At 45.2% G+C, this 121,896-nt stretch overlaps 1 protein-coding gene across 1 annotated transcript; it reads right to left on the reverse strand.

Moving 5' to 3' along the window:
* Positions 1–20,966: 20,966 nt before the first annotated feature.
* On the reverse strand, positions 20,967–120,457 carry LOC309808841 (forkhead-associated domain-containing protein 1-like; the record flags this gene model as incomplete). Its single annotated transcript, XM_082629413.1, has 19 exons — positions 20,967–21,083; positions 29,203–29,368; positions 29,906–30,126; positions 30,550–30,645; positions 33,567–33,683; positions 35,588–35,688; positions 44,954–45,149; positions 46,001–46,153; positions 47,188–47,271; positions 50,028–50,135; positions 53,878–53,982; positions 55,010–55,099; positions 57,358–57,488; positions 61,151–61,274; positions 73,408–73,644; positions 76,743–76,852; positions 85,984–86,254; positions 102,508–102,714; positions 120,365–120,457. The coding sequence occupies 19 exons, from the start codon at positions 120,455–120,457 to the stop codon at positions 20,967–20,969; spliced, it is 2,727 nt and encodes a 908-aa protein (XP_082485539.1).
* Positions 120,458–121,896: the final 1,439 nt, after the last annotated feature.

Below are 121,896 nucleotides of genomic sequence, written 5' to 3' on the forward strand. Positions count from 1 at the left end.
CTTCTCCAGGCTGCTGACAAGAACCTGCTGCTCGCAAACCACAAATTAACCAAGCGAAGGTTGAAGGTAGCAACGTAAAAGTGCAACTCAAATTATTTTACATTCGGAATCCTCTTCAATATCTAAGCGAGTGTAGCACAGCAATGGTTGATTATCTTAAGATTACAGAGGCTGACCGCCTTCTTTGTTTGCCCAGTAACACCGCTCCTCCAATAATCTCAAGCACTTGGCTGATTAACATTTCAATTTCAGTTGTTGCTCCTTTTCCCATTGCAGAAGGCGGCAGGGATATTCCCCTTCTTCCCTCTGTATTACAAACCCCATTACTAACCAAGCAGAAAGCACCGCGCAGTGTGGCCGAGGCTAATAATAGCCGGGCTGCTTACCTTCTCCGGAGGGATCGAATCAGCGCATGTCCCCGGCGCCGGCTGCCCCGGGGCCGCAGTGCCGCCGCGCCGGTCTGTGTGTGGTCAGCTCTGCCGGCCCCCACCCCACCTGCCACCTGCAGCAGCTGCTCCCGGCGCTGAGCTCCGGCCGCCGGAAGTCATCCCCCGCCCCTGGCCGGATCGCCACATTCCGCGCCAGCCGCGGGGGGAGAGGGGCCTCTCCCGGCTGCGGGCACCGGCTCCTGGAAACTGCGCTCAACGATCGCTACCCTTCCCGGTTGTAGGGTTATTTTCTAGGAATGCTTTTACAGAAGAAGCGTCGCCGGCTGGTGGACCGAGAGAGAAGAGCCAGAGTGACTTTCCCTGCAGAGCGCCTTTCCTCTGAGCGCTCCCCTGTCACTCCCGCGGCATGGACGGCTCCATTCCGCTGTGTGGGTTTTCCACCCTCTTCATCTTCCTTATCTGTATTGTTCATTTCGCTGAATTTGAGAGTGGGATTAGCTCTTAAGATATCATTCAAACACTCCGAAAATATTTTAAATTGGCGACTAGTTTTTCTAAGCCCCTTGTAGCGAGCTCCACTTCCCCCCACACATACACAGTTACTCGCACGTACACACCCAGCCAAACCACTCACAATTAGGAAAGCTGGGACCTCTCGCCCTCTTGCCTACGTAATGGAACACGAAACTCCCAAAGGAGTGGGGAAGTAGGACCGGCTAGCGAAAGCACTCGAGGAAAGAGAGAGGGGTCGCCCCAAGATTTTGTTGCTGTTTAGTGGTGTCCTTAGTGGACAGATGTTCCCCCTCTAACCCCCTGGCCTCGCCCCAAGTGGAATGGCTGGTCTGGTGACAGCTGTAACATTTGAAAACAAAGAAGCTGAAGCCACATTAACAGAGGGCTGCATCTCTTTCTTTCCCGAAGGATTGATCAGAATTGGCTTTAAGAATAATATTAGCATATACGTATATAATAAGCCCTTTCCTTCTCTCTTTAAATTGGCACCAGCTATTAACAGGTTTCTCTCTCTCTCTCATCTTCCTCCCTCCCTCCTTCCCTCCCTCCCTCTCCTAAGCTGACCAGATCATCAGTTTCCAGATTTAAGGGGGAAAAAAGGCCAAGGATGTGCTCTCTTTACAGCTGAACCAGGGTTTATTTTCCCAGTGTTGAGCCATTCCCAAGTAGAGAGGCTCTTTGACACTAGGGTTCTCTGAGTGAACTTCTCACATTCAGCTTGCTTTTGGAATTGCCCATCACTAGGTCCAGGCCAGTTTTATCCTTGGATTTCTCCAGCAACCTAAACAGTATAATTGCACAAGGCCAAGGCAGTACTTTTACTCTAGGAAGCCTTCCCAACTCTCTGTTTAGCAGTTCCAAAATTAGGAGGTAGTGTAGCAAACAGTTTCAACAAGGCTCAGTAAGAATTCTTGACCCTAGAATGCGGGCTTTTTAAAAGCTGGAACAACCTAATTCATCTCTCTGTTTCACTTTCATAAAATTAGACCTCACCAAAGAGCAGGGGATTCTTAATATGTATCAAAGTGTATGTGGAATCTGGATGGGAATATTACATCTTTAATTTCACTAACCTCTAACTGCAATTTAGTATTTAGCATGTCCTTTAAATCTAAATGCAGACAACAAACCACAATAATATTAGGAGTACCTGTGCCTATATCCCCAGCAGATATCACAGACAATTTCCTAAGGCAGTTTTATAGATATCTCAAAGTATCACTACTCTGATGTCACAATCAAATCATCATTACCTTTTTTGTTTTATCTAATAGACTATATCTATTTTAGAATGGTTTTAGATATACAGAAAAATTAAGGGGATAATACAGAGTTCTTATATATCTCATTCCCAATTTCCTCTATTATTGACACCGTACACTAGTGTGGTACCTTTTTTACAATTAATGAGCCAATATTAATACAATAATATTAACCAGAGTCTGTACTTTATTCAGATTCCCTTGGCTTTTGCCTAGTGTCCTTAATTCCATTTCAGGCTTCCATCCAGGACACCACATTACATTTAGTTATCAAGCCCCCTTAGGCTCCTCTGGGCTGTGGTAGTTTCTCAGGCTTTTCTTGGTTTTGATAACCTTGACAGTTTTTATTTATTTATTTATTTATTTATTTATTTTTGGCTGTGTTGGGTGTTCGTTGCTGCGTGCGGGCTTTCTCTAGTTGCGGAGAGCGGGGGTTACTCTTCGTTGCAGTGCGCCGGCCTCTCACTGAAGTGGCCTCTCTCGTTGTGGAGCACGGGCTGTAGGCGCATGGGCCTCCATAGTTGCAGCACATGGGCTCAGTAGTTGTGGCTCACGGGCTTAGTTGCTCCCTGGCATGTGGGATCTTCCCAGGCCAGTGCTCGAACCCGTGTCCCCTGCATTGGCAGGTGGACTCTCAACCACCGCACCACCAGGGAAGCCCCAACCTTGACGGTTTTGAGGAGCAGTGATCAAGTGTTTTGTAGCATACCTCACTAATGTAAACTGTCCAATGCTTTTCTCATGGTAAGATTGGGATTATGGTTTATTGGGAAGACAACCAGATAAAGTGCCTTTCTTATAACATCTTATCAAGGGTACATGCTACCAACGTGATTTGACTGTTGATGTTGACCTTGATAACCTGGCTGAGGTCGTGTCTCAGATTTCTCCACTGGAAAGTCACTCCTCCACCCCTTCCACACTACACTTGTTGGAAGGAAGTCACTATGTGAAGCACAAACCCAAAGAGTGGAGAGTTATGATCCACCTCCTTGAGGACAGAGTATGTACATAAAATATTTGGAATTCTTCCACACAGAGTTGTCTATTTCCCCCCAAATATTAATTTATTCAATTATTGATATTTATTTATATCAGTATAGACTCGTGGATATCTATTTTATCCTTTGGGTTATAATCCAATACTACTTTATTTTGTTGTTTGAATTGTTCCAGCTTTGGCCATTGGGAGCTTTTGCTTTTGGCGCCTGTGCTCCTTTGACATACTCCCTTTGGGGTGTGTGAGTTTGTGTGTGTCTGTGTATCTGTGTGTATATGTGTTTAGCATGCATGTGTGTGTGTGTGTTTAACACTTCCTGACTTTCTGGTACCACAAGGTGCTCCAGGCTCATTTTGTGTATTTCCTGCCCCAGTCCTAGAATCAGTCATTTCTCTGAGGAGCCCTGATTCCTTCTATTGGAGAGTAGTAACAGAAACCAAGAGCTGGGCTCTAGATGTGCTGTTGCTAATGGGGTATTATTTGATTAGGCTCTCTTAACTGAGAGAACAAAGAAATAGATATGTATAGTAACCCATGTATATACACATATCAGTAAACATTTCTATATATAACTATCTATATCTATATTGAGCTGAGTGTATACTGATGTCTGCAACTATAATCCATTAATGCTGAGATTAGTTTAGCTTTCTCCTCTTGTTTATCTGTAAATTCATACTTCAATATTAAGAAATGTGGCTACCACCATCCACCATCTATTTATTTAATTGTTCAATTTCAGTACACATGTATCAGAATTGTTAACCCATCACCCCAACATCACTATTTTTAAGTATAGTAGTTAGTAGAGTCTCTGTTATATCTTGCTATTTAATGAGTTTAAATACCCATTCGTTTCTATATCACAAATTTGGTTTTTAAAATATTCTAATGACTGCATTTAAAACATAGTAACTAGTTTCTTTTGAGATTCTATGTATTATATTTTATGAAGTTAAAAGTGTTATTTTAAGACGATTTAAATGGGCTACTCCATATTGTCAAAGGATCCACAGTAAAAAGAACGTGAGGATCTCAACCTCACAAAGATTATTGTCAGTTTATAAGGAGATGATGTGAAATTGTCTGGTGCAAATGTTGGGAGCTCATGCGTGATAAGTGTTAGCTTTGTCCACTTGGGCGGGCTTCTTTCTCCTTTAAAGTTCTAAATACCTTGGAAGAGAGAACATGCTAAACCTTATGGTTAATAATTTATAATGTAGTGGAAGGATTTGCTAGGTATCAGTGTTGGAGGTAAAGGTCCATATAAGGTTGACAGAGGATGAGAAGAAGACAAGGATGACCCTGAAGGTCAGGGGTTTTGTAGTTGAACAGACTGAGGATTGGATCCTTCCATTCACAGCCTGACTTTGTCTCATTTTTGAAATAAGGAGAACAATGGCTATTACATAGGCTTGTCCTTAAGAGTGAAAGTAGAGGTTTAATCTTTTCTTTCAATTTGTTTGAGACAGTGGGGATTAAGTGTGGCGATTTGGGACAGTTACATAACATATTGGATTGTCCTTCCTTGTATAGTTTTCACTCTGTGAAGCCAGACTCACTGGAGGTATAGACAGTTTCTCATGATAATTCAGGCTCCTTCATCCATGAAAATACTCTTGCCAGGTGCTTTTTACTCATAGAAGACAATCAATGTTGATGGTGCTTGGGATAAAACAAAAATTAAAGATATTAAATGGCAGGAATTAACTGCTTCAGATGCTATACCATGGCGAGAGACATAGGGGAAAGAGAAAGAAAAAAAATGAAATGAGAAATGTCTTACGTCAACATGTACGGTTTGAATCTATCTGCTTGGAACTTGACATACACCAGTATGCCAGATAATTTAATTGAATGAATAGTGGCTAGGGTGAGGTGAAATAGATCAGTTTTTTAATCTATGACTTTTCATTGAAGAACCCTTTTTTAAAAAACAATCTTCGGATCATGACTTTGAGGTCTGCAGTAATTCCTTTCTGATATTCTGGAATTACAGATCAAATGGCCTCATGATATCATGGGTCTCCGCAAAGGACAATATGAAAACCTGAGCCAGAGGCCCTGGGTGCCTGAAGCTGTCAGCATTAGAACCACTCCTTTGGTTTAAGGAGTCCTTCCAGAAAGGACTCATTTAAATGTAAATATACTATCAAGAGGGGTAACCATGCATCCAGTATCTGATTAGCAGCCATTAACAATTTAGCAGAGATTAGCTTCTCAGATTTATTATGGAGAGGAGTTGTCAGGGTGATTCGGCCCAGGCAACTGTCATCCACTGACTGCCAGGTCTCCTGCCCTCTTCACTACATAGGGATCTGCCTAAAGCTGGGAATTTAGTTTACTAGGAAAGAATTGGGCACTCACTGCATGACAATCAATATTGTTTTACATAATTTTGACTTATGAGAAAGGGTAGGAGGAGAATTTCTATAATAATAGTACCTTTGTGTGTGTGTGTGTGTGCGTGTGTGTGGTAGCTGCTCAGCTTAGGTTGATTAATCATACTCTACAGAAATCTTAAAATTTTATGATAAACATCTACCCTTTCAATGAGGCCAGAAATTATATCATGTAAAATATGCACAAATGTAGTCTAGGGATGGCAAAACTATAGTAATAGAAATAGAATTGCGTTCAAGTAATTATAGCTGGACTAAAAATTTCCTGCATTAATATGAAAGCACGGATACAAGAGTACAAGAAAATGATCATTCATATGAAGATTGATATTTCATATTGAATATCTGTAACAGAAATAGGAAAATGGAAGAAGGGAAATGACTACAAACAGAACAGTAACTGTTTCTTTAGACATCACTAAGAATTCACCTTGTTTTTACTGGTAAGGAGTTCACATATAATACCAGACCTATATAATACAGGTAGTATTCTATAATTGGAAGCCTAGATTTAATTGAGAAATGTATGTGTACTTAAGTGAGATGCTTGGTAAATGGCATATGATACATTCAATAGTGTGGTGTAAGTAATTCTCAAATAAACCCTTTTAAAAATAAATCATCATGTAGAAGTCATGAAATAAAACAATGTACTTAGGCATTGCTCTTTAAATTTTTTAACCTTAAGTTTTTAAAGAATCTAAGAAAACCAAAAAATCCCTTCTGGAGAAAGGTATACTTTGAATAAAACTTTTGCATTGTAATGAATAGATTATTAAATAGTATTTATAAAGAATTATGTCTCTATAATTATTCATTTTTTAATAAAAAGGAATATTCAACTTTTCAAATCAAATTTAAGCTTATAAGAAGAGGAAATTGAAATCTGATTAAAAAGTAAGTTTCAATGAACTGTGTTTGGTCATCAGGCAAGTGGATGTTCATCCATTCAGCAGATATTGATGGAGTGTCTAATATGTGCCGCTGTTCTAGGCACTAGAGCAGTAGGCTCTAGGAGTGAACAAATAAATCTCGTCTTTATGGATCTTATGTTCCAGTGGAAGGAGACCACCATAAATACATAAATATAGCATGTTAGTTAGTGGAAGGACCATGAAGGAGCAGCGTAATGATGCAAGGTTTAAGGCAAGTATATAGGGTGGTCAGGGAACATTTGAGCAGAGATTTGAAAGAAGTATGGGAGCAAACCGTATGAATACACTGAAAGAGAGGCTTGGTGTATGCAGGTGGGTGGGCTTATACTTATGTGTTCCAAAGACTAGGAGGTTAGTTGGTTTGTAGTGAAATGATCAAAGGAGAAATTGTTAGAAGATAAGGTTAGAAAGCTAGGTTAGCGAAAAATCACTTAGGGTCTTTTAGGCGATGGTCAAGAGAGAACTTTAGAGGATTAAGAATTTGTTTTTGGACATACTAAATTTGCGATGGCATGTGTGGACATGTGAAGTAGACAACTGGATATACTAGTCTGAATTTCAGCAGCAAGAGATTATCATGGCTGTAGATGAAAATCGGTAAATCATCGTGGTATTTAAAGTCTCTAGATTTAAAGATGAAATCACTTTATAAGTAGGTGTACGCAGAGAATACATGATGTTGAAGGACTGAGCCAGGAGACACTCCATCCTCTAGAGGATTCGGCAAAGGATATAAGAAGTGAGCAGGGAGATAAGACGAACTGTCTCATGAGCCAACTGGTAGGTGTTAGAAGGAAGAGGGAGTTATTGTTAATCCTGCTGGTAGATGAAGATGAGAACTGATCATTTAATCTAGGACTTGGCAACATATAATAGATATCACGAATAACCTTAAGAAGAATAGTTTCTGTGTAGTGGAGAGGACAAAAATAGGTAAGTGGGAGATAAGGAAATGAAACGTTAAGTAGAGCTGTGTTGTTTGAGTCGTTTTGCTCTAAAGAGGAGCAGAGCAATGGGGCAATGGTTCGAATTGGACATGGGAAGAGAGAAAGAATTTTTTCCCTTTAAGATGAGAGGTATTAGACCTTTGCATGCTAATGAAAGCATCTGGTAGAGAGCAAATAATGGAAGATACAGGGAAGAGGAGACATAGTAGAAGAGAAATCCCTGATTCGGCCAGAAGGGAGGTATCCAGTGCAGAGTAGAGGGTTCGGCCTTAGAACAGAGGACAAACATTTCTTCTGCCAAAGGAAGAAGGAAGGCAGAACACGTGGTTTCAGATAGATCCAGGTAGGATGGTAGACTTGGTGTTTGGCGTTCACGGATATTCTATTTTGATCCCTCCTGTATTCTCAGTGAATTAGGAAGCAGCTGAGAATTTAGAGGAAGACATGTTATAGACGTAAAGAAAGAGGAGTTATGAAATTGTTCTCTAGGACAGAAGAAAAGAGAATTGATTCAGCAATCAGTTTTCCAGTAAGTACTAAGAGTTCACATGGGGTAAAATGATTATGAATTTAAATGAGGCAAATTAGAAAGGTTGCTCGTTTTTTTTTCCAGCCATGTTTAGTGGTTTGGCCCAGATGCTGAATTGGCATAAGTTCTATTTCACTAGGGCTGGCATTTTGCACTGCCAATATGACTAAGAGTGAGGGCCAAGGGACTTCACAGTGTCTCTGCAAAAGAGTGATTCTAATGACAGACCATGGGCTCTAATCAGGGTAAGCAGAGAACTGAGGAATTACGCCTTGAGCGCTACACTTGATTTTAACTGCAGGTTGGAACACAAAACTGAAAATCTTGACTGATAATGGTATGGTAAGGGCAAACACAGCTAGAACCTCCACATTTCACTCTGTTACACAGGAATTCTCCATGTTTCTTTCAGCTGAATTCCTGTCTCTCATTTCTTGATCCTTAATTCAGTGACATTATCTGAGGGGAGGTATGCATTTTTGATAAAGTCTTTCAGAAATGCATTTTACAAGACTACTTTTAATTTTAAAGTTGTTAGACTAGAAATAAGTTTAACAGAGCTTGCAATGTTTTCAAGTGCTTTTCTTTTCTCTAAAGAGACATTTGTTTGACTATTACACCAAGCACCATCCTTCAGGTGTTCTTCCTCTGGCATTGAAAATAGGAGTAAAATGTAAAAATTAAACAAACATCTTATCTTCAAACAGATATGGATCACTGTTTTCTTTCTAATATGGGCCAAATCTTGCTATTGACACCATGTCCATTTTTTTCCCAGTGTAACTAGTTGATTACTCGTTTTCCCTTCATTGTGTGTATGAGACATGTTTGCCCCCTCATGGATGAATCTGGAACTGTCACCGTGAACTTTTTCTTGTTTTTATAGGGAAAAATAGACTGGAAGTATAGATATTGTGGTCAATGGGAATTATTTTTGAAGGAAATGTTGAGGCTGACCAAAAGAGGTTGAAATCACTAGATGTTTAACTTTCAATTAGTTTCAGAACTTGGGATTATGTTAAGAACCACACTTTAAGTGAATCTGGAAGAAGATGATAGACAAAAAAGTTTAAATTTTGACATCCTTTTAAAATATGAGAACACAGAATTGTGAAGAAAGCTAGTCTCACTCTTATTTAAATATTAAAATGCTTAATGTTTGTAACTTAACTCAGAAGGATGAGATGGCTTTTCTTAAATTAGTTTAAGATTATATAAATATAAATGAAGGAAAACCTGCCATTGATTAATCTTCACTTGCTACATATAGAATTATACAAGTTATGAGAAAGTCCATTCTTAGGACTGTGGGAACAACAATGAATCTGACTTTCCCTTAAGTGTTTTCCCTAACATTCTAGAAAAAATAACTTCAATGTGCCGATTTAGACATTTATGACTTATTTGCTTGTCACTGTTTCCGTTTCTAGGAATAAGACCCAGTTTCTTTCCTCAAAAGAGTTGCAAGTTGATATAGAGCCAAAAATTGCAATAAAGTGTAATCAATTCCACTGCAGAAGTTTGTACTTGATATAAATTAATAGAAGTGCAAACAATGTATTTTAAGTTCATTCTAGAGGAGGAGTTCAGAATAGCTTCATAGAGGAGAAGACCTGAGCTATCTTGGGAGATGTTTAAACAGATGAGGCGTGGAGCCGGAGTTGGGAAGGCAAAGGCAGTGTAGCCTTAGAATGCAAATGTTCACAGACATGATCTTGTGGCTTATTCACCATTCTTACCGACCTAAGAAGGACACCTGCTGGTAGCTTCATCATCATCATCATCACCATCATGTTAATAAAGAATGGATATTTTTGTCAGGTAGTCAAACAAGCTCTTTACATGTAGCACCTAGATGTTTTCTACGATCCACCTTATGAGTTCAATCATTGTAATTATTCTCATTTTTCACATACAAAAATGAAGACTTAGAGAGATTAAGTAATTTGTTCAAATCTTGGTGTGTGCCCTTTCAACTCCATGCTCTGTACCTCTGTGCTTAACAGGCTAGGATGATTTGCCCATATTAAGGGCTCAGATATTGGTTGATAAGTATAATAATCTCATAAAAGGTAAAGTGAAGTAATCTGCTTTGATGTTTATGATGCAGTTTGGTGAATGCACTTAAGTGCCAATAGATGAATAATAAAAGTTAGAAACACACAAAACATAGAGAATCAAAATTCATATATGTATGTCTGTTGGGAACAAAAAATCCTCCTGAATGTCTAACTTCTTAGTAAATATCAGGATATCACATACACATCATTAGGCAGCATCAATGGAGTATCCTCTGTACCCTGCAAGAGGGCACTGTTACAGATGCACAGAAAGAAAATTCATATTTCCTGCACATTATAAATAAGGACATACTATGATCACTCTTTAAGAATGAAGTAATTTGAATTTTTAACTTTTCCTTATCAACTGGTGTATATGAATCATGCTAGGTGAAGAATTATTGGTTGATTGGACATTTTATGTTTTAATTCTTTTCAGAAAACAGTAAACAAATCCCTTTAGGATCAAAATATCACATTCAGCAAATGAGCTATTATACTGAAGAAAGTGATGAATTCAGTAAAGTGTCTGGAATCTAAAATATTGTTATAGAAGAAGTAATTGAAGGAACTGGGAATAGATGACATGAAGCAAGACCAGGAGAGAAGTAGGTGGTCGCTCTAAACTATTTTAGGAGTTGTCCTATGAAAAAAGGTTTAGACTGTCCCACACTGAAGATTTTACACCAAGTAGACAGGTTTAGGTTGATAAAAGGATGAATATTTTGACAAGTAGAACCTTTCAACTATAAAATGGACCGACTGCATTTTAAACTCAAGAACTCCCTGTTATTGAAGTGCTTTAACAGAGGATGAAGTTAAGCAGTTGGAAAAGGAAGAGCCTTTACAGTGAGAAAATTCTATGATTCTATGGTTTTCAACTCATAAATTTGTGTAGTTCATCCATTTTATTCATTGTATACACTTAAGTATATTGTTCCTTGAAATGGCCATTCAAAGTTGTTTCCTGTGCCACACACTATGAATGCTAGGGTTGGTCCTGTGTAAATCTTACCCCCATTGAATTAGTATTAACGCTAAACAAGCAGCTTTCTTCCATAAGGAAACAAGAAAAGAGGTTCAGAAATGTCCAAACTAAGTTTCTATAAAACGGTGTTATCAAATCTTATTTATCAAAAAACTTCAAACAGGGGCTTCCCTGGTGGCGCAGTGGTTGAAAGTCCACCTGCCGATGCAGGGGACACGGGTTCGTGCCCTGGTCCGGGAAGATGCCACATGCCGCGTAGCGGCTAGGCCCGTGAGCCATGGCCGCTGAGCCTGCACGTCCGGAGCTTGTGCTCCACAACGGAAGAGGCCACAACAGTGAGAGGCCTGCGTACCGCAAAAAAAAAAAAAAAAAAAAAGGGAAGATGCAGACCTGTATGCTTCAGGATTTTCTCACCAAAACCCCACACAATTGCTTTACTATTCCAGCCAAGTATGGCCTAGCCCTACCCTCATCCCTGTTTTTCTTGGTTTAGTAATAAAGAAAGAGATGGAAATAAAGAAGAGATATTAGGTAGAAAGATATAAAATAGTGGGGAAAATAATATAAGTGAAGTCATGTACCACCACCATTTACTAGAAGTAAACTTTCAGCACCAACATTAATATATTTTTCCTGTTATATCTGTAAATGATAATAACTAATATGTGCATAACAATTTTCAATTTAATCAAATCTCATTTTTATAACTAACTACTTCGCAACAAGTAACACGCTAAGGCAACATCAATAGATGAAAAAAGGTAGCCCCTGGCCCCAAGGAATGTTGCCCAGGAGAACACAGATATATGTAAAAAATACAATCACAATACAGTGTAGCGAGTGCAACAACCAGGAATGAAGAAGTGCAAGGGTAGCAAAAAGGAGCATGTGATCACAACACTCAAAAGAAGACTGCACAAAAGACATAATATGTAAACTGAGGTTTGAAAAATGAAGTGGGTTGCCCAGGTACCCCATAGGGAGAAAGGAATTCTTGGAGGAGGGAAAAGCATAAATGAAGACAGTGAATTGTTCATATAATCCAGAAGTGAAGTAGGCAGTGGCAGGAGAAATGATTGGACACAGGCGTCATGAATACTTGCAGGTCTGCATTTTAGCAAGTCCATTCTAAAGGAAACTATGAGGATCAACTCGGGGGTGGGGGGCCGCGGTGGGGACAGAACTAGTCATTCCTGCAAGAAACACTGGAACCAGTTTCTACCAACCCACCAAAATAACGACTTCAAAGGCAACATGGTATCACAGAAAGGGCTTGTTTTTTTGTTTGTTTGTTTTTAGTTCATTAGGCCTCACTTAAAATTCTGATTCCACAATGCACTTGCTTTGGGATCTTGAACAACACTCATAACCTCTGCAAGTCTCAGTGTAGTAAGTTTATGTGATTACCTTCATCTGTAATATCTCTGCGATGCAATTTTAATGGAAACTCAAGTTCAGGTCAAAGACAAGTTTCTCTGTAACTTCTCCTCCGAATTGATTCAAAAGCCGTCTCTCCCGTCCTCATTTGGCTTCTCTTATGGAATCTCATAAAAACTTATATGACCTCTTTCGGGTTTTTTTTGTTGTTGTTGTCTGTTTGTTTTTTAATTTAAGTATAGTTGATTTACAATGTTGTGTTACTTTCAGGTGTACAGCACAGTGATTCCTTTTTCACATTCTTTTCCCTTATAAGTTATTACAAAATATTGAGTAGAGTTCCCTGTGCCATAGAGGAGATCCTTGTTGTATCTATTCTACGCCTTCTTTGAATGACCACAGCACTTGTTGTCTGTATCAGTTTTATGTCTCTGGTTGCTTTGTGACTGAAAATGAAAAATTTCTATTTGTTCATGTCCTGGCCCTTCCTTAAAAATGTGTTCATTTATGTATTTCATATTTATTGACTACATCTTAGACACCGTGTTAACTGCTCGTTCTAGATGTTAGTAAAATATAGACCTTCCTGCTCAAAAGGTCACAGTATTTGTGGGAAAACAAAAAAATGAACAACCTATGTCTCAAAGAGCTTTGTACTTCCCAAAGAGAACACACCTAGTAGGTACAATAAATACATGTATCATACATAAATGTATAAATAGTTAATGGGATTGAAAACTAGAGATAACTGCTTTTCGATTCTGAGGAAATGATGATTATATTTCACCAGGAGCTCAACACCACTCTGAGAATGAGGGCTTAACCCCCGTCCTGACTCACTGCATCGCTTTTCTGTATAAAAACACACAAGTTTGTACATACGCTCTAGAAAAAGGCTTATCTGGCATGAATTTCAGATAGCAAGAAGAAAACTTCAAGAGGTTCAGAGAAGCATCCGGAAGCTCACGTGATTATCTGGCACTAATACAACTTGCTTGACAGGAAAATAGAGCTGTAAATCTCACAAAATTAGATGATCTTTGAAGAATTTCAAAACCTCCTGCTATTAATTGGAAATCCTAGAAGAACTGCTTCTTTTAAAGCGTACTGATAATATGCTTTACAGCTTAATATTCAGAAGCCTATGTTTTGGCTAAGTGAGCTTCAGGAAAGAAGGAAACTTGAGGTTCAGTTCCGTCTACTCTGGAACCTCTGGTCAAGACATCTACTTCTGTGCTCAGCCATCTTATCACCTGTAAAATGGAGGCAACTCTAAGAACACATAGTTACACAGATGCTGCACAGTTTCACGTGTCATTGTCCTCATTTGTTTCAGAAAAACCAGTAACATCTAAGCTACGACTGCAAAGAGTGCAGTGTTCCTTGGGGTCATCTAGTGCAGCTCTGTCAAAGGAAAGAAAAGGAAAGGGGCCTAGAATAACTATAATTTTCCCAAGAGGACACTATTATTTTACGGTAAATCTGAGTCAAGAACGCTGATCTCTTTGATGACATTCCATTGTTCTTTCGTTGGGTTCTGAACAACCCAGAGAAAGAAAGAGAAATAAAACTCCTATGTGCTGTGTCACTGGTACAGGACGTGACAAGATTGGAATTGGAGAACTATATATTAACAGGTATTTGGGAAATTCTTCAAACTAATTAAGATATATACCAGGTCCATAAAAAACAGTATGTTTTCTCAAGATGATTCTGTAGAATGAACAGAACTGGTAACTGAAGGTGTCTGTGTGCTGCAGTTCCAAACAGGATGGGTGAATGCTTGTTTTCTGGCACCTTGAAGACTCCACCCCAACATACACATTAAAATAAAATTAACATTTCAACTGGGTCATATTTAATTCTGCATGTTCTTGTAAGTCAGCAAAATATTTCATATATCATTTAAGTTGTCACTCAGTTTTTTTTTTTGTGGTACGCAGGCCTCTCAGTGTTGTGGCCTCTCCCGCTGTGGAGCACAGGCTCCGGACATGCAGGCTCAGTGGCCATGGCTCACTGGCCTAGCCGCTCCGTGGCATGTGGGATCTTCCCGGACCGGGGCACGAACCCGTGTCCCCTGCATCGGCAGGCAGACTCTCAACCACTGCGCCACCAGGGAAGCCCCTATCCATTCTTCTCTTGATGACACTTAGGTTGCTTCCATATCTGGGTAATTGTAAATAATGACGCTCTGAACATTGGGGTGCATGTATCTTTTCAAATACATGTTTTTGAAAACACGTGTTTTTGTTTTTTTCGGATTTATACCCAGGAGTTGAGTTTCGAGGTCATATGGTAGTTCTATTTTTAGTTTTCTGAGAACCCTCCATACTGTTTTCCACAGTGGCTGTGCCAGTTTACATTCCTACCAACACTGTACCAGGGTTCCATTTTCTCTAAAAATTGTAAATTTTCTTCCTAGGTGTAATTGAGATGGTAGTTCAATAATAACATAAGATCAGGTGATGTCTAAAGAAATTTTAGAAAACCTGGATAAAGTAAGAAAACATCTGTTCGCTGGCATCTGAATGTTAGAGAGACACCAAGACATGTGGGCCAAGTTCTGGAGAGAAGGGAAACACAGACGCAAGCTTGACATTTGGTGCAGCTTTTCTCCTTGGGGCATTTGCAGATTCAAATCTTACAGCCTAGGAGCTGAAAAGCCAAGGAGTTCAAAAGACTCTAACCACAGAAGCTGCTGGCATCCCTTGACTTGTAGGTGCAGCACTCTAGTCCTGCCTCTGTGGTCACTGCCTCCGCCTCTTCTTTGTATATAATCTCCTCCTGTCTCTCACTTATAAGTACACTTACAGATGGCACTTAGGGCGAGGATAGTCTCAACTCAAAATCCTTATATCCGCAAAACTTTACCTTGTAAGGTAACATTCTCAGGTCCCAGGGATTAGAGCCTGAGATCTTTGGGGCCACCAGTCAGCCCACTGTAAGCCCTAAACGTCTTCTCTCCTGAGGAAGGTCTAGGCTGGGCAGTAACCCCGACAGACATCTACCACAGGCCAGATTGAGAGCCCTTTTAGAAGGTCATTTCTCAGCTCATTTGGAACCTTGCTATTGCCCTTTTTTTTTTTCTTTTCTTTTCGGTACGTGGGTCTCTCACTGTTGCGGCCTCTACCGCTGCGGAGCACAGGCTCTGGACGCACAGGCTCAGCAGCCATGGCTCACGGGCCCAGCCGCTCGGTGGCATGTGGGATCCTCCCGGACTGGAGCACGAACCCGTGTCCCCTGCACTGGCAGGCGGACTCTCAACCACTGCGCCACCAAGGAAGCCCTGCCCTTTCTTTTTTCCTCCTGTTTGTCCTCAACAGGGGGAAGCATTAAGAGTAAATGAGGGGCTTCCCTGGTGGTGCAGTGGTTAAGAATCCGCCTGCCAATGCAGGGGACACAGGCTCGAGCCCTGGTCCAGGAAGATCCCACATGCCGCGGAGCAACTAAGCCCGTGCGCCACAACTACTGAGCCTGCGTTCTTGAGCCTGCGAGCCACAACTACTGAAGCCTCCATGCCTAGAGCCTGTGCTCCGCAACAAGAGAAGGCCATGGAATGAGAAGCCCGCGCAACGCAACAAACAGTAGCCCCTGCTCGACACAACTAGAGAAAGCCCGGGTGCAGCAACGAAGACCCAATGCAGCCATAAATTTAAAAAAAAATAATAATAATAATAAAATAAATGCATTAGCAGATTTTGGGTTTCCCCTCATTGTTAGTGTATTGCTTTCATTCCTAAGACGCTAAAAAATTGGAAACCACTCCACTTACCAGGAACACACTTTGCAACACGGATCCGGGGAAAGCTGTTTTCTTCCGTAGACACTTCATGACCCTGGTTTCCACAACAGCAGGCACTGCTGGCTCTGCCAAGTTGCTGGAGAAGGGCACCTTATCTGCAAAGCCACGAATCCAAATGGGCCCCCATTGGCAAGGGTGGAAGGAAGTTGTTTGGCTTAGCTTCTTGGGGGATCAGAAGATTGGGAGTTCTGGTGGGGGGACTGCAGGTACCCTGCTGTCCCTTGGTACAACGTCAGGGGAAAGAAAGGTCGCTGGTAGCTTCTCAGAGCTACCAGTTGGGGCTGTGCAGAGCGTCTTAGTAAATGCCATTTTGGTTGCAAATAACAGAAACTCAAACCGGCTGAAGCAAAAAAGGGGACATCTACGGGGAAGAAAAGATGGCTCCTGCCTGTCCAGACTCCTCAGCTTTGCTTGCCCGTTGATTCTCTAACCTTCCGCATTTCCTTTCAGTAAACTCCTTTTCTGTTTAAGTTAGCCACAGGAGATTTCTGTTGGTTGCAACCAGAGAATCTTGAGTGATACAAAAAGTCCTAGAGGAACCCAAGGGCAGGCATTAGAATGGGCCTTTCCAAGGAAAGAAACCAAGAACCAGAAAGTCATCAGGAATCAGGGCAACTTTCTGCATCAGTTGGAATGCCTTCAGCTTTTTTTTTTTTTTTTTCCTTCATGGAGCTCATAATCCATTCATTTATTCAATAAGCAATTATTGAGTGTCTATCCTGTGCCAGGCACCCTGCTAGGTCTTAGAGTTCCATACAGGTGTAAAATATGCCAAGACCCCTGCCCTCAAGTAGCTCACATTCTAGTGAAGATAAGACATGTGAGCACATAGAGTATATTCACAACACAGAATAAGAAGAGCTATGCCATGGACACATATACACCAGCAAACATAAAATAGATAGCTAGTGGGAAGCAGCCGCACAGCACAGGGAGATCAGCTCGGCGCCCCGCGACCACCTAGAGGTTTGGGACAGGGAGGGCGGGAGGGAGGGAGACGCAAGAGGGAAGAGACATGGGAACACATGCACATGCATAACTGATTCACCCTGCCACAAAGCAGAAACCGACACACCATTGTAAAGCAACTACACTCCAACAAAGATGCAAAAAAAAAAAAAAAAACAAGAGCTATGCCAGAGGGATGAAGCATGACTATCTTCATAGACCTAGAAAGCACAGATGCAATTATCCTGGTAGAGAGGGCCTGGGCAGAGAATCGCAGGTAGGTGAACCTGTGTGCACAGAGAACATGGTGTGTATGAGAAGCTGCAAGTTTGCAACATCCGTGGAGCAAAAGAGTTCTTGCAAAAGTAGTGGGAGACATGGCTGAAGAAATTGGTTGAGGATGAAGCATAAAAAACCCACTGAAGTGTGATCTTTTTTTCCTGAGGAGGCATGGGGGAGCCATGGAAGACTTTTAAGCTGTTTGAGGACATGGTCCATTCTCTGGGTTTCAGAAAAGTCCCTCTGGAGTCTGGAATGTGGTGAAAGCTGGGCTGGACCTTTCACCACCGGTCATGCTCAGTCGCTCAGGAAAGGTTTTCACTCTGCCTTGGGAAATTTTTCACGCCGCTCTGGCAGCGGAGCTCGCCCCGCCCACGGCTTCTCCTCACTGGATTGGTTGAACTCAGGGAGGCTACCAGGAGGCCCAGTTGACCTCCCAACTCCACACCCCCGCCCCCGCCCGTTAACGCTCTGGGCGCGCGCTGCCTTCAGCTTTAAATAACAGAAACCTGGATGTGGGTAGATGGTAAAAATTTGGAGCCCCTCCCAAATGAACTCTAGCCATGTGGCTTGCTTTGTCTGATGAGATGTTGGCAAACACATGGCAGGTGGAGACTTGAAAAGTGTGCTTTGGGGCTTTCTCTCTCCTCTTGCTCTTGGAAACCTGTACCCACCACACGTGGCCTGGTCTGGCCTGCTGGGTGATGAGGGACCACACCAGGCAGAATCCGACGTCCCAGCTGAGGCCTTTCTAGACCAGGGTTTCTCATTCTCGGTACTATTGACATATTGGATCAAATAAGTCTTGGTTGTGGGCAGCTGTTCTGTGCACTGCAGGGTGTTTAGCAGCATCCCTGGCCTCTACCCCGAGATGATAGTATCACCCCCACCCCAGTTTAACAACCAAAGTGTGTCCAGACATTGCCAAATGCCCCCTGGGAGGCAAAATGCCCCCAGTTGAGAACCACTGTCCTAACCCAGCTTGCCTGGCAATGACCAGGCAGGCATGTACGAAGCCACCCTAAACGAGCCCCAGCCAAACCAACCAGACCAGTACAAGTGGCCAGCTTGACGCCTGGAATCATGAGAACTAATAGTCGCCATTTTAAGTCACTAACTTTTGAGTGATTTGCTCCACAGCACAAACAGGTACATCTGACTACAGTGGCTGAAACTGATAGGATTGATTTATTTCTACAACAGGATGTACAGAGGTAGGCAGTTCAGGTACAGTGCAGAGCACAGTGATGCCACTAGGCTCCCACCCAGGCTTTTCATGTCTTTCCACTCCACTGTCCTTTGAGGTGGGCTTTGGTCTCTGGCTTGTTACCTGGTGATCCCCAACATGGCTGCTCCAGCTCCAAGTCCGAGCTCCAGGAGAGGAAAAGGAGACAAGGCAAAGGGACAAAGAGAAAAACTTGCTCCTAGCAAAGCCTTGCCTTTAATTCCAGAAGGGAAGCCCTGCCCAGGGCCTTCACCTGCATGTCACTGGCCAGAACTGAACAACACAGCCAGGTCTAGCTGCAAGGGAGGCTGGGAAATGAGGGCATTTCGCGTGCTGCTTATACAGTAGAGGGAGGCAATGACTAAGGGGCTTGTAGTGTCTGCTGCACTGTCTCACTGGGGGTCGTCTTGGTTTCTTCTTCTTTTTTTTTTTTTTTTGCCACACGGTGTGGCTTATGGGATCCTAGCTCCCTGACCAGGGATTGAGTCCGGGCTCTTGGCAGTGAAAGCGCAGGGTGGACTGCCAGGGAATTCCCTGGGTCTTGGTTTCTTGTCTCTACCTGTTGCTTATCTATCCTGGCCATCTCTTTCTAAGACTGGCTTTGTTTCTCCAAACACAGTGGGAGAAATGGCCACCCCAGCTGGGAACTGCATCAAGACTTTCAGCTCCGGGCCATTAATGACCTGTGTGGTAACTCCATGTCCCACTTCCAAATATCAAGGGCACAGGTGCTGATTGGCCCAGCTTGGGTTAGAAGAGAAACCTGATTGGTCTGGCTTGGGTAGACTATCTACTGATCAGCCAGTCAGGTGTGGCCAAGAGAGCAGCAGTAGGTAGGGTAAAGCTGGTTGGGGAATGTGCATTCTCAGAGAAAGGGGTGTGTGGCTGAGGAGACACCTAAAGAACCATCTAGTTCAAGGAGTGAAGAAAGGACATTGCCATTGTGGGTTGCAATGTTGATATGATAAAGATTAACACGTCCTTTGAAAGACCTCAAATACAGTGGAGCCACATAGGCATTACATTTAACTTATGCAAATTCAAATATTTGTATTCAACCAAAGTGTTTTTTTCCCACACAATTTGGCTTCCAAACATGAGCCAGCTACTTAACTACTGCCTGACCAAGTGATCTTTTCTGGTGCTGGAGATTGCTGTTTTGGATTTTGGGGATATGGTACAGTATAAGTAATATGTTCTTTATGGAAAACTGCTGGGATCTTCAAGATTATTTTTAAGGTCAGGTATGCTCCCCCTTCTCACTGTGTAAGAAGTACCTTTAGTGGAAGATCATGCCAATCATTTTTCCCATTTCCTTCTAGTTTTAATCAGTATAAAGAATGCATTTGGTTTTAAAATATCAAAATACTTTTATTGTGCCTTTTTAAAAATAAAAAATAAATGATATTCATGGCTTCTGGCTCTTCCTCCTGTTTTGTTTGGTGGTCTCTGGCCGTACAAGAAAGGCAGGGAGAGAACAGATGGCTGGAGAGAAGGCAAAAATGAGGGTCTCTTCAAACACCACGGGAAAGGGGTGTGTCCACCTGGGCAGTGTGTGTTCTTTGATGACTGGGTACTTGGTCTGTCCTGATGGCCTGGGACTTGACCTACTGGGCTGTCTTGGTGCGGCAGAATGGGCAGCGTGAGATGGAGTTAGAAACCTGGGTTCCAGCCCCAATTCTTCAATTTACTAGCTGTGTGACTTTAGACGGGCCATTTAACCTCTCTGGGCCTCAGCTTCCTCATTTGTAAAATGGGGAACATAATGCTATTTACCTCCCAGGGCTTGAGAGAGGATTAGACGAGAAGTGTTTTGAACACCGCAGAGCGCCATATAAACATGACTCACTGTTATGGAAGCGATAAAACTGGTTGCTGTTCACATTTATTATAATCAATTCAGATATAAATGCACTATACCATGGCCCCAACAGCCCTGAGGTTACCATTCTGTCCTGTGGCCCCAGTACACGCCCTGGGTTTTCTCCACTGCGGGCTTCTCAGAGCTCCTTGGAGGTGTGACATTTGGGTTTGTCACTACCCAAACACATAATTGCATCTACCAGGCCTAGGAGTCTGAATTTCAAACTTAGTCTTCATATGCCTGTGTATGTTTACATTCATAATATCTGTGAAAAGAACCCCTCTCCTCACACACTCCAAAATACAGTATTGTGCAAAATACCAGTCTAGGAAGCAACACACTAGGGTAGCAACCTTTAATGTCCTAAAAAAGCATCTTAGTAGTTGGACGCAGAAGAGTTACACTGACTCACGGAGGATCACGCGAGGCCCAGCGGGACGACGTTTCTAGTTCCTTCCACCAGGTTTAGAAAACAGAAGGCTCTGGCTGGATTTGCTGGACATTTCTCTCTTCAGCATCTCCCTTCCTTGGTCCATCTTTGGGGTGCCTTTTCTGGCTCCAACCTACAACAAGCAAGAGCAACAAATGCCCAAACTCTATAATTGTAGGGAGATCCCCAAATATTTCTGAAATGGCATTTTTTTTTACTCAAAATAAAATCTTTGTTGTAAAAAATATTTATATATACACATAGACGTGAGCAAAACGAAGGTAAAATGATCCACCATTATCACACTACCCACAGGTAACCTTATTCACATTTTGGTGTACACTCTTCCAGATACACAGATAACGTTTTCTTCTGACATTTGCATCTTTTTTTGAACCAGGAGTTTCTGATGATAGGCAATTTCATTGGGATGGACTTTCTCTCGAAAAGCTGTTACTGAACTGAATGCCTTATGTCTCTGATGTCTTAGGAGGGTAAAATGCAGCATACTCTAGGGGGTCTGTCTAACCCTTTTCTGAGCACTACTCCTGGATCCAGGCAGCCATGTGTGTGACTCTGTCCCTGGTCATAGCTGATCGGGCACTTGGCACGGGCTGGGCTTTTAAGATGGTCACTCCCAGGATTTGGGTTATGGGTTCTAAGATGCTACTTGCTTCCTGGGCTGGTCCTTTGAACTGGGGGACCATGAGGTCATTCCTTCCTGTCACATGACTGGAGAGAGCAGAGATCAGGGGAGCCACACAGAGACACAGAGAGGAGATACGGCCTGTGTGTGCGTGTGCGCACGCTTGTGTGTGCATAAAAGAGATGATGCCTGAGATCTGATGGCTTACCAGTTCTATTTCGAGGCCAGTCTCTCTTTCAGCTCCCAGTTTTTATGAGGCACTCACCCCTATATCCTTAAAAAAGCCCCCTCCACCCCCTTTTTTTTTTTTGCGGTACACGGGCCTCTCAGTGTTGTGGCCTCTCCCGTTGCGGAGCACAGGCTCCGGACGCACAGGCTCAGAGGCCATGGCTCACAGGCCCAGCCGCTCCGCGGCATGTGGGATCTTCCCAGACCGGGGCATGAACCCGTGTCCCCTGCATCGGCAGGCGGACTCTCAAACACTGCGCCACCAGGGAAGCCCAAGGCCCACTCTTGGGGATGGAGTCGCCCAAGTTACACTTGGCAAGGAACCTGGAGGAAACCTTTCTGTACTGAGGAGATCCTAGACACCAAACTTCTAAGCTCAGGCTGGAGGGCAGGGAGAATGGGAAGCTGGCTCTTTGCTCTTAGCCGAAGCACTATCTGCCCCGCTTCTGTTAAAGCCAGAGGCAGCGTGAAGTTCCAGGGCGTCTCACATCTCAGAGAAGCACAATGTTCCCACAACATCCGGGGCCCATCCCAATATCTCCTCTGCCATTTCACATCCGCAGGTGGTCCTCAGACAAAACCTAGATGTAGGGCAGTTTCTGCCTCCTCCCAGCTCAGTCATATATGTGAGTGAATAAGTAACAAACTTCCAGTCCTTTCCACTTTGCAGGGTGGCAAACGTCTCAGATCAAGTGGGGCCCTCAGGATGCTCTCTATCCTCTTAACATCCTGCTCTGGGGAGTAACCACCTTCTGGTCTTTGCACAAGGATGCTGGTTGAGAAGCTTCTATTTTTCAAATATATCCCTCACCTAGAATATCTTCGTTTCTTCCCATGATAATTTGGTTGCCTCAGCATGACTGTGGCCTTTTATCAAACTTGAATGTCTCCTCTCTCATATTCAACCAAAATGTGTTTGGCTTTCTAGCTTCCTGAGAGCTCGCCTCTACTGTCTGCAAAGTGGGAACGTGGACTGGCTTAATTCCAGTTCCAGGGCTGATTTGTCAATGGCAATGTTTCAACATGTTCAAGATTTCATAGTCTTAATTCTCAACTTTGAAGAGAATTCTAGAGGATGCTTCCTTGAAATTTAAGAGAAATACCACTGGAAATGTATCAGGTTTATTACCTGGAGGTTTCTAACCTAAAGGAGGAAAAGCTAGCACTCACCTGGGTGTCAGATCTGCACTGATTCCCAGCTCTCCTACTGAGCTGTGAGGCTCTGGACAAAGAAAGTCTCTGAGCCTCAGACACCTCATCTGTAAATTGGGTATAATAACAACACCCACCCCATAGGGTTGTTGTGAAGCTTAAAAGAGATACTGCACGTCGAGTGTTTGGCTCTGTGCCCGGCACATGCCAAATGCTCAGTACATAATAGATGTGGGATAACTGTCCACTGGGCTTCCTGCTGACGTTCTAGGGTTTTCTCTCTTCTCTCTTCTGGCTCACCTGGAAATGTGAGTTCTGCATCTTTGAGTTCTTCATCAGCTCTCCAAACATTCGTCTCTTTAACACAGAAAGAATATTGACAAAATTTAGCTTATGTTCTTCTTTGCCTTTTGCATCAGAGAAAAATGGATTTTTCTCAACTTTCAGATGCTACCCATTTGGATGGAATGTTGAGCCTTCCTAGGTGAGGAGGTGAGGATAGAGGTCTGCAGAAGGGGGTGTGGCTTTGGGGCAACGCTACACTGTCCTGCTGCACCTTTTAGGGAATCTCTGTTCCAGATTCCAGCAGAGAAGGAGGTGGTCAACCAAGAAGGCTATGAAGGATACTGTATTCTTCTTGGAGGACAGATCTGCTTTAGCTGGAAGCAGAGCCTCCTAGATCAGTGGAAGAGGCTGTAGATGTCCAGTGGCTTTCCACCCAGTGGAAATGTTGAAAGCCCCAGTGGCTAACCTCCCTGGCAGGGACTACAGGGGCCTGTTGGGAAGCCAGCATCACTGAAAACCTGGAGCTTGCCGCTCCCCTGGGGTTTGATTACTATTGCTGACCCTGATCTGCTCAAGACCCTGCACCTCAGGGGCAGCTCATCAAAGAAAGAGCATCCCCTAGGCACTGGAGACACAAAAGTGAGAGGGAACTGGGGTCTCCCTTGCAGACTGACACTCCGCAGGTGAATGTGCAGTGGTGTCAGGAAGGAGACGTTCTCCTAGAGCCCTGAGCATCCACTGGGGTCGCCAACCTGATTCCTACAGCGGCCAGGAAAGGAAAAGAAGTGGGTGAAGTGAGCTGGGGTGGTGGTGGACAGCAGCAAACACACGAGCCCAGGGCCTTTCTAAGGGGCCTGGAAGATGGAGGCTTGTGATGGTGGCTTGTGGGTCTGTGGGCCTAGGGTCGCCAGATCTTCCAAGTTTCCCAGAGAAGCTGGAAATCCAGAGTATTCCAGGAAACTGCCCTATTTTGAAATGTAACTTCAAAAAAAATCCCATGAGCCAAATGGAATATATCTGTGGGCTGCCATCTTGCGACACCTGCTTCAGAACCTCCCTGCTTGGTGTCTAGTTGGTGCTCAGTAAATGTTGGAGGGGTTGCCAGATAAAATACAGGATGCCCAGTTAAATCTGAATTTCAGAATGAAGCCAACAAATTTGTGAGTGTGAATATGCCCCGTGTAATAGTTAGGACATTTATACTGAATAGCTTTTGTTGTTTATCTGAAATTAAAATTTAACTGGGCATCGTGTTTTTGGTTTGTTTGTTTTCCCCTAAATCTGGCAACCCTACCGGGTAGTCACAAAACTCAGGGAGGAAATAAGGCTGTCTTTTGGGACAGGGCATAGGTGCTTACAAGACTCTTCCATTCTCCCAGAAGGATGCTAACTCTACCCTCAGAGGACTGTCTGTGAAGGCTGATGGGCCCGTATTGAACTGACAGTTGCCCTCCAGGCATTTTCCGTGGAGAAGACCTCGAGCCTGCAGCCACTCAGTATTTATCACAAACTCAGTTGAGACAATCACTATCCAAATTCCCAGATATTATAAAGCAGGGGTTAGTTTTAAACCAACAGCCTTCTTCTCTCCCACCCCATTCCCCGCCTTTTTTTTGGCAGAACCGTATATCCAAGCAAAATCCCATGAGGAACTTGGGGTATAAGATAATGGAGAGCTTCTCTGGCGGGAGAAAGGTGTGTGTGCTTTGAGAGTCACACCTTTCCATGGCACCCAAAGGCTCCAGGGAACCCCAGTTTGAACATTGCTGCAAAATTCCTTCCTGGATTAAGTTCCGTCAGTGGGCAACTGGGCACTGAAGGGCAGAGCCTGGCCCCTGTGCACCTGCTTTTCCTGAACTTTACTGAACACACTGGGATGTGATGAAGGGGGTGCGGGAGGGTCTTTTTCTTTAGCCTTCTTCTATCCGTATGCTGCATAGGCCTGGCCACATGGTTCTACTTCATCATTGTGGGCGGAAGAGTACCACCCCAAGCCCCTCCCATCCCACGCTCCTCCTACACAACATCTACCAATTGTGGGGCTTCCCTGGTGGCGCAGAGGTTGAGAGTCCGCCTGCCGACGCAGGGCACACGGGTTCGTGTCCCGGTCAAGGAGGATCCCACATGCCGCGGAGCGGCTGGGCCCGTGAGCCATGGCCGCTGAGCCTGCGCGTCTGGAGCCTGTGCTCCACAACGGGAGAGGCCACAACAGTGAGAGGCCTGCGTACCGCAAAAACAAACAAACAAACAAACAAAACACACAAGTGGCACGGAGGAAGCCAGAATCTTGAGAATACCTGGGCCCAAGGAAATCTTGGAAGATAGTGAGTTAAAGAGAATAGTGAGGGTAATGACGATGGTAGGAGAGGGTGAATGCTTTGTGGTCCTATGTGCTAAGGCTTTTGTATACAAGCTCCAATTGGGAAGGCTACGAGCTAGGTGCCATTTTTATTCTCATCTTAAAGAAGAGGGATCTGAGCTAATTAAGCAGAGGGAAGGTTAGGGGCTTTTCCTGGCTGAGACCACAAGGCAAAGCGGTGGTCACGCCCCCTAGCCAGGACTTGATTGGCTGGAGATTTGATTGGCAGGAGAGCTGAGCGGCTTCTCCTGCCAGAAGCAGCCGGTGCCCTTCAGCCTTTCTTACACTTCAAGCCCTAAGAAAGGGCTTGCGTGCTTCCCAAGTGGCAACTTCTGTGCATTTAAAAATTTCCTCTTGAAAATCCCAGCCTTAGCCCTTTCACAAAAGGTATCTGGGTCCTTTCTTGGCCGTGGCCCTAGTCGTATTCACCAAAGAGAAGAGCGCGTCCCATAAGAGCTGGCAGCTTTGGGAGGACCGGGGAAGGCGTCAGCTGGCAGGAAGCTCCCTGAAAGAAATAGAGGAATCCCCACCCATCCATGAGCTGCCTATTCTTCCCCCTTAGAAACGGGGCTTGTGATGTGCCAGGCACTGCAGGCATTTTGCCATTTAACCCTCCCACTCCCCCACGGAGTAGGCCCCTTGCTAACAGTTTTGGTTGCTTTTGTTGAGGAACCTGGGATACAGAGGTCAAGCCACTTACTCAGGGTCATTCGGGGCAGCGGTGGGGCTTGACCCCTATTTGTTTGACTCCAAATCTGGCCTCTGAACTCTGAGAGACACTGCCGGCTTCTTGAGTGATGTGGGAAGTGGATTCGAGTGAGCACGGCCTGGGCAGCGGTTCCCGTCCCTCTGCCACATGGACAGAGCCACAGACCCAGTTCGCTGTGAAGGCCCAGCATCTTATACCAAGTCTCATTTTCACAGCCAGAGATATTAGTGTGGAAATAGGACTTTTGATTCTTGAAAGGTCTGCTTGGTGAAGAGATGGTCAAAAATTAAAACTACAAACTCCATTTTTTTTTGGGGGGTGGGCAATTCTGAGGCTAAAGATGTGTAATTTCATCTCAGTGCTTCAACACTGCCACCTCTGTGAACGGGTGAAGAGTTTCAAAGTTTCATACAGGAGGCTAAAAAACTAAGGCTCCTTGTGAAAATACTAAGTGTAAAACTTAGAAAAGAGGAATTCTACTTTCTGTTCATTTCTGCTTAAAGACAACGAAGATATACTCCCTGGAAGGAACGGATGCCAAGACAGATATATACAAGTGCCCTTTAGGATCCAGCAAAACTTTAAGATGTATTATTGTTTTCTTCCTGACAAACAGGCTGGCCTGTCCCTTGCACTGTGTATGAATGAGGCAGCCCATGAATAATGCATGTGAAGCCTGATTATGTAAATCCTCAGGTTTTCAGTACATGACAATGGCTTTTTTTGGGCCCTTCTCTGTCCCATTCTGTGGTCTGGTGTCTCTGCTTTGGGACCCAGTCTGCCAAGCCCTGGGGGCGGGGGCGGCATTTCGGGGAGGGGTGAGCTCTCCAGAGGGCACATCAAAGGGAAAGTCACAACTCTGTCACTGGCCCAGCTCTCCCTGGCATTGCTTGGTGTGAAAGGAAACTGTCCTCTGCCTGAGGCAGCTCAATGACACATGCAGACTAAGGCCTGTGATGTTTAATTCACAGCAGTGAGCACTGGAAACACCGCAACCAGGCTCCCTCAGAGCAGGACAGCCACTTTTCATTTCTGGGGCTCTAAGCCAGAGAGCCTGCTGTCTGGAAACCTATTGCCTAGAAGGTTCTCAGGATGGAGGGCAGGCTTCTGCAAGGAACTATCTGACCATCACCTCCTGGTTGAGGAGAAGGGCACCCTTCTATGACCTTGGCCTCCTTAGAGCTCATGCAGGCAACAAACACACACATGCAAATACACACACATGCAAACACACAGCACATACTCACATGTACACACATACACGCAAGCATGCGTGTACAAATACACAGCCCCAAGTCAGAAAGACTGGAGTACTATTCTGGCTACTCAGAAGAGCAAACCCAAATCTTTATTCTCAGAGAGCTTATTCCTCAGTGTATCCCTGGCACCTGGCAGAACAATGAAAATCAGAAGCGCCGCCTTTAAAAACACTCGGGCTGTTCACTCAACTGATTGTGGTCATCATTTCAGGAGGCAGGGAAGTCAGATCATGATGCTGGACACCCTTAAGCTCAGTACAGTGCTGTGTGTCAATTATGTCTCAATAAAACTGGTAGAAAAAATAGTTATCTGGATAGAAAAAACAAGATAAAATACACGAATTATCAAAAGTTAAAAAAATACAGACGAGCTAGACTATGAGTCTCAGAAAGCACTGTTCACAACAGCCAGGACATGGAAGCAGCGTAAATGTCGATGGAGGAGTGGATAAAGAAGATGTGGTACAAATATACAGTGGAATACTACTCAGCCATAAAAAAGAATGAAGTAATGCCATTTGCAGCAACGTGGATGGACCTAGAGACTATCATACTATGTGAAGTAAGTCAGACAAAGACAAATATCATATGATATCACTTATATGTGGAATCTAAAAAAAATGATACAAATGAGCTTAGTTACAAAACAGAAAGAGACTCACAGACTTTGAAAACAAACTTATGGTTACCAAAGTGGAAATGTGGTGGGGAGGGATAAATTAGGAGTTTGGGATTAACATATACACACTATTATATATAAAATATATAATCAACAAGGACCTACTGTATAGCACAGGGAACTCTACTCAATATTCTGTAATAACTTATATGGGAAAAGAATCTGAAAAAGAATAGATATATGTGTATGTATAACTGAATCACTTTGCTATACACCTGAAACTAACACAACTCTGTAAATCAACTATACTCCAATATAAAATAAAAATTAAATTAAAAAAAAAGAAAGTTAAAAAAAATAGAGGCAAGCTAGACTGAGTCTCAGAGAGGTTAAGCTAACACATATATATGGAATCTAAAAAAAAAAAAAAAAAAGAATGTTCTGATGAACCTAGGGGCAGCCCGGAATAAAGACACAGATGTAGAGAATGGACTTGAGGAAATGGGGAGGGGGAAGGGTAAGCTGTGATGAAGTGAGAGAGTGGCATGGACATATATACACTACCAAATGTAAAATAGAAAGCTAGTGGGAAGCAGCTGCATAGCACAGGGAGATCAGCTCATTGCTTTGCGACCACCTAGAGGGGTGGGATAAGGAGGGTGGGAGGGAGACGCAAGAGGGAGGGATCTGAGGATATACATATGCATATAGCTGATTCACTTTGTTACACAGCAGAAATGAACACAACACTGTAAAGCAATTATACTCCAATAAAGATGTTAAAAAAATAAAAAGCTGCCTGAAGTCACACAGTAAATGGCAGAACAAGAGTCTAAACCTATGTCTGCCTAATGCTAAAGCTATTCTGCCACCTTCCTTTGCAATGAGCGAATGCATTCTGTGCTGCCTGGATCCCACTGGGACCTCAGTTGGCTGTTTCTAAAGGGAGCTGAGGGGCAGCCTCAGAGGCTCTGCTCCGAGCAGGGACCTCTCACCTTCTGCTGCCTGATCGCCCTGGTGACCCTCTTCTCCTGGTGCAGCCGCTCTTCCATGTGCGCCAGGGCCTCCTTCAGCAGCGCCTTTTCTTCGGCCTCTTTGGAGATGTCGTCCTTCAACTTTGCCACCTGTGACTGGTACATCTGAACCGACACTTTGCTCTGCCTGAGCACACAGGAGAGACAAAGTCTCTTTTCTCCTCAGCTTTCTCACTCACCACCAATGCTCCCGACCTGGGAGATCCTCAGAACACTTCCATATATGCCTGGCTTCGCGGTTTCCTTACAAGTGGGGGGAAGGCTGAAGATGTGGGGACTAGAGGGCAGAATAAATAGCCCATTGGCTGTGGACGTGCAGCATGAAGGGGGCAACGGTTATGCTACCAGCCCCTCCCAATTTTCCAGAGAGGGTGGGGGAACGGATACTACTGAAAATAGGATGGAATTATGAAAAGCACACACATGGTGAAACATCAGACACATTTATAAAAGGTGCACCTTATTCCTTAACAGTAGGGTACTTTAACTGCTGCTTTCTTGCCCAGAGACTTGGGTCCATCAGGCCCTGAGTCACCATCCCGCCTGCCCCCCTCCACACCCAGGCCTCTGTCCTCTTGTCCTGGTCCCTACGGGTCTGCAGCTGCACCGAGGTTTAGCCTGGAGAATGGAGGCCTGGGCCTTTTGCCGGGGACACGGGCCATACTTGAGCTGTTCAATGTCCTTCTCGTATCGTCTCAAAAGCTCCTCTTTTCTCTGCAGCTGGTTCTTGAGTAGGGTGATCTTATCAAATACCAGGTACAGGTCTCTTTGTCGAAGCTGGTGGACTCTCTCCCTCTCTTTTGGGGAGAGGTGTTTCATGGACACGTGACCTGACATACCTTTGATGTTCATCAAAGTCCCGAGGGTTTTGCTCATGTCCATGTACTACGAGAAAGCGTTTCACAGGTAAGAGGCCTGGCCCAAGACCGCTGGTGGCCCCTTTGAGGAGGCAAACGTCTAATTCTGTTTCATTCATTTTCTGCAGTTGCAGAGAAGAAACACATGCTTTGCAAATGAGTGCATTTGGGGTTTTTAGTAGGACTTTCATTTTCCCCCGCATCCATTTACACTATGCCTTTTTGAGAATTGGGGGGAAGTGGGGAGGGGGAATGACAACAGACATAAACATTCATTCTTACTACCCAGTCTTGCAAGGAATTGGGCTCTGCAATTTCCAGCCCATGCTGGGATAGGAGATGGGTCTCGTGGAGCTACTGTAACAACTAAAATGTATGTGGAGTTGATGTTTAAACTACCTGCAGGGCACGCAGGTTTGGACAGGAGGGGACTGATGCTGGGTATACCTACCAGCTTTTCACTAAGATCTAAAGCGTCAGCCACATCCATTTTCCTTAACTTCTCAGAGACCATGATGGACCCTGGGCTGGAAAGGCCATTTTGAGGCTGAAATTAAAAAAAAGAAGAAAAACTCTCTTGGCATTCCATTATGATTTTCTACATCCAGAAGAATAACCCAAAGAATAATGGAAGAACTGGAAAGATACTAAAGAATAATTTGAGAGAGTTAATTTTTTTAACATCTTTATTGGAGCATAATTGCTTTACAATGGTGTGTTAGTTTCTGCTGTATCAAAAAGTGAATCAGCTATAGGTATGCATATATCCCCATATCCCCTGCCTCTTGCGTCTCCCTCCCACCCTCCCTATCCCACCCCTCTAGGTAGACACACAGCACCGACCTGCTCTCCCTGTGCGATGCAGCTGCTTCCCACTAGCTATCTATTTTACCTTTGGTAGCGTGTGTGTGTATATATGTCCATGCCAAGAGAGTTGGTTTTAAATCCAGTCTGACTCTGTGAACTGCTTTCTATATGACTGTGTTCCTACCACTTCAGAGCACGACTGCCTTTGAAATGATGCATCACTTATGCCATTCCTTGGCCACCGTCTCGCCTGTCTTCCCTTTAGGCCAGTGGTTCTCAACCGGGGGTGACTCTGTCCACCCTACCCCCTCCAGGACATTTAGCAATGCCTGGACACATTTGTGGTTGTCATAATTGCTGCTGGCGTCTAGTGGGTAGAGGACAAGGATGCTGCTAAACACCCCACGATGCATAGGGCAGTCTCCCAAACAAAGAGTTACCTGGCTCAAAAAATCAGTACCGCTGATGTTGAGAGGACAAGCTCCAGAAAAATGGGGACCATGCGGCTTTTGCTCACTATCTCCCTCCTTGTGCCCAGCATGGCATCTGGCACCGAGTGGTGCATAGTGGGCATGTTAGTGGAATGAACGAATGAAGGTTAAGTGGAAAATAGCCTCCCTCCTTTTTATTAAAGGAATCTCATTTCTGTGCAGCAGAAACCATACCCTCACAAAATTTGGCCCAACCTTCTCCTAGTTCTGGAACCTGGTGGGTGAGCATCACTTCAGACCCTTTCCAGAGACAATGCAGATAGTGTTTGCAGCTGCATCTCCCTAAGACCCCAACCAGCCAGCTGGCTGCTGGAAGCCCAAATGACTGCATGGAATGGCCACCAGTCTGAATAGGTTACCCGATCTGAACGACTACAAATAACCATAATAAGCCTCCTTAAAAAATAAATTGGCTTTTAATGCTTGCCATGAGCATCTCTTAGCCCTAGCATTTGTTGGCACTACCCTGAAAACCTCTGAGATTAAAAACAAAACAACTAAAAAACTATAATGGCCCCCAAAGTGACTGTGATAGATAAGAGTGGACATATTTGTCTATGTATCTATGGAGATGAGAATAAAAGAGGGTATCTGAAGATGACAATAAACCGGGCAGATCTGCTGCAAAAAGAACCTGAGATGCTGCTCAGTGTCTTCAGCTACCCTGAGCTGCTTCCTCTGTACCTCTCCAGACGCCCCCTCTTTTCCTGAGGGGAGGGTCACTAAGGAAGAGCCTGGGCTACAGGATCCAAGCACACAGTCCCCACCCGGTCTCTGCAGGCTAGCAGACACACCACCAGGGACACACCCCTGGTGTGTCTTCAATCATTATTCTGTGACCTTGGGTGAGGTACTTGACCTCCTGAAGCCTTAATTTTTCTTATCTGTTAAATGGGGACAATAATAGTAACTATGACACAAGGCTGCTACGATCGTTCAATGACATAAGGCATGGAGCCGGCTGAGCTCAACACCTGGCACACAGTAAGCAGTTCACAGATGTCAGCTATTCTTCCTCCTGCTCTTTCCTTTAATTACTGCCAACCTTGGAGGATTGAGAGTTGGGAGGTTTCCTGCTCTGTGGTGTCAGTGGTGGGATGAGGGCTTGTTGCCAAGGGGAAGGTCAATCTTGGAAGCAGGACCATCAGGACGTGAGATCCAGCTGAGCTCCCCACCTGGAGACGGTCCCTCTACTCCCAACCTCAGAGAAGGAAGGTTCGATTTTATCAGGAAGACCAACACGTTTCTGAAGACTCACATCTCTAGACGTGTGAGCAAATGTCTAGAAAAATTGTAGGAGAAAATGCTGGTACAGATAGGATGGCTTTATTATGTTTTCCCAAACCTGGTTTAGACCAGCTGCCACAGCAAGCCACGCTGACCTGAGCTGTCCATTGTCATGTTTCAGTCAAACACCTGATCAAACATCCATTTAGGATACAGGGCACCTTCAACCTAACAATCAAATTACTTCTGAAAATCCTGGAAAACACAAACTATGCTCCCTAAGAAAGGAAGGTTTTCTTGGATAATACTCTTTAAATACTGTTTGACAATAATAACTATCATCTATTAAAGTGCTCGCTATGAGCTAGGCACTGGGATAAGCACTTTACATAATGATCTCCTTTAATTTTTCCATCATCATTTTACAGCTGGGAAATTGAAGTCCCAGAAAGGTTAGGAGGCTGCCCAAGGTCACAGAGCTTGCAGAGCTGGGATTAGGACACAGGTCTCTGATTCTAGAACTTGTGTCTTCTTAATCATCATGGCTCCCTTTGGCTGCCCTTTATGTGTTCATGTTTTTCAGTTTATAGCAAAAAGCAAATGTTAGGCAAGCTCATGACATAATGTTGTACATTAGCTTGTTGGATATTTTCTGCAGAATATAACATGTGATGTGAAAAGGAAGGCCCAGAGATTGACCTGGCCCACATCAGTGCAATGCTATATCATGCTGTACATGATGGGAAGCTGCCTTTCTATTCAAACATTGGATTGCTGGTACGGCCAGGCACTGATCAGTCCATACAGGTGCCAGCCCATCAGGGAGGACCTGGCCTCGAACCAATGATGTATACAGTAGTGCCAGGGCACACGGCTCGTGTCTGTCCTCATGCCCACCCTCCCCACGTGTCAGTCAATGCAGAGACAAAGTTTCTTTGGTTACCGTTCCGATCTCTACTCTTGAAAAAGTTGGCAAGTCAGGTTTTGCATCCAATATTTTCTGAACATTTTTTTCCATCCCGAGGGTCTTTAAGTCTAGAAATGATCCATCCATGTGGTCCTTGTGATCTATAAAAGAAATAATTTACACTCAAAAGAAAGGCTCAGGAAGAAGTTACTGCATGTAAAAGTCACAGCTGCTATTTACTGGACACTTACCACAGGCCAGTACTAATGAGCTCACCATCCTCCCTTGGCAGGTGAGGCATTGAGGCCCAGAGAGGTGAAATGACTTGTCCAAGGCCACACAGCTCATATGAGGCTGCAGCCTCCCAGGGCGGGGGCACTGAGGGGGAACCTTCGGCCACAGGTGTGAGGATGGACTTGAACCCAGGCTTCTGTGTCCTAGCCCAGGGTTCCACCTAGCAGCAAGCTTGGCTTCTTGAAAGCCCTATTCCCTCTAAACAGGGTATTTATCCTGGGAAGTTCCCCAAGGTTGGTCCTTGCACAGCATCCGTCTATGAAAAAGTCCCAGGGGAGGCGCCATCATTCACCTGGTGTGATCACTGCTTGGCTGAGGCCCCACTGGGCGTGGGCACGCATGGGTATGCAGAGTTGGAGGGGATGGTGTGTCAGAATGGAAGAGGTGGTTGGGTGAATGATGCCTCCCCCCCAAAGATGTCTGGGTCCTAATCCTTAGAGCCTATGAACATTACCTGACAGGGCAGAAGGACCTTTGCAGATGTGATGAAGGTAAGGATCTTGAGATGCGGGCTTATCCTGGATTAGCTGGGGGGACCCAATATAGGTGCATGGGTTCTTACAAGAAGCAGACACAGGGAGTCTGACTACAGACAGACAGAGACGGTGATGTGACAGAAGCAGAGAGTTGAAGGTGCTCCTCTGCCGTGATCCAAGGAAAGCGGGGAATTTTTATTTCCTCGCCTTTTCCAGTCTAGAGACTAGAAAAGGCAAGGAAACGGATTCTTTCCTAGAGCCTCCAGAAGGAACCAGCCCCTTGCCTTTACCTTAGCGAAACTGATTTTGGACCTTTGGCCTCCAGAACTGTAAAAGAATAAAGATGAGTTGTGTTAAGCCCCTAAGTTTGTGGTAATTTGTTAGAACAGCCATAGGAAACTAATATGGGGGGTGAAGGCAGGAGGTAGGATGAGAGGTGGGGAAATGCAGTGCATGTTCTGGAAGAGCTTAATTGGGTTAGAGCAGATGATGGGGGAGGGGAGGAGTAGAGGGAAGAGTTGGGATGGAAAGCTGAGTTCAGTTTGTGGCCAGCCTAGAACAGTAGCCTAAAGAGTATAAACTTGATTTAAACATCACTGAAATGTCACGAGTGTGACCTGTGTGCCCGGCCCTCTGCCAAGCAATCAACGCATCACCCCACTGTATTGTCCCGCCATCGCCTCCTTTTACACATGAGGCGGTCGGGCTCTGAGACCTGTGGCTGCTGGACGCCACACAGCTAGCAAATGGCTGAGCCAGGGCTTGGGATCACAGTGGTGTGACTCCAGGGTCTGAGTCACTGCTATTTCAGCTTCTGATGGAGCAGTGAGTTGGCTTAATGAAGGGTGATTTTTTTTTTCAGAAAAATAACCGGGATGTATCAGAGACGAAGGAGCCAGCAGCATTTCTCAGCTGCAGCATCTCGACGTGTTGGGCGGGACAGTCCTCGTCGTGGGAGCCGTCCTGGGCACCGTAGGACGTTTAGCAGCATCCCTGGCCTCCACCTACTGGCTGCCAGGAGCATCACCCACCCAAGCTGTAATTATGAAAGATGAGAGGGTTTCAAGAAAGCAAACCGAGAGGGTTGGGTAGGCCAGAGAGAACATGGCGGGGGGAGGAAGCTGGGGCTTCAGTGCAGGGGGGGCCACGTCAGTTGCCAAAGAGGCAAAGACAATGTGGGAAGTTGGTGGTGAGCACACAGGGTGTAATGCACTTCAAGGTCTTAGTGGGACAGGAGTACAAGCAGTAGAAAAGGAGCTAAAGAAGCAGTGGTCCCAGTGAAGATACACCAGCTTGAAGTGCATGTTTGATGACGGAGAAAGATGGAGTGGGAGGCTGTAGACGCTGAAGAAGGAGGTCGTGATTCAGGAGCTTGTGCACAAGGTGGTCTGGGAGGGAGAGAGAAGGGGAGACTCAGGGAGGGAAGAGCTGCATTTGGAAAGAGAACGTAGTGAGGGAAGATGGAGGGAAAGGAGGAAAGGTGGGTGCGGAGAGAGACAGGAGGGGAGCTGAACAGGCTCGTGCCTGGGCCCTTGACCTCTGACAATGCCACTTGCTGAGAATTTCCAGCTTGGAAGAGTGAGAATAATAATATTATAATAATAGCTATTCAGTATTAACCACTTGCCGTGTGCCAGGCACCATGCCAGAAGTTTACCACGTGATATTTTCTGATCATTACAAACAGCCCAGCAAGGAAATGTGTTTGCATTTATAGGTGAGACACAGACGCCCAGCAAGGTTAAGCTATGGAGCTGGTAAGCAGTAGGATCAGAATTCAGACCTAGGTCTCTCATTCTCTTTTTAGAGAGACTAGAGGCTGGAGAGTGAAGGGCTGTGCTGGCTTATGTGAAGGGTGCGTGAGGAGAGGGGCACTGGGTGGATCCCGAGATGGCAGAGATGGGTGATGCGGACTTGGGCTGTTGGAAAGAGGGATTTTCTTCTCTGGGAGAAGCAGCAATTCTTGATTATAGTTCTGGTTACAAAATTTACACATGCCTGTTACACAAATCCAAACAGGGCAGAAACCCATAAAGTGGAAAGTGTCCCCCCGCTGTATCCTCAGTGGCCGGCACACAGTAGGGCTGCAATAAATAGTTGAACGACTGAGGGAAAGTCAAGGCTCACGCAGTCTTATCATGCTGGGATAATACTCTCAACACTTTTATGTCTTTTCCTCCAGATTTCTCCTGTGGTTGGATATTGGCATTTGAAAAAAAAAAAAAAAAGAAAAAAAGGGGAGAACACTGTGCATATTGTATTACAACTTTCTTTTTTTTCACATAAAAATACTGCATATCTTGGATATCTGAGAAAGAGCGATTTTCTATGTATGCAGGGAATCCTTTTATTTGCAACAAAGTCTTGCAGAAATAGACACAATCAACTGAGCTTGCAAAGATAAATGTAAAAAGTCCTTTCTTTCCCTTATCAAAAGAAGCTGAGAAACCAGGCAGGACGAGAGAGGAGCTAAGTTTTAAGGTCCTCCTTAGATGTTTCCTGTCTTCCAGTGGGACCACACAGTAATCCTTCACCAATTAGATTTTTTTTTTTAGGTCGCAGCTTTTTTATTTTTTAATTGAGATATAGTCAATGTAAAATATTGTATGTTTCAGGTGTACAACATAGTGATTCACAATTTTTAAAGGTTATATTCCATTTATAGTTATTATAAAATATTGGCTATGGGCTTCCCTGGTGGCGCAGTGGTTGAGAGTCTGCCTGCTAATGCAGGGGACACGGGTTCGGGCCCTGGTCTGGGAGGATCCCACATGCCGCGGAGCGACTAGGACCGTGAGCCGCAACTACTGAGCCTGCGCGTCTGGAGCCTGTGTTCCGCAACGAGAGAGGCCACGATAGTGAGAGGCCAGCACACCACAATGAGGAGTGGCCCCCGCTTGCCACAACTAGAAAAAGCCTTCGCAGAGAAACGAAGACCCAAGACAGCCAAATAAATAAATAAATAAACAAATGTGGGGTTTAAAAAAAAAAAAGAAAAGAATTAAAAAAAATTAGGAAAAAGTGAAATTAAAAAAAATATATTGCCTATATTCCCTGTGCTGTAAAATATATCATTGTAGCTTATTTATTTTATACATAGTAGTTTGTACCTCTTTTTTTAAAATTGGAGTGTAGCTGCTTTACGATGTTGTGTTAGTTTCAACTGTACAGCAACGTGAATCAGCTCTATGTATTCATATATCCCCTCTTTTTTGAATTTCCTTCCCATTCTGGTCACAAAAGGATGGAACGCTTCATGAATTTCCGTGTCATCCTTGCACAGGGGCCATGCTAATCTTCTCTGTATTGTTCCAATTTTAGTATATGTGCTGCTGAAGTGAGCACGGTAGTTTGTTCCTCTTATTTCCCTACCTCTAACTTGTCCCTCCCCCTTTCCCGCTCCCCACTGGTAACCACTAGTTTGTTTTCTATATCTGTGAGTCTATTTCTTTTTTTCTTATATTCACTAGTTTTATTTTTTAGATTCCACATAAAAGTCATATCATACAGTATTTGTCCTTTTCTGTCTGACTTATTTCACTAAGCATAGTACCCTCCAAGTCCATCCATGTTGCTGCAAATGGCAAAATTGCATTCTTTTTTATGGCTGTGTAGTATTCCACTGCATATATATATCTATCTATATATATATATAGATATAGATAGATAGATATAGATATAGATATAAATATAGATATAGATATATCACATCTATTTTTGGGGGGGGCCACACCATGCAGCTTGTGGGATCTTAGTTCCCCAACCAGGGACTGAACCTGGGCCGTAGCAGTGAAAGCGTCAACTCCTATCCACTGGACCGCCAGGGAATTCCCTACTGCATCTTCTTTATCCACTCATCTGTGGATGGGCACTTAGGTTGCTTTCATGTCTTGGCTATCGTAAATAATGCTGCTATGAACATTGGGGTGCATGTATCTTTCTGAATTAGTGTTTTCCATTTTAGAGGAATAAATACCCAGGAGTGGAATTGCTGGATCATGTGGTAGTTCTATTTTTAGTGTTTTGAGAAACCTTCAAACTGTTTTCCGTAGTGGCCACACCAATTTACATTTCCACCAACAGTGTACAAGGGTTCCCTTTTCTCCATAGCCTCGCCAACAGTTGTTATTTGTGTTCTTTTTGGTGACGGCCATTCTGACAGGTGTTAGGTGATATCTTAACCAATCAGATCTTTAGTAGTGACCCCAATCTCCTGGGCTGCTCATGACATGATCCAACAATAGTTACTCAACCTGGATTTCCCTGAGGGATTTATTCCAGGATTTTACAGACCTAGCTCGTTACGTGCGTTTTATCCCTTAGGACAATATTTTAAAAGGCAGGTAGTATGGTGGTTCAGAGCAGGGGCTTTGAGGTCAGAGGGACCTGGATGGAGTCCCAGCTTTACCACTCGGCAGCTAGGAAATGCAGCCCATTGTCAAGAGCCGAGGAAGAAGGCCTGGGAAGAGAACTGAGTGCTCACGGCTAAGAAAATCTGACTAGCTGTCAAATAGAGATGCGGCAGGGGTCACAGGTAAAGGCACCTCGGCGTGAGTAAATCACGCTGCCCTACCTGTGTGCATACCCATCTGCTTGCCATCCACATTTAGTTCACATTAAATCAACAAGTATTCAAGGCTGATGCGGATGGCAGCTACCGTTTCCTAAGGCTTATGTGTGACCCTATGATTTGGGTACCACGTCGTTTAATCCTCACAACTACCTGGTGAGATCTTAACCCCATTTTATAACCAAGTAAACAGAGGCACACAGAAGTCGAGATCTGCTCACACAATGAGTAAGCGCACACTTGAGAGTCACACCTTAGTAGCTGGTCTCCAAAGCCTGAACTCAGACTTATTCGCTCTAATGCAAATGGGGCTTTGCTGGGGCGAGGCCCGCGGCACGCATCAGACACCCTTCACTCCAGGGAATGAAACTCTCAGGTTTGTCTCTGTTCAAGTTAACGACAGAACCTGTCCTCTAGGACCTGGGCATGTACCTGGTACCCCTCTGGATCTTCGGAGGGCGTGTGGGGTCACAGAAAAAGCACAAGTGCCAGGATCACAACGACCTCAGTTTGAGTCCTGACCCTACCATGCACCAGCTGTGTGACTTTGAGCAAGTTCCTTAATGTTATTGATACTCAGTTTCCTTACTTGCAAAATAAAGACGACAATAGTACCTGGCTCATTGGGCTGTTGGAAGATGAAAGTACACAGTACACGTAAAACAACTAACACAGTGACAAGTACCGAGGAGGAGTTAAACAAACCATGGTTCCTACCCTCCTCTTAGGAACTGTGAACACACAAGGCTCTTAGGACTGCTTGTGTATGGTGATGAGTGACTCGGGGATCCCCTGCTGGCCTCAGTAATGGGAAGTACCTTGAATCACTTATCATGGTGGACTAACACATAAAGAGTTTTTGAGCCAGCTTCTTTTTTTTTTTTTTTTTTTTTTGCGGTACGTGGGCCTCTCACTGTTGTGGCCTCTCCCATTGCGGAGCACAGGCTCCGGACGCGCAGGCTCAGCGGCCATGGCTCACGGGCCCAGCCACTCCACGGCATGTGGGGTCTTCCCGGACCGGGGCACGAACCCGTGTCCCCTGCATCGGCAGGTGGACTCTCAACCACTGTGCCACCAGGGAAGCCCCCAATGGCTTAATTTTGCAACCCATGTTTCTTTACGGGAATGTAAGACTAGATTTAGAGACAGAGGCTTCAGTGACTCCTGAAGCCTGGGGAGGGGACAGTGCACACATTGCTTGGCCCCACTATTACTAGGATAGAGATCATGGTCTTTCCTTGTTTTAGTTCTGATTTTGAAGAACAGCTAGAACCGTGGGCCACATCTCTCTTGGTTTCACGCACACTCAGACTCTGCCATGATTACAACGACAGTAATACGGGGGTTGGGGAGGGGCTGGGTTGCCGGGAGCAATGCAGCGCCCCTGTTCTCTACGCTATCGGTGAGGGGCAGGCACTTACAGAAAAGTTCATCTGGATTTTGCCTCTCTTTTTTTGCTTAAACCCCACATTTGTTTATTTATTTATTTTTTTAGCTGTCTTGGGTCTTCGTTTCTGTGAGAGCGCTTCATCTAGTTGCAGCAAGCAGGGGCCACTCTTCATCGCGGTGCGCGGGCCTCTCACTATCGCGGCCTCTCGTTGTGGAGCACAGGCTCCAGACGCGCAGGCTCAGTAGTTGTGGCTCACGGGCCTAGCTGCTCCGCGGCATGTGGGATCCTCCCAGACCAGGGCTCGAACCCGTGTCCCCTGCATTAGCAGGCAGACTCCCAACAACTGTGCCACCAGGGAAGCCTTGCCTTTCTTTTTAAACACATTTAAAAGAAATTCGCACCACCTTCTGGATTACCTTAGACATATCCTGGCTGGGGTTGTTTAATCACCGGAGTTGAAAATCACTCCTCTATTCTCATTCATTATTTCAAGAATGTCAAGTTTGTGCAGCCTCCCTGGAGAGCGCTTTGGCAAGAAGGATCAACGATAAATGTTGGAGTTTCCCACACTTCTCATTCAATACTTTCTTCCTAGTGATACCATTCACACGTATGGCTTTAATCACCATCCATCCATCCACCCGTCCATCCATCCCATCTGACTAAGCACCCGCTATGTGGCACATGTTCTTCTGGGTTCCAGGGCCACACCACTGATACGGTTGGATATCCAGGGTGACAGCTGCGTCCTTGGCACCTCACTTTGGATGTCAACAGGCACCTCACACTCATCTTCCCTCTCAAACCGGGTCCTCCTGTGGCATTCTTTACTCTGGATTTTAGTGAAGGAACCACATCTGTACTTTTAACACAAGCCAGAAACCTGGAGACCTGTAGCCCCCTTTCTCTCCATCACTTCCCTTCTAGCCATATCTAACTCCATCACTGAGGCCTGTTGATTCATCTCTTAAATGCCCCTGGAATCTTCTCTCTTGCTCCGTCCCCTCCATTGCCACAGTGAGGGCCACCATCGTGTCTTGTGACAGCCTCCTAACTGCTCTCCCGGGGTTCTGTGCTGGCCACCTTCCTGTACCTTTTCCACTCGTGGCCAAGATGACTGTCTCCAAATGAAAGCCTGTTCCATCAGTTCCTTACTTAAAACCTTTCGTGGGCTTCTTTCTGCTCTCAGGTTAAAGCAGAGCTTCTTACCAGGGCTCTGCAAGCCCCCGGCCACAACATGATACAGCCCCTGTGGACCTCCTTCACCAGTCCCTGCCCTCCGCCTCCATTTCTTTAAGCCCCTTGAGTTCTCCATGCTTCCTTCGATCCCACCACGCTGCTCCCTCCACCCAGAATGCCCTCCCCTCCCCTCTTTGGCAAATAACTCCTATGCACCCTGCAGGTGCCCTGCCGTCCCTGACCAGGTCAGAGCCCTGCACTTCTTCAAAGCAACTGTCATGATTAAAGTTTTACATGTGAGTGATTTTTCAGTTAACGCCCCACCCTATTCCTCCCTGAGACCCTAAGATCTACAAGCGCAGGGAGAGTGCCTGTTAGTTCCCCAATATTTTATTATGAAAGATTTCAAATGTACAGTGAAGAGGGAGGAATTTTACAGCCAACATCCATATACCCCATAACCTGGATTCTACCTGTTTCTGACCCCATTATATTTCCATCCTGCACTGTGCCTGGTATCTAGGAGGCCTGTGATAAATCTTTGTTGAATGAAAGTGGTTCATATCCTTCCACATCTAGGATGATAAAGATAAGATGAACAGGTATGTGTGAATAATATTTATGTCAGCCTCATCTATTAAGTGTGAAAAACTGGAAGCAACTTAAACGCCCATGATAGAGGACTGGCTAAATAAATTACGGTACATCCTTCAGAATGGGGTTCCTTGCCATCAGTGACAGCGATGATGTAGATCTGTGTGTATTGACATTGAAGGATGCTCCAGATGTACTGTTAGGAATGAAACTAAAGGAAATTGGGTATAATATGATATTATTCTTTTGTAAAGTTAAAAAATCAATACACGTGGATAGGTAGTGCCTATTTTATGCCAGGTACTATTTTAAGTACTTTACATGTATCAATGCATTTTAATCCTCACAAAAATCCTACGGGGTGAGTATTCCCTATTATCCCCATTTTACAGGTAAAGAAACAGGCACAGAGAGGGGAAGTAACTTGCCTAGAATCACACAGCTCTTTCCATGGGAAAATGCCCTGGAAGTTCCACACAAAATATGATCGTAGTGACGATACCAAACGCTAGCGAGGATGTGAAGCAACAGGAACTCTCATTCATTGTTGGCGGGAACGCAAAACAGCCACTTTGGAAAAGAGTTTTGTGGTTTTCTTAAAAACTAAACGTACTCTACGGACTTCCCTGGTGGCGTAGTGGTTAAGAATCCGCCTGCCAATGCAAGGGACACAGGTTCAAGCCCTGGTCTGGGAAGATCCCGCATGCCGCAGAGAAACTAAGCCTGTGTGCCACAACTACTGAGCCTGTGCTCTAAAGCCCGTGAGCCACAACTACTGAGCCCGCGTGCCACAACTACTGAAGCCTGTGCACCTAGAGACCATGCAACGCAACAAGAGAAGCCACTGCAATGAGAAGCCCGTGCACCACAAGGAAGAGTAGCCCCCGCTTGCGGCAACTAGAGAAAGCCCGTGTGCAGCAATGAAGACCCAACGCAGCCAAAAATAAATAAAATAAAGTGAATTAAAATTAAAAAAAACACCGAAATGTACTCTAACCACACGATTCAGCAACCGCGCCCTTGGTATTTACTCAAAGGAGTTGAAAACATGTCCACACAAAACTCTGCACGTGGACGTTTATGGCAGCTTTATTCATAACTGCCAAAACTTGGAAGCCACCAGGATGTCCTTCAGTAGGTGAATGGATAATGGAATATTATTGGGCACTTAAAAAGAAAAAAAGAGCTATCAAGCCATGAAAAGACTTGGAGGAAACGAAAATGCATATTACTAAATAAAAGAAACTAATCTGAAAAGTTGTATGATTCCAACTACATGATATCCTGGAAAAGGCAAAAACTATGGTGACGGTAAAAAGATCGGTGGTTGCCAGGGGCTGCGCGGAGGCTGGGAGGGAGCACAGAGGATTTTCAGGGCAGTGAAACTTTTCTTTTTTTTTGGGGGGGGGGGATAGGTTCTTTTATTTGAAATAAAAATGTCCAGTTTTGAAAAGAAAAGAAGTTTTCTTAAAAACATAAGTCCTCAAACCACAGGTTTCCCCATGACGAGTTGAATTCCTGAACACTGCAGAGGGATTACTGGAGATGTTGATTACTTAAGGCACTAATAGGAAGGCACTGAAGAACAGCAGGGCCAGGCTTCAATCAGACAAACATGCGCTGCCCTGGAGGAATTGCATAGGCTGGCTTTGAAGTTGGCTTCTCCTTTGCTTCTTTTTATTTTGTTAAACTTGTAGCTTTACTTTCCTCAATTTCTAGAATATCAGTTTCTAGATATTTGGGTTTATGGGTTATCATCATTTTGCTTTATTACCACATCCCTGATCTGTAACTTCACCCACCCCACTTCCCCTCTGTGGACTCCACAGGTGGCTTTTAATGAATTCTGCGTACTTTCTGTTACTATGTAGTTACAGAGTGACCTGAGAAGTGAAACTCATAAATCGAGTTGACGTAATACCAGGGCTTTGTGCACAGAATCCACCAATCTGCTCAGAGATGGCCTGATCTGAACCACATCCCCCACCATGCTCCCTGGCTTCTGCTTAGGGCAGTAGATTTGGGATCAAAGGCACCTTCAGGACTGGACCATCTTCCCGGTGGAGCATCGTGATTTACAGGGCCTCTGGGTCCTCCCTGGGGTGGGCCTCATTATTGGTGGACCTCCTGGTCTCAGGACTTAATGAAGCTCAGGTTGTTGATGTCTCATCGCAGAAAGAATTCAGTGAGAGACAAAGTGATAGGTAAGACGTGGACTTATTTAGAGAGAAACACACTCCACAGAGCGTGGGCCATCTCAGAAGGCGAGAAAGGCCAGGGCAGTGAAACGATTCTGTATGATATTATAATGGTGGATACATGTCATCACACATTTGTCCAAGCCCAAACCCATAGGATGTACAATACCAAGAGTGACCCCTACACAGCATTGTAAATCAACTACACTCCAATAAAATTAAAATGAAAAAGAGTGAACCCTAATATAAACCATGGACTTTGGGTGATTAGGATGTGTCAGTGTAGGTTCATCAGTCCTGACAACTGTACCTCTCTGGTGCTGATGCTGATAAATGGGGGAGGCTGTGTATGAGTGGGGACAGGGGGTACCTGGGAAATCTCTGTATCATCCTCTCAATTTTGCCATGAACATAAAACTGCTCTAAAAAACGTCTCTACTCTATATATGTATATATATGGTTACTTCTGAGAGAGAAGATTTAGCATAATTTCGATTTTTCCTTTTGACTCTGTCACGTCTCATTTTTCTCCAGTAATCACATCTCACTTGTGTACTTTTTTCCAGGAACACTGCTTCTCAAGTGGTGAAGCAAAGTGAAGTCTGGAGAAGGGAACACTTGGCCACATACCTAAGAAGCCTCCCTCAACAGATGTCCCATCGTGATCAGATTCAACGCAATATTTCAGTCATGTAACTATGTGAGAAAAGAGTTTCAATCACCTTTGTCGGAGCTGCAGAACTGGATCCCCACCTCGTGGAGGAGATGCTCCGTTTCCTCCAGCCAGGACAGTGACAGGCGCAAGATGTCCAGCACCACCTTCTGGAGCCCTGAGACAGGTGGGCTCACCTGCAGGTGCTGCAGGAGGTCGACCTCCTTCTTCAGGTCATTGCTAGAGCAAGACATTGTCATGCACGCCTGGAAAGAGATGAGGTCGTGAGGAGCCCGGGCACCATCGCCAGAAATACCACCTGATGGTTGTGACCCGCACAGAGCAGTGTTCTTGACGGGCCCGTGAAGCAGGCAGGACCGTATGTTGGCCGCCCTGTGACGGCCCAGTTCTACTTCCCTTTTTTGGGGGGCAGAAGGAAGGAGGCAGCTTTTATTTCACGTGCACTCTAATTGGGACTCTGGATGGTCAAAGAGACCCTTTGTTTAGGTATAGGCAATTCCAAAGCCAAATTGCCAAGGACGATTTGGCTGAAAGGGGAAGCAAATTTGGTTACAGAATTCCTGCTGAGATCAACACACAAGCTGGTCATAAAGTGCGGTTTCCTGATTTGAAAGAGTGCTGACAAGCCAACATTTGCCCAGACTCCCCAGATAGCAGCTGCATATTTCCAGAGAAAGCAGAAGCAGCTGCCTGATGTGATAACCTGGATCCCTGCATGGGGGCCATGAAGTGGGGGCTCTGCCAGACCCTCTGGTCCAATAAGGGTAAGAGCAGCCTTCCACTGCTGGGACAGAAAAGAAAACTGCAAATAAAGAGCAGAAGGTTTCTTTGGTTTCTCTGGAAATAACACGGGGCTGTTTTTTTCCCCCGGGGTCTGGGGCCTCCCAAAGGCAGTACTTGGAGTGTGTCGGGCAGCTTCTCCTTGGCCACACCAAGTTCACCTGGGAGGCATTTCTGGAGGTCCTTTGTATTCTGATCTCAAACAGATTTCTCCAACAAGAGAAAAGGTGGACTAAAAGCAGAGCTGGACAATTTCCTGAACAAGGAGCACAAAAATGAGACACAGGGGACATTTGAGGAATGGAGAAGGGGGCACCTGGCAACTGTCTAAGGATGTCTTCAGCTTCTTGATGTTCTGGGTGATTTCCTCCTCTTTGCAGCTGCTGAGCTGGGTCTCCTTCTGCAGGGTCTGCTTTTTCTGCCAAACGTTGATATTGTCCTCTGTGACCCTGCTGCTCTTCTCTAGTAACTGGTGAGAAAAAGAAAAAAAAAAAAGATTTAAAATGCAGGGTGGGGCTTCCCTGGTGGCGCGGTGGTTGGGAGTCTGCCTGCTGATGCAGGGGATGCGGGTTCAAGCCCTGGTCTGGGAAGATCCCACATGCCGCGGAGCAACTGGGCCTGTGAGCCACAACTACTGAGCCTGCGCGTCTGGAGCCTGAGCTCCGCAACAAGAGAGGCCGCGATAGTGAGAGGCCCGCGCACCGCGATGAAGGGTGGCCCCTGCTCGCCGCAACTGGAGAAAGCCCTCGCACAGAAACGAAGACCCAACCCAGCAAAAATAAATAAATAAATTAATTAAAATGCAGGGTGGCTCTGGGGGGAGGGGACCTGGAGGGCTTCAGCTTAAGCTCAGAGGAGGGAGGTCCTGGCGTGTTTTGGGGATGGCTCTGGAGGGTGGATATTGGCTCTGTCACCGGGGCATGTTTCACAGGATCAGAGATGGTTTTTTAAGAGCCAAAGGCCTGTCATGTGGCCACGAGTGTGTTCTAGATTCTTCTGCATTCTGGGAGGGATTCATCACGCTGAGCCTGATGCTGTGGGCTCCTAAAAAGGAGGTCATCCGAGAGAAGCCCGTGGTGTGATCTTGTGACCCGCGCGCTGACACCCAGGCTTGGAGAGGATAAACGGAAGGATAATAAGGCATCGTTACAGCCAGAGGCCCACCCTCACTGCCATCTGCCACTTCAGGAGGAACGAGCGAGCGAGGACGCACCGTCCATGCTGAGGCCGCCCCTTTCCTCGCGGGGCTAACGGAGGTTCACCGTGCGGGTCTGCCGACCAGACACAGCCCTGGGTGGTTTAATTTGATTTTCACAGAAACACTGCAAGGGAGTTTAACTGGCTTTTACTTGAAAAGCCAGGAAATCCCAGAAAATCAAAACAAATCTTTATGGTGTAGCAACAGTGTGAAAATTATGTGCCACCAACAAAAAACAGGAACATATGCTCCCAGTGTCTGGAGCCCCGGGTCCCTGAAGGAGAAAGTGGGGAAGAGAGACGAGCCTGCTGACTGGAGACGGGTTTGTCCTGGACCGGTTTCACGCGTCCGCAGGTGGCCTTGAGGACCTGACCTCTGAAAAGCTCCAGCTGCAGCACAAAGAAAGGGAAGGGGATGAGGTGAGGGGCGCAGCTGCAGCGGCCAGGCTGGGGGAGGCGCCTCCGTCGCTGGGTCTGGGAGAAATCGGTGAGAAGGCTCTGCACGCCTTCAGTGGTCCTTATGGGTAATTAACACCTTCACCTCTCACCGGAAGGGGCAGTGCCCACACAAGAGAGGGGGACAGCAGGTTTTAATGACTTTTCAGGTGTGCCCGCCTAACCTAGCCGACGCACACGGTCAGCACACACACGTCTCGGGCTCTCGGAAGAGCCACTTGCTGCCAATTATCCAGTGGGAAGTCCAGGGCCGGGAGCGCTCTTCCGTAATTGCTACGTTGGCACCAGGCTGTGAGATAAACATTGAGGCTGTCAGCCCGGGTAACTCGTGTCATCAGCAAGGGCTCCTGGGGAGAGAAGGAGGAGCTGCCTGCTGCCGTTTTGTGCCTTAGACCTTGTGTCCTGAAGACGACGTCTCCTGTATTCCTCTCCAGGTCCCCGGAGCCTGGTGCAGTGCCTGGCACACAGCAGGCACTCAATAAACGTTCATCGAATGCTTAGAACAGAAACACCTGTCAAGTCAGATGTTCAAAGTCCTCTCCTTCAGTTCAGCCAGTTTTTACTGAGTGCCTCCCTGATGCTGGTGTCTTCATATTACGGATGATGAAACAACGCAGTTAAATTAAATCAGGGCTTCTAGAATGACGAGTTCAAGATGCCCCAGGCTCATGAGACTTGAACGGCAAAGAAGCCCAAGTTTCTCTGGAAATTTCCCAACGTGATGGCCCTTGGCCTGGGTTTTTGGCTCACTGGCAAAATGTGGTCATGAAAGGCTCTAAAACAGAGCACTGAAAGACCACAAGGGCCACGGAATCAATGAGAACGTCAACAGGTCCTAAGACACAGGAGTCTGCTGCACACCAGGGAGCTCTGGGAAGCCAAGTAGAGGAATTGTGACTCTTCTAAGGACACCTCTGCAGTCATCCTGCCAGAAGCCAGCCGGGTGATTGGAGGGACTCTGGGTCGTCTGCTGGTTTCATGGCCAAGGGAGGGTCCTAGCTCGCCCGAGGAAGAGGTTATGTAGAGAGGGCCCTGTGGGCAATGGCCCGCATTATCACCAGAGGCGCCCTACAGGACTGCTTGGTGGGGGGTGGGGGTGGGGAGGGACAGGTCCTGCTGGACGATGGGCTGAGTCCTGTGGTCACTGGCCTGGGGAAGGGCAGGACCTCAGGCCAGGAGCGGGCTGTGGAGACAAGGGGGTGAAGCAGGAAGGCCCAGGCAGCGCAGAGAAGCCTCGTTCGTCCTTTCTCTCTCGAGTCTAGACCTGGAGGAATCTCAGTGTCTCTGAGGGTCTTCCTGGATGACCCCTGGCCAGAGCCATGACCAGGCGCTCGGCAAGTGGCGCAGATCATGCCCTCAAGGCGGGTGTGCGCCGTGGGTGCAGAGTGCCAGCAAGGTGAGGGGTAGCCCAGGTGCACGGAGGGAGGCCCAGGCTGGCGGGCTCTCTGCCTTGCTAAGGGGTCGGCAACCTGCAGGAGAAAGGACACCAGGGATGATGGTTGAAGTTGGTTGAAGTTGGTTGAAGAGGCTTTCAAACCTGCCTGAGGGTCAGCATCGTCATTTAACTTGTGGGTGCCTCTGAAGTTTAGCGCGTGGGACAAATTCCGGTCACACTGATGGTTCAGGCTTGGATGCTACCAAACGCAAGGGCTTTGGGAACTGGGCTGGGTGGGACGGAGGGCTCCTTTGAGGATTGTGGTTCTTAACCTTTTTTGGTGGTTTACAGATCCTTCTGAGCATCCAATGAGTGATGAGGTGGACTCACTCTCCCAGAAAAAGAAAAGCACAAACACATACACGCAAAACGTTCTTGGTCCCCCTGGAGCCGTGGCTGCCAGGAGAGGATGCCTCGTGGAGGGGGTCCAAGATGGGCTGCCCTCGGTGGGCTGTGTTCTGGAGGGCCAGTGCCCCGTCTTGGGTTCTCGTTTGCTCTCCCTTAGCCTTTGGTGAAGGCTCGTTTGCATGTTCTGGCCCTCATGTCTGTGCCACGTGTCAGAGGAAGGGCCACTGGGCCATCTTGGGTCAGAGGCCTGGGAAATGGCCCTCTCCCCACCCTGCCCACCTCCAACTGGCATAAGCTGTGGTATTCTGGGTTTTACTTTATTAAGAAAAGTGGCAGGACTTCCCTGGCGCTCCAGTGGTTAAGATTCCATGCAGCCACTGCAGGGGGCACGGGTTCCATCCCTGGTCGGGGAACTAAAATCCTGCAAGCCACGCAGTTCGGCCAAACAAAACAAACAAACAAACAAACCAACAAACAGAAATGTAGCATTTCCCTGGGGACACTGACTGTAGCATCTGTTTGGGGGCCCAGAGGAAGAAAGATCGCTCTAAATGTCAGGACAAAAAATGTGAAGGAGAAAGTGCTAGAAACACCACCGGAGTCAAGAGCTCAAACCCTTCCCAAGAGGGAACCGCACAGCTGGTTCACTGGGGTGGGCCTTGAGCTGGGACTGGCTGCTTGGTTAGGGTCTCAGGCAACAGCAAACACTGGAGTGGGCAGCTTCCCAGAAGGAAAAGCCTCTTTAGTGAAATCCACGGGGACGCGGAAGCCGCACAAAGCCCTGCCCCTGAGATAAGCGGGTGAACTAAGCCAGGCCGTCTTCCTCCTCATTCATCCCTGCCGGCCGCTTGGGTGCGGGATTCCCTGGAGAGCACGGGCCCGTGAAGGGGCTCTGCAGCACGCCTACCTGACCTACTGCCCTTTCCAAATTGGCTTTAATGAGGTTTTCTCTGTTCCTCATTTCTTGCAGCTGAAGCAATTTCCTTCTGGAATCCTCCCGAAGCTTCTCTTCAACCTGAAAGGATGATGAAAGCGTGGGCTTGCTGCTAATGTGATCATCATGCCCTCTGGGGAAACTCTTCTGGGGGGGCTAATGGCAGTGGGGGAGCCCCTGAGGGGTAGGGACAGCTGCAGCCCAGCAGCAGGGGTCACAGGCATGCACAGGGTGGAGGCAAACTCACAGGGAGTTGCCCCCTACGGGAAAGGGCCGAGCTCTGCACCCGGGGCTCAACTATGTTCTACCGCACACTCCCATCCCAGCTCGGTCCCTAACAAGCCGTAAGACACTCGGAAAGTTATTTCACTGCTCCGTGACTCAGTGTCCTCATCTGTCAAATGGGGATGATGATACTAGTATCACTGCATAGAGTTATTGTGGGGATTCAATGTGTGGAATAGTGCTTAAGGGCTCTGTGAGAGTGTTAAGTACTGTTGTAACCTATGAAAGGTGGACGGGACTGTCCGCCGTACAGTCTCGTTCTAATAACTCGTGATGGGTACTTGGAAATGTTATGATTGGGTTTATTATCATAACTGTTTGTCGTCACCACTTTGAGCACACTCACTGGTGGTAACCTCTCTGGAGGCTTGCCAAAGCAATGTCTATTAAGAACTGCAGCCTGCCAAGGAAGGCATTTAAAGTGGAGAAGCTTGCCTACTTTTCCCCCCTTGCTTGGGTAACAGTCAACGCACGGTAAGCTTGGGCGTGCTCCACGCTACCCTTGGCTGGCCAGTGTAGGCCTCACAGCTGCTCAATTCTTGGATGCACCTGCTGAGCCCTGGGCCCTGGCACTAACAGGAAATGAGGCAAACTCTCATAAATAAATGGAAAGTTTTTGTGCTGAAACAAATTCACAGGCTGTGTTTTTACGGATCTGAAGAGGGGGATCACAGGGATGTAATAAAAGACCCAGAAAAGCCCTTAAGAGCTTTCTTCTGAGTAGTGTGGTCCAGTGGAAGAGCCTCTACCCAGCTCCGTTACCTTGGAAAAGTCATCTAAGCTCTCTGGGCCTTAGTTTTCTCCCAGGTCTAAACATGCTCTGACTTCTATGTCAGCAGCCTTTTTCATATGCTGCAAAAGCCAAGTCCAGCCTTGGACTCTGCCCTTATCTGTGTTCTGCATGAACAGCCCCCGTTCCCGTCCCCAAGCCTCAGAGTCACCTTCAGCGGCCGCCCTGCTCCCTCCCTCACACTCGCTGGTCTCACGCCTGTCCTCCAGTCCCTCTAACATGCAAGCTGGACTGTGACAACTGGCCTCCTCGCCTCGAGTTTAGTTTCTTCCAGTGCAATCTTAACGGTACTCTGAGAGTTACCCAGCTGTAAGGCAGCTCTGTCCAACAGAAATTTCTGCAGCGGTACAGGTACTCTGAGCGAGGTTGTGTTGTCTAATACGGCAGCCACCAGCCACATCTGGGGATCGAGCACTCGAAATGGGGCTAGTGTGACGGAGGAACTGAACTAAACATTTTAGTTAATTTTCATTAATTTCAGTGTAAACAGTAGCATGTGGCTGTTTGCTATGCCAGCGTCACTGAAGTCAGACGAACCTGGAGTCAGACAAAACCGACTGTGCCATTGGGCTAGTTACTTTACTAGTAACTAGTAGCCTTGACTTTCTCATCTGTAAAATGGAGAGGATGATTTCTAGATCACAGCGCTGTTGTGAAGATGAAGAGATGAAATGTTCAAGGGAACGCCTAGTACGTGAGAAATTGTAACTATCATTTTCACCCTGATTACTGTCCACGAATGTCATTGCATCAGTCACTTGTTCAGAAGCCTTAGGAGCTCCCCACTGCCTGTGTGGTACAGAGCCCAAGCGCCTGAACTAAGGCAAAACACCAAGCTAGGGATTCAAGAAGCCCCTACGAACTCTGAACGAGGTAAATAAAACTGAATCCACCCCTAGATAAACCATAATAAAACTGCTGGAAATCAAGGGAAAAGACAATCTTAAAAGCAACTGGAGAAAAAGACAGATTATGCAAAGGTACAACAGTTAGGCTTACAGATGACTTCTAAATAGAAATAATAGGAGCCACAAGACAATAGTGACATATCTAATGCTGTATCTAATGTGCTGAAAGAAAAGAATTGCCATTGTAGAATTCAATACGCAGTCAAATGTGTTTTAAGAATGGAGGTTAAATATACATCTCCAGACAGACACACAGGCACATTTGAGAATTTGTCATCAGCAGAGCCACAATGAGGGAAAACATTAAAGGGTATTCTTCAGACACAAGAAAAATGAACCCAGGTGGGTGATCAGAGATGCAGAAAAGACAAGCAACAGTAAGGGTAATGTGTGGATATAATACTGACTATAGCAAAACACTAATCATGTCTTGTGGGGTATTAACTATCAAGAGGAGTTTAGAAAATGACAGCAATGGCTTATAAATCTGGAGGGGGTAAGTGAAGTTAAGGTGTTTGAAACTCACTGCACTGTCAAGGAGAAGGGCATAATTATCAACTACTATTGCCTCTTGGTAAGTTAAGAATGCAGGGCTTCCCTGGTGGTGCAGTGGTGGAGAGTCCGCCTGCCGATGCAGGGGACATGGGTTCGTGTCCCGGTCCAGGAGGATCCCACATGCTGCAGAGCGGCTGGGCCTGTGAGCCATGACCGCTGAGCCTGTGCGTCCAGAGCCTGTGCTCCGCAACCGAAGAGGCCATAACAGTGAAAGGCCCATGTACCGCAAAAAAAAAAAAAAAAAAAGAATGCACATTATAGTCTTCAGGATGACTACTAAGAGAATAGTAGAAGAGTGAAAAACTTAATTAATGTGTGATTTTGGTGAGTCAAGGATGAAAGCTATTGTCTTACTATTACTAAAAGAATAGTAAAAAAGTGAAATATTTCCAAGCTAATAGAGGGGGAAAGTGGAATAAGAGAAAACCATCCACTCAGAAGGAGGCAAGAAAGGAGAGAAAAAGGAACATACCACAGATGGTACATCTGGTATTGAGCAAGAAGATAGATTTAAACCCCAGTACATGAGTAATTACATAATATAAATGGACTAAAAGTCAAAATTGTCAAACTGGATTTTGTAAAAATGATACGCTATTTGGAAGGCATATGTCCAAACCTTAAGACAAAAATTGACAGAGAATGTATGAAAAAGATATGGCATGAAAACTCTAACAAACAGAAAGCCAGTGGTGAAGCTGAATGACAAAGGAGACGTTAAGGGAGAAACACTACTAGAGATGAAAAGGGACATTTCATGATGATCTAAAGTTTTGCTCTACAGGAAGTATTAGGATTCTAAATTTATATGCACCTAGTAACACAGCCTCAAAATATATAAAGCAAAAATCGTTCATATTAAAAGAAGAAACACACAAATGACAAACATGTTGAGATTTTTAAAAACATTCTCAATGATGGAACAAAAAGACAAAAAAAATCAATATGAGAATTTAAGTTGGATCAACATCATTGGCAAACTTGATTTAATGGATCAATTCTTTCTTAGATAATTTCACAATTAAGATTTGAAGGCAGTCTAGGGTAGTGGTTACACACAGGAGCTTTGGAGTCAGGCAGACCTGGATTCAAGTTCTGCCACAACTACTTTATGCAAGTGAACTTGGATAACTTCCTTCACCTCTGTGAGCCTCAGTTTTCCCGACTGTAAAGTGGGGTTAATACCAGTATAGACCGCATGGGGTCATTGTGAGGATGAACAGAGATGATGCAGGTGGAGTGCTTGCCCCAGAGTGGTTCCCAGGCCGACCTGTCCCTGCCATACCTTGCTCTTTTCCCGCAGCGTCATAGAGATCAGGCTCTGCTCGGTACTGCTCATTTTCAGCTCCACCCTGAGCTTCCTCATTTCTTTTTCCATGTCATGGATTTGCTGAAAGAGTTCCAACAACAGGGAAGTCAACTTCACAACTCATTTCATCCGGTTCATTAAGGCAGAAACCTAGTCTGGGATTCGCTTCATTCCTTCCCTTGGGGGACAATTCCACATCTTTGAGGCAAAGTGGACTTTCTTTCAACGGATGCAATGAAAGGGCTGGGTGAGGGAAAATTTGATTTTCTTTTGAAGATCAGCATGGATCCTGGATTAAACAGTACAAGATACCTATCCACTCATTAGAATCTCTTTCCTTGGGGCACATTTTTGAGTTCAATCTAAATAAGGGCTGTTTGGAAGACACAATGGGCACAGTTTGGAAGAAAAGAACAATGACATTTTTCTTTTTTCTCATTTGAGGCAGAGAAGTGTGCTCCTGCCAGAGAGAAGAACACACGTCTCCTCCCCCTGTCCCAGGCACCGGGCTTCCCAACGGATGGAAAACGTATGCCTGGTGATGTGCACGAGGGTTCGGGCCGGTACAGGGGGTGAACATTTACATTGAGTGGTCATCTTTTCATTGTATTCATTTTTATGTTCACCTTCCATACAAGGCCAGTGATACATTTGCTTTTTATTGTGTTTTTATGAATTGTTGTAAAATTGAATGTATTTAAGCAAAAATACTTCAAGAAGAGTTGTGTTAATAACAGTGTTCAGGGCCGTGATAAAACTTGTGACAGTGGATCATGAAAGTCTGGGCATCACAAGTCCAGGGGTAGGGACCACGGTGAATTTCTAGCAGCATACGGTGGCCACCTCTCGTCCCTTTCCCCAGGGGAATCCTGATGAGGGGCCTTGAGCCAACTGCCCAGAAAATCTGGGGAGCGTGTGTTTTCCATGGTCTTTTCACCCATCTCTTTGAGGCTAGCAAATCAAAGAATTAGGAGACTACATTAACAGACAGACACCCAGAAAGCCCCAGAGCTTGTGCTAGCTAATGGGCCAAGGAACCCCTCCAAAACACTCAAGGTCACAATCTAGGCTTTCAGTGGACACCTAGGGGTCAGGAGGTTCAACGCACGGTTTTGCAGAGTTTTAACTCTTTCTCTTGGGCTTCCCAGTTCTCCTTCTGGGCATCTTCCTTCTGTAACTCTTCTTTCAGCACTGAGCACTGTGGAGAAAAAGGACAAGGCCACGGGGGCTTGGCTGGGGGTCCCAAGTACCTGTGTTCATGCCCAGGAGTGTTTCCTGCTGTATAACCCAATCACACCTCTGAATTCTGAGAGGTAAGACCATTTGTGTGATGGGAGCACGGGATCCTGCAGTCCTTCCCAGTTCACCCCTCTCATGAGTTCTGAGGAATAGAGCGTCTAAATTCCTCTTCAAAGTTAGCAAACTTCACTGCAGGGGAAATCCAGCTGTGCAGAGTCTGGGTACTTAGGGTGCAGGAATTGGGATGTTTTCACGCTGTGACCGGTGAGGGTGGAGGGGGCCGAGCCAGTGAGCTCGGGTCCATCTTACGGCTTTTGTGCAGGTTGAGTCTCAAAGACACAACTGCCCCGACTGGTGTGGAGGGGTAAACGGAGCTGTCTTGCCCGAAGGCAGCTCGGCAACAGGCATTAAGGGCATAAGGATGGATGTGCCTTCTTTTGACCCAGCAATTCCCACTTTAGGAATGTACCTTAAGGACAATGACTGGAGAAATAAGTAAATCTGTAGTTTCAAGGATGCTCTTCACAGAATTGTCCGTAACAGTGGAAGAAAAAAAAAAAAAAAGAGGAAACAACCCAAGTGTTGTTTAGAACAGCAGACCACTTTATAACACTGGGTACATCCAGGAGAAAGTATGTAGCTTTTAAGACGAATGATAAGAGCGTTGATTTATTAGCACGGGAAAATAGTAAGTATTTAAAATTTTTAAAAATGTGCATAGTATAAATTCACTATAAAATGATTGATTGATTGATTTCTAGGCAATATATAGAAATAAGACTGGAAGAACATACATGAAAATATTAACACTGATTTCTCAAGGTAGCATTTCCTCTCCTCTTTTTATTTTTTCTTCTCAATGTCATCTACTTATTTTTCTAAAATTAACACACATGATGTATGTCATTTAAAAAAAAAGGCATATCAAATGTTCACAAGAGCAGTACCCTTGGTGGTGACGAGCCCTTCTGCTATTGGCCAGCACAGTCTAGAGGAGAAGGGACCTCATTCCGAGGTCAACGAGGAAGGGGAAACAGGGACATAAATCATCCAAATGCACTTCAGGAGGTAGAAGAGCCAAGCAGGTGCTGTCTTTGCAGATTCCTTCTACTTAGCACCAGCTCTGCATCCCCTTCCCGTCCCCAACACACACACACACACACACACACACACACACACACACAGACCCCACATTAAACAGCTATAGCACATGCCTGGGAAGACACTCTGCTTGGGAGAAACGAATGCAGAGGGCTTGGCCAGGCAGCCAACCTAGGGCAGAGGCAGAAGAGCACAACTAAAACCAGCCTCCCACTTCTCAGAAAACGATTTTGTCATCCCCATTTCACAGATGGGGAAATGGAGGCCAAATAAGTTACAATGAAAGAAAGCTCTGGGATTGGACCCTGGTCTGTCTGATCCCAAAGCTCGTGCAGTGCCTTTCACCAGCTCCAAACTGGGTATGGTACTACGTACCAGGTGTTACTTATTGTGCCTTTTCCTTGGAACCTCAAGATCTGTTCTCACCCCACCCCCATGCAGACCTAGCTATCGGGTAGCCTCTGGGAATCTCTGAGTTGCCACCTGAGATGAAAGCTTTGAGGTTTTACCTTGACTCACAGAAACAGGCACATCATGCAAATACTGAGAAATCTTATCCTATAGGGGCAGGATTCTAAAGTTAGCATTGAAGGCAAGATTTGCAAATAGTCAGTTACATGTAAAAAGCTCTTTGCTTGCCTACCACGTTCATCTTCCATAGAGACATTCTACACACTAGAGTCTAAGGAAGGAATGAGCGTCTGCGTGTTTGCATCTGGATCTTCAGACGTTCTGCTGTGAAGACAGTTATGAGAACCAGCGGTGCTGGGACCACGATGCAGCCGTGTGGTCATCCTTGCTCACAGAGAGATCGTATTCTGTTTAATGTTAAACTTTGCAATGGCAGTATATGCTCATAGGTGTGTTTGTTGCTGGGATTAAACAAACTCATTTATAATAGGGGTTAGAAAATGTTTGCTGGATTTTAAAATCTATTATGCTTCTTCTGAGCCACATACATGCTGTCCTTTGAAAGGCTTCAGAGAACTTGGCCACCTGCCCAGCAGCTACCCTCCCTGGGTCCTTGGGCACTGGCCTCATCTCACCACCGTGTGTCATGTGACTCCACTGTGTCTGCTTTTTGCAGCTACAATTTGCTGATGACCCGACACTCACTCTGGAGCTGAGGGCTTCAAGCTGGTGATCCTTTTCTTTGTTCTCACTTTTCAGTTGATTCACCTCCTGTTGTAATTGTTGAACTTGACCATCCTTTACTAACGCGTCTCTTTGCAAAGATGACACCATCTCTGTAAAAGAACCAAACCAAACCAAAACAAAAGACTCATGGAGGTCAAAGAGGCAGGAAGGATTATTGGCAACACCATGGCTGTCAGCCAATGTTCGGAAAAGACCTTCCAAGCCCAGGCCACCACCGCTGCCCGCCTACAATTGGGGAGGCTTTTTCCAAGGGTCCCAGAGCAGGAATGGGAATGAGAGCGAAGTCCATGGAACAGGGTTTGAGGCTTCAGTGAGAATGAGGGGCAGTCAGCACCAGCGAGAGGAGAAGCCTTTGGGGGCCTCTTGTGGGCACAGGCCAGGCAAAGCTGGGAGGAGAGGCCACACCATGGGCCTGGGGAACAAAGGCCCAGCACAGGGAAGGTCCAGGAATTCTTCTCCAGAGGCCAGGAGACGGGCGTGTGGCAGAGGGCACTGCTGGACACTATTGATGGGGTGGGTGGTTGGTTTCTCAGTCCTCTGAGTTTGGACCCCTCTCTACCACTTATTAGCTTCGTGGTCTTGGACAAGCTATTTCACCTCCCACTGTCTGTCCCACACAGAGTTATTGTAAGGGTCAAATGAGACAGTATGCCCCAAGAACACAAAGTGGCTAAATTATGTTTGTTACATGGCGCCTATTATTTTTCTCGGCAGCCAGCTTCCAAAATGGCCCCAATGATCCCTACCACCTAGAATTCATGCCCTGTGTAGCCCCTCCCACCGTGAATAGGGCTGCCATGGGTCACCAATATGATACTGTGGAAATGACGGACTGTTTCCTCTCAGGCTGGGTCATAAAAGACACTGTGGCCTCCTCTTTGCTCTCTCTCCAATCACTCACTCTGGGGGAAGCCAACTGCTGTGTCGTGACGACACTCAAGCAGCCCTAGAGAGAAGCATGTGTGCTGAGGGACTAAGGCCTCCAGCCAATAGCCACATGAGCAGCCATTCTGAAGGGGGATCCTCCGGCTCCCCCCGAGGCTTTAGATGACATGACTGATGCTCCAGCCGACATCTTGCCTGCAACTCATGAGAACTAAGTCACCCCCCGCTCAAATCCTGAACTACAGAAACTGGAGGAGATAATAAATATTGGTTGGGGTTTTATCCATTACATTTTGGGGTAACTTGTTATGCAGCAATAGATAACTCCTCCATTACTGTAGTATCATTTTTTTAACATCTTTATTGGAGTATAATTGCTTTACAATGGTGTGTTAGTTTCTGCTTTATAACCAAGTGAATCAGTTATGCATATACATATCTCCCCATATCTCTTCCCTCTTGCATTGTAGTATCATTTTGAATAAAAGTGGGAAGAAGGGTGCATAAATGCAGTGGTATTGGGTTATCTCCTACGGTTGTTTTCTTGAAAGAACATCAGGCCCAGTTTTAGTGGTAGGTATCAATCAAGAATGTCTATGAAATAAAGCACAAAATGCTCCAGAATTTCATTTTAAAAATGAGCTTTGCCTCCAGGACAGAGTTCAGTTACTTGGAAATCCCTCTGGGGCTTGCCACACTTTGAGTGGGTCCAGCCCATCTCAAGCGTTATCCCAACCCAGGCCTGTCCGACTCCCTGATCGGAGAAGGTGGGATCTGAGACAGGCTTGATGCTTGGATGAGGTTTCACTGGCCGACATACGGGAGGAAGGTGAGGACCAGCGAGTTCATCCTTCCATTCCTGGTGCCCAGAACAGCACCTAGCCTGCGGGAGGTGCTCAGAAAACATCTGAGGACATCCCAAGTGAGGAGGAGCATAAGCAGAGACCTGGGGGCAGCAGGGGGTGGGTGTGGGTGTGATTAAGTTGCAGAGTGAGGCAGAAGAAAAGCACAGATTCATACAGAGATGGGGATTCACGTGCGACTCAATGCTATGCCTGGCTTCTACAGCTGTGGGCATGTTTCCTGCTACGCACTGGCTGCTTTCAGAGTGATGTGCCCCTCCGAGGCTCACTGCCTCCTCCCTGTCACCTGCTTCTCTCTCTCCCCTCGTCTGTGAGTGGCCCCATCCTCTTCAGGTCTCTAGACATGTCAGTTTCTGCTTAAAAACCTCCACTGGATTCCCAACACCCTTGGAATAAAAACCCAGACCCCCCCGACCCTGCCCAGCCCCACAATCCCCTGTTCACTCCACGCAGGCTCGCTTGCCCTTGGCTTGTCCTTGCCCACCTGAAACAGGTCCTCTCTAAAAGAAGGACATAGCGGTGGAGGATACAACATGAACTGGTTAGAATCGGCTAGGTCCAAGGGGGCGTAAGATTCGAGTTCCAGGGGAACTGGAGCCCCATTACAGGCTCATTGTAACACATGAGCGAAATGACACACCCATCAGCACCAGGACTGTTCCGAGGCTGACCATAAAGGTCAAAAAGTGGGTGGTGGGGCTTCCCTGGTGGCGCGGTGGTTGAGAGTCCGCCTGCCGATGCAGGGGACACGGGTTCGTGCCCCGGTCCGGGAAGATCCCACATGCTGCGTAGCGGCTGGGCCCGTGAGCCATGGCTGCTGAGCCTGCACGTCCGGAGCCTGTGCTCCGCAATGGGAGAGGCCACAACTGTGAGAGGCCCGCGTACAGGAAAAAAAAAAAAAAAAGTGGGTGTTGGCCCAATTCCTGGAAATCCCCGCCCCTTCCCCAAAATATTAGAGTTGTCCCAATCCTCCCACTCTTTAGCCTATAAAATTACCCAGCCCATAAAAACTAACTGCCCCATATTTGGGGGTCTCTAGCCTTCTGAAATGGCCCACACTCTGTCTGTGGAGTGTGTTTCTCTCTAAAGAAATCCACTTCTTACTTTGTCTCTCACTGAATTCTTTCTGCATGAGACATAAAGAACCTGAGCTTTATTAAGTCCCGAGACCAGATGCATGATCTCGATTAAAAGATAGTGGGTTCTGAGTGGGTTCGAGTCCCAGCCCACGGGTTCAAGTCCCACCTGAGTTCCATGGTTGCACACCCACTAAGCTGGTCCCCCTTGGCCTCCCCGCTTGAAGCGCTGGCCACCACGACACACAGTTTATTTTCTCCACAGCAGCACTGCTCTCTGAAGTGGGCTTGTTTATTCATCCCTTTACTTTTATTGTCTGTCACCCCCTCCCAAATCTGTGAGTACAGGAATCTGACTGTCTTGCTTGGCTCTCCCTCCCCGGAGCCTGGAACGGGGCCTGACACCTAGTAGGAGCTCAAGAAACATGTGGAAGCAATGAAGGAATCCAGGGAATCAAAGCTCAGCCACAGCTGTGTGTTGGCTGCCCCTCTCCCAACCCAAGCCCTTTATCAGGGAACCACCTCTGATCAAATTAGAAAATGGTTTCCCTTGGGCCCAAGTGCACTCGGCTGAAATGGGTGAGACCATGGGTGCCTTAAAGGAGTGACCCCATTTTGTCCACGCTCTAGTTTGCACTCAGGCTGCTTTGTGGAACCACCCAAGCCACAAGGCGACCTGTGTTCTCCCTGGTGGGGCCAGTGCTCAGGAGACCTTGTAGCCAAGAGATACCATTCTCTCAAATATTTACCAGGCCCTGCCCTCGGAACTGGGTGGCAAGAAACCTCCACTGAGGGAGAACTCTAATGCACCGACACGGGTGATCCCTGAGGCTGCACCCAGGTCACGGGCACAGGTGTGCTGGTTGACTGGTGATGTCTGCAGGGGGAGGGCAGAAGCTCTGGGGCCTGAATGCAGAAGGGCCTCACCTGACGTGATTGCGGCGTCCCTCCTTAAGTTCTCGGCCTCGTGCTTCAGGGAGGTGATTTCTAAGTTTCTCTCAGACAGGGTCTGGCTCAGCACCTGGTTGTAGCCTTGCTGTAGGGCACTGATCTGTGGAAGGAGGCAACACACAGTCAGAGGGGGCCAGCCAGGCCTGCAGGACACGCCGGTACTTCTCCAACGTTGGGCAAAGAGTCGGGTTGATCTTGGATCGGGGTGTTGGGGAAACCAAGGTTTTCCGTTGTCACTAGTGGAAGGGGCAGGAGGGGGCCTGTTCCTTCAGTGACCACCATGTCATCGGTCCTCGAGACACGGACCTTATCTTTGTGGCCACCCAGGGGCTCCAGTGCTGCTGTCTTCCTATGACCTGTGGATTTTCAGCCATAAATAGACCAGCTGTTGGTTCCAGATCATCCAGCACTGACTGGATGCACAGCAAAGTTCAAGAGCCGGGAGCAGGTTATGAAATGAATTCCCTCTAATGAGAATAGAGGGTAGTTTATACCTCACAGAACACTCCAAAGTTTACAAAGCCCGTTCACACATGCTACACTGATACTCGTCACAGCGTTGCTGAAGGCTGACGTTCCCATTAATGTGCCCATTTTGCAAGGGAGCCAGGTTGAGACTCAGAGAGGCGAGGCCCCCTGCTCGGCATCACGTGGCTGGTCAGACGTGGAGTCTGATTCAAACCCAGTCTTTAGTTGCCTGGTTCCTCCTTCCCAGGTGGCTCTAGGAATGAGCGTGAGAAGTTGGAGGCTGTAAAGCATGGCATGGACTCGGGAGCCGGACTGTGGCCTTCAAGTCCTGCCTCTGCCAGTTAATGGGCTTTGTGAACACAAGGAGGACACCATATTCTGTTTCCTTTTGTTCAGTCTGTATGCGGGGTGATGGTAGTCCCAACCTGATAGGATTGTGAGAAGTATTTTAATAAGTTAACATGTGTACAAGTGCTCAGATCATGCCTGGCACACGGCACAGGGGGATGAGCTGTGACGGTCCTCTCCTCTACCTACCACGGGGTGTTTTTTTTGTTTTCTTTTTTTTTTTTTTTTTTTTTTTTGCGGCACGCGGGCCTCTCACTGTTGTGGCCTCTCCCTTTGTGGAGCACAGGCTCCGGACGCGCAGGCTCAGCGGCCATGGCTCACGGGCCCAGCCGCTCCATGGCATGTGGGATCTTCCCAGACCGGGGCACGAACCCATGTCCCCTGCATCGGCAGGCGGACTCTCAACCACTGCGCCACCAGGGAAGCCCTCACGGGGTGTTTTAGCTTCAGCTTCCCTCGTGCGTCTCTGGGGAAGATAGTTGGTAATCTTTATGTGTGCATTTGTAAGCCTTGCCAGGCTCACTTAAACGCCAGTGTGGTTGTTATTAAGAGGAAATACAAGGGCTTCCTTGGTGGTGCAGTGGTTGAGAGTCTGCCTGCTGATGCAGGGGACACGTGTTCATGTCCCGGTCTGGGAAGATCCCACACGCCGCGGAGCGGCTGGGCCCGTAGCCATGGCCCCTGAGCCTGCGCGTCCGGAGCCTGTGCTCCGCACTAGGAGAGACCACAACAGTGAGAGGCATGCGTACCACAAAAAAAAAAAAAAAAAAAAGAGGAAATACAGGAATCGTGGGTGGGAGCACCACAGGCCGGCTCTATCTATGGCTGCTGTGAGCACCCTCTAAATCCATGGATCAGAGCCCCCTCAAGGGCCGGTCCCTCTCCAGGGGTCTAGGTCTACACGTGGGGTGCGGAAGGCTCTCCATCAAATGCAACGTTGGTAAGGGCCCGAAAGTAGCTGCCAGGCCTCGGCCTCCACAGAGCAGGTACCCGAGAGGCCGGGAAAGAGAGCTGGGCCCAGAACCCCCTCCCTCTCGGTCTGATGTGGCCAGACTGCTTGTTCTGAGTGGCCAGGACTTTCCCACCTCAAGGTGCACTGTGGGCCTTTGCCCTGTGATTTTTCAGATGTCAGGCCTCAGTACTCCCACAGGGACCCGTTTACTGGGGCATAAATGCCACGCAATCCGTAGACAGGACAAGAGCTAGCTTGTTTTGCTTTTCTTTTTTTTTTTTTTTGCAGTACGCGGGCCTCTCACTGTTGTGGCCTCTCCCGTTGTGGGGCGCAGGCTCCGGACGCACAGGCTCAGCGACCATGGCCCACGGGCCCAGCCGCTCTGCGGCATGTGGGATCTTCCCGAACCGGGGCACGAACCTGCGTCCTCTGCATCGGCAAGCGGACTCTCAACCACTGCACCACAAGGGAAGCCCCACTAGCTTATTCTGATAGATCAAAATGGAAGTGACAAGGAGAAGGGTGCAGTTTCTTTTCTTTTTTTAAAAATAAATTTATTTATTTTTGGTTGCGTTGGGTCTTTGTTGCGGTGCACAGGCTTATTGCAGCGCCTTCTCTTGTTGCAGAGCATGGGCTGTAAGTACACGGGCTTCAGTAGTTGTGGCACGAGGGACTCAGTAGTTGTGGCGCACGGGCTTAGATGCTCCGCGGCATGTGGGATCTTCCCCGACCAGGGCTCGAGCCCGTGTCCCCTGCACTGGCAGGTGGATTCCTAACCACTGTGCCACCAGGGAAGTCCTGGGTGCAATTTCTTTGTTCTCCTAAGGTAAGGTTGCCAGATTTAGGGGAGGAAAAAAGGATGTTCACTTAAAATAGGATTTCAGATAATGAATAATATTTTAGTGCAAATGTGTCCCATGCAATATTTGGGACACACACTAAAACGAAATTCTAAAATTCAAATTTAACTGGGTGTCCTTACTTTTTCTAGCAACCCCACCCGAAGAGAGTTCCTAAACTTCAGTCATTCATATACCACTTTCACTATTTTTCCCATGTCTCTTGGCTAGCCCCACTATAATTTCTTAGCATTTTTCGTAGAAGCAGCTCCCTTTTTAAACTTAAAAACGTGCATTAAATTAAAAATAACTGTTATAAGAGTAAATAGAGATTCAGTATCTTAAATAAAAATAATCCCTCCAAAAGAAGAAATACAGGAATTTCCCTGTTTACCATCAGACCAGGTTGCGGGCATCACACTAAAAAAAAAAAAAAAAAAAAAAAAAGATTGGGGGGAGGTGGTGGGCATGCCCAGGTAATGGAGTTCGGGCGTGCTGATATGGCCACCAGATGGCGCTCACAGCCTTTGGTCTTGGTTTGTATCCTTGGAAATCTTGTCATTATTACTCTGGTAGAATTAACAGAACCGTCAAGGTCTCACAAGTTTTCTGACTCGTTTCATACACCATCATGGTTCAGAGTCTAGGACATTTGGGGCAGTTACACTTACTTTTTCCCTGGGGCACCTGAGACATTATTGGGGGGGGTCTATGCTAGAAGTTGCGGGGACACAGGTCACTCTGACCCCCACTCTCCCCAAGGCTATACTTTTGCATGTTTGTGCTTTGGAAACTTTGAGTGAAAAAATTCTTTCACATCTTACTTTTCTCTGTTGGGGGGAACTACAACTTTTCCATAAAAGGTCCTTGGAACACTGAAAGTGTTTGTAAGCTCTTCTCAGCTTAATGCTTTTATTTGCATGATACCAGAGATAGAACACACAGAGACAAACTTCCAGAAGGGAAAACATACGTTCCCCTCTAAGACTCCAGTGGTTTTGACAGATTGAAAATATTTCAATCTGAGTGTCAGAGTTTTAGGATTTCGGATTGCTGGAAAACTCCAAAGAGTCTTCAAACCTCTTTGATACTTTTACTATCAAAGTAAATATCCATATTGTTTGTAATGGCATAAATTCCAAGATGTTTAATGTCTGTTAAGCTGTGTAATAAAATGGGCACTGAATCATAAGAAAGTTAAGAGTGCTAGGAGGAGTGATTGTTTCAGGATGATAATTTGGCTTCTAATTAGCACAGGCGTATAAGAGCACATGGAGGTAAGAATTTTCTAGTGATATTGTAGCGGATCGAAGATCTCTGAGAGCAAATCATTATGCACACACCTTCGGGGACCAGGGAAAACACATAAAGTAATCAGAACCATAAATCAACCTGCCATGTGGCTTACACTTCTGGTGGAATGCTCTGCAGGCAGTAGAATACTTAAGAAACTAAAATGTCAGTGGATGAAACTCGATTTGAGTTCAAACCAATGGAGCCTCGGGTTCATATATGCCTTGCTATAAAATATTCTTCTTCAGTTATAAGTGAAGCTCCAGGGGTAGGGGTGGCAACAGCATGATGCATCAGTGTAATTATTTCTAGATAATTTCTTTGTAAAAAAACATTTTTTCCCCCAGATATCGGCAGCCACTTTAAATAAAACTCAAATTGGGACCGGCAGATATTCAAAGCTATGTGGAAATTATATAATATTCTATGTCAAATATATTTCAATTATTTAAAAAAAGGTATGTGGGGAATTCCCTGGCAGTCCAGTGGTTAGGACTCTGTGCTTCCACTGCTGGAGGCCTGGGTTTGATCCCTGGTCAGGGAACTAAGATCCTGCAAGCCGCGTGGTACGGCCAAAAAAAAAAAAAGGTATGTGGGAATAATTCAGCCTCGTCCATGTACCTGAAAAAGACATGTCATTTTCTCAGGAAAGCTCTGAAATGGGAGAATAACTGAAAGGAATATTTCAGCAAAATTGGGTTCAGTTCAAGAAAAAGATGCTCATTAATGTGTCAGCTACATGTCAAGGTAGCTGTTTGCACTAATAATTCCTATAGGACCTGTTACTTTCATTGTTTTTTGAAAACCAGGTTTGAAGGAGAGTCATGAGTTCATTTAAATATTAGAGCATGTATTTGTTGACTTGTTTATTCTGTCTCCCTCACTAGAGCATAACAGGGGGAAGGATCATGTCTGTCTTGTTCTCTGCTGAATTCTCAGAGCCTGGAAGAGGGCATGGCACAGGATAGGCCCCCCAAAATATTTCTTTGGATTAATGGACGGATGGATGAATAAAGAACAAACAAACAGCCACAGTCCTAACAGAGTTCTAGAAGGTTACTGGGCCCAACCTTTGCCTTCATGGAGCTTACAGTTTCCTGCTAGAATCTCCTAGGTTCACCATACACAATCTGTGTCCTTTCTAGAGCACCATTTCTAGGACTGAAACTGTGTACCTAGAATCGGTTACAGAAGGGAAAGACAGTAAACAGAGCACAAGAGAACAAAGGCCCCCAAGCACTGACTACGGTTTTTTTTTTTTCTCTCTCTCTCTTTTTTTAAATGTTTATTTATTTATTTATACTTTTCTTATTAGTCACCCATTTTATACACATCAGTGTATACATGTAAATCCCAATCTCTCAATTCATCATACCACCATCCCCACCCCCTGCCGCTTTCCCCCCTTGGTGTCCATACGTTTGTTCTCTACATGTGTGTCTCCATTTCTGCTCTGCAAACTGGTTCATCTTTACCATTTTTCTAGGTTCCAAATATATGTGTTAATATATGATATTTGTTCTTCTCTTTCTGACTTACTTCACTCTGTATGGCAGTCTCTAGATGCATCCACGTCTCTACAAATAACCCAATTTTGTTCCTTTTCATGGCTGAGTAATATTCCATTGTACATATGTACCATTTCCTCTTTAACCATTCGTCTGTTGATGGGCATTTAGGTTGCTTCCATGATCTGGCTATTGTAAATAGTACTGCAATGAACATTGGGGTGCATGTGGCTTTTTGAATTATGGTTTTCTCTGGGTATATGCCCAGTAGTGGGATTGCTGGGTCCTATGGTAATTCTATTTTTAGTTTTTTAAGGAACCTCCATACTGTTCTCCATAGTGGCTGTATCAATTTACATTCCCACCAACAGTGCAAGACGGTCCCCTTTTCTCCACACCGTCTCCAGCATTTGTTGTTTGTAGATTTTCTGATGATGCCCATTCTAACTGGTGTGAGGTGATACCTCATTGTAGTTTTGATTTGCATTTCTCTAATAATTAATGATGTTGAGCAGCTTTTCATGTGCTTCTTGGCCAGCGGTATATCTTCTTTGGAGAAATGTCTATTTAGGTTTTCTGCCCATTTTTGGATTGGGTTGTTTGTTTTTTTAATATTGAGCTGCATGAGCTGTTTATATATTTTGGAAATTAATCATTTGTCAGTTGCTTCCTTTGCAAATATTTTCTCCCATTCTGAGGGTTGTCTTTTCATCTTGTTTATGGTTTCCTTTGCTGTGCAAAAGCTTTGAAGTTTCATTAGGTCCCATTTGTTTATTTTGGTATTTATTTCCATTACTCTAGGAAGTGGATCAAAAAATATCTTGCTGTGATTTATGTCAAAGAGTGTTCTTCCTATGTTTTCCTCTAAGAATTTTAGAGTGTCTGGTCTTACATTTAGGTCTCTAATCCATTTTGAGTTTATTTTTGTGTATGGCGTTAGGGAGTGTTCTAATTTCATTCTTTTACATGTAGCTGTCCAGTTTTCCCAGCACCACTTATTGAAGAGACTGTCTTTTCTCCACTGTATATCCTTGCCTCCTTTGTCATAGATTAGTTGACCATAGGTGTGTGGGTTTATCTCTGGGGTTTCTATCCAGTTCCATTGACCTATATTTCTGTTTTTGTGCCAGTACATATTGTCTTGATTACTGTGGCTTTGTAGTATAGGCTGAACTTAGGGAGTCTGATTCCTCCATCTCCGTTTTTTCCCCTCAAGACTGATTTGGCTATTCGGGGTCTTTTGTGTCTCCACACAAATTTTAAGCTTTTTTGTTCCAGTTCTGTAAAAAATGCCATTGGTAATTTGATAGGGATTGCATTGAATCTGTAGATTGCTTTGGGTAGTATAGCCATTTTCATAATTTTGATTCTTCCAATCCAAGAACGTGGTATATCTCTCCATCTGTTGCTATCATCTTTAATTTCTTTCATCAGTGTCTTACAGTTTTCTGCATACAGGTCTTTGTCTCCCTAGGTAGGTTTATTCCTAGGTATTGTATTTTTTGGTTGCAGTGGTACATGGGAGTGTTTCCTTAATTTCTCTTTCAGATTTTTCATCATTAGTGTATAGGAATGCAAGAGATTTCTGTGCATTCATTTTGTGTCCTGCAACTTGACCAAGTTCACTGATTAGCTCTAGTAGTTTTCTGGTGCCATCTTTAGGATTCTCTCTGTATAGTATCCTGTCATCTGCAAACAGTGACAGTTTTACTTCTTCTTTTTCAATTTGGATTCCTTTTATTGCTTTTTCTTCACTGATTGCTGTGGCTAGGACTTCCAAAACTATGTTGAAGAATAGTAGTGAGAGTGGACATCCTTGTCTTGTTCCTGATCTTAGAGGAAATGCTTTCAGTTTTTCACCATTGAGAATGATGTTTGCTGTGGCTTTGTCATATATGGCCTTTACTATGGTGAAGTAGGTTCCCTCTATGCCCACTTTCTGGAGAGTTTTTATCATAAATCAGAGTTGAATTTTGTCAAAAGTGTTTTCTGCATCCATTGAGATGATCATATGGTTTTTCTTTTTCAATTTGTTAATATCGTGTATCACATTGATTGATTTGCATATATTGAAGAATCCTTGCCTCTCTGGGATAAATCCCACTTGATCATGGTGTATGATCCTTTTAATGTGTTGTTGGATTCTGTTTGCTAGTATTTTGTTGAAGATTTTTGCATCTATATTCATCAGTCATATTGGTCTGTAATTTTCTTTTTTTGTAGTATCTTTGTCTGGTTTTGGTATCAGGGTGATGGTGGCCTCAGAGAATGAGTTTGGGAGTGTTCCTTCCTCTGCAATTTTTTGGAAGAGTTTGAGAAGGATGGGTGTTAGCTCGTCTCTAAATGTTTGATAGAATTCACCTGTGAAGCCTTCTGGTCCTGGACTTCTGTTTGTTGGAAGATTTTTAATCACAGTTTCAATTCCATTACTTGTGATTGGTCTGTTCATATTTTCTATTTCTTCCTGGTTCAGTCTTGAAAGGTTATAACTTTCTAAGAATTTGTTCATGTCTTCTAGGTTGTCCATTTTATTGGCATAGAGTTGCTTGTAGTTGTCTCTTAGGATGCTTTGTATTTCTGCGGTGTCTGTTGTAACTTCTTTTTCCTTTCTAATTTTATTGATTTGAGTCCTCTCCCTCTTTTTCTTGATGAGTCTGGCTAATGGTTTATCAATTTTGTTTAACTTCTCAAAGAACCAGCTTTTAGTTTTATTGATCTTTGCTATTGTTTTCTTTGTTTCTATTTCATTTATTTCTGCTCTGATCTTTATGATTTCTTTCCTTCTGCTCACTTTGGGTTTTGTTTGTTCTTCTTTCTCTAGTTCCTTTAGGTGTAACGTTAGATTGTTTATTTGAGATTTTGCTTGTTTCTTGAGGTGGGCTTCTATAGCTATAAACTTCCCTCTAAATCTATGGGATGCTTTTGCTGCATCCCATAGGTTTTGGATCGTCGTGTTTTCATTGTCATTTGTCTCAAGGTATTTTTTGATTTCCTCTTTGATTTCTTCAGTGATCTCTTGGTTATTTAGTAACGTACTGTTTAGCCTCCGTGTGTTTGTGTTTTTTACAGGTTTTTCCCTGTAATTCATTTCTAATCTCATAGCGTTGTGGTCAGAAAAGATGCTTGATATGATTTTAATTTTCTTAAATTTCCTGAGGCTTGATTTTTGACCCAAGACGTGATCTATCCTGGAAAATGTTCCATGCGCACTTGAGAAGAAAGTGCAATCTGCTGTTTTTGGACGGAATGTCCTACAAATATCAATTAAATCTATCTGGTCTATTGTGTCATTTAAAGCTTGTGTTTCCTTATTAATTTTCTCTTTGGATGATCTGTCCATTGGTGTAAGTGAGGTGTTCAAGTCCCCCACTATTATTGTGTTACTGTTGATTTCCTCTTTTAGAGCTGTTAGCAGTTGCCTTATGTATTGAGGTGCTGCTATGCTGGGTGCATATATATTTATAATTGTTACATCTTCTTCTTGGATTGATCCCTTGATCATTACGTAGTGTCCTTCCTTGTCTCTTGTAACATTCTTTATTTTAAAGTCTAATTTATCTGATATGAGTATTGCTACTCCAGCTTTCCTTTGATTTCCATTTGCATGGAATATCTTTTTCCATCCCCTCACTTTCAGTCTGTATGTGTCCCTAGGTCTGAAGTGGGTCTCCTGTAGACAGCATATAGATGGTTCTTGTTTTTGTATCCTTTCAGCAACCCTGTGTCTTTTGGTTGGAGCATTTAATCCATTCGCGTTTAAGGTAATTATCGATATGTATGTTCCTATGACCATTTTCTTAATTGTTTTGGGTTTGTTTTTGTAGGTCCTTTTCTTCTCTTGTGTTTCCCACTTACAGAAGTTCCTTTAACATTTGTTGTAGAGCTGGTTTGGTGGTGCTCAATTCTCTTATCTTTTGCTTGTCTGTCAAGCTTTTGATTTCTCCATCGAATCTCAATGAGATCCTTGCTGGGTAGAGTAATCTTGGTTGTAGGTTCTTCCCTTTCATCACTTTAAGTATATCATGCCACTCCCTTCTGGCTTGTAGACTTTCTGCTGAGAAATCAGCTGGTAACCTTCTGGGAGTTCCCTTGTATGTTATTTGTCATTTTTCCCTTGCTGCTGTCAATAATTTTTCTTTAATTTTTGCCAAGTTGATTACTATGTGTCTCGGTGTGTTTCTCCTTGGGTTTCTCCTGTATGGGACTCTCTATGCTTCCTGGACTTGGGTGGCTATTTCCTTTCCGATGTTAGGGAAGTTTTTGACTATAATCTCTTCAATATCTTCTCGGGTCCTGTCTCTCTCTCTTCTCCTTCTGGGACCCGTATAATGTGAACGTTGTTGTGTTTAATGTTGTCCCCGAGGTCTCTTAAGCTGTCTTCATTTCTTTTCATTCTTTTATCTTTATTCTGTTCCGCAGCAGTGAATTCCACCATTCTGTATTCCAGGTCACTTATCCGTTCTTTTGCCTCAGTTATTCTATTGATTCCTTCTAGTGTATTTTTTTTTCAGTTATTGTATTCTTCATCTCTGTTTGTTTGTTCTTGAATTCTTCTAGATCTTTGTTAAACGTTTCTTGCATCTTCTGGATCTTTGCCTCCATTCTTTTTCTGAGGTCCAGGATCATCTTCACTATCATTATTCTGAATTCTTTTTCTGGAAGATTGCCTCTCTCCATTTCATTTAGTTGTTTTTCTGGGGTTTTATCTTGTTCCTTCATCTGTTACATAGCCCCCTGCCTTTTCATCTTCGCTGTCTTTCTGTGGATATGGTTTTTGTTCCACAGGCTGCAGGATTGTAGTTCTTCTTGCTGCTGCTGTCTGCCCTCTGGTAGATGAGGCTATCTAAGAGGCTTGTGGAAGTTTCCTGATGGGAGGGACTGGTGCTGGGTAGAGCTGGCTCTTGCAATGGTGGGCAGAGCTCAGTAAAACTTTAATCTGCTTGTCTGCTGATGGGTGGGTTGGTTTCCCTCCCTGTTAGTTGTTTGGCCTGAGGTGACCCAACACTGGAGCCTACCCAGGCTCTTTGGTGGGGTTAATGGCATACTCTGGGAGGGCTCATGCCAAGGAATACTTCCCAGAACTTCTGCTGCCAGTGTCCTTGTCCCTTGGTGAGCCACAGCTGCCCCCCGCCTCTGCAGGAGACCCTCCAACACTAGCAGGTAGGTCTGGTTCAGTCTCCTATGGGGGTCACTGCTCCTTCCCCTGCGTCCCAATGCACACACTACTTTGTGTGTGCCCTCCAAGAGTGGAATCGCTCTTTCCCCCAGTCCTGCCAAAGTCCTGCAATCAAATCCCACTAGCCTTCAAAGTCTGATTCTCTAGGAATTCCTCCTCCCATTGCCAGACCCCCAGGTTGGGAAGCCCGATGTTGAGCTCAGAACCTTCACTCCAGTGGGTGGACTTCTGTGGTATAAGTGTTCTCCAGTTTGTGAGTCACCCACCCAGCAGTTATGGGATTTGATTTTATGGGGATTGCGCCCCTCCTACTGTCTCTTTGCGCCTTCTCCCTTCTCCTTTGTCTTTGCATGTGGGGTATCTTTTTGGTGAGCTCCAGTGTCTTCCTGTCGATGATTGTTCAGCAGTTAGTTGTGATTCCAGTGTTCTCGAAAGAGGGAGTGAGAACATGTCCTTCTACTCCACCATGTTGAACCAAATCTGACTACGGTTTTAAGCAGAATTATGCACTGAGGCCAAAATTCATCAATGACCAATTGCTTTTTTATCAACTTTGTTGAGATATAATTTATGAACAAGATCAGTGGCCAATTTTAAAGTAGTTCTTTAAAACTTAAATTTTTTTTTTTTTTTTTTTGGATTTAGTTTCAGGAGGAAGGAAGTTGACTGGTAAATCCAAATATTCTGGGTGGAGAATTTTTGGTGAAATTCCCTGTAAATGAACCAGCAGCTGCCTTCAGGGTTTGATAAAGGCCTCAGTGTTTGGAACACTGTGGGGTTCCTTCTCCCCATCTCCAGCTCTTTCTGGCTGGGTCCGGGTGGGTGTGAGAAGTGGTCACTGAAGCGACAGGAGTTGGGCGGAAATGCAAAGTGGGTGTGAAAGCATGAGGTGTACAAGGTGGCAGAGCTGAGCCCAAATCACATCACTGCCTCTCACTTGCTGTGCAAGCTGTAACAAGCTCCTGGGCATCTCTGAGCGTGCCTCAGTCTCCTCATCTGTAGAATGGCATCTGCCAGAAGACTGAGGTTTAAATAGCTAATGAGGGGACTTCCCTCATGGTGCAGTGGTTAAGAATCTGCCTGCCAATGCAGGGGACACGAGTTCGAGCCCTGGTCCAGGAAGATCCCACATGCTGTGGAGAAACTATGCCCGTGGGCCACAACTACTGAGCCTGCACTCTAGAGTCCGTGAGCCACAGCTACTGAAGCCCTCATGCTGCAACTACTGAAGCCCACGTGCCTAGAGCCCATGCTCTGCAGCAAGAGAAGCCACTGAAATGAGAAGCCCACGCACCGCAGTGAAGAGTAGCCCCTACTCACTGCAACTAGAGAAAGCCCGTGCACAGCAACGGAGACCCAATGCAGCCATAAATAAATACATTAAATAAGTAAATAAATAAATAAATAAGCTAATGCACCCAAAGCACCTGCACCGGGGCCTGAACATGGTAGGCACTTAATCAAATCTAATATTGTTCTTACAAGGCTAGAAACTTGCCAACCCTCCACTCCCTGGATCTGCACTCTTCATCATGCTGTGCTGACTGCCCATTTCTAACTACCCAGGTGGCTCCCCCCAGGCTCTACCTGAGAGCTGTCACCCTGTGTTGTGACCCCAAGGCCCCGACCCACTTGTCTCTGAGCCCTACCTGGTTTTTCAAGCTCTGGATCTCTCTCTGTTGGGCATCGTCCTCTTCATGCAGAACCTGAAACTTGGGCGGGATCACCCTCTCCTTCTGCCTGGAGGTGGCTGTTTCCAACAGCTTCTGCCTCAGGTTGGCCACTTGGTTCTGCAGGCTTGCTATCACGGTGTCTTTGTATTTAGATTCAAGTTCAAAATCGGAGAGACGGCTGACTTCTTTTCCCAGCAGCAGAATTATTTCATCCTGGGTGGAGGACAGATGGGAAATTTACTAGGTGTGGGTCTGGATGTAAGGCTGAGCCCATTTAAAGAAAGACAGGAAAAATATGGTATCATTCTTTGGGAAGGTGAGGGCAGGCAGGGAGGGAAAAAGCAGACTTTCAAGGCTATCTCTGTCACTTCGAAAATCTCATAGAGACAAGAATTGGGTTAAAATGAGGTAATTGTATATAGACTCCTGTAATGGATGTCTGTACCTCACAGGTACGGAAACTTTCCTTTCCCCGAGAATTAGACTTTCATATTAAGAACAACCATCCCACTTGGGAACATTTGTTGCTAGAAAGTTTACTTAGAATGATTTCATTTATAATATACAGCCTAGCACACTGGGGACCTAGGAAAGGTACTTAGGAAAACAACATTCTGTATGACCACTTTCTGCCTATAATGAGGGTTATTTGTTTTAACTTAAAACATTCTGAACTATTTGTTTTCCCTTTCCTCTCTTCTAATATTTCCTGCCTCTTTTGGCTATTCATGTATGAATTTTTTCCAGGTAACTCAATCTGGAAAGTAAATGAGACAGGAATACTGATTTATTTGCATGGGCTCATGTAAACTTTCGGCTGGAAAAACAAAATTGCTGGTAGACTGTACCCACAGGTATAATTAACCCTGTCCTCCATCTCTCCAGTGAAAAAGCTCTGCAGCCAAAGAATTGGTTAGGTTTTCCAAAAAAGGAAAAAAAAATTCCCCCAAACTTCTCACCAGACATTATCAATAAAATGTCAGAAAAACTGAAGAAGAAGAAGAAGAAGAAAAAATTCCCCAGAGGCCTTTTCCAAAGCAGTCACGGGAGGAGGTAAACGGGCAATTTCTGGGCCAGCTCATTCCCAGGAGAGCCGTCCAGTCAGGCTCACGACCTGCTAGCTCCGTGACCTGGGGCAGGACAGGGTCTCGCTCATGAGAAAGCCTGTCTGACATTGCCAGCTGCTGCCAGGGGCCTTCCTTTGGGTCCTTGTGAAAGTTGGTGGCAAAACTTCAAGAGAGAGCATCAGACATATTCCCTACTCCTGGGCAGTTTCCCCTGTTTCACCCTGTTATGATCAGCCAGGTGCTTATTCATTTCTCATGCAACAAACATTCATCGGGCAGCAACTAAGTGCCAGGCCCCGTGCCAGTGCTGGAATATAAGAAGTTTGCAGAGGGCAGTGGACAGCTGTGGGTTCTGCTTTCCTGGTGAGGGTCCCCTTGCCCTTCTGGAGGGAGCGTTCCTCCTTCCATGGGGTCTGGGTAGGATTGTCAGTCATGTGCCCTGCTCCTTCCTGTCCCGCCTCCCCATGTGCATGTGGCCCAAGCTGGTCAATCAGAGATTTCACACATCGATTACAGAGGGAGAGCATCTTGCCTTCTTTTGGATCATAAACTTTAAATATGTAGGCTTGTTTGCCTGAGTTTGTCTTTTCTGACACACAAAGCCAGCCTCATGTAGAAAGCCAGACTCTGAGGGAAACAGAGGGGAGAGGTTGGTAGTGGGGAGGTGTTCTGATGACATTATTCAAGCTCCTGGATCTAGCCATACCTGAAGCTAGTGGCCCTTTAAATTTTCCAATAAGTTGAGCTAATCGATGCTCCCCCTCAAGCTAATTTGTTTATTGTCACTTGAAGGAGTCCTGGCAAGTCAGGGTATAAACGACTTATAAAGAGAAAGAATTCTTTCTATTATAAATAGAAAAAATGATAAATGGCTTATAAACATTTTCTATAAATAGAAAAAATTATAGTGGTTGCACTATATTTCCGAGTTAAAATTGAGGCAGGTTGAAAAATGGCAACAAATACTTTGCAGTTTTGCCATCCAGTCTATTTCCCCACCCTCTAGTCTGGGCTGGCCCCGTGACTTGCTTTAACCAATGGAATGGAGTGGAAGTGATGCTGCATGATCTCCAGGCAAGTTCTTACAGGCTGTGCAGCTTCTGCTCTGGCCCCCTGGGAACCCCGAGACCACCGTGCTGTGATGAAAAACCACATGCACAAAGGGGCGCACCAGTCCAGGCGTCCTGGCTGAGGCCCTAGATGTGGGAAGGAGGCCAATGGAGACCGACCACCAAACTGGCCAAGCCAGCGGCTGACTGAGGCCGCATGAGTGAGGCCAGAGGACGCGAGCAAAGGAACCTTCCAGGTCAACCCATAGATTCTGGGGAATAATGAATTGCTGTTGGAAGCCGCTAAGTTTTGGGATGGCTTGTTACACAGCGATAAATACAGAATCTGAGTGTGGCTTCTCGCCTTTCTGCAACATTTTTCAGAGTCTGGTCCCAGGATGCCTGGTTGGAACCCCCTGCCTCCTGAAGGTTTGGATTTCCGTGTCTGACAAGAACCCCAGGTAGGTCTGCTCCTCACAAACTCTGAGAATTGCTGCAGGAGCAGGCCCTGGCCCTGAAGGAAAGCGAGATATTATAGACTGCTTCTTTTAGAGTAACTTTCGAGTCGTGTCTAAGTGGGGAGAAATTGACCTGGGCCCTTCCCAGGATGGCTTGAATCCACCTGTTCTGCTCGCATCCCTGCTTTAAACCTCTCTGGTTCTTTAACGAGTCTCTTGGCCCAGGCCTCCCTGACTTCAGGGCTCAATTCCTCCTGCTAGGAACGTGTTTTTGCGTCACTGTCCCATCACTGAAGGTTGACCAAGTGATTACTGTGTGGGAGTTAGAAGTACCCGCTGAGAAGCTAACCAGACCTCGCTTTGAATCCTAACACTGCTCCTTGCATTGGGCAGCCGTGAACACATCACTGAACCTCTCTGAGCTTCAGTTTCCTCATCTGCAAAGTGAGGGTGATAAAATCTATTTTGAAGATGGTGAAGATTAACGAGGTAATAAATGTCAAGTGCACAGGACATGGCCCAGCACACAGTAGGTGCTCAGTACCTTGTAGTTGTAGATGTTATTTGGGATAAAATGAGCAGTGGCCAAACCTGGCTGAATGTCTTGGGAGGAAGAGGTGGTTTCTTGGAAGTAGGAAAAAGGGACGGTCCTTGAGACACAGAGAACAAGAGGCAGTGGCAATCTCTCCATGGTCCCTCTTGCTGCTGTAGCTCTGTGCTTCCCCGAGACCCCTCACCTTATCATACTGGGCCAGGTCCTGGTCCACAAAAATTTCTCTGTAGGGCTCTGCCCCAGGAATTTCCTCGGCCACTGATTGTTCCGACAGTTCCGCCGCGTTGGTCCACACTAACACACAAGATCAACAGAGAATGCAGAGGAGACTGTGAGTTTCCCCAAAGTCTTAAAAAATATTTTCAGATTAACCTTCACATTCATGAGACTTATGCACTGAAAGCATTACAGGAGGACAGGAAAGGGTAAGAGCTGCCTCATTTCTCTTCCCCAGCATTAACTGCACTGATGCACTGTGGTGTGTCTCTTTCCAGACATTTTTCTATGCCGCATAAGAGGTGATGACCTTGGGCAAGTCATTTGCTCTTTCTAAGCCTTCGTTTCCACATCCATAATTTAGGATCACTGATAGTCTCCGCTATAAAGGGCTATCTGGAGATTAAATAGAATAATGATATAGAGCCGGGGTTGGCAAACTATGGCCCTGCGGCCAAATCTGGCCTTCTGCCTATTTTTGTAAATAAAGTTTTATTGCAACACAGCCACAGTGATTGATTTACATATTATTTATGGCTGCTTCCCAGCTACAAAGGCAGAGCTGACTAGTTGCAGCACAGACCATGTGACCCACAAATCCTAAAGTATTTACTATCTGGCTCTTTACAGGAAAAGTTTGCTGACCCCTCATGTAGATCATTTAGCACTAAACATTAGCTATATATTTTTTATTGCAGTCATATCTTTTCAAAAAACAAAAATGCATTTACATGTCAGAGATTCTTATCCAGCTTACTTTTCAGCTAACAATATGAAAAACATCTTCCCATGTCAGTATTTGAAGCTGTACTGGGTCCTTTTCAAGGGTAGCATTGTGGTCCATTGTCCAAGTGTGCCAAACGTGTTTAACTAGGATCCACTTGATAGACATTTAAGCTTTCCTAATTTTTTTCTTATTTACCCCAATATTACAAGGCCTGTTTATATGACTTTCGGGGAGTATGGCATTGTGTTTGGGGGCCCCACTCTGTATCACATCAGACATCTCGCAATTCACTCACATCAACACTGAATGGTGTAGAAACCATTTTCTTGGTGTAGAAACGTTTGTAAAGATTTCTATAATTCTACTTGTGAAACCACTTGGGCCCAAGCAGCGTATTTTAAATTTCCAAGTGACTATGGTTTCTGGACAGTCACTGCACATTCTTATCTTCCTGTGAAGTGAGAAGCTGAACAAATTGTTTTCAGTGGTGATGAAACTTTAATGAGTATTAACATTAATGATGAATGAAGCATGCACTGTCATGTTTGTGGACATTCATCATTTATTCATTTTGCTTCTGCCTTTTTTATTTATGCATTTTAGAATCAAAGATTCCTGCCCCCCAGCCAGGTCTCAAACCTGTTTGTGGACCCCAGAACCTCTAGTGGACATAGCTGATGGCCTGTGGTGCCCGGAGAATGCACAGCCTTGTGTGTTGAATGAGCAGCCCTGGCCACAGTGTTTCCTGGGGCACGAGGAACAGAAGGGCCTGGAACTTCAGCAGCTGCCCATTTTCTCTCCCTCCACCTCCCCAACTAGGTCCATGATTAGAAAACTTTTATTTGAAGCTCACTGCCCCCATCTGACTCTCTTGGATCCTGAGCAGCTAAGTCCTAACTGACTATAGCAGCAGTGCCTGATAGAGAAATAAAGGGAGCTACAGAATGCAATTTTCAATTTTCTAGTAGTCGCATTAAAAAGGTAAAAAGGAGAGATGAATTTTTTAATGATCAATTTGATTTAACCCAATACATTAAAAAAACATCATTTCAACACGTAATCGACAAAAAATATGGAGATATTTTATATTCTTTTTCTTCGAGGCATGAAGCCTTTGAAATCTGGGGTTTATTTTACACTGATTGTGTATCTCAATTTGGAAACTGAATTTTCAGGAGGAAGACTTGATCTGTTTTCAGATTCCTCAAGAAATCGGCTCCCACTGGAGGAAGGTACTGCCTGGCCTGTGTCCCCAGGGAGGGCCACGGGGTCTGACCCTAAATGGGCCCCTGTCCAGTCTCAGCTTAGAGTTCTGGCATCTGATGCCACCTCTAGGGGTGACTCTGGCTGCCTCTGCAACCCTGTTGTGGCTGTCTTGAGGGACCCTTCCCCGCAAGATGATGGCCGGAGGGGGGACTTCATCAAACTTACAGAACAGGCTGATCGATGGGGTCCCTTTATTAGGGAAGGTGTGCTTACCGAAAGTCTTTGTGGGGCTAGAATTTGCTCTGAGACTCGCTTTCCTTACACCCAGGCAGGGAGGTGCTGGAGCAGTTACCCCTCACCTGCCCCAAACTTCTTTACCGGCTACTGTTATTTATCAGAAAGAACCTAAGGGCCATGTATGACCAAACCGGCTTAACTCTAGCTGCCGGATCCTTCGGAGGTCCCAGTGGGGAGAAGCCCCAGGGAGGGTCGGGAGGGCTGGGGCGGTGGGAAGGCGGATATGGGGACGCAGTCACTTTAAGAATTTTCGGGCATGAGCTGTTGGCCAAAGGGCAGGGAAGTTACTTTAATATTTTAACAACCCCCAGCTGTCCTGGTGCGCTCCAATAATCACCAGTCTGCAGCAGGGGCAGTATGTGTGCACCTTAACTGTGTCTTTCAGACATTGTAAGTTGTAAATAAAAGTTAAATAACAATCATGGTTAGGTAATAACTTAATTTTTAAATTTTAATATTTAAAATTTAAATATTAAAATTATTAAAATATTAAAATTTAAATATTAAAATATTAAATATTTTAATATTTACTGAATGTTCGCTATGCACCTGGCGCTGTGCTCAGCACTTACAGGCAGGATACGATTTCGTCTTCATAACAACCCAGTGAGATAGGCATTATTATTCCCATCTCCATTTTATACGTGAGAGGTATGAGGCACAGAGACGTCAAGTCACCTGCTCAAGGACACACAGCTGGTAAGTGGTAGAGTCAAGGGATGAACCTAAGTTTGTTGGATTCAGAGCCTATGCTTTTAACCAATATGCAGTCAATGTATTGAAGTGGGAAGATGTTTATGACATATTATTGAATTTTAAAAATCGGGTAGGGAATTCCTTGGCAGTCCAGTGATTAGGATTCTGTGCTTCCACTGCAGGGGGCACAGGTTCCATCCCTGGCTGGGGAACAAAGATCCTGCAAGCTGAGCGGCACGGCCAAAAAAAGAAAAAAAAGTTTACCTATGTTAGGTTCATATGATCCCATTATTGTGAAAAAAAAAATATATATATATATGAATCAAGATGCTATTTTAATAAGTCACTCCACATATTTTCTTTTCTCAGTAATTCTTCCCCACCTCCCATGAGCTCTTGCCATTAAGATTTGGCCTTGGAGCTGACGTTTTATTGCCTTGTGGTACAGGAAGGATGAGTATTAACTAGAACAGGGTGATTTTTCCCCCAGGCAAAATGACGTTGTGATTTTTGACAACGTCTGGAGACATTTTTGAGAACCACAGTTAGGGGTGGTGGTGGTGGTGTTGCTACTGGTATCTCTGGTGGGTAGGAGTCAGGGATGCTGCTAAACACTCTACAGTGGACAGGACAGATCCTTCAACAAGGAGTTATGCGACCCACCTGTCACTGTGCCAAGATTGAGAAACCCTGACCTGATCTGCAGTAAATAAATCCTTGGCTTTGGGTTTTCAAATAGAATTTTTCAAGTCTAAAGCAAGGTGACAGTCTAACAGTAAACCAATTTAATTGGAAGAGCCCAGCTTTGCTAAGAGAGGAAAGAGCTTTCTCGGAACCCTTAAAAAGAGGTGTTTTCTGTCAAGAGACAGCATGGAGGACTGGAGCACAGAGTTTTCTCTGAAGCGTGGAGTAGAGAGGCCCAGACAGAAAGGAACTCCCCATGACACGGGAAGATGAAAGTCCTTTTCTGAGGATGGCGAGAGTGTCAGGGAAACGAGGGCAAACGTTTGGAAACATGAGACCTGGCTGAGAGGCTGAGGAGATAGAGCCCAGGTAGATGTGAGGGACTCTAAGCCATACGACTCATCCTTCATTTCTCCAGGGGGAATCCAAGTCCTTCAGAGAAGCCCCAAGTTCAGCATGGCACTGGAGAAACCGGTGATTACAGTGGAAAAATTTAAATGGCGGAGTGAAAAAAAGAAAAGAAACAGCCCATGTGCCATGTGTCCAAAGGACACATTAAAAAAAAAAAACCCAAAAACCCTGTATATATGTTCATAAGACAGAACATGATGCATACAACAAAATGAATGAATCTCAGAAATACTATGCTGAGTGAAAAAAGCCTTCCACAAAGGAACATGTACTACATGGTTCTGTGTACTTGAGATTCTAGAACAGGAATATCTAATCCATGGCGGGAAAAGAATTCAGAAGAGTGGGTGCCTCTGGGGCCTGGGGCTGGGAATTGACTGGGGAGGGACATGAGGGAACTTTCTGGGGTGATGGTAATGTTCTATATCTTGATAGGAATTTGGGTTACATAGTTGTGCACATTCAAGATCTACACCTTTCAGGGTGTGGTAGCCAGTCTCCAAGATGGCCCCACTGATTCTTGTCTCCTGGTATTCAGACCCTTGCATCATCCTCTCCAATACTGGATGGACTTTATATTAGTTAGCTGGGGCTGCCATAACAAAACACCACAGGAGGTCTTAACAAAAGAAATTCATTTTCTCACAGTTCTGGAGGCTGGAAGTCCAAGATCAAGGTGTGGGCAGGGTTAGGCCTCTCTCCTTGGCTTGCAGACGGCCACCTTCCTGCTGTGTCCTCACATGCCCTTTTCTCTGTGCACGTGCATCCCTGGCGTCTCTCTCTCTCTTCTTACAAGGACACCAGCCCTTGGATTAGGGCCCACCCAATCATCTCATTTTAACTTACTCATCTATTTCAATACACTATCTCCAAATATGGTCACATTCTGTGATATTGGGATTGAGGCCTCAGCATATGAATTTTGGGGGAATGCAATTCAGCCCGTAACAAAGCTTCTCTATGTAACCAAGGATATTGCAGAAATGACACAGTTTGATTCCTGAGGTTAGATCATAAAAGACATTGCAGCTTCTGCCTCACTCGCTAAGACCACTTGTCTGGAGGAGCTGGCAGCTTGAGAATGCTCAAGCAACGTATGGAGAGGTGCACTTAGTGAAGAACTGAGGCCTCTTACCAAAAGCCATGGGAGTGACCCATCCTGGAGGTGAGTCCTCAGGCCCCAGACAAGCCCCCAGAGGACCACAGCCCAGCCACCACCATTACTGCCACCTCATGGACAAGCCTGAGCAAGAATCCCCCAGCTAAGCCATTCCCAACTTCCTGCCTCAGAGAAGCTATGAGATAATAAATGTTTACTGTTGTTTTAGGCCATTACATCCTGCAGTAATTTGTTATGCAACAATAAGTAGCAAATACAGGTTTGGGCACCAGGAGTGGTGGAAAATTTAACAAAAACCCTACAATGTGGAGTGGTTTGGGATGGAACAGTGGCCAGAAGCTGGAGGACTTTGGCCAAGAGTCTTTGAGAAAGCCTGAATAGTCTTAGTAGAAGCCCGATGGCCTTTGAGGAGGCAGTGAGGGAAGGGTTCCAGGAAAGTGAGGAAAATGTTACTGGGGTTAAGGGATCCTTGTTAGGTGGTGGCAGAAGGTTTCCTAACACGTTGCCTGTGGTCATGAGGAAGGTAGAAAATGTTTGTGATGAGGCTAAGTGGTCAAGCTAAAGAGAGTCCCAGACAGAGTCTTGGAAGGTGCTGCCTGGTTACTTCTTGCTACTTATAGTGAAATGTGAGGGGGAGAGACAGTTAAAGGAAGGGCTGTTAAATCAGGGCAATGTTCTGGGCTTGAAAATTCCCTGCCTCTCCAGGTGGCAAATGAAATGTAAGAAACAGGTTCTGGGCAAAGATCAAGTCAAGGGCACTCTCAAGAAAACACAGTCCAGAGAAGAAGCTGAGGGTGTGGTTGTAAAATCCTTTGTTAAGAATACAGATCCAGGGCAGTGTCCAAGAGAACCCTTCGGTCAAAGAACTGGGCTTCTAAGAAGCTTCTGTCCTTTGTCAGTCTTTGCAGAAGCCCATGGTGGAAGGGCTTGTGACAGAAAAGTCTGTGGGCGTGGTTTTTGCCTGATAGGATGAACCCCAATAAGAAGCACTGCCAACTCAGACTGACAGAGACCCACAAAAGTCAAAGAAGCGTCTGGACCCCCAAGCTTCTACAGGCAGGAAGCAGGCTATAAAACTATGCAGCCACATCCATGGGACACCTTTCATAGGAAAGGGAGGACGACTCAGAAGGCGGAACTCACGGACCAGGGGCAGAGCCAAGAGCCCTGGAAAGTCATTTCTGGGCAAGAGTTGGACTGAAGCCCAGTCAAGGAACTGCCGATATTTTCCCAGCTGGACTTCAGAACTGCTTTGGGCCAGGGACTCCTGTGTGTTTCCTGTTTTTCTTCTTTTGGAACAAGAGGAGTGTATGTAGCAGTGATGCTATGTCTGTCCCACCAATATGTGCTGGGTGTGTGAGGGACAGACCCTTTGTTCAGAGGTCTTCAGATTTCTGGAAGTAGTACTTGATGAGCTGAACATAAGATACTACACCCATGAGCCCCATCTGTACCTGGACTTGATTTAGACGAGATTCTGGAATTTGAGCCGATGCTGTTACTGGGGTGAGATTTTGGGGGGCCTCGGGAGAGAGGAGGAGGAGTGTGAATCATTGAGGACCCGAGGGCAGGCTGTGGTAGCCGGCCTCCAAGATGACTGCTGATAATCCCCGCCTCCTGGTCTTCAGGCCCATGTGTAGTCTTCTCCCACACTGGAGGGTGACTCCCTGGGTAACCATCAGGATATTGCAACAATGACAGAGCATGACTTCTGAGGCTTAGTCACAAGAGATGTTGCCATTTCCATCTTGTCCTCCAGGATCACTTGCTCAGGAGGAGCAGCTGCCGTGTCATGAGAACGCTCGAGCCACTCTCTGGGGAGGCCCATGTGGTGAGGAACCGGGGCCTCCTGTTGACACCCATGTGAGCACCCGTGTTCGAAGTGGATCCTCTGGCCCAGGTCAAGCCTTCAGATGACTGCAGCCTTACGAGGGACCCTGAGCCACAGCCGTCCTGCTAAGCTGCTGCCAAATTCCTGACCCCACAGAAACCGTATAGATGATAACACATGTTTGATTTTGCTTTAGGCTACTACGTTTGGGGAGAATTCGTTATGCAATCATGATAACTAATACACATTCTGTGTTCATTTTACATGAAGGAGACAAAAAATGTTGAGTTCTAGTTAATGGTATATGTGCTAAAACATTTAGGGGGAGGACTACAGATGTGTGCAATTTATTTTGAAATGCATCCAAAAAATAAGATGGATTAATGCAGGACAAGAAGGATGGGTAGACAGAAATGTAATAAAGAGTACAGCAAAGTGTTAGCGGTAGAATTAGGAGGAGAGCTGTCTCTGTAGAATTCTTTTTGCTTTGCTGTAGGTTTGAACGTTTTCACATTAAAATGCTGGGGGGGGGGCTTCCCTGGTGGCGCAGTGGTTGAGAGTCTGCCTGCCAATGCAGGGGACACAGGTACGAACCCTGGTCTGGGAAGATCCCACATGCCACGGAGCAGCTGGACCCGTGAGCCACAACTACTGAGCCTGCGCGGCTGGAACTTGTGCTCCGCAACAAGAGAGGCCGCGATGGTTAGAGGCCCGCGCACCGCGATGAAGAGTGGCCCCTGCTCGCCGCAGCTGGAGAAAGCCCTCGCACAGAAGTGAAGACCCAACACAGCCATAAATAAATAAATTAATTAATTAAATTAAAAAAAAATGCTGGGGGGAAGTGGCTGAGTAATTTCTTAACTTGGGTGGTTGGTACATGAGCGTTCCTTAGATGATGATGATGATGATGTAAACTGCAGAGATACCTTTCATTTGCTCCTTAGTCTGTTTATTTCAGGATAATAACTATTATTTGAATGGCTGAGGGAAGTGACTAGGTGAGTGGTCCTGAGTGAGACCAGGGAAGGGTGTGGAGGCATCGAGAGACCTGGGGACTCAGAGGGGTCTGGGGCTGGGACACAGAAAACAGAGAATGGGACCTTCACACCAGTGGCCACAGAAGAAACCTGGGAATCATGCCAGGGACTAAGTCGACCCAGCTACTCTGCCAGTAAGGCTGACAAGGCCAAGAGGATGGTGACAGACAGGAAGTCTCCTCCCCAAGTGCCATGAGGCCTTCTGGGGGGGAGGGGGGGAGAAGGAAACCCTGATGGCTGTGTGTCCCCAAAGTGACCAGGCTGTGAGTGACAGTCACTGAGATAACCAGCCTTAAATTTGACTGAAAAGCGTTATTTTGATTAGATTGAATACATAACCTCCGGAGAAGTAATTTTCTCCATAAGCCTCAGTCTCCTCTTACCTGTAAAATGGTAATAAAATATTTAAAAACCTCCTAAGGCAAGAGGGATTTCAGTTACCAATATGTCTGTACATCTGAGTTGAAGTATATAAATTTAGATTCTGATACACATTCATATATATTCATATATATGTACAAACACACACACACACACACACACACACACACACACTCACCACAGAGGTACTGACGTGTGCAGATGGGCAGAGCACAGTCTTGGAGGAGTTTGTACCAAAAAGTCAACAGGGAGAATTCTGGTGATAAGGGTGACAGCTTATCTTTTACTGTTTTCTAACTTTCTGCTTATCCCAATTTTTTCACATTTGATTATGTTCTACTTCAGAACCAGAGAACATAAGCAAAAGCCAGAGAAAGACAAATATCATACCATATTGCTTATATGTGGAATCTAAAAAAAGGTACAAATGAACTTATCTACAAAACAGAGATAGAGCTACAGATGTAGAAAATAAACTTATGGTTACCAGGAATAAGAGGGGGGAGGGATAAATTGGAAGAGAGGGATTGACATACACAATACTATACATAAAAGAGATAACTAAGAAGGACCTACTGGATAGCACAGGGAACTCTCCTCAATACTCTGTAATGGTCTATATGGGAAAAGAATCTAAAAAAGAGTGGATACATGTATATGTTGAACAGATTCAGTGCGCTGCATACCTGAAACTAACACAACACTGTAAATCAACTGCACCTCAATAAAAATTTTTAAAAAAGGGGAAAGCAGAAACTGAGACCCATCCTCCTAGCAAAAGCCCCTCCCCTAAGCCGCCAAGGAAGCACCCATGTGTACCTTGCCTGATGATGGGAACGCTGTGGGCGGCTCTGTCCACCTTGAAGGAGAACATCTTCTTGCTGGCACTCACGGGCCGCCTGTGGGAGGCTGGTGGGACCATGGGGGGCTTGGGAGACCCCTGCGACCAGCTCCTCTGCACTGGCGCTGGCCAGATGCCCGGGTAGAAGGGGGTCTGTGTTGGTGAGGGTGACTGGTTCAGTTGCTGGGTGGCCCAAGGTGGCTGTGGCCTTGGCCAAGGTGCTGGGCCCCTCACCCATGGGAAGGAGACCTGCAGGGGCAGACAAGAGGGTCAGGGGAGGTTACGAGCAGCTGGGGTGGTCTTCACCTTTCTGTCCCGGCGACATAATTGCTGCCCTAGATTTCGGCGTATAAGTCACTTCTCCCAAGAATCCCTCCCAGACTCTCCCCAAATTCGGGATGGTGGTCCCCACCATGGGTCACCTTGCACACTATCACACCACCATTTATTGGGTGCAGCCTTCGTGCCAGGCACCCAGTCAAGAGATTCACATGCATTACCTCATTTAATACCCCTGATGCTCTGTGATGAGCCCGAGGCTGAGCAAGACCTAGTGACTTTCCCAGGACCACAGATTTGGCAGTGAGCGTCTGAGCTGGTACAACGCCACCTCTGAGCTCTGAGAGGCTGACAGCTTTTTGTCTACCTTGCTCAGCACCGTATCCTCAGCTCCTAGAATAAACCCTTGGCACATACACAGTAGGTCCTTAAATACTGGTTGAAAGAATGAATGAACACATCTCCGAGATTCAAGCCCAGCTCTCCAGGACACACACATCCACACTGTGTGTCTCCCTGGCACTCCCATTCCACCTGTTCCCCGAAGCCGAGAGCTCTGGGGTGGCAGGCACCCCAACTGGCTCGAAACCCAGCTGGCTCATTAGCCTGTGATCCTCAACATCTGCCACATCTGATTCTTGGCAGACGCGCCATAAATATCTATCGAGGGAACCTTTTTTCATCTGACCCGGCGGAAGATGTCTGTAGCTACTTTCATTAGAGAGCACATCAAAATCCATCTACACCGGGAGAAGCAAATGCTGAGAGGTGCTGACACCTGGCTTTTTCTTGGTTAATGCTGTTGTGGCCATCCCTCCCCGAGCCTAGTGGTTAAACCGTGACATCGTGAATGCTACCATTTATTGTAATTACTCACCGATTTCTCGCGATAGCCCTGAAGGGGAGGAGCTCTCCTTATTCCTAGCTTACAAATGAGGCTTGGAGAGGTTAAGGACTTCACCAAGCTCAGGTGGTGGTGGAGAGGGTGGTGGGACTGGGGTTCTGGAAAGCTCTTTCCCTCTCTGTCTCTCTCTCCCTTCTCTGCCCCAACCCCACCCCCAGTCGCTTGGCAGAAAAAAACACACTTTTCAAGGAAGAAGCTAAGTTCAAAGGTTTGCCGCCTGTGGCGGTCACGTTTCTCTTTCTGCAGACTGCAGACACAGAATGAGAAACAGGACAGAATGCTTCCGAAATAGGAGCACTGGCAGACAGAACTTCCTATAGCTCCAGCTGGATTGTATTCAAGAGGAAGGTTCTCCACTCACTCAGGTTCCCAAACCAGTCTTTTAGCTACAGTCTTTCCCAGCCAAGTCAAGAATCTGGTGAATTCCCCTGAAGACTTTTTTGGAGTCAGGGAGAACACTGTTCGGGAAAATCAAACTCCAATTGCCTGGCGACACCTGGCCCAGCATTTATGATGACACTGGCCCCGTTGAAACCTGTTTCAGGAACGGACTTGGCAGTGTTCCAGAACTCTGTTACCTTATATGAAGATCCGAATTTCTCTCCACTGTGGGCACCTCGGTCTCCACCTAAGCTTTCTTCCTTTCTCTCCTTTCAGAAGCTGAGGTGTCCTGCTCCTGCCTTGCACTCACTTCTCCATCCATCCGATCCCTTCCCGTCCTCTCCTCTGGGGCTGTCTTGCCTCAATCATTCCTACAACCTTTCCTCATCGATTTAATAAAGATTTATCGAATGAAAGGGCTGAAGGTGGGAAGGGGGAAATTTGAATATGTTTTACCCCCGCCTGATAGAAAACAAATCGAGAGACCACGGGTAGTGTGGAGGAATTCCCTTTTGTGCTGGGATGCTCAGGTAGATGTGCCTCACTGCCCACTAACTGCCAGGGTGCTGAAGGGAGTGCTCATATCTCATGCCTCAAGTGGTTCACTGCCGTAGTGGACAGGCCGCAACCCACCTGGCTCTTCTGGAAATTCCAGGAATCTCCCTCCCAATCTGTCGGCCCATTGCTGTGGGTGGGGCTAAGCAATCAACCAATCACACTCCCTGGACATACTGATTGGTTCAGTGGTGGGGCAAGTGATCCAATCAGAGCCAAGGAGAACCAAGAAGACTTGGCTGGACACCAGGATCTGGAGTGACCTGGTGGGACTTCAGAATGCAGCCAGCATGAGGGAGTGGAGCCCAGACATGGAGAGAGGGAAGCTGTTTATTTATTTTTCAGATTGTGGTAAATAACCTGCAACATAAAATTTATCATCTTAGCCATTTTAAAGTATACAGTTCAGTGGTGTTAAGTATAGTCACATTTCTGTGAGATGGATCTCCAGAACTTTTTCGTCTTGCAAAACGTAAACTCTATTAACCATTAGACAACAACTCCCCATTCCCTCTGCCACCCAGCCCGTGGTGACCAACATTCTGTCTCTATGAACTGGACTACTCTAAGTACCAAGTACCTCAAATAAGTGAAATCACATGGTACCTGTCTTTTTGTGACTGGCATATTTCACTTAGCATAATGCCCTCAAGGTTCATCCATGTTGTAACATGTCAGAATTTCCTTCTTTTATTTTATTATTTTTTTGTGTGTGTGGTAGGCGGGCCTCTCACTGCTGTGGCCTCTCTCGTTGTGGAGCACAGGCTCCGGACGCGCAGGCTCAGCGGCCATGGCTCACGGGCCCAGCCGCTCCGCGGCATGCGGGATCCTCCCGGAGTGGGGCATGAACCCGTGTCCCCTGCATCGGCAGGCGGACTCTCAACCACTGCGCCACCAGGGAAGCCCTTCCTTCATTTTTAAGGCTAAATAATATTCCACCATACAGTTTAGAGTGTATTTTTTTTTTTTTTTTTTTTTTTTTTTTTTGTGGTATGCGGGCCTCTCACTGTTGTGGCCTCTCCCGTTGCGGAGCACAGGCTCCGGACGCGCAGGCTCAGCAGCCATGGCTCACGGGCCCAGCCGCTCCGCGGCATATGGGATCCTCCCAGACCGGGGCACGAACCCGCATCCCCTGCATCGGCAGGCGGACTCTCAACCACTGCGCCACCAGGGAGGCCCTAGAGTGTATTTTTTTAATCCATTAAGCGTCATGGGCACTTGGGTGGTTTCTACCTCATGGCTATTATAACTATGCTGCTGTGAACATGGTAGGGAAAATAAGGAAGCTGGTTTTGAGCACTGGCTGGGGTGCTACCCTGAAGTGCTCCATCCCTGAGGCTGGCTAGAGCTGGTTTCTGTCGCTTGCAGCACACAGAGCCCGAACGATAGGGCCCCTAGTGGGAAGGAGCCAAAGATGTATAAAGGCAGCAGAGACTCCAAGCTCTTCGGGTTTAAAAATTTAAAAATAAAGGTTTTTTTTTTTTTTTTTCCTCTGAAGCATGTTGGTTGAGGGTAGCTTTAGTTGGATGGTTAAAGTTGGTTTTCTCTAGTTTCCCGGCTTGCTTCATCAAAGGGAAGGTCAAGGTTTTCTCAGAAATTGCTGCTGGCAACTACAACGATACAGGCAGGGAGAAAAGCAAACATAAGAAGAAGACTCACATTAAAAGCTAGCTCTGGGCTGTACAGGAAGCATGGGGTCAAGGTCAGTTATCAACAAGTCTGTTTTTATTATTTATTTATTTTAGATTTAATTCTATTTATTTTTGTCTGTGTTGGGTTTTCGTTGCTACGTGCAGGCTTTCTTTAGTTGCGGCGAGCGGGGGGCTACTCCTGTTGTGGTGCGCAGGCTTCTCCTTGTGGTGGCTTCTCTTGTTTCGGAGTGTGGGCTCTAGGCGCATGGGCTGCAGTAGCTGGGGCACATGGGCTCAGCAGTTGTGGCACGTGGGCTCTAGAGCGCAGGCTCAGTAGTTGTGGCGCATGGGCTTAGTTCCTCCACGACATATGGGATCTTCCCAGACCAGGGCTCGAACCTGTGTCCCCTGCACTGGCAGGTGGATTCTTATCCACTGTGTCACCAGGGAAGTCTTCAAGTCTGTTTTTAGAAACTTTAGTTTAAAAATACACGCTAATGCCTTTTCTCTTTCTTTGTGTCTGTTCTCTGACCATATGGTATGTTGCCATGGTTGGGTTTTTTGTTTTGTTTTTGAGGTAGCATATGTGATAGTCCTGATTTATTTTCCATACTACCTTTAAAATAGCAGGTTGGGGCTTCCCTGGTGGTGCAGTGGTTGAGAGTCTGCCTGCCGATGTAGAGAACACGGGTTCGTGCCCCGGTCCGGGAAGATCCCACATGCCACAGAGCGGCTAGGCCCGTGAGACATGGCCACTGAACCTGCGCGTCTGGAGCCTGTGCTCCGCGACGGGAGAGGCCACAACAGTGAGTGGCCCGTGTACCAAAAAAAAAAAAAAAAGCAGGTTGTCAACCACCTGGATTAACCATGACCACATCCACGGCTGAATTTATATTAGCTTTAATAAACACAGGTCAATGATTTACTCAAGAAATCACTATCCATTTTTTTTCAAATTATCTATTTGTTCTTTGTGTTATCTCCCCAATATCTGCTTCTAACCCTGAAAAGAGTGTAAGTTGAACGGGAGACCCTAAAAAAAATTCGAAGTAGTTTGCACATCGAGTGCCTACAGTACACATGAATTCTGCCAGGAAGCCCTGGAGCCTGCAGAGAAGGTGGAAACTTAGACCTTGCCCTTGGAGAGCTTGCTATGTGCTCTGCCATTTGTAAGTAATTGTGGACAATACAACGGCTATGAGCCACTGTGTAGAGAAGCCACAGATGTGCCACAGACTGTGCTGGGAACTTAATGCATGTGGTCTCATCTGATCTCCAGAATAATCTTGCAGGAGGCATTTTACCCCTCATTGTGTGGATTAAGAAACTGAAGCTCAGAGAGGTTAAATGACTTGCCCAACGTCTCACGGCCAGGAAGTGGTGACACAATTTGACTCCAATACCTGTGCTCTTAGGACTTCTAGGTTACTCGAAGTCATGATTTATTACCTGCTTTCCATACTCACAAACGGATCTTAGACGATTGGTTAGTGAATGATAGGATATTTTCCAAGTTAAAAAAAGGAAATGAACATTAGATGGTGTGAAAAAACACAAGACATCGCATGGGCTACTTAGAAATGGGATTTTCTAGGAACACTGACAACTGTCTTATGGAAGTGTTATTCTTTCTGGTACATGCCACGCCCTGGAAGCAGCTCAGAGGACCCCAGCCTCCATCCGGGAAGACCTGTGGTATGTTCACTGCTGTACCAGAGGAGTGCTGGGGCCAGCTGGTACCCGCCCACGAGAACTGATTGTTAAATGTCCAGGAATTTTGCCAACTGGTTGATAAACACAGCCATTAATAAGAATTAACTTACATAAATTTACAATTAAATTATATCAGAAACAATTGGTATACAAACTTAAAAGTCACCCCTTCCTAATTATTTTACTCTATTTTATTATTACCTATGCTCTTGAGGTTATTTCACTCTACTATATGTTTCTGTTGGAAATGTTACATAGTAATGTGTTACCACACCTCTCTTTCCTTCTCTGTATTCAGGGATGTGTCATTGGGAGCTGGAAATTGACCGTGGAGTGCCTATTACACCATAGAAATCAGGAAATGTTATAAATGAGGGCTTGGTTTTTAAAAAGTTTTATAAATATGTTTAATAATGGTGGTTCATGTAGAGCTTGATTTTGTTTGTTTGTTTGTTTTGTTGATTGCCTAGACTTAAGACGGTAATGGAGAAAATGTTAACAATGCAGATTATACAAAAGCATGTTGTGTCTTAGCCGTTATGTTATGAATAGAGCAAAAAATTGGGGAAACGTTCTTCCAGTATTTAAAAATTATTATCTGATGCAGCAACAAAGTCACTCATGTCACTGATGAACATGTGAAGTTCTAACATCTTTCTTTTTTCACTTGTATTATTCATAAATCCAAAATATCCAAAAATACCCACGAGTGCTCAGGTTGGGAACTCTCTCATTCGTCAACTGCAATGAGAAATTGGCTATGGATACAAGAGTTCACCTAAAGTCAATGAAAGCATTCTGTGAGACTCAACTGGCTATATAGAATTTACAAGAAAGAGTACTGTATATTTTGTTACATGGATAGACTGTGCTACACATTCTTTATATCAGTAAACCTTATGCTATGCATCCATGTACTTTACTTTTTCCAGAGAGCTGGTCATTAAATATTTACCAGCCAATTGCTGGCTGTGCTGGCACCCAGCAGAGTGCCTGCTACTCATGGTAGGTGTTCGCTGACTGAGCTGAACAGTTGGCAAATGGAGTGTAAATAAAAAGCACTTTGATTCTGGGGCTGGGATGGGGAAAACACATGCTAAGCCTGGTGCATCTTGTAACAGCAGAGAGTAAGCAAGTGCCCAAAACGAAAAGGTGGGGAGATGCTCAAGGACACAGCAAGCAATCTGAAAGAGCTCCCAGTGGCCAAGACTGGAAGAATTTGAGCGAAGAAATATTTAATGAGTATTGGATTATAATTCAAAGTGTAAAATCAGTATACATGGATCCATACTGACATAGATACATTGGTGAGTAAATACATAAAGGAGGGAGAAGAGACCGGCTTCCTTACAGAAGAATTTAACATACATAGATGTGGAGCTTAATTCCCATGGTCTGGAAGGGCCTGGGGGGTAGGGGTGATGGTGGCGAGCAGGGACACTGACCGCAGCATGGAGGAGCCATGGACCTGGAAAGACAGAATGGAGACTAGAAAACATGGCCAGTAGATCTCAGAAGCCAGGAGGGGGTGCTACTTGGTGCCAGGACAAATGGCCTTTATCTCAACAGCTACCGGGGTGTCACCGTAACTCAGAGACGGGTAATAATTCTATGTCCCCAAGAAAAGGGTAAATCACGTACGGGGCTTCAGTGTGAGAAATCAGGGTTATACATTTAGAACACAGAACCGCCAAGTTATACATTATTTTTAGGTTTTGGAACTTAAAAGAATTAAGTCCCTTTGAGCTGTTCAGAAAAGCCATTCGTTTGGGGTTTTCCCAGCTGTGTTAAAGGAGATCTGGCCCATCTAATTTTCCCATTTTCTTGTAAATCTTCAATCTTACGGATTTTCCTTTCCTTTCAAGTTCTAATCAGCTTCCTGGTCAGTCCATAAAATGTGAAATAGAATCTAATGAGAAAACAGCCAGATTTTTGCAAATAGCTTTTGCTACCCCTAGACTTGGCCTGCTTCAATTCGGTCTTGCCAGATTGAGAGATGGAATGAATGAATGAATGAATGAATGATCATCACCTAAGTTCAGAGAAGGAGCAACGTGGTTCTGGTTTGGTAACAAAGGGTGTGGTCTGCCAGAGGAAGCAGGAAGCGGCCTGGTTCCTGACCGAGTCTGGGTCCTGTCTCAGCAGGATGCTAAGGGTTCAGCCCGCGCTCCCGTCTCCACCTCCCCCGATGTCATCTGCATTGCCTGTAGACATCTGGTGATAACACAGCCTCAGGGGTCCTTGTGTGTGAGTTTTTGCTGCGGAGGCCTAGTCTGAGGCTGTCTGCTGCCCCGTGCCCTCCACTTCACTGATCTTGGGAAATCGCCTTTGATATAAAACACCCAGCCTCAGGATTTCTCATCACATCAGTAGGTCCCCACGGGACCTGTAAAAGCACAGGGTAGAGGAAATCCTACGAGGTCAGGTAGATGACAAAGCTTGACCAGAAAGAGGCTTTGTTCTGAAGGGCACCATGCTCTCTGGTCATTCACTCAGTTGCCGGCTCCTCAACCCCTGGTACAGTAAAGCCACATCCTCCTCAAGAACGGGCCCTATTCAGAGGTCCCAGAAACGTGGAAACGCCACCCTTCTTGGGGATGGACAACTAAGGCCCTGACTCTGAGCTTCTCATCACACCTGTTCACCACAGGAGAGAAATGAGCAACTCTGCTTCCTTGGAGACTGCCCTGGGACTTTTCCAATGGAAAAGTGGATTATTCGTCATTTCCCTCCCCCCAGATCCCTAGTGGCAAATCCCGTTCGGAAGGCTCCACTTAGGCAATAGGAATGCTTTCTAATGTCATGGACATCTTTGTTTTTGCCTCCGCCGCATCCATTTCTTCCATCTTCTGGATGGGCACCTTAATTTTTTTGCAGGGAAGACACCCTTTCCCTGACAATCCTGAGTCCATAGAACTCTGACCCTTCCACCCCAGGGGTGAGACCATAACCCAGGCCTGGCCAATCAGAGCATTCCTGGCCCCTGGCCTCAGGGATTGGTTCAGGGGAAGCCACGTGATCCAAGCCACTGCCAATGAAGATGCTGGCTCTTTCCCTGGAACTGCTACTTTGTAGGGTGCTGGGGCTGCTGCTGGCCACTTTCCTACAGGTGAGGCAAGAGTCTGTCTGAGATTGGGAAGCTAACAGGGAAGAAAGAGTCAGATTCCTGACCATGATTTGGGCGCCTGGATCCAGCTGGGCCTAAGCTGCAGCTTTTGGCCTTTTCAGTTCCATGAGCTTTTTTTTTTTTTTTTGCCTAGGCTAGTTTTAGTTGGTTTTCTGATACTTGCAAACAATCAAATTTCCTGGACAGTATGCTTACTGAGACTTTAGCATAAGCATCACTATGTACTCAGAGTGAAAGTTGTTTTAAAGGTTATGACATGCTCAAATAAAACCCACCAGACTGTCATCATGCACCAAATTTACCTTTCAACTTATAAAAGTAAAGCAGCATCTCCAGAGAAGAATGATTTAAGACCAAGGAACCAATCATAAGACAAGTAGTAAAACGCTGCTTAGAGAAACTTTGATAGATAAATAGTTCTCTAGCTACAGCAGGCTTCAGACTACAAACCCCAAATTTCTGCTTCAAAAGTGACTCAGGGAAGACATTCCATAGTTTCATTTATTTCGTTTTTTGGCCTCGCCGTGCACTTGTGGGATCTTAGTTACGTGACCAGGAATTGAACCCAGGTCCTCAGCAGTGAGAGCACTGAGTCCTAACCACTGGACCACCAGGGAATTCCCAACAGTCCACAGTTTTAAAAGAAAACTTTCCAGTTGAAGAAACAGGTAAAATTTATAATATGCATCTGTTGTATATATAATATGTTAATGTCTAGTACATTTATCAGATCCATGTCAATGTAATTATATTATTACTATATTTGCAAATGCATATATATGTGTATGTATATTTAGAACCACATATTTCCAGCTCTTTTTTAAAGAGGTATTGAAAAGACTGTTCAAAGTTTATTTTTCCAGCTTGTCTGTTTTTTCTTATTCCTCAGTAAACTTAAGCAATTAACCAGCACATTTCCTGGCACACAGTAAGGCTCAATCTGAGTGAGTTCTTTCTCCCCAGCTCCCCCGTCTATTTTAAGTTCTTCTTTCAGAAACCAAGTCAAATGAAAGAGGCAGTACTGCATAGTGTTCCAAGCAGAGGCTGGTAAACGTTTTCTGTAGAGCCAGACAGTAAGCATTTCCAGCCCTGTGGGCCATAGGATCTGCACTGCTTACTCTGCCCTTGTAGCCGACAACACAGGCAATACTGAAATGAATGGGATGGCTGTGTTCCCAGGAAACTTTACAAAGACAGGTGATGGCCCGCACTTGACCCTGGGCCATAACGTGCCGACCTCGGGTTAAGACCTTGGGATCCGGCGTCACACAGACTCTGGTCCGGCTCCCGGCTCTGCTCCTCCTCTGGGACCCTGACGAGTGTGTCATTTCTGTGCCTTGTCTGTAAGACACAGGGATACTAACAGCCATTTCTTAGTCTGTGAGAAGTGCGTGAGATAGTGCACGTGAAATGCTGGGAACACTTCCTGGTCCATAATAAATGAGCATAAAACATTAGCCATCAGGTGTGATCACCATCGTCAAAATAGAAGAAGAAAGGGGGCAACTGAATTCGTCCAGGAACGGCAGCAATATCCCTGGTAAACAGTTAGTGGGTGGACTTCCCTGGGCGCACAGTGGTTAAGAATCCACCTGCCAATGCAGGGGACAGGGATTCGAGCCCTGGTCCAGGAACATCCCACATGCCGCTGAGCAACTAAGCCCATGGGCCACAACTACTGAGCCTGTGCTCTAGAGCCCGCGAGCCACAAGTACTGAGCCCGCGTGCCACAACTACTGAAGCCCACGCACCTAGAGCCCATGCTCCGCAACAAGAGAAGCCACCGCAATGAGAAACCCACGCACTGCAACGAAGGTTAGCCCCCGCTCGCCGCAACTAGAGAAAGCCCGCGCGCATCAACGAAGACCCAACGCAGCCAAAAATAAATAAATTAAATAAATAAAATAATTAAAGAAAAAAAGTTAGTGGAGCCAGGGACTTCCCTGGCCGTCCAGTGGTTAAGACTCCATGCTTCCAATGCAGGGGGTGCAGGTTTGATCCCCGGTTAAGGAACTAAGATCCTGCATTGGTGCAGCCAAAAAATAAGTTAGTGGAGCCAAACAAGCAAGGAAGCCAGATAACTGAAAATGCATTTTCTTCTATTATCAGTGGCTTTCGTTTTTACCCACATAATGAATCATCCCCTGTCAGCGTGTGAAATTGCAGGTTGGACTGGGAATTGCAAGACCTTCCTTAACCGCTGGGCAGTGAAGGACCTGCCTGGGCTCTCACGGCCCCACGATGCTTCGTGCTATTAGGAAAAGGTTCCAAGGGACTCAGGAGAGCCGGCTTTTAATCCTGTCTCTGGATCTATATGACTGATGCCTAACCTTGGGGAAGTCACTGAAACTCTCTGAGCCTCAGTTTATGCCATGATAGGGGTGGTCCCAGGTACCTCTATAAAAACAACTGAAGGGGGAAAGGGGACCTGGGATTAATGAGTAGCTCCTTGGCAGAAATTGGAAATTGAAGCTCAGAAAGGTAAAGTCAGTTGCAGCTGGCATTTCAACTTGGGTCCATCCAACTCTAAAGCCCTTGCTTTCTCGATTGTGTTCTGCAGAGCTTCCCCATTAAAGCAGCAAGGAATATTGGCCGACAGAGGGCGCTCTTCTCGCAAGACAGGACGTCATGACATTGCAGGGACAGAAGACAGTATCCAGGAGCCACGGGGGAGAGTCTGGCTGGACTGGGAACAGGGCAGAGCAGGCTACAGGGAAGGCCAGACACAGGCTGTCATGGGGATGGGGGCTGCCGACAAGGATCTGTCAACCCCCTCATGGAACAACTCGGCACGTCATTTGTGGCCCCTGGCTTCCTTTTTCATTCTGGCCATTTCCATCCATTTTGCCGTACTTCAGAACAGAGAAAGACATGATGGATACATACGGGTGACGTGGGTTTCCTTACTCAGCTGCCTTGTAAGAACGGCGCCACTGTGACTAGCACAGCTTGTTTCCACACCTCCTTTCCCAGAGCTCAGAAAGCACGAGTAAAGGCAACAACCAACAAAACCCACAACACGGCGGCACACCTGACTCTGGGACTTCAATTTCCCACGCCTGGTGCCAAGACTCTATGGGATTAATCAACGGTTGCTTCAGGGCATTGCAGATGGCCTTGCAGGTTATGTCCTGCACAGTTTCAGTGGGCGCCATCCACATGGGCTACGTTGTGAATGGTGAACCTGGAGTTGTGCAATATGGCAGCCCTAGGTAATACTTTGATGAGAGAGCTATAATTTACAAAGTATGGTCCTGGGGGCTTCCCTGGTGGCGCAGTGGTTGAGAGTCCACCTGCCGATGCAGGGGACACGGGTTTGGGCCCCGGTCCGGGAAGATCCCACATGCCGTGGAGCGGCTGGGCCTGTGAGCCATGGCCGATGAGCCTGCACGTCCGGAGCCTGTGCTCTGCAACGGGAGAAGCCACAACAGTGAGACGCCCGCGACCACAAAAAAAAAAAAAAAAGGATGGTCCTGGGCACAACCTGGCTGCCAATGCACTTTGTCAAACAAGAGTTTTTCTTTATATTTTTCCATCTTGTATGTTATTCTATGGGTAATTTATCTGCAAATGTATTTATCTGCTAGCGGGGGCAGGTCTTGGGAGGTTTCCCTGTCCAAAAGGACATATACAAAGGAGGCATCTTGGCTGCTCCATGCTGGTTTGCTTGACTCTAAAGCTGAGGGTTATCATGTGCTTATTAGGTGCCAGACGCTGGACTAAGCAATTTACGCACTTTGCCCACTTAATAACACAGTCACTCAAGGTGGTAGGAACTATTGTTACAGGAGTGGGGACCGAGGCTCTGAGAGGTAGATGATTTGTGCACGTCCAGTATAAAAGCCGGTCAAGAGCAGGGCTGGGACGGCACTGGAGTCAGCCTGACCTCAGGGCACATGCTCTAACCACTGTGACATCTGCAAACACATCTGGATTCCTAAGCACCCCGCACCTCACCCCCCTCCCCCAGTAAAATGCTGTCACACCCTCCTCTGTTGGTTAGGGTCACCACAAAACCTGAACTAAATGCTTTCATTTGGGAACTCTTTGTCGGGAGAAAAACAGTTCTCATCATACTTAATCTGTATGATATCAGGGCAGTCCTCCGTGGAAACTCCATCCAAGGAGGAAACACAGCGCCCTCACCAGGAACCCCAAAATCAATTGGAAACAAGAATATGCCGGAAGCAAGAGGGCCACGAATTTTTTAGAAAAACTGGGCTTCAAAATATTTGATGAGAGATGCTCTTCAATACCTCTCCCTTTTCCCCTCTTCCTTTCTCTTCTTTTAAATAGCCAGCAGGTTGGGGTCATCAGGAAGTGGAATTTGTAGGAAGGTGTCAGTCAGTCCACAGGCTGCCCTCACACGGACGCTGCAAAGGACCCCTCCATGAATATGAGCATCATGGATGGAAGCTTCTCAAGCTGGGGACGCCCCGGCAGAGAGCACTTTTGAGAAGATGGGGCTGTGGAGAGTCCTGCAAAGTGCCCTGGGCACAGGCCAGGGGAACACTTGTGCAGCTGCCTGCAGTCAACCGAGGAATGAAGCAAGGTGCAAGTGCGTGTAGGAATAAGAATTGAAAAAATCCGTGCATATTCGAGTGACCGTGAGAGTATGCTTTCCTCGGTGTGAAAACCAGTCAAGGCTACTGCTCCAGCTAGCATTAGACTAAATGGTTTTCTCCCCTCCTTTTTCCACAAGTGGGGATAGTGTTTAATTTGCACTGACTAGCTGTGTGGCCCTGGGGAAATTACTTAACCTCTCTAAGTTTCGGATTCCTTGTCTGTCAAATGGGGATCATGGGAGAACCCATCTCATAGGTTGCTATGAGCGTGAAATAAGGGAGAGCAGGTGAATTGCTTAGCACAGTGCTGTTCACGTCAGTGATTCCTCCTGCTGCTCTCCTGGTTTCTCTTCTTACAAAGCATCTTCTTCCGTCTTATCTACTCAAGGTTAGAGGTCGTCATCACTTTTTCCCACAATTATATAAGAAGCACCTTGTAAAATAAAGTCCCCATTCCATAGTTGTACACCCGTGTGCATAACAAACTTACTCAAAATGGCCAAAAGGTGGAAGCAACCCAAGTGGCCATGGATGGATGAACAGGTAAACAAAATGTGGTGAATCCATACAATGAAATATTCAACTGGAATGAACCATGAGGATATCATACTAAGTGAAATAAGATGGTCACAAAAGGACAAACAATGTAAGATTCCATTTATATGAGGAACCTAGAATAGTCCAATTCACAGACACAGAAAGCATGGTGGGAGGGGAGGAAGGAAGCAGGGGGTTTGATGTGATGGGCTTAGAGTTTCAGTTTGGGAAGATGAACAAAGTTCTGAAGATGGATGGGGGTGATGGCTGCACAACAGTGTGAATAGATTTAATGCCACTGTGAACTGTGCACTTAAACATGGTTAAGATGGTAAATTTTATGTGTATTTTACCATAATTTTGAAAATTAAAAGTTAAAAACAAACCCCAAAATGAAATACCTCCAAGGTTTCTCCGAGGTTTGGGGTGATAGAAATGGAGGAAAATGTTCTGAGAGCAGGTTGTGGTGATGGCTGCACAACTCCATCAATATATTCAAATTGATTGAATTGGACACTTCAAATGGGTGAAGTTTCTGTTATGTAAATTGTACTTCAGTGAAGCTGTTAAGAGCAAGCAAGCAAACAAACACATGCTGTGATCCGGAGGAAACTTTGGAGGATGAAGGAGCTGTTCACTGTCTTGATTGTGGCTATGGTTTCACAGGTGTACCCATATGTCAAAGCCCATCCACTTACAGACTTTAAACATGTGACGTTTATGGCATGTCAATTATATCTCAAGAAAGCTGTGTTTTAAAAAGGCAGAACAGTATTCCATATATAAACGAACTCCTTATAATATATTAAACTCCTTATAATATATTAAACAATATAATATATTAAACAATGCCCCCTTTGGATGGAAATAGTTTTCAAATTTTATGCCCCTATAAATAATATTTCAGTAAATATCTTTGTAGGAAAAAAGAAGAAAAAAATGCAGATATTGTTTGCTGCTCCCCCTCTTCTTCTCCCCACGGGCAAGCCACAGAGTCAGAATTTCCCAGGGAGGGGGTCTGGGAACCTGTAATTTTACTGAACATTCCTGAAAAATTCTTGGAATCAGACATGTTGGGGCACATTGAATCAAACTTCATGAACTTGGATTTTCAGGCTTGGGAGTGTGAAATCCCCTTTTCTTTGATCCCTAAAAAATTCTGTAAGTGTTCCATACAAATGATTCTAAATTCCCAGGCCCTACTCCCAGGGAGGATGTGTATGGTTGCCAGATTTCGCATAAATAAAGAAATGAATAAATCAATATATAATAAACTATAGGGTGTCCGTTAAATCTGAATTTCAGATAAACACCAAATAATTTTTTTAGCATAAGTGGTTCCTTGCAATAGTTGGGCCACACCTGTACATAACAATGATTTGTTGCTTCTCTGAAATTCAGATTTAACTGGGTGTCCAGTATTTCATCTGGGAATCCTAAGTATGAGTCCTCAGGCCTGGGGTGAAGCCCAGATCTGCACTGTGGGTCTGCTCCCCACGTGCTTCTCACGAGGGGGATCCTTAGAACTCATGTTGAGAACCCCTGATCAGGTCAACACCTTCTGGGTCAGGAGCCCCTCCTTAGGGCGGCCAGTGGATCCCAGTGCATCCCACAAGTGAGCACACTTTAATGTTGGTCCAAGGAGGAAAAGGGGGCTGAGAAGCAGCAGGAGAAAACTGCCCCAGATTTTCAAAGCCAAACGTGGTGGATGCGGTGTCATGGGCCCTGCAGCCGGAGGGACGGTGCTGATCTTCTCTGAGTGAGTATTTAGGGCTGCCTAGGGGACCGACACCACAGGATTCTGTCTAGATTCTCTAAACTTTATTTATTTATAACCAGCCTCGTCCCAGAAAGGACTTTAAGCCTCAGAAGTCTCAGTCCATGCAGCGTTCTTGGTGCTGGGGAGTGAGGTTAACACGCCGTCTCTCTGGGACACACACGACAGGTATTGTGTGCTCACCACGAATGGGCATTATTCTGGGAGTTTTACAATTAGAACCATCTCATTTAGCCCTCGAGATAAGCCTGCAAGGTCATTGCTGTCGTTGGCCCCATTTTGTAGATGAGGAAACCGAGGTTCAGAGGGGTCCAATGGCTTGTGCAAGAGTGCACCGAGTAGGCCAGTGGCAGAGCTGGGGTTCTGACCCAGGACTGTGTTGCTAACCAGCCCCCATCCCGCCTCCCTACTGAACCAGATACTTCTGGTGACTGAGCTTTGCTGGGCGAATTTTGGGTTACGTTCCGCTTAACCTGGGGCCATACTTTAGGTCCTGATCCCGGGAACATTTCTGATCCGGTGTGATAACAGCTGGCAGGCCTTGAGTGTCTACTCCGGCCAGAGACTTTGACTTTTTATACATAGATACTCTCTCAACGCCCTGCACCGCTGAGAAGACCCAGACCCAGGCACGCAGAGAAGCCTGGCCGAGGTCGCAAAGCTAGGAAGTTGCAGAGCACTGATCTGCCTAAAAAGGAAGCATCCATCTCTGCATCTTCAAAAGCACACACCTGCTTTCCACCTCCCCTCGCCAAGCTTCACTTTTCAGGAAAATGCTCTCGCTCTGGGCTGGTCCCTAGGCAACTCTTGCATGTAATTCCACGAAATGCCCAGAAGAGGGCGCGAGGACTCGCTCTCCCCGGGCACCCACGCGATGGGGCTGAACTTCGCAGAATCGCGAAAGGAAGAGTGACGCGCTCCAGACGAACTCCACCTGTGGCCGTACCCGAGCCCTAGGCTGCACGGAAGGTGACACAACACGGCACCTCTGCACCCCGCCCTCCCCCCGGGCCCCCGCAGGGCCTGGACTCACCGAGGCTGGGTTTTCGATGACCAGTTCGTAGGTCAGCCCTCTGGACCCAAACCTCAGGATGTCTCCGGGTAGGAGCTTCACAGCCACGTTCTGAATGTGGCACTCATTGACGAACGTGCCGTTGCAGGAATTGAAGTCGTGGAGAACAAAGCTGCTTTCGGCCTCATTATATTCAATGAGTGCGTGATGGTTGTCGACGTCTGCAGACTGAAATGCAGAAGGGGGACAGTCAGAGCCAGGAATAACAGGAATAACAAGGAATAACTAGTGCCACTGACACTGGGGGCCCCAATGTGCTAATCACTTCATCTGGCTGGATGGTCACTGCAATCCTCATTTTAAGAGGAGGATGCTGAGGGTCAGAGAGGTTAAGTGACTTGCCTAAGGCCACACAGCTAGTGAGTGGAGGGTCACCAGACCCTGACAGCAGACCCAGAATAGATGCCCAGTTTTGGGGTAGGGCGTCAGGCAACACAGAGGCAAGAGGGAACTCGGGGGGAATTGGCCAGGAATTGGCCACTTGATAGTTCTCTGATCCCATGCAAGTATCCTTTTGGTTGTCCCGAGTGGCAAGACAGCAGAAATGGCCCAACACAAACCAGAAAGGTCAGTTGGCAAGTGACAACTGTCCATTTACTGCAAGTGTTAAAGTTAAGGGGAGGTTTTGTCATAATTGTTGTTTTCATTTGTTTGTTCTATTCATTTCAAAAATGACAAGTGTTTTCTAATAATGCAGAAAATGAGAACTAGAGAAAAACACAAAGAAGACATTGAAATCACTTAGACTCCCGTCCCCCAGAGGCAGGCACTGAGAACATGGTGGTTCACATCATTCCAGTCTTTTCTCTATGCTTACAATCCTTTTAAAAAGTTTAAACACAATTGAGCTCACACCACAAAACATAGTTTTATAACTACCTTTTAAAAGCCTTGGTGTACAATGAAGGTTTTTCCCATGGGATTAATTATTACTGTTGCTTCTTAAAGCTAATCAGAATTTATCTAACCAAAGATGATCTATTTTTCAATAGGGGCCCTGGTGTGACCACATTTCCCACAAAAGAGAGAGACCCAAGACAGTGAATTGTCAGTGGGGTCAGAAACCTCCTGTGTAACCACTTTAATAAGAAGAATGAGCAAAACTCAGCACCAAGGAGGAAATATCACATCCCCCCTGGCCCTGGCGCCCTGGACTATGGGCTGCAGGGCACGTGCGAAGTCTTCTGTCTTCTCAGGACACTGCCTATGAGCCATCCACTCCAGCCTGAGACTTTGCAACTATTTTCTAAGTCACTCTTCTCAGAGCGCCTCATCCAACTTTCATAGAGAGTACTTGGACTTAGAAATCTATACTAATGTCCCACAATATAATTATAACCAATAGCTTATATTAATAATAGCTTATAGTATATGAATAGATAATAATATAACTGCATATATTAGTAGAATATATTAATGACACATTATGTGTAATTACACAAATGCCAGGAAATTTGCTAAGTGCTTTACTGCATTATCCCATTGCATCTTCACAATAATTCAAAGGGATACTTCCTCATTTCAAAAAAATTTAATTTTTTATTGAAGTCTAGTTGATTTACAATGTTGTGTTAGTTTCAGGTGTACAGCAAAGTGATTCACTTATACATATATATAATATCTATTCTTTTTCAGATTCTTTTCCATCACAGGTTACTGCAAGATATTGAATATAGTTCCCTGTGCTGTACAGTAGGTCTGATAATTACTCATTTTTTAGACGAGGAAACTGAGGCATAGAACGATTACGTGTGCCCACAGTCAGCCACTTTGACTCGCCTGGCTTGTTCCCAGGTTTGCCTGATTCAAATGACTGTGCCTTTACCCACTTTTCAAATTCCTACCAAACACTTTGACACTTAAAATACTGGAACACAAGAAGAAAGCAGGAGTAGCTCTATTAATTTCAGGCAGAGCCAACTTCAGAGGAAGGAAAGTTATCAGGGATAAAGAGAGGCGATACATAGTGATAAAGGGGTCGATTCTCCAAGCAGACATAACAGTCCTTCATTGTATGTACCCAACAATAAAGCATCAAAGTATGGAAGGCAAAAACTGATAGGACTGCAAGGAGAAGCAGATGAATCCATCATGGTAGCTGGAGACCTCAACAGCCCTCTGTCAGTGACGGGCAGACCCACCAGGCAGAAAATTAGGAAGAATGAAGTTGAACTGAACAGCACTACCATCATCTGGATCTAACTGGCAACCACACAGCTTCATCCCACAGCAACAAAACACACATCCTTCTCAAGCTCCCATGGAACATTCACCAAGCAGACCACATTCCAGGCCACGAAATATACCTCAACAAATGTAAAAGAATAGAAATTATGCAAAGTACGTTTTCAGAACACAATGGAATTAGGCTAGAAACCAATACGGGAAAGACAGCTGGAAAATCCCCAAATATTTGGAGATTAAACAACACACCTCTAAATAACAGATGGGTCAAGGAGGAAGTCTCATGGGAAATAAAAATTTATCTTGAGCTAAATGAAAATGAAAATACAACCTATGAAAATTTGCAAGATGCAGTGAAAGCAGTGCTTGGAGGGAAGTTTATGGCATTGAAGGCATACATTTGAAAAGATCTAAGCTTCCACCTTATGAAACTAGAGAAAGAAGAGCAATATAAGCCTACCACAAGCAGAAGAAAAGAAGCAATAAATGAAATAAAAAGCAGGAAAACAAGAGAGAAAAGTCAGCAAAATAAAGAGCTTTTTTTTTTTTTTTGTAAAGATCAATAAAATTGACAAACCTCTAGCAGGATAACCAAGGAAAAAAGAGAGAAGATACAAATTACTAAGATCAGAAATGAAAGCGATGGCATCACTACTGATCTCATGGACGCTGAAGGGATAATAAAGGAATATTATGAATAATTCTATGCCCACAGATTTTATAAGTTAATGAAGTGGACCATTTCCTTGAAAGACACAATCTACTGAAACTCACACAAGGAGAAATAAATACTCTGAATAGACTCAAATCTAGTAAAGAATTTGAATCAATAATGAATAACCTTCCAAAATGGAAAGCACCAGGCCTGGATGGGTTCACTGGTAAATTCTATCAAATATTAAGGAAAGAATGATACCAGTTCTCAATAATCTCTTCCAGAAAATAGAAGAAGAGAGAACACTTCCCAGCTCATTCTGTGAGGCCAAACTTATTCTAATAGCAAAACCAGATAAAGATATTACAAAACAGTAAAATTTCAGACCAATACTGCTCATGAACATAGATGCAAAATCCTCAACAAAATATTCTCAAATTGAATCCAGTGATGTATGAAAAGACTTCTACACCACAGTCAAGTGGGATTTATTCCAGGTATGCAAGGCTGGTTCAACATTTGGAAATCAATTAATGTAATCCATCACATCAACAGTGCAGAGAAGAGAAATCGCATTATCATAACAGTAGATGCAAAAATAGCATTTGACAAAATTACACACCATCCATGATAAACTAACAAACCACCAAACCACCACAACATCTCTTGGCAAATTAAGGATGGAGGGGAACTTCCTCAACCTGATAAAGTACATCTATAAAAACCCTAAAGCTAACATCATATTTAATGGTGAGAAACTAGAAACTTTCCAATTAAGGTCAGGAATAAGGTGAAGATGTCCCCTTTCACCATGCATTTTCAACATTGTACTGTATCTCCTAGCTAATGCAACAAGGCAAGAAAAGAGAATAAAAGACAGATTGGGAAGGAAAAAAAAATCTTCTTTGGTGAGGTGTTTGTTCAGATCTTTTGCCCATTTTGCAGATGGCATGATTGTCTATGCAGAAAATCCCAAAGAACCGACAGAAAGCCCTCCTGGAACTAATGAGCAATTATAGCCAGGTTGCAGGATACATGATTAACATACAAAAGTCAATTGCTTTCCTATATACCAACAATGAACAAGTGGAATTTGAAATTAAAAACACAACACCATTTACATTAGCACCAAAAAAAAAAAAAAGAAGTACTTAGGAATAAATCTACCAAAATACTTAGCTATATGAAGAGGTATATGAAGAAAACTACAAAATGTTGATGAAAGAAATCAAAGTAGTCTAAATAAATGAAGAGATATTTCATGTTTATTTGAAATTCCTTAATGATGTATGATGTTTAACATCTTTTCATATGCTGATTTGACATCTGTAGATTTTCTTTTGTGAGGTGTCTGTTCAGCTCTGTTGCCCATTTTTAAGTTGGGTTGTTTGGTTTCTTATTGTTGACTTTTAAGACTCATTTATTTTGTTTATTTATTTATTTTATTGAAGTGTAGTTGATTTACAATGTTGTATTAATTTCTGCTGTACAGCAAAGTGATTCAGTTATACATATATATACATTCTTTTAAAAATATTCTTTTCCATTATGCTTTATCACAGGATATTGAATATAGTTCCCTGTGCTATACAGGGAACAAAAAGCATTTGACAAAATGCAACACTCTTTCATGATAAAAGCACTCAACAAGCAGGTAATAAAGGGAAATTACCTCAACATAATAAAGGTCAAATATGAAAAGCCCACAGGTAGCATCATACTCAAAGGTGAAAGACTGAAAGCTTTTCCTCTAAGATCAAGAAGAAGATAAGGATACCTGCTTTTGACAATTCTATTCAACAAAGTACTGGAAGTCCTAGCCAGAGCAATTAGGCAAGAAAAAGAAATAAAGGCAATCCAAATTCGAAAGGAAGAAGTAAAATTATCTCTGTTCACAGGCAACATGATCTTACATGTACAAAATCCTAAAGAGTCCATGAAAAACCACAACCCTCTTAGAACTAATAAACAACATTCAGAAGCAAAATCGTAGGATACAAAATCAACAACAAACATCAGTTGTGTTTCTATATGCTCTCAATGAACAATCTGAAAAGGAAGTTAAGAAAATAATTTCATTTATGATAGCATCAAAAAGAATTACATACTTTGGGATAAATTTAACCAAGGTGGTAAAAGATGTGTACACTGAAAACTACAAAGTGCTGCTGAAAGAAATTAAAAACACAAATAAATGTAAAGACACCCTGTATTCATGGGTTGGAATACTTAATATTGTGAAGATGTCATTACTACACAGCAGGATCTACAGATTCAAAATCCCAACAGCAGTTTTGGCAGAAATAGAAAAATCCATCCTAAAATTCATATGGAATCTCAGTGGACCCAAAATAGCCAAAATAATCTTGAAAAAGAAAAGCAAAGCTGGAGGTCTCACACTCCCTGATTTCAAAACTTACTGCATACAAAGGTACAACAATCAAAACAGTGTGATACTGACATAAGGTCAGGCACATAGGCCAATAGAATAGAAGAGAGAGCACAGAAATAAAACTTTGCATATATGTTCAAATGATTTTTGACAAGGGTGCCAAGATTATTCAATGGGGAAGGAACAGTATTTTCAACAAATGATGCTGGGAAAGACTGCAAAAGAATTAAGTTGAACTCTTACCTTACACCATGTATAAAAATTAACTCAAAGTGGATCAAAGACTTAAACGTAGTCTAAAACTATAAAACTTTTAGAGGAAAACACAGGAGGAAAGCTTTATGACACTGGATTTGGCAATGCTTTTTTGGATATGATACCAAAAGCATAGGCAGCAAAAGTAAAAATAGATAAATTCAACTATGTCAAAATTTAAAACTTCTGTGAATCAAAGGACACAATAAACAGGGTGAAAGGCCATCTAGAGAATGGGAGAAAATAGTTGCAAATCACAAATCTGAAAAAGGGTTAATATGAAGAATATATAGAGAACTATAACTCAACAACAACAACAACAAAAAAAAACCCCAAATAACCTGATCAAATATGGGCAAAGAACTGGAATAGACATTTCTCCAAAGAAGATATACAAATGTCCAACAAGCATATAAAAAGATGCTCAACATTACTAGTCATTAGGGAAATGCAAATCCAAACCACAGTGAGATACCACCTCATACCCATTAGGATGGCTACTATCAAAAACAAACAAACAGCAACAGAAAATAACAAGTGTTGGCAAGGATGTAGAGTAGGGGAACACTAATGCACTGCTGAGAATGTAAAATGGTGCAGCTGATAGGAAAAACAGTAGAGCGGCTTCTCAAACAATTTAGAATAAAATTATCATATGATCCAGCAAGTCCACTTCCAGGTATATACCCCAAAGAATTGAAAGCAGGAACTTAAAGAGATATTTGTACACTCATGTTTATAGTAGCATTATTCACAATTGCCAAAAGGTGGAAGCCACCCAAGTGCCCACTGACCGATGATTGGATAAGCAAAATGTGGTCCATCCATACAGTGGAATATTATTCAGTGTAGGAGGAAGGAAATTCTGACACATGCTACAACATGGATGAACCGTGAGGACATGATGTGAAATAAGTGTCACAAAAAGGCAAATTTTGTATGATTCCACTTATGTGAGGTACATAGAGTAGTCAAGCTCATAGAAACAAAATAGAATAGGGGTTGCCAGGGGCTGGGGAAGGGGGAAACGGGGAGTTGTTGTTTAATGGGTACAGTTTCAGTTTTGCAAGATGAAAAATTCTGAGGCTGGTTGCACAACAATGTGGATAACTTACAACTACTGATCTGTACACTTAAAAGTGGTTAAGACGGTAAACTTTATATGTATTTTACCACGATTCAAAAAATGGCTAAGATGAAGGGACTCACTCAACATCAGGATGCTGGCACAGGGCAATGTCAGGGTTTGAACCCAAGTCTAATTCCCAAACCTGTACCTTTGATTTGTACCCTGTGATTTTCAGAGTAGAGAGTGATTTAATAATGAGAGAGGAGACAGGCAGGACCTAATAGAGAAAACAAGTGCATTTCTTAAAGGCTCCTGCATTTTAAATGTTTAAAAATTATATAGTGAGTCCATAAAATATTAAGACGTTTAAACATCTCTTAACAATGACCATCTGCTCTGATGACTCCCGTGCTTTGAGGAAGCCTCCTCGGGAAGCTGACTTAGTTATGACGTTGCCCTGAGGTTCGCTGACGTTGTCGCTGAGGTTCGACGTGTACCTGGAACCGTCCTTTGAGCTAGGTTTCAACCTTGCATCACCTGGAACTGGGAAGCCCCATCTCAGACCATAACTTCCCGCTCCCGGCCTTCCTTATCCTCTGTCTCGTCCTCTCCTTGAGTCACATAGCCTTTGCTCCCCGTCCCCTCCCTATGCGTAATGCCCTATGCTCACCCAGCCTGGGCCCTGCTTGAGCTCACCAGCTCCTTCAGTCCATCCTGGCCCCCAAACCCTCCTGCCACCCTCACACTTCTGTCCTGAGGCTGTCCCAGTGCCCTCTGGGCCCCCCAGCCAGCAGGTTCCTGGTCTTAGGCTTTTAATTCTACTTTGACAACAGCCTCCTAGGTCTTCACCTCCTGCACCTGCCTGCATCCTCCGTCTGCTTCTCCAGACCCTCCTCCATCCCTTTCCACGGCGCCCTCTGCCCAGCAGGCCCACCTGTGCAGCTACATCCATGGGCTGATGGGCTCCTTGCCTCTGGTTTCTGGTTGGGTTTGGCCAATGGGGGGTTAGAGATCAGAGCAGGGAGGAGAGAGGTTGGGGTACTTACTCCCCTGGCTTCCTTTCTGTGGGGTCACACAGCCTCCCTCAGAGGGACTCTACCCAGCCCTCGGGGTCTCCGGGTCCCAGGAAATGCCCCTGCCCCTCACCCCTCAGCTCTGGGGGTGGGAACAGTCCTCACTCATACTAGCTCTGGGCCCTGCACTATCCTTTGAGGTTTCTCTGAGCCCTGCCCACTCCCTGTGGAGTCCCTTCAGGAAACTCCCCTCCATCACTCCACACCCCTTTGAATGTACCTTCGGCTCCCTGCCAGGACCTGGACTTCCTAGGCATGGAGAAGCTCTTAGATGGGAACCTCAAGGCTTCTCTTAGCTGCCAAGGGCCTCCGGGTGGTCCTGCCTTCATCCCACCCTGGTCTGGTCCCTCTCCTCAACCATCTCCTCTTCTGCATCCTCACCTTGACAGTGTAACTTCCGTCTTAGCTGTGAACGTGCTCACCACCCCCTCGGCCTGGAAACACCGCCCCTTCCCCCTTCCTTTCCTTTATTGTCAAATGGCTTCAAGAGGTTCCTCTCCCGCTGGGTCCTCAACCCACTGCCATTGCCCTCGGGGGCCTCCTCGGGCTCTCGTCCTCCCTGTGACATGTGACACAGTTGTCAGAGAGAGGCACGTGGCCTGGTGGTTCAGGGGTTGGGGGAGCAGGGCAACGTGGTGGTTACTAGACTGGGCTCGAGCCCAGCTCTCCTACTTCCTAGCAGGGTGACCTTGGGCAAGTGATACCTCAGCTTCCTCATCTGTAAGGTAACAAAAGGACAGTCTTATAAGCTACTGGTGACGTATAAATGATATAATACATACTAAAGCACTTAGAAGAGAACATAGGGCAAATGGGAAATGTTCTCTATTATGAGCAAGAGGATGGGCTCTGGAGTTAGAAAGCCTTGAGTTCAAGTCCCACCTCTGCTACCTTCCAGCTGTGCAGCCTGGGGCATGGTTCTTTGCTTCTCTTTGGTTGCTCCCTGAGCAGCAAAAATGAGTTTGATAAGCTGGGCTTTGTAGGATTGACAAAAGGTACTGCTTGGTGACATGTTCAAAGGAGTGGGATAACATTTTTGAAATTAACTTGTGTGTGTGTGTGTGTGTGTGTGTGTGTGTGTGTTTTATCTATTTCTTTTAACCTTTTGGTTCTAGGCTATCCCATCCCCCAGCCCTATCACCCCACTGCCTCAGGAAAGGGATGTAGTGCAGAAATAGTAAAAAAAAAAAAATGGGGTTTTCAAAAGAATGAGGATATGAGGAAACGGCCAGGCACTGGTGAGACGACGAGTCTGGGATTGGAAGGAAAGAAGAAGCTTCTCTGCTTCCCCGTCAGCTGGATCCTTCCTCCCCGGTCTCCCCGGGAGAGCCCTGTGGACCGGCAAGGCCTCAGGAGAGGCTGGTCCTGAAATCAGACTGCCCGAGCGTGGTGCCCAGTGCCCCAGCCTCCCTCTGTGACCTCAGGCAGGATACTCGGCCTATCTGTGCCTCAACGCCCTCATGTGTAATGTGGGGCAAACAACACTAACCTCCTAAGGATGAAATGAGTTAATACACTCGAGAGTGAAAAGAACAGTACCTGGCACAAAGCAAGCTGTCTCTGTGATGAATACCCTCAGCCTGGCAGCAGCTCTCTGGCTCCCTCACCTCTCTGACTGCTTCCAGGTCTCCACGCCGGGCTCCTCTCCCCTCAGATGTCCGTTTCCTCTGCACTCTGTCCATGGGCTGGGGCCACTGTGCCACCCCCTCGATTCGCAGGTGTGTATTTCCAACCCCTGGTTCATCTCCAGACCCCAAACTGCCTGGCTGCTTCCGGGATGTTGAGGTGCTCACTCAACCAGTCCTGCTTCCTCCCCTCTTGGTAACGGTATTATCACCTGCCAGCTCATCCAGCCATCTTTCTCCGTGGCCTGTGGCATTGATCCTACTGATTCTTCCAGAAAGCTCTCAGACCAGTCCCAAAGCAACGGTCCAGTCAGGTGGTAGTATTAATGTGCTGGGCAGAATGGTCTCCCAAAGATGCCCATGCCCTGATCCCCAGAACCTGGGAATATGCTCCATGACGTGGCCAAAGGGTCTGTGACGATGTCAAGGTTACTAATCAGTGCTCTTAAAAGAGGGAGACTAAGGACTTCCCTGGTGTTGCAGTGGTTAAGAATCCGCCTGCCAATGCAGGGGACACGGGTTCGAGCCCTGGTCCGGGAAGATCCCACATGCCATGGAGCAACGAAGCCCACGTGCCACAACTACTGAGCTTGCGCTCCAGAGCCCACGAGCCACAACTACTGAGCCCACGTGCCACAACTACTGAATCTGCATGCCTAGAGCCCATGCTCCACAACAAGAGAAGCTACTGCAATGAGAAGCCCGTGCACCGCAACAAAGCGTAACCCTCGCTCGCTGCAACTAGAGAAAGCCTGTGCTCAGCAACGAAGACCAAACCCAGCCAAAAACTTTTTAAAAAATTTTTAAAAAGTGGGAGACTATCCTGGGTTATCCAGGTGGGACTAATTGAACTCCACCAGTCCTTATAAGCAGAGAACTTACTCTGGCTGGATTGGAGAGATAAGTGGTGTTTCTTGCTGGGCCCCCACTTAACAGCCCCAATGCTCCTCTTCCTGGGAAAGCACCAGGTCAACGTTTCCTCTTTACCCAAATCCCCCCCTAGATGGCACCACCTCAGTCTGTTGCATGAATGAGGATCACGAGAACATTGATCTCACATTTCACTGACAACCCCCATTCTCCATTCCACAGGGTGGAATTTCCCTAGCTTAGTCAATTATCTTGTTATCTCAGTTAACTGAGAATTTCCAATTTAGATATTAGATGTTCCCAAAGCTAAATTTACACTCAAAAAGTGAAGCTTCTGTTTTTAGAAGCTTGAGTCAGCTCAGTCTGAAACTCAGCCCCACCTCCCCCGACTAGCTGTGTGATTTGGGCCAGTTCCTTAACCTTTCTGAGTCCCATGTCCATGTCATCAAATGCGGATAATAATGATAATAGTAGTTCTCACCCGCACAGGATTTGTTTTGTGAATATAATTCTATAAATATATATACAGAACATACATAGATGATGTATAAAGCCATGTGAGATACAGTAAGTAGTCCATAAATGTATGCTGTAGCTGTTTGCATTATGTATGCTATTCAAAAGATTATGATCTTTCTTTCATATCACATCCATCAGAATGGCTACTATTAAAAAAAAAGGGAAATAACAAGTGTTGGTGAGGATGCAGGGAAAGTGGAACCCTTGTGCCCTGTTGTGAGAATGTAACTTGGTGCAGCCACTATGGAAAACAGCATGGCAGTTCCTCAAACAATTAAAAATAAAATTATCATATGATCCAGCAAGTCTACTTTTGGGTATATATCCCAAAGAACTGAAAGCAGGGCCTTGAAGAGATATTTATACACCCATGTTCATAGCATTGTTTGCAACAGCCAAAAGGTGGAAACAACCCAAGTGTCCATCAGTAGATGAATGAATAAACAAAATGTGGTGAATCCACACAATGGAATATTATTCAGCCTTAAAAAAGGAAGGAAATTCGGACACATGCTACAGCATGGATGAACATGGACATTATACTCAGTGAAAGCATATTATACTCAGTGAAAGAAGCCAGTCATGAAAAGACAAATACTGTTATGATTCTACTTATATGAGATACCCAGAGTAGCCAAGGTCATAGAGACAGAAAGCAGAACGGTGGTTGCTGGGGGCTGGGATGGGGGGACAAGGGGAGTTGTTGTTTCATGGGTGCAGTTTCAGTTCTGCAAGATTCAAAGAGTTTTGGAGATGGATGGGGGTGATGGCTGCACAACAGTGTGAATATATTTAATGCCACTGAACTGCACACTTAATAAAAGTGGTTAAGATGGTAAATTTTATGTTATGCATATCTTACCACAATAAAAAAAAATGAGAAAAATGAGATCACGATCTAGCCCTTTCCTCTGAACTTTTTCCTCTTGGAAGCCCTCCATCTGCTGGTGAGAAACTAGTCCCATCAATTGCTGTGGTGGGTACTGACCAATGAAATCAGCCGCCAGTTCCCAAACAGGGGACAAAACAGTCCCTGAGGACTGGTGAGACCAAACAGGTGAACCCCCAGAGCAAGGAGCACTTGGGGAGAAGCCAGGGGTGAGGTGGGGGTGAGGGGGGAGGATGGGAGCACGACCCAGGCAGGAGGACAAGCGTGATGCAGATGGGGAGCCAGCAAGTGCACCCTCCCAGGCCTGTTTCATTCCGTGGATTTCCCCACAGAGAGTCCACCTGTCACCTTATGTCTCAAAATGCAGGTGTTCGCTTAGAATAAGAGAAATGTGAATTAAAATGACACAGGTACCATACTTCACCCCGTAGATCAGTGAAGATCCAATGGGGGGTCAGCACCCTAGGCTGGGGAGGGAGTGGGAGACGGGCGTCCACTGCTGGCAGGACACCACATCTGGAAACCTCTGGTGGGAAATTTGGCCATGCCCATCAGAGCTACAGCTGTGTGTGTCCTTTGACAGAGCAGACATACCTGCATGTCCGTGAAATTATGCAAAAAATAGGAGAATCCCAGAAGCCTTGTTTAATAATAATAAACAAGATTATGGTGTAGGCTCTGGTTCTTTCCTGAGAGGCAGCCCAGAACTGACAGGGGCCAGAAAAAGGGACGAGAGTCATCCGGCTGGATGGGATCTGGGGTATGTGTATGAGATCAGTCTGGCTTCATGACCCTCAGATCCCACGCGAGAAGGGCTGACACAGGCTGGAGAGATGGCTAAACCCATGAGAAAGGAGATGCCTGGCAGGACACTGACCACCGAGGGTGAGGGGTGGACACCAGCATTTCATCCCCCTGTCATGTCTGTTCTTTCTTTTTCTCTTCCATCTCCACCTTCCTAGCTGCAGCCCTGCACTGACTTGGGCTGTCCTAGAGCTCAGTCTTCTAGGGATCCTGGGACTTCCCCAGGGTGGGACTGGGGGAGTCCCTGGGGAGGGGGTAGGGTCAGTCAGCCCTTCATTGTTTACCCTTCGCTTCTCTTTTCCTCAAAACAAAGTTTATTGAAAGAATACACACACACACACACACACACACACACACACACACACACACAAGCAGGAGCTCTGCTGATCAAGAAGGGAGAGGGAGGGAGCACTGATGGTGGGGTTCTCAAAGTGTGGTCCTGGAACCAACTCCAGGGAATCCATTCCCCCCACCTGAACCTGGGGAGCATACAAATGTGAAGATTCCTGGGCCTTACCCCAAACCCACTGGGTCAGAATGCCTAGGAGTTCATGTTGAACAACCACTCTTAAACATGAGGAAAATCCAACAACCACTGGCTTTGGTGTTTCTTCATTCTGGAAGAACTGAGTCCCTTTCTCAGCAGAGTTTAAATAACAGCCACATCCAACTCTAAAAAATACAGTTTACAAGGCACATCAAATCATATAAATTATAACTTGCAAGGTTTAGCTGTGAAATGAGCAAGGCTGAGGCTTTTGAGCCGTGTAAAATGGGAGAGGGGAGATTGTGAATAGAGCTCCTGATGGCTCGTCTGCACACAGCAGCCGGGATGTTCACTGGCAGGTCTCCCCCTTGTTTACAATCCTTCAAGCCTTCTTCCCACTGCTTTCAGATAAAGATCCAAACCCTTATGGTGACATGAAGGAGGCCTACTTGTCCCTTAGCCCTCGTCCTTCCCACTCTGACTTCTGGACGCCTTGGTTTTCTCTCAGTCCCTTGGATTCACAATATGCTCTTCCACCCCAGGGCCCTTGCACATGCCATTCCCTTCTCCTTTTGTCTAGTTAAGTCCTCCTTGTCTTCCATATTCCTTTCCTTTACAGCCCCAATGTTGGAATGGAATTAGTCACACCTTTGTGGGATCATTTGACTTATTTCTCTCTCTCCTGGCAGCTTCCTGATGGCAGGGACCATGTCCAGTTCTGCCATCACTGTACCCCTAGACTTGGCTCGGTGCTGAGGCTCTGGGTAAATACTGTGCAATGAATGAGTGATAGCAACAGTTATCACTGTTGACTATAAACAGTTCTCACTAGCCTGGCTATAAACAGGCTTCCTACTGCCTTAGGGAACCAAACTCCTTACAGGATATAGAAAAAAGTCTGGAGGGTAAAACCCTGCAAATACCAATATTGATTTTTCCCTGAGCCAAATGATTACAAGTGACTTTTATTTTCTTCCTTATATTTTCCTTTCTCCCAATTTTTAAAAACAAGAAGCATGTAACTACCTTCCATTATCAGAAAGAGTAAATGATGTTGAAATACTACGATACCAATAGTCAAAACAACATGTCAACCTTGCTGATGAGTAGAAATCTTTAGAAGCATGACTGCCTATTCTTTAGGATTGATCCAGGCAAATAAAACAAACAATCTTTTTTATTTGCTAGATGTAACCTCTGGTAATTGCAAGGATGATTTTTAGTAATATAAATCCCTGAATTTTTTTTTTTTTTTTTTTTTTTTTTTTTTTGTGGTACACGGGCCTCTCACTGTTGTGGCCTCTCCTGGTGCGGAGCTCAGGCTCCGGACACGCTGGCTCAGCGGCCATGGCTCACGGGCCCAGCTGCTCCGCGGCATGTGGGATATTCCCGGACCGGGGCACGAACCCGTGTCCCTTGCATCGGCAGGCGGACTCTCAACCACTTCACCACCAGGGAAGCCTAGTGACGTATTTCTTAAGCTAAGTCCGAGGAGCAGTAAGCAGTCAATTATTTATATACAATGAATGCAACTCAATTTCTGTCTAGTTAATAACTGTCCTCATTAGTTCCCTTTTCCAAATGGCTTATTAATGTCAGTGGATCCTCATCTCAACCCTGTGCACCTCTGAGGATTCTTCTCAGTCTCTGTTTTAGGAGACCATAATAATGATCATTGTGACATTCACTGAGCACCACATGCCAGGCTCTTTATATGCATTTCTCACTTAATCCTCAGAATAACCCTGTGAGGTAAGAGGTTTACAGACAGGGAAAAGGAGCTCAGAGTGATTAAGTAATTTGGTTGAAGTCACTCAGCCACAAAGTAGCCTAATGAGATTCAAACCCAGCTCTGTCTATCTCCAAAGCCTGTGCTCTTAAAAATTACTACAGTTTTCTAATATCATAGTCCGGTTCAAAACAGAGATCTCTGTCTCTACTTTAGCCAGACAGGAAATAAAACTACCCCAAATCTATGCCTTGTTAGGATAAAGAAGAAACTACAGTTCTTCTTCTTCTTCTTTTTCCTCCCACTTTGCACACTGAACAGATGTTCTGTGTCCTTGAAGGGAGACCATATCATGGAGGAGAATCTCACGGGGAGGTTTATGGAGTTATCTTTAAATCTGTTGCGTTTACAATACACATTCTCAGAAAACTGGGAATAAAGGGGGAAATTTCTCACTTGGTAAGAACATGTATAAATACCCTACAGCTAACCTCCTACTTAATGGTGAAAGAGTAACTGCTTTCCCCTAAGGTCAGGAACAAGCGAATATAAGGATTTATACACTGCTCTTGTTCAGCAGAGTCCTGGAAGTCTTAACCAGGGAAATAAAGCAAGGAAAAGAAGATTAAAAGCATTCAGATCTCCTTTTCTGAAAGAAGAAATAAAATTGTTCTTATTTGCAGATGACATGATTGTTTATGTATAAAATCCCAAGAAATCTACAAAAGCCCTTATATAAGAAAGTGCACTTAAGGTTGCAAGATCCCAAGAAGCATACAAAAATCAACTGTATTTCTATATACTGTCAATGAACATGTGGACACCAAAATTAAAAATATAATACCATTTACAATCACTCAAAAAAAAAAGAGAGACATACTTAAGTGTAAATCTAACAAAACATGTTCAGGACTCGTATGCTGAAAACTACAAAACACTCATGAGAGACACTGAATAAATGGAGAAATATACCATGTTCATGAATTGGAAGACAATGTAGGAGTATATCAATTATTCTCACATTGATATATAGGATAAAACACAATTCCAATCAAAGTTACAGCATGATATTTTGTGTATACAGACAGGCTTACACTAAAATGTAAATGGAAAGGCAAAGGAACTAGAATAGGTTAAAAAATTTCTTTAAAGAAAAGTGGGAGGAATCACACTACCTGATTTAAGACTTACATAGCGACAGTAATCAAGGCTATCTCATAATGGTAGATCCATTATGACAAATAGATCCATGAAACATAATAGGGAACTAAGAAGTAGCCCCCATAGAAAGTATGGCCAGATTATTTTTGACAAACTTGCAAAAGCAATTCAATGGAGAAAGGATAGTCTTTTCAACAAATGGTTCTGGAACAACTAAATATCCACATGGAAGAAAAATGAACTTTGACCTAAATCTCACATCATAAACGACAGTGAACCCAAAATGGTTCATAGATTTAAACATAAAACTATAAAACACTTAGAAGAAAACATAAGAGAAAATCCTCAGGGTCAGGGACCTGGTGGCATGTTCTTAGACATGACACTAAAAGCATGATCTATAAAAGAAAAAATAACTACCTGGACTTCATCAAGAGTTAAAGCTTTTGCTCTGTGAAATACTCTGCTAAGAGAATGAGAAGACAAGCTACGGATGGGAGAAAATATTTGCAAACCATCTATCTGACAAGGGACATATCTAAAATACATAAAGAATTCTCAAAACTCAATGGTAAAAAACTAAACAATTCGATTAGAGACACTTAAAAGATATGAAGAGATATTTCACTGAAGAGGATATGCAGAAGGCAAACACATACATGAAAAGACATTTAACATCACTATTGATTTGGAAAATGCAAGTTAAGACTATGATGAGATACCACTACACACTTAGTAAAACAGCTAAAATGAAAAACCGTGTTTATGCTAATTGCTGGTGAGGATGTGTCTCATACATTGCTGGTGGAAATGAAAAATGGTACAGCAACGCTGGATAAGACTGGCAGTTTCTTTACAAACCGAATATATATAAACACATATGTTAATCCATGCAATCATACTCCTGAGCATTTATCACAGAGAAATAAAAACTTATGTTCACACAAAAACCTGTACACAAATGTTTATGGTACATTTATTTGTAATAGCCCCAAATGGAAACAAAATGTCCTTCAAAAAGTGAATGGTTAAACATAGGTGATACGTCCATACCGTGGACTATTACTCAGCAATAAAAGAACAAGCTAATAACCTAAATGGATGTCAAGGGCACTACACTGACTAAAAAAAAAAAAAATCAATCACAAAGGTCATACATACATGATGAAAATTATAGAGATGGAGAACAGATTAGTGGTTTTCAGAGCGTGGGGACGATGGTGGGAGGAGGAATTGTGACTATAAAAGGAGCATCACAAGGGACATCTCTGATGATGGAATACTCCTATATCCTGAGGGCCACACCCAAATCCACACGTGGTAAAATGGCACAGGACTCCACACATGCTTCGTGCCATTCTCTCTACTATTTGTGCATCTATAATTATTTCAAAATAAAGTTTAAAAAAATCTGTTGAGGGAAGTCTGAGGGTGGTCTGCCTTTCACAGTCCTAAAGGGATTCCATTGCATTTCTCTTTCTGTTTCAATATTTTAATCCCTTTCAAAATGTTAAAAGGCTCAAAGCCACTGTTTTTATAATTCCTTACTTACAATTTCTTCCAACTTCCTTGGCTGTCAATGAGCTGGGACTGTGGACCAAGCCACAGCTAATTCAGAGAATGGAATGAAATGAAGTGAGAGAGCGCTGAGGCCATGCCCAGGGCTTACCCTGATTTACTACTTGGAGGTACGGGGGCGGGGGAGGGCTCTGAGGGGCCCATAGTCTCCAGAAGCTCTGGAAAGGGCGAGAGGCCATTGCTCAAGCTGGGCACTTCAGGTGGCCGTGGCTGCCAGACGCGGAGCAGGTGAAGGTCAAGCATCAGCTCTAAGCCCACCTTCCAAACCACGCCATCAGGGTGGGACACTGCAGACACAGTCAGCAAAGGACACAGGGCCCATCGCACTTTGCACTGTGCTCATTCTTACCACATGTGCTAGGGAGACCCAGCACATGCCGGGACTGGTTATTGGTGGCACACCGAGGAAGGCTGGGACTGGTAGCCAGAGGCTGTGCTTTACAAGAGACTGGAGTCCACAGAACAGTAAGGACTTTTGGTGGTGTGAGAGGTAGGGAGGGTCGGGGACTGGCTAGGAAGAGGTCTTACCTCTAAAACAAGGTCTGAATTTTCATGCCTTCCAATCGTAGTGCTTTTATTCAGGACAAAATAGCCTTCTGCACTCTTTAGATAGGCTTTCATATTCTCTGCTTTCCCTATAAAAGGTTTTCAGAAAACAATTTTGTTAGAAAAATACAGTCCTCTAATTATTCAATGTCATATTTAGAATGAATGGAATACACCATAATGTCCACAGGAGAAGTCAGCAGAGGTAGGAGTGGATAGCTGGATTTAACAATGATCACAATGATAATTCCGCACATTTTTAAGACTGTCCTTTTAACAGTGATAGCCGGCATAGATGAGCTTGCTTCTAATCACAAGAGGACATCGTTTATGTAACTCAGAGCACAAACAAGCAATAGCAAAAAAAAGAAACCCAAACAAATCTGAATTCCACTGATAACCGCTCTCCACCTCCCATTAAGCTTAGTTTGGGGTTAGTTATCTGACAGAATCAAATACTCAGTGTTACTAACCCACCACTTACTAGCTCTGTGTCTCTGAGTGAGTTACTTATTCTCTCTCTATGCCTCTGTTTCCTCATCTGTAAAATGGGGCTAATGATACTCTGTATCCCAGAGTTTTGTGAGGATTAAATGTGAAGCATCTAGAATGGTGATTGCTACACTAAACACCCATTTGTCCTACTGTGATTGTGACTGTTATTAATCTTGGGCTTCTGAACTTTGACTCAATAAACCCCAACTTCTACAGAGCTTCTTAAAGTGTGGAAGAGTCAGTCATCAAGGAAATGGGCATTAGAAGATACTTTCTTTTTAAGTCAGCGCATTCCTTCATATATTTAGGTTGAAAAAAAATGATTTCCAAAGACAAAATATCAAGATTATAGCTTGGCTGTATGGTCAAGACTCTGTACGTATCTTTTCCTGGCATTTTATTAGGAAAATGTCAAACACACAGAAAAGTTGAAAGAAGTGGATGGTGAACTTCTATAGAACCACCACCCAGATTCTACAATCAACATTTTGCTCTATTTGCTTTATCACATATCTACCCATCTATACATTTTATATTTTAATGCATTTCAAAGTAAACCCTATACATGTTTTTAAATTTTATTTATTTATTTTTGGCTGTGTTGGGTCTTCGTTTCTGTGCGAGGGCTTTCTCTAGTTGTGGCAAGCGGGGGCCACTCTTCATCACGGTGCACGGGCCTCTCACTATCGCGGCCTCTCTTGTTGTGGAGCACAGGCTCCAGATGCGCAGGCTCAGTAGTTGTGGCTCACGGGCCTAGTTGCTCCGTGGCACGTGGGATCTTCCCAGACCAGGGCTCGAACCCATGTGCCCTGTATTAGCAGGCAGATTCTCAACCACTGCGCCACCAGGGAAGCCCTATACATGTTTTTTATTTTTTATTTATTTATTTATTTGTTTGTTTGTTTGTTTATTTATTTTAATTTTTTTTTTTTTTTTTTTTTGCGTTACGCGGGCCTCTCACTGTTGTGGCCTCTCCCGTTGCGGAGCACAGGCTCCGGACGCACAGGCTCAGAGGCCAT

Source organism: Mesoplodon mirus (assembly GCF_964341445.2).
Source record: "Mesoplodon mirus genome assembly, chromosome: 7".
NCBI classification, from domain to species: Eukaryota; Metazoa; Chordata; class Mammalia; order Artiodactyla; family Ziphiidae; genus Mesoplodon; species Mesoplodon mirus.